A 119,954-nucleotide genomic window follows, 5' to 3' on the forward strand; every position below is an offset into this window, starting at 1 on the left:
TCCCACATGCAGGGAACAGCAGTCGATCTTTTAATTTCAATGTTGAGGAAGCGAAAGAAGAGAGTGAGAAAGACGGGAAGGGGAAATAAGACTTACCGCCGTCTCGCCGAGCATCGCCCCTTTCCATACTCTCCATATCCGGGACATGAACCGGGCTGGAAGATTTTACAGGAGGTCAAGGCACGTATACACTACACACCTCGCCCAGAAGGCTGTTATCCTTCCCGTATTGCTAGTATAATATTTTCCCTCTTCCATCCGTACGTAAAGAATGTACGAGTTTATATTGGGTATATTGTTCATAAACTCCTTTTGGATATTTAAGTTGAGCCCTCCTCTTCCACCATCACTCGCTTGCCTCTTGATGGCCCCCAAAATCCAGGCGTTCTCTCTGAATACTCATTCTCCTCATCCTGAGGTCCTCTCATATTTTGCCATTTTCTTTTCTTTTTTCCTTTCATTCCTCCCCATCTTGCCCTTCAGTTCGACTCCCAATGCATACCCGGAGCCTCTTCAAGGCCGTCCTCTCCGGCCTGGCCTTGGGAGGCAGCGTCTTCGCTGAGCCCCTCCCCGACAGTGCCAGGGTAGAACCGCTTGAACCTAGGCAGACGATCACCCCTGGCGGCAAGCCATGTGGCGAGCATGGCCCTACCAATAGGCGGTGCTGGAAGAACAACTGGACGATTGACAAAGAGAATGAGATTGACCCTCCTCCGGCGTTTGTAAGTTTGAATCCCCATCATCCCCGTCATCCCCTTCTTGGCGCTGATGGGCGTACTTGGGGATTGCTAACGTGTTCTTTACTTTCATTTTGGTAGAACAATAGGGTTTATGACTTCTATATCACTAATGAGACCGATTGGATCGGCCCCGACGGCGTGCGGAAGCATGCCATGCTTGTTAATGGTAAGTTTGGAGACACGCCGACACGCGCCTCGTGGCTCTGATCCTGTCTACTTCCATCCGTGTTTTGGAACCCTGAAAGGCCCATAATCGGTTGGACCGGTTTTGGACCTTGCTTGCTTCCTTCTCTTTGGGGTTGGGCTTGGGGATCACGGAACCTCATTAGGCTAACTCTAAATCCCCCCCTAGGACAATATCCCGGACCAACAATTGTAGCTGGTAAGGGCGCCTTTCTGTCATTTTCAGACCCTGCTCTTATCCCAACCCACTTTCTGCCCTCCGGCTTAATGTGGGCAATATATGAGACCCCGACAATGCAGGCAAACACTGGGATTGGGGAAACGGCGGCCTTGTAACCCGACCCGTGTTGCCTATCTTGGGAAACGGATTTCTGACGATTTTACGACAAATTTAGATTGGGGTGACTACATCGTCGTCAACGTGCATAATATGTTGCAAGACAACGGGTAAGTTGGTTTCTATTCTCGCTCTCGCTTTCTCACGACCAGCCATTCGCCTACCTCTGTTCTTGTTGTTGTTATCTTGTCTTCTGGTTTGCAGTCCTCCTAATTCCAACCCAGGCCGTGTGTTGGCTGCAGTTTCCCTTTTTTTTTTTTTTTTTTTTTTTTTTTCAGTGCCCTACTAGGCGCAGAGTCCTGCCTTGTTTTGTCGAGAATCGGGGGATCTTGTAGGTGGTCTCTTTGGCGGCTAAAAAGCTAACCTTTCTCGTTTTTTCTTTTCTCTTCCCGCAGTACCTCGATCCATTGGCACGGCATCAGGCAGATTGGGGAAAGTGACCAAGACGGAGCAAATGGAGTGACGGAATGTCCCATTCCACCGGGCGCAAGCAAGACGTACTCGTTCCATGTGGTTCAATACGGAAACTCTTGGTAAGTTGAGTTCCAATTTTTTTTTTTTTTTTTTTTTTTTTTTTTTTTTTTCTTTCAAAGACGGAAAGATGGTGCAGTGGCCCATTTCAGGCGAAGCTAATCCAGGCTCGCGGAAACAGGTGGCACAGCCATTACTCTGGACAATATGGTAATGGTGTTTTCGGAGCGATGATTGTAAATGGCCCTGCAGTGGAAAATTACGATATCGATCTTGGCCCATGTAAGTTTGGAAAACCCCAAAGTGTCCAGAATCAACTTATTACTCCAGAGGATGTTGCCCATCTAACGCGGCAGACAACTTGTAGACGTCATCAACGACTACTACCATGACACGGCCGACAACCTCGGACGAGCAGCCGAGATCTCCGGCCCGCCAGACAGCCAGAACATTCTCTTCCGCGGCAAGAATGTCCACCACGCGGACCCGTCCAAGGGCGCGTACGACCGCATCAAGCTGACGCCCGGCAAGACTCACCGGCTCCGTCTCATCAACACGAGTGTGGACAACTCCATAACCGTCAGCCTCGTAGGCCACACGATGAAGATCATCCAGGCGGATCTCGTCGTCACAGAGCCTACCGTGCGTGACCGGATCTTCTTAGCCGTTGGCCAGCGGTACGACGTCATCATCGAGGCGAACCAGCCCGTCGACAACTACTGGTTCAACGTGACGATGGAAGCGCGCAACAACTGCGGTCGAACGCAGAATCCCTTTCCCGCAGCCATTTTCTCATACGAAGGTGCCGACGACGACGCGTTGCCGACGGACCAGGGCGTGTCCTTCGCAGCCGCGTGCGAGAATGAGAAGGACCTCGTGCCTTACCTCGAGAGGCACCTCGACCCCAACGACTTCGACCCCGGCGAGCTCCGCGTCGATCTCGAGCAGCCCGTTGTCGACTTCCGCGGCAAAGTGTTCCGATGGGAAATCAACGACGTGGACATCGAGATCGAGTGGGACCATCCCATCCTCGAATACATCTACGAGAGCGACAACGCGTGGAAGCCCAAGCACAACATTATCGAGATCCCACACGCCGATGTCTGGACGTACTGGATCATCCAGAACAACTTCATCCTGCCGCATCCGATCCACCTGCACGGCCATGACTTCCTCGTCCTGGGCAAGGGCGAAGGTCGGTTCGATCGCGACCAGCACTTTTCGCAGCTCAAGTTCGATAACCCGCCGAGGAGGGACGTCGAGCAGATGCCCGGGAGCGGATGGATGGTCATTGCCTTTTACACGGATAATCCAGGGGCTTGGTTGTTGCATTGTCATATCGGGTGGCATGTGAGCCAGGGGTTCGGGATGCAGTTCTTGGAGAGGAAGAGCGATATCCCGCAGTTGATGCATTTGAATCAGATGGTGCCGAATTGTAATGCTTGGAGGGAGTATGCGCCGAAGAGTCCGTGGTTGCCCATGTTGGATTCGGGGTTGAGACAGAGGAGGCGGTGGGTGTGGTAATTGCGAGGAGAATGGCATTATGGGAGGTTCTTCTTTCTCCCCTTCTTTTCTGTTTCCTATATTTCTCTTTCTCTTTACTCTTATTTCATTGTTGAGCTGATGCCTGCTCTGATGTCTATTTCTTAAACATGTTGTTTACCACGCTTTCATCAAGGCGATGAAGGTGTTAGCAAGGCGGAAAAGCATAGTCTAATGACTCTCTATTATCAATATACTTTCCAACCATGAATAGTGAAATCTATCCATGCACCTATAGCGATGGGAATCCCTAGCTGTCTACAGCTTCTGGCAATAGTTGTTAAGGCAAGGCTGGGGGCATCTGATTGTGACACCCTCCGATACAGTCTACTGGATGTATCACACTCAGGCTTGATTGCCAAGAGCACAGGCAATCGTTTGGCCAACACTTCTTACCTCCCTCACTTCCATGTGGCCTGCAGAAGGCCAGGATGGGCAATCAGATCCTCATACTCATGCAAACAAAGACTTCTTTAATTACACATATCTACATGCATCTCCATATTACCATGGCCTGATACGGACTCGAATCAGCCTTCGTTCTGACACTGGCATCTGACCGCCCCCAACCCGGAACAGGGAGAAATGTATCTCAATTCTAGGCAAAAGTGAAAAGGAAACATGAAGTGGAAATACTCCCGTTGGCTCTCAATGAGATATTTTTGTGCGGCATACGCTGAGACGCAGAAGCTGAACGGCACGAGATATTACATGCCGCTGGGAGCAAACCGTTTCTCCCGAGAAATAAGTCATGGCCATATAAGGCGGTTTCTAATTATACATCTCGACGCGGCACATTTGAGCTACGGACGGGTATATTTGATTTTTGGTTTTCATCGCACGTCCTGTTCTCGGGTTCATGATCCGGTACGTCGTTTTACCACGAGCGCAATGCTGTTTTTAGAAAAATGGGTTCCAAAAATTGCGTCCTGGTTGCTTGGATGATGATCTAGACCAGAGATAAGGGTGACGCAGACGGGTGGCATTGGAGACTGCTTCGGTTCTTGTCCGTTGGGATGGGTAATTGGGCTGGGGTGTTCAGCCGGAAGCGAGCTCGGCGAGGGGGGGAAGAGGATGGAGAGGCTTTTTCCTGGTTTAGTTTGGTTTATTGATGAAGTTATTGAGTAGCTCGTCTTTGATATGTTTTGGTATGATCTTGAGCGTCCTGGTCGTGTCGTGTCTGTTATGATGTCGTTTCCCGCGAAGATATCGTGATTCATTCCTTGCCCGGGGTGTGTGTCATGGGACATCGTGGAAAGCGGGAACGTAATGACGACCTGTGTCTAAAGTATGCTTTTATTACAGCAGGGAAGTGACCTTGATGGGAAGGATATGCGATGCTCCTAGCTTTGTGGCCGTGGCTCAGTTAGATTGCAGATGGAAGTGGCGTTGGTCAACCCGGGAGCTGAACCGTCTTGGACAAGAGAGGAAGTGGGGATATTGAATCTCATAAGACGGGGTGAGGATGGCTCCTGGTCCCTTCTTGTCGAGGCTATGGTGACCAAGGAGACTGGAGATCTGACCGGGATGCACGAAGAGAAGAGAGGCTCTCTATCCTCTTCCGAAGGCGCGAGACTGAAGAGCACGTCCATGGAGCATCAGCATCAATTCTAGTAATGTAAACCGCAGAAAAACTTGATGATATTCATAGCTTTAAAAAGTAATTCGTAAAATAAACTCAAACACCTAAGCAAATGCCTGACTCGCCGTCTATGTCTATGGTCCCAACCCAAAGCCAAAACCTATTCAACGCCCAAGCAAAAATGAAGCCTCATCTCGTCTTTCTCAATCATAATACCATCATACCCATAAACTCCTCATCATGGCCTCGTCTTCTTCTTCTTCTTCCCCTTACCCTCCTCAACCAAATCCCTCACGGACACTCTCTCATCCGCCTTCTTCTTTTCCTCTCCCATCACCTCCAAAACAGCAGGATCGAAAACCTCCAGCACATCCCTCTTCACATCCGCCAGCCGATCCTCATCCATACCCCCCGCCCCACCGCTGCGCCTGCCCTCGCGTGACAGGTAAAGCGGCGCAAAGTACCCATGCGTATCGGGCTCGTGCTGCTGAAACACGAGTGTAGGGACGCGCTTGCCCCCACTCTTCTTCGTGATAGGTTTAATCTCGGTGGTGATTTCGGCGGTCCGCGGTGGACGGCCATGCGCAGCTTCTATGTCTCGGCGCTTGGAAGCCCAGCGTTTGGAGAGGACGCAGTAGAGGGTGAGGATGAGAACGAAGAAGAGAGTTATAGCGAGGATGACGGTGAATACTATGATGGCGACGGAGGGGTTGGTGCTGGTGGTTATGATTGTGGTTTCTTGGTTGTTGGAGTCGTTGGTGTTTGTGTCGTCTTGCCTTGGGAGGAGGATGTTGGAGTTTTCGGGAACTGTTGGTATCCTTGGGAGGCGCATTGTGTTTGCAGGTGAGGCAGCGGTTTGCTACCGAGTGGGCATTGATGCTGTGGGAAAGAGGCCTGAGGGTTTTCAGACTTGCTGCGGTGCTTGTCTCGCGTAAAGTTGAAAATATCGCCGACAGAACGAATGTTTCCGGTCTTAATCCCACCAGGAATCCTTCAAACGAGAGAAGGAACCGGGATCTCGGCAAAGAGGCAATAAAAGTAAAACAGTCGAGCAATGGGGGAAAACGATTAAAAGAACGAGCACCCAGCGGTTATACGAACGAAGGTGACCTAAAGGACGAGATCCAAGAGGGGAAACCCGAGGGAGCAAAGGATGCGCAAACGAGGGGCTTCACGAAATGGTCAGTCTATATACCAATTCTCTAATCACTCCCAACACCCAAATGCATCCGCATGAACGACGAAGGCGAATGTGATATAGAGCAAGGGCTATTGCAGCCGAATGATGCACACAGCCTCTCGCTATAAACAGCCGGGCTGGCAAAATGATGTTTTGAAGCTTGATCGACTTCGCCTGGGATGAACACCTGCCACGAGCAAAAGACGATAGGGAGGAAAAAAACGGAGCGGTGCGCGAAGGAGGACTTCCCACCTTTGAACCATCGAGCCGGAGATACTCCATGGTCGAATGAACCCTTCTCCCATAAACTGCCATGGAATGGTTCGTCGAAGAAAGCGTTTGCACCATTTCTTTCCACTCTACTTGCCCGGACTCACCTTTGGTTCGAGATCTGCGCCGGGATAATAGGAGGAAAGTTGGGATAAAATGACACGTTCCGTCTTATTTTTCTCTTCCCATTTTTTGTGTTCCTCGAGCGGAGATTTCCATTTCCTGGCGATCATTACCTTTCATTTTCCTTCCTTTCAAAGCTAACAAGACAGAAGAAAAGGGGGGAATGGGATGAACTATCAGTGGAGGGTGGAGTACGATGGTCGGCTTCATCTTCGTCATCTCGAAGCTGCTTCGTCTCTGAGCTCGGCGGATGAAAGTGCCAGCAGAAACAAAGGATCTCCAACGCTTGTGGAAATTTTGCCTATAACCGCTTGACAGAACCGCCTTGGAAGCCGACGAACCACCTGCGATCTCTTCTGCCACTATTGCGGCGGTTGCTTTCCGATGCAACACTGCGTGGCCGATCGACGCGTGAACTAGACGGCATCTTGCAGGAGTTCTTGCGGCGGTGTCGAAGGAGGTGTGCCCGGCGTGCGTGTTTGGGGAAAGAGAAAAGGTCGGAGCCACTAAACTGCATGATACATCGCCGAGATCTTGGTGAAAGTCTGGTCTCATGGAAGACGTCAGATGCCATCTAGCCCTCAGTATTCCGTATTCCGGTTTTGATACCCGCAGAGGCAGACCGTGGCCTAATTCCCGGCCCGCAAGATACCTCAGTTCCGATTCCGGCTTCAGGTCGGTCCAATTACAGGTCTCACGGCTTATTGGACAGGAGTAAGTCGGCACCCGTCCGAAGAGTACAACAAGTAATCATCAATCCGGAAATGTCATTGAATAAATGGATTGGTTCAGGTTAGTCTCCGGTCCCGAATTCTTTAAAGTGTGCTAGGCATGAACTGAACGAGATCGGATGGAACTGGATTGATGGATTGGAACAGATTGTATGGAGTTCATGTGATGGATCAATTCGAGACTCCGTCGATCTGCCTCGGTATTCACGATTAAGATCGATTGGTGGCTCTCGGCCCTAATGATGGGTCGTGCTCGTGCTTTAACTTGTGGTTTGTGGTTGATGATTGCCCGGACAAACGCGGCAGTGTTTTGGGCTGCGATGCGAAAAGGGGAAGGAGCCCCGACGCTAAGAGCCTGATTGGAATTGTTAGCCGCCATACGATATATTTACTACTTCCTTAACATTTATTAACATTATTGCTCTCATTCCCAGCCTCATCTCAGGAAATTGCGTGTCGAATCGAATCGATCTACCAAAACACGACGACAACCCTGAAAACCCCCAGAAACACAGTTCAGTCAACAACGCTCAACATCACATCGACACCGGAATACTTTCGCCGCCGGGGACGACTGGGATCTCCACTCATTCCACTCAAGGCTAAATCAATTCTTTCGCGAAAATACTGCCAAAATCCTCTGGATCGAAGGCCGTCAAATCCGAGACAAGACCAGCCACCAGCCGCATCAATTGATCTCACCGCAACGTTGATCACTCCCAAAGTCTCATTCTCACTCCCATCTCACACTCATCCCGCCCATACCACCCACCCCCACTCATTCACCCCGTTCATCCCATCTCATCCGCCGCCATGTCTCTCCAGGTGTCCATCGGGCACTTCTCCCTCACAGTCCCCGCCCAACCACTGACGGCCTCGTCCTTCGCCCCTTTCGGCGACGTCATCGAAAACCCCCGTCGGAACCTCCAGCTGCCCGTCCCCGTGCCCAACTCCCCCATTCTCTCTTCCCTCCCCTTCGATGCCGTGCCCGCCAACCAAGGCACCGCCATCAAGTACCAGAACGTGTCACGCCCGCGGGACCTCTACTCCCAGGCCCCCAGCAGAGTCCCGGCCGACCTGGCCATCGACCTGTTTGTTTGCAGATCGCGACCGTTGCATCCCGTTTCCGCGTCTGCGTCGTCCGTGCGGGATGCCATCCGGGATGCTGAGGAGGAAAAGAAGAGGAGGAGGAGTCGGGAAAGAGGGGAGGTGATGGATGCTCATACCCAGACCCAGACGGGGGAGCGTTCTACTCGCGTGCATGACCACCAGGACCAGCAGCCGCAGCATGCGAGGTCTAATGATCTTCCTACCTTTTCTACGCATGATCCTGACGATATTACCCTTGCCGAGGAGTTCGATGTTTCTACTTCTACTTCGTCTTCGTCTTCATCGTCTTCTTCTTCTGCTGTGGGCAAGGCCAACATTCCCAAGCATCTGGTCAGTAGTGAATATCGGGCACCGGCGGTCTACCTACCCCAGCCGAGGAAAACTCATCTATTCCCCGTCACCATCCTCGAAAGGCACCCCTACACGACGCAAACTTTCATCCCCCTCTCTTCCCCCCGCCGAAAGGCCGCCTACCTCATCATCGTGGCCCCGACGCTCCACCACTCCCCCATCTACGCCGCCATGCCCACCCCGACCGGCCGCGATCTCCCTGGCCCGGGGTTGCCCGATCTCGAGAAGTTGCAGGCCTTCGTCGCGTCGGGAGACCAGGCCGTCACGTACGGTGCCGGAACGTGGCATGCGCCTATGGTGGTTTTGGGGAGGCCGGAGGATAAGGTCGACTTTGTGGTTGTGCAGTTTGCGAATGGCGTTGGGAGGGAGGATTGCCAGGAGGTGGTGTTGCAGTCGGAGGCTCCTATTGGAGGGGGCTTGAATGTTGAGATCGAAGGTGATTTGGAAGGCGAGGACGACAGGAGGGTTTGGTCGAAGTTGTAATGGAGAGAGGAACGGATCAGAATGGGAATGCTGTCGAGAGGAAGGCCGGAAATTGAGGATAAGTGATCTACAGGTGTTTCGATTATTATAAGCTTGGGAACATATCAGTCTGTCCTTTCCTCGGTTCGGGTCTTGCCTCATCGCTAATGTAAAGATACCTGTGTTGGATACTCAGACTGGAACAGAAGATGGAGATCATGAATAGAATTTGGCTTTCCTTCCCTCTTTGCCCAACTCCAAGTTCTCATGTGGTACATGAAGAGATGCCAGTTCCCCGGTCCAGGTGAATCAGGTCCACACCTACAATGTATTGATTGACAATCTGCAAACAAAACACACATGTACACACCTCTTTCTAAGTAGAGCATACAAACAGACTCGCTCCCTTACTCCAGGTCTACTTGTAAATTACTGTCTCCTCATCATCAACTGCTTCCTTCCAAATAGGGTACACAGCCAGACTCACTCTCTTACTCCAGATCTACTTGTAAATTACTATCTCCCCTATCCCCAACCGTTGCTGCCTCCTTCCAAGTTGAGTACACCAACAAACTCACTCTCTGACTCTAGATATACTTGTGAATTGCTATCTCTACTATCCTCTGATCTCCAGCCACCCCTACATCCACCCCTACATACTGATATCACACGTTGCAAACAAAATATAAAGATATATATACTACCTCCTTCCGAGTCAAGTACATCAACAAACTCACTCTCTTACTCCGGGTCCACTCATGATTTACTTCTTTGACTATCCGTCGATCGCCAGCCACCCCCGTCAATCTCTATCACAAGCTGCAAACAACATATACAAAAGACACCCTACCTCCTTCCAACTACAGAATACAAACTAACTCACTCTCCTACTCCAGGTCCACATACAACTTACTACTTTCACCATCCCCTGATCAGAAGCCACCTTTACATCTCTCTATCACAAGCTACAAACAACACATGCATATAGACTCCATCATTCCTTCCAACTACAGTACACAATCCAATTCACTCTCTCACTCCAGGCCCACTTACAATTTGCTACTATTACTATACCCTAATCACAAGCCACCTCTACATCTCTCTATCACAAGCTACAAACAACACAGGTATATAGACTCCATCCTTCCTTCCAACTAGAGTATACAAGCCAACTCACCTTCCTACTCTAGGTCCACCTAGGATTCACCATCTCTGTCATCCCCGATCACCACCCGCCTCCCCACATCTATATAAAGGCCCATCCTCTCCCGCGAACCATCACCTTCAAACTCTCCCTCCTACACATCCACCCAAGTTTCCAAATCTCCCACATCCTCCCCCAACTTCCTCCTCCCACTCCCCCTCCCACTAAAACCTAGATCGTTAGAGCCGGACTCTGACTTCTATCTTCTCCCTTCTGGCTTTGTAGGTCTTTCTTATATATATGTAGTTTGGGCAATGTCGCTATCTAAGACTTTCTCCAGACTTTGTCTCTTCTCTTTTACTCCAGCACTCTATATATAATATGCTTTTCCTCTAAGAATCCTGGCAGAGTTGCCAGCCTTGCTTTCAAGTTACCCAACCCCATTTGATAGCAAGCTGGTATTCACTAGACATGTACCCTCCTTGGAGAGTCTAGGCCAAAGCCCCTCGGCACTATTGCTCACCAAGCCCTGCATGAAGATAGGTCTTTGACTATACTCAGGATCCCAAACCCACGAAGGCGACAAGCGGAAGGCGACGTGAGCTTCAAACTCTGTGGAGCTGTTGACTCTCTATGAACATTCGGCTTGTATCTTTTCTGAGAATACTAGGTCCTGGTTTATAGTCCTCGACGTTAGAATCGAAACCGCAGTCGACGTTCGAGAATGCCAGCATTCGACCAGTTCCTTGCGACAATCCACCTGGAGGCGACCTCGGCATTCGGCCTGCTCGTCATCCTTGGGGCTGTTTAAAGGTCCTTCCCACGCGCCTCTCGAGCCTCACTGGAAGCGCCATGCGGATCGGTAAGTCTGTCCCTCTGGAGAGATATCCAAGCTGGCCATCATCATCAAGCTAACTATCTGAAAACCAGACTCCTCATTTACGCGACGAAGCGAGAGACACAAGCTCCAACGGAAGTTCTCCCAGCGGCCGGTTCGAAAAGCACTTCGCCATACGGCAAATCTACCACGAGCTGAATCGAGATCTTATGCCGGAACAAGTCATCGGCTCTCGAAAATCGGAGTGTCCTACAGTTGCAGTGGGACTTAATCAGAATTGTGTGTTTCAATGGCTACGGCAGGAGATGCGAGTTCCATTATACACGAGGTACAACCTCGAGCTCGAAGAAACACTCGGATCCATCCACTGGGACATGGAAAACGGCCTCGCGTGCCAGTTCACTCTCAGACGGCGGCATTCGATGTCCCTTTCTTGCCAACGATACCACCGAGCCGAAATGGTTTCTCTTCGCTTCCCACGAAAGGCTACTTAGCTGGCTCTGCATACGAATGAGGATCACTGCTGGGGATGGGGGAAGGCAACACGAGTAGGAAGCCTACCCCCAGGGGTGGTTTCTCCCCTACCCTCGAGGCAGATCGCCCCAAGTCTGGTATACAGAGAATCTCATCTCTTCTCCTCTTTTGTTTGTCTCCGGTTCAGCCTACATCCACAACTGTTTCGCGGGTTTCATCTCCCACTTGATTCCACTGAGGGTCTCTTCCCCGATCTATCTTCGTCGGCTCCAGTTTCTGTTCGTGCTGGGAATTAACGAAAGGAACGCCCTGGCTCGGAAGACCAGTGGAAGGGGATCATACGCCCCAGGAGGTCAAAAATGCCCCGTCGAAGAATCACTTCGAAGAATGAGGGGAGATCCGAGGCTGGAGCAGACGCGCTTCAAGAGGGAGTGTCAAGTTTCTGGTATACTTGTGCTCCAGGACTGTTGCCTTTCTCTTTTGTCCAATTAGAGCAGAGGACATGGAACTTTGAGGGTATGCTCTTCGGCACTGGTCAACTTTCAGTCAACTTTTTCTTAACCTATCATCCTCCACTGGGCTGGGCGACACCTCCAGAGGTGATCCGACAAATCCATCGTTCTTTCGCCAATGATGCTACCATCTTGCTATCATACTGTATGTACAAGGAAGAAAGCATCTTTCAGCTCCAACCCTAGATCTTCTGTCAAAAGCCAGGTATGCTAACATTGTGGACATTGTTCTCTGCAGACCTAGGACCGCGAACACGAAGAACAATCACAACCGCACCGCCCTCTCACTGGCAGCAGGGAACGGCCATGACAAAATAACCAAGCAACGGCTTCTTATTGTCGGCATCACCATCCAAGAGCAATTTGATTCCTAGCCTTTAGGCTGGGTCTTACCACCAGAGCTCATGGGCCAATCGGTTCTTATATATACGCTACCGCACTTTTAAATGGGGCGCAGGTTGTTTCCCTGTTTTAGGAATGTATCGACGTCAGAGGACTCGTGCATCCTCGCAAACTTACTACACAAAGCACCTGGAAGTCTGCCTCCTCCCCCTCCAGGTGGCAGCGGACGACGACGATGGCCTCCCTGGGTGCTTACTGGTTCTTCGTACAGCAATCCCATCGTTCTCTATTAAGGGGTACGGAAGCGCTTGGTGGGCCTTTGTCCTCTTAAAGAGCTATCAGGTGGCGTCACGATTCTGGGTAATCGCCAGGATGACAAGAGCCATGCAACACATCCTAAAATCTACATCCGACGCCGTCGGTGGAAGGGAGAATTTCCTGAGAGCGAGTTCATCTGTTTTCCAACAGATGCTTGAACCCCTCGATCGTGGACTGGCAGGGAAAACTTGGTACCGATAGACTTACGACTTGACTGGGCGCAAATTGAAGGTATCGTGGGGATTCAGTACCAATGGACGTGTTTCCCCTCTGCTTCCTGGCTTGGTTGCGGTCTTCTCATCATCAGATCCTGGGAAAGTATACACAAGCCTCCTCGGATCCCCCTTGTTGGGGATAATTTCAGGGGGCGCGTCGTACCGAAAACCATCATGGTCAGCCTTCCAACTTGAAAAGTCTACGTCTGTGAAGGGTATGGGAGCAGTTCACCGGAGGTTTCATGCCCCGCAATTTTTCTTGGTTTAAGGTTGTGCGTGCCATATCCAACCCCGCCCATCATCATCATATCGAATCTCGGCATCCAACCATATCTCACTTCCACCATCACGATGCGGTCCGCGGCAGATCTCGGCCTTGGAGAGAGGCTGTCCCCATGATACACCTCGGGCCTCTCAAGCTTGTCCGGCCGGATACGCTATATTAGCGCCGTTCACACGAGAGACTTGGACGCTGGTTCTGTCATCTGCCCTCAGCTCTTCGGACTGCGCCTAGCGTAATGAGGCGGCTCCACAAGGATGTTTTCGACCAGGATTCGAGGGCTGTATCCGACAAGAGCTTTCAAGGAAACCTCTTCATCGGACCACTCGACAAATCTTGGAACATCCCAGATCATCAGACGGTCGAGAAACCGTTCAATTGGGTTCCCCAGTATCTTCCCTCTGGTTTTCGCATGGGGGCTGGTGTAGGGGTTATCTTCTATAGTTCCCTCTCATCTACCACTTGACTACTGGAGCACCGGCGATTAACAGCTGTGCTGTTCTTTAATCCATGTCATGTAAGTCGCATCTTTCTCTCAGATCCTTATCCTAACCTCTACTAACTGCAATGTGCTTCCCCAAACAAGGCCGATATGTTGTTTTACCAAATCCCCCAAAAAACCCATCGAAACCTCAACAGTCACCCGAATGGTTGATCAACCACCATAGGGAAGGCATTTTCAGCTATAACTGGACAGGGGGCACACCTCAAAAAGGTGGCGAGCGATTCCACGTCCTCATCTTCTACCACGACATGGGCCGGCACTGGACCCTTGGTATCTGGGACAATCAAAATAGCGAGCTATACCATTGGGATGCTTACGACGACAACAGACCAAGCCCGTGCAGCCTAAAATAATCTGACAAGTCTTTTAAAACCACTTTAACGATTCGTTTTCCCGTTGTTCCGGGGATGAAATATGTAACAGATCCCCTCAAACCAAGGGATAAGAGACGGGGTCAGCCGACAGAGCGGTCCGCCCCGACCCCTGGTGTATTCTGGAGACTAGTTCAGTGCTCACAGCTACTAGCACTGCGGATTTCTTTTATAGAGTGTTCTTTTTCTATATACCCGTCGACTGAGATGCGTATTCGAAGGGTAACTGCACGATTAAAACTAAGACGCTGCGCTTAGTGAGCTGCACTTTTCCACATATTCTCTACCATGGCCCACTCCAAAGCACCCGATCAAAGGCCCGCGGGATTACGTTCCCTAAGAACAACCAATGGGACCTAATTAAAATAGTGTTCGGGTTGTTCGAACTCGGCCCTCAACGTTCTGGTCGGGAACCGGCCGAGGAACCCAATGGGCGCTGCCCGGAAACGAGAATCGCAACCGAGAGGCGATTGGGACCACATCAATCGGTGTGGCTTGGCCCTGTCTCGTCGATTCCATCCTCGAAGCCGTCGGTCGATGGCAGCTTCTACCGAAGACACCACTAACACCAGCAAATGGATGTCACTTCAGAATATATACGTACGATCTCTTGGGACGTTCCCACCATTGTCGGAGAAGGGCCTTTCGTCACGATGGACTCTTATAACGAGACCGTGGATTCGAGACCATAGGAAGGAAGTACAAGCTCCTTGTCGACTGTGTTCGCGTTCTCGGAATGTAAAGCCGTGTCCCGATGCTCTGTGACTCGCGGCATGTCCGAGATGCTTTTCCACCGGTCGGTAGTGCCTCGGCGAAGTTTTCATTGCTACTCACACCGCAGCCGAAGCCGCGACCGGTCTCCCTCACTTCTGTCTGAAAGCGGAGCAGGGATCCGAGAACAGTCACAAAGCGCATGCGGGTGCGTTACGGGGGCTGTTATCTATATACCTTTCTAATCACAGCCTACTTGCTCAATTGGAGAGAGATACGCAGTCCCGTAAAACTGCTCCTGATTACATTCCGCCGCTGTATCTTCGAAAACCGTCCTCACAAGTCCTTCGCGTCTAAGTTCTTACGCAAGATTTGTTCTGCGGTCGGCCTGGCATACTCAACGAGAACCGTTTCCCTCGCTGGTCCGAGGACCACGGATTCTTCGCTGTTGCAGTGGCCTAAGAGTCGAGCAATTCCTTGAGAAAGTTCTTTCAGGAAAATGGACCTATGGCACCAGAACCAACTATGGGAAAGAAACTATCGACATCGAGCCCCGATGGGTAGCATGTGGTGACTTCCCACTGGGGAATTGGGATGTCGCGCAGGTCTGCTCGGCCATCGCTCAGCCGACAAGCTTTCGAACCTTTGTCGAATGGTACAAGTCGCTTGCAGCAACCAGCTGTGTCAAGCCTTTGACTTTGACACGGCGCTTCAACACTGGCAAGACCGCCTGAAACTGTTGTGTACGTCCAAAAGCCACAGGTATAACTGATCCTGAGGACGAAAAGCTTGTCTGGTCAAGGAGACCAAGGAAGGATGGAATGGCCGCGAGAGACGCCATATTGCCGCGGAAATATCGCTTCCATATGATGGGTAACACTCGTCGCCAATCTGAACAGATCCCGGGAGTAACTGGACCAGGCATGGGGTGCACAGGCTAGCGAAGACCTTTCCTTCCTGACAGGGGAATGGCGAGGATTGCGATTTGGATGGACGGGTGCCCCTGCGCCGTTTCCCGCCGTTCCCGCTGAATGACAGAACATTCAGTCTGCTTATGAGCTTTCGCGGTCGTCGGTACACCAAGGTGTCTGGACTGGTTTTCTTCCCTCGCGGGCGTGTTGTTTGGCGGAGTCATTCATTAGGAAGAAATCCTCCTCGACCTCTTCTCTAGGAGTTGCTCTCTGCAGCCAGAGAGTCGGTTATCGCGTTTACCGGACTCCTACGCCATGGGAGTAGTCAGTTTTGAATGCTGCTGAGCCACGCAGAACAGCGAATATCCATTTAAGCGGGAAAGGCTTGAAGGTACAGCAGATATAGCCTCCGTCCTAAATGAGACTAGAAAGCCTCCCACAGATCCGTCCTTCATTCCATAAAAAGGGCTTTCCAGCTTGTCTCGCCATACTCGGGACGGAAGTCAACTTCAATGTTTCTCCTCGCAGGAAGGTGGCACTGCTCGCATCCGTTCGGTTTGTTCATCGCGATGCCATGCGCCGAAAACAAGGACAGCCTTTGACTTAGTCGGCATAACAAGGGCCGTTAGGTCCACCTCCGGTCGTCGCCGCTCGGAAGGATAAGTTCCGGGCCGCGGGAATTCACCTTTGGTTCCATGGGCTGGCGACCTTGGTTACGAGTATCTGCTGTCAAACTGCAGTACAAGGCGAATCCGAATGCTTCAACGGTCTCCTGTGTCAAGCTCGGCGAGCGACACGACATAGGTTATTTTTCCCTTTTGGTTCTTCGATATATTTCCCTGGCCGGTTGAAAACAGCAACAAGGAGCCGTCCAATAACTCAGCTTTGTGATGGAATAGACACACGGCGGATCATTCCATATATCATCAAGAGAGGCAACCTTGCGCCTAGCCATGTCGCAATCCAGCTCCACAACATCCCTTCAACCTAGGCTTTAACCTCTGCGCTGAAGATGTGGGGATCTTAGTAGCTCTGGGCAGAATCCGTCACTTGCAGCCTCTTGCGAATCAAAAGGTTGAATCTTTTTTTGAACAAAAGACAAACAATAAAGACATCCTTACTTTCTTTATCCTCTTCAGTGCTTACGAGCCATGTTGGACTACTGCAGCCTCCTAAGCAAGATACGATAACAGTACAGCCAGTGCCCAAGGGGCAATCGAGAGGCTTACTTGGGCCCCTACACGTTGCTAGGGTTCTCGGGGATTGGTAAATCCATTGCAATTTAGCTGGTGGTAGTGAAACATGTCGAATGCCCGCCATGTACTTGAATCCTTGCTGGAGGGTGTGGTTTATGGGAGCGTTTTGACTTATTGCAAATACTCCCATCCCTCTTCTTGTATGTTGGGGATAGAGATCCCAGTTGGGCACAGGATTGTTCGGGCCACGGGCACACCACGGACAAGATCCTCATGCCGAGCCTTTGCGCAACCGAGAGATACGAGATTTTGAGTTCCTTCGCAGGAGTTCATTTCTCACTGACGCAAGTTCTGGCCGCCCAAGTTGAACCTCGATCTCTCTGTGGCCTCTGGATGAGATCTTAGAGCGTTCTGTCCGTGAGACTCGGACGGTTGTGTTGACAAGCATCGCCCACAAAAGCCACAGTAGTGTCTTTGCGATACCTTGAGAACGACAAGTTCCCCCTTTTGGCTGGGGATGAACAACTGTACCCTTGCAAAAGGGGGGCTCCCGATGGCACTATTTCCTAGAACGAGATGCATGCTGTATGTGGAGTTTTTGGGCATGAATCCAGTACGAGACCGCGCGAACCCCAATTTCAACGGGGTTGAGGACCTCCCAACGGAGAAAGGTACAGCAACCCGGACAATGCCCAAGCCATGCGGCTAATCGCCTACTTAAAATCTCGCCGGTTAAAACCCCCAGCCCTCATAATCCCTGGTGGAAAACCCATGACTTGGGCGCTGTACGGCCTCTTATCCGCAGCGATTATGTTAACGCTAGGGAACCAGGGTGTGGGCGCTGTAAGTTTAATCTCCAGGCCCTACAGCAAAGCTTTAACGCCACCTACTAGATCCGTGCTGCTTCTATATCTAACAGCGTCGAGTTCCCAGCGCAACTTCGCCGACTTTCTAAAGAGCTTCAGCATCCGCAGTAGGTCCACAGAGGCCTTCCTAGCCAGCATCTCTTCGAAACACCTAGCAGACGCTCGACGGGATTTCCTGCCCTACCGTACCAGACTTCTACCTTTGGTCGACAGTATGACGGAGGACTTCTATGACCCCTAAGACAGAGGCTCTGAACTCAAATGTCGGCGACAAAGCCCGGTGTTTTGCGAATCGCTTCGCATGTAGCACCGACATCGCAACTTTTGCACAAACCTATCCACTGAAAGTGGCAAGAAACATTTGTTCTTACGACTACCCACGCGGGGTTAGTTCTGACGGAGACTCCAGTGTCGCCAATCTCTTACAAAACCATGGATTCCGCCAATATTCAATCTCCCAGATGAGTGTACAAGGCTGTATATTTCGTTGTTATTTTCTTGTCTGTCACCGCCGCAACTGCACAGGCGGCGTACTAGGCGAGGTTCGCCGAAACCCTTCGGGTCTGGCTGTGTGTGACTCGAAGCACTCTTTTCCTATATGTATTCTACCCTACTACCCCTTCAATACTCTATTCATTCTAACTTACTGGGGTAGAAGGAGAGCCCGTTTGCGTCAAGCCTTCCACGGCTCTTCGCCGAGGACACGGCGTTGGCCCTGACTTTCGGGCTACCTCCCTCGGAGCTTATAGATGACACCGCTGATGGGGAGCGCTCGAGCGACGCTAACTATTGAGATGCCCGGCTGCTGGCTCCAGCAGCTTGGGATGATGCTGGCATGACTGTCTATTGATCTCATATTGAAGATCCGACGCCCTCGCGCAGATGGCATAAACTCAGCAGCACGGAACCGAGCCATTCCAGCCACGGATGCTGTCGGCGCGGATACGGTATTCAATAGCCCTTACTTTCTGAAGTTCGACAAGGGTTTGCGGGTAGCACGTCGACGGGTAGATGCTGCTTGGAGTGCCTTGATTGAGGATGTGGCGCCGCCAACCAGCGCCCTGCACACACGAAAGAAGGACTTCCAGCCAGGGGTGCGGAAAACGACTTAGAAATCAGATCGGGGAAAAGGTCCATGAAACGAGGATGGATCACATCACGACTCTCTTGGGTCCGTATGTAAGGACCCAAAGGCGAGGGCTTTCACGAAGCGGGGGTCCCTGAAAGCGTCTCCAACCGCCCATCGTATCCGAAGGGCCGGACGACGGCTAGAACTTGCGGTACGTTTCGCTGTCCCCTTGGTGGCCTCCCTGTAGGCTTTCGTCGTTCTGTCGGCGATACGAGACAATTCAGTCTACATACCCTCGAGTTCTACGGCAGAGTCAAAGGTGTTGGCGGCCCGGCTGGGTGGCTGCTAGCTGCTGCCGAACCTCGAACCAAGTCAGCATCATTCGTCCGTTTCCCTCCCAGGAAATTCCTTTCCTTCTCAACAACGTTCGCTCCCACAAAAGGGACAGATATGGAAGACACTATTTAGTCCACAATGAGATTTATCCCCCATGAAACGGAGCAAACTGTATTACTCCATATTATACATATCGATCTACAGGAACACTACTACCTGGGTTAACCAAAGGTTCTATGGGAGTAAGATGAACGTGGCCAGCATCATGATGTCAAAAGATACTCTGGCCTTCATTGTAATGATTATAGGCAATGATGCTATTGCAATTTGGCAAATAGAAGTTTGACACCCTTCCCAGTATCCAAGCAAGAACTAGGCGGGACTTCTTACATTAAGGAAGGCCACGCTCCGATTGTGAGGGCACTCTTTCTTACGATTTTCACTATCCGATCCCTCTTAAGCAAGAACAAAGACCAACTTAGATCTCTGCCGGCTATCCTGCCTGACAAAGCTTGGATCATCCATCTTTTGCACCCCTCCTATACTGGCATCTGTACAATAGAGGGCTTACTATCCTACGAGGCCGACATCTTTTTTGTCGATCTCGTCTGGTTGTCTAAGCTTGGCTTCACAGACGGCGACGACCGAGTAGCGGCAGCCATGGCTCGTGTCAAATCGTCAGAGCCGCAGACTTCACTAACAGCCGAAACAAGGGTACCAATTGGAATGCCTGTCGCGATTGGCATTGCAAGCCGGCGCCTCAGCAAAGGATGGCTCTCCTGTTCCCTGTGACTCCGACGATGAGTGGCCAATCCGGTTTGGCGTCAAACGAGGTTTCGCTGCGTAATGAGCTGCTATCTATTCCCACGGATGATACGTCTCCTAGCGGAGGGTAGTAACATAATCGTTGAGACTGCGGCGAAGGCTGGGGGCGTTGTCCGTGCCAAGCGCCTAGACATTGTAGCGGTTTACCCCAAGTGTATCCGAGGCTGTGAAAGGGGAGAATGAAGTATGAACTCCTCCTCTTCTTCTCCACGAATGGTTCTGCCTTCTACATCGTGGAGACTGTTTCTAATGAGGCTCGAGAACGGGGTCAACATCACATTTAAAATCCAGTTGCCCAACACTGGGAATATAATCGAAGAATCAGTCATGAAGCTTACAGAAGCCCATGCCCGCCGACAAGCTCGGCCCTCAATTTGCCCCGAAGCCCGGAGCCGGTACAGGCAATGGCACCGAATTGCCGGAACCGCTTTTGCCGGTCTCAGACCGGTGCGTGCGTGGTGTGTTCTTTTTCACTTCGCGACGGTATTCTTACAATCGATGCGATGCATATACTGGAAGAATTGGTCCCTGGGCTTGCAGAAGGGACGTCGATCAATGGTATATATTTGGGACGTTTTTAGACCCGGCCCTGATTGGGAGGCGATGTCTCTCCTCTTGCCATACCAGATCTTGCGTTATTTCCAAGCCAGGATCATTGATATATATCAAGATAGACTGACCTGCCTCAACTTAAGTCACATTCGTATGTATAGTAGTGGCCTTAGGACAACAGGCACATTCGGGCGGTCGTGGTGGTCGTTCAAAGGCTCAGAGCTCCACTGGCCCACGTATTCAAACGATTCCCCGACGATTTTCTCACATTCAAAGGAGTTCATCGAAAGGTGCAGTAAGGTTACCAATCCCCTGACTCCCAAGACGCCTATATCAGTCTCCCGCCCCACCCCCTTCAGCAGAGTGGACGTTCATGGACCGTGTTCCGATGCGGAGATGTCCCCTCCCCCTTTTCTTGACACTCCCGCTCCTGCCCCTCACCCCAGGATCACCTCTTCGACTCTCTCCAGGCGTCTCGATAACGGATGACATTGACCTCATGGTCGGCGCCGGGCTGCCTGTCTCCCCCTAAGTCCCCGTCACTGGCCCCTGCCATGTCCGTTGCCTCTCCGTTGGGGCAGTGTTTCTCAACAGCCGACTCACTCTGGTGCCGAACATCAGGGACTGCCAAGTTGGAGGGCTCGAGTCTAGTAGGTCAGTTGGAACTGCCTCCGCCCCTCCCCAATGGTCGCCCTGAATCCATCAGCCACTACTACAGGTCGAACCCGGCTCCATTGCGAGCAGTGAGAACAGAGAAAATACATTCAAACAGAAGCCTTCGATGATCAGTGACGTTGCAGAGAACGAGGACAAACTGAAAGTGCTTGAAATCCTGGCGGAGAGGTTACAGACAGTAAGTAAGAATAGGCAACGAAGTGGTCATAGATGGTGAGCTTCTCAATGCACGGGGACGGCGGCTGACGGTTTCATGTAGCAGAATCAGAAGCTCAGGGGCCAGATCAAACGGCGACGGCGGATAGTATTAACACGACACCGTCTGGTTGAACATGGAACGATACGAAGCTCTTTCGCCCGCGTCGTACTAGACGAAGTACATTTGGCAAAAAAAAGAGAGGGCACCGTTGTCAGCTACCTACGGAGAGAGTCGTTTGCGGCAGTCCACATGGTATCAGCGACACCGATGTCGAATGACCTGAACGATCTACTAAACCACTTGCATCTTTTGTGGGGCCGATTCGGAAGCAATGTCTCGATATAGACGGTCGAGTAACGATGGGTCTTTGGCCCAAACCAACGCTAGAGCAGCAACCGGGCTCCGGCTCTGGATTTTAAATACCAAGCTGTTCAAGGCCGCTATCAGGACTAGCACCATCATCGACTGAGGAGTTCAGTCACAAGGTCGTCAGGCCATCCTACGTCTTATACAAAGACGAAGGACTATGAAGACGCCACTTGTCCTACCCGACGGTACTACCGTCTTCCCTGGAACGTCCGTACCCCCCTGCGCCCTATTTGCCGGCGAAGGATGGTATTTCTCCCCCGATAACTCTGATGGGGGTTGGTCAATATTTTTTGCACCGGGACGCCTCGACCTCGACCTCGATGGAGATGCTAATTCTCCAATCACTCGGGCCTGCTCCGGAGTCCAACTAGACCGTATATATACATTGAGCAAAAGGGCTCCCCAACAAACTCTTGAAGGACGTTGCGGAGAAGTGCCAATTCCTGTGACAAGAGCCCTTTGATGCGACCGAACTGATCTTACGAAAGCTCAAGGAAGATGCGAAGAAGGTCAAAGCTCGGTCAACTTGGTTCCGGATGGTCAACCGGGACGATATCGCCCTTTGGGTATTCGTTTACGTCCTATAGGGATCGTATTCGGGTGGCGTCCCTTCGATATATGAAGCATGGGCGTTGGAATTTCTACTGAGCACAAAGCTCCCAACGAAGCAGTTATATATCTTACCGCCACATGCCTATAAAGTATGCCTCCCAGAAGCTGTGACGAAAGGAGGCTCTCTAGTGAGTACCACAAGTCAAGCTTCTCGGGATAGGGCTAGATGGTACCTCTTTTTCGTCTGGGCGATCCAAACAAGACCACCGACTCCAGCATCTAATTCTGAATCTGATTCTAAGGCGCGAGTCGAGGGTTTATCTCGCCAGTGATCGATACGTTCAGTATCCCTAAAGTCTCCAACTATTGCGGCTTTGGCTTCTCCTTTCTGGTATATAAAGCCGTGTATTCATCAGTGGCTTCCAAGATTGGGCATTTCCCCATCCGACAGTTGGTAACCGCCTTATTTCATGTTTTCCGACTGGACCAACTGTGGGAGGGCATATCGTCTGCTTCGATGTCAAAAGCCTAGAGCACTCCGCTCTGGTATTTTACCATCACACAGTTTGAGACGCCACTCTTACGTGGCTCCCGTGTAGTCGGCGATAGCCAGCATTTCCGGGAAGGCGATGCACTCTCGAGACTAGATGCGCGAGTAGTGCGATTCTGTCGCTCTCGGACGGTACGGATATACGCTCTCAAGCACAAGATTACACAAGATTTCCGTTTTCCAACCATTATTTCGTCACAATCTTATCGGCGTTGACGAAGAGACTAGCTTCGTTGACACTCGTCGATGCCGCCGTCAGCGAAGGCACAACCCATCTCGCTCCCGACAACCACAATACCGCGACTTCCCCAAACAATCAAAGCCGCGGAAACGAGTTCTCCTCGAAGAAGTTGACAATGCGGCGACTTCTGACACGACCCCGGAGTGGATCCGCCATGGCAAACACCCGCTTCTTGGCGAGCACTCCGGCCCCTGAGGGCAAGCATTGGGCCAGAACTTGGCGGTTCTACTCTTTTACCACGGCATGTGGTGTCTCCCAGACCCTCCTGGATGCGGACAAAGCAGAGTACATGATCACATCGGACACGAGGTCCGATGGCTGCTTGGACGACATGATGACCTGTGAAATGAATACGGCCATTCGAGAACATCAAAGCAACGGACCTAATCCTCGCCCTGTCCTACAGAAGGTTCAAAGCACTGCAAAATCGGCAAGACTCTAGGGCTCATCGGGTCAAGGAGACCTGGGATCTGAGGAAAGGGTCCGGCAGTCCGGCTTGCGTGTCACTCTCAAGAACTCCCCGCACTTGTTTCGATTGTCCCGGTTCTCCAGAGATATCATAGATGTCACAACCTCCCCGGGCTCCGTGGAAATCGAGTAACGGGTCAACTCGGATCCGAAGGCTCATTGTCGATCATAAAGTTGTTTGCTGAGATCTCGATGAACTTAGCCTTCCGAGTGCCAACAACACAAGGCGGCGCGAAGAAGACGATATACAAGCAACCTTGTCCAATGTATCAACTTACAATGGGACGAGGAAGATGCTACCATATCTAAGGTGAACCAAACCGAGCGAGCCATTCTCGAACCCACCTCTCGTTGGTGTTGATTGGGGAGAGTTCAGTACCGTCTGGAAATGGCAGAGTTATGGCTGACAAGTAAGGAGGCCATCGAACTGTGGAATTCTAGACAGAGGGTATCAACACAGTCGTCACAACCATTACATGCATTAACTTCACATATCCCGCGGGGATGGGGACCGAAATTGCGAGATGGCAGAGAGCGAGGCTGGCCGGAAGGGCGATATTTTTTTTTTTTTTTTTTTTTTTTTTTTTTTTTTACCGGTGGGCTGGCTGGAGGCCTGACTGGTGTATAATCGTCCTGGGAAATTGTACCATCGACGTGGCCACGAGATGATTCTCGCCCAGATGGTCGTGGAGCCAAAGAGATATCTTGATTTGCCTTCATTTTCAGCAAAGGAGAACTCCGCTGCATCGACCGACCTGGAAAGCAATGGGCCACTAACCTGGCCTTTCGGTGAGTGATCTCTTCACACCGCGGGCGTGGCCTCGAGCCGGGAGCGCGGCCGGATTGCGGCTCCTCCCTTGTTGCCCAACCACGCGTTCGACGAATGAAAACCTCAAACCTGCAGCCTTGTCGCATTCCCAACAGTCGTACCGGACAAGGCGCCCAATCAGGGCAAGACTCGACAGGACCTGCGGTTTGTTCTAGGCATCTACTATACTTCATTCATCGAGCCATCAGAGTTGCCTAGTGTATCATCGATCAATGAACGCATAAAATGCCGACTCCAACATCTTTTCTCTCGCAGTCCCTGCGATGCTTCACACCTCGTTTTTGACGTCTTTCTCTTTCATTTAGAACTCAAAGTGTGACACTCATCTGCGCAACCAAAATGTCGCTACACCCCGTCGATCAAGATAGCGATAATGAATCCTACCACTCTCTCCGCTTCCTTTACCCCAATTTCGAGGCGGAAGATCCCGAACATTACCACCCAGGGGGCTTCCATCCCGTTCATCTCGGCGACACTTACTATGGCGGTCGCTACAGGATCGTGCACAAGCTCGGTGCCGGCGGCTTTTCGACCGTCTGGCTAGCACGAGACGAGTGTGACAGGAAGTGGGTGGCTTTGAAGTTTGTTGCTGCAAAGCATTCTTCATCGATTAGCGACAAGTCTCTTCGTGTTCTAAGCAGCCAGGTTGCCGTCTCAAACCGTGCCCGAGGACCCGCAACGTTCATGTCCGAACTTGGGCGGTTTACTTTCGAGGGCCCAAATGGTCGCCATCTGTGTCTAGTTTTGCCCGTTTTTGGCCCATCTGCTTCGGAGTTGTCGACCCTCTTTTCATGTAGGCTAAAACCGTGGCTCGCTCGAAAGGTTGGATATCAAGCTGCAAAAGCCCTTGCCGATCTCCACGCGCAGGGTATTTGCCACGGAGGTATGCTCCGGACCCCCCTAAGGCAAAACTTGAACCATTCTTAATGTTTACTCGCTAACTTATCTTAGATGTCACCACCGGGAATATTCTATTCACCCTACAGGGTTTCGACCACCTTAACGAAGCCGGAGTTTACCGTCTCTTTGGACCGCCGGTAACTCAACAGCTTGAACTGGAGTCCGGTGAACCGACCGGTCCGGAGGCACCTCGATATCTCGTCAAAGCACTTGACTTTCTCTCCCTGGACTTCAACTTTATCAGCAGTAACACAATACTCGTTGACTTTGACCAGTCTTTTCCAATTTCCTCTCCTCCCAAAAAGATGCTGGGCACACCTGCCGAGTTTCTTGCCCCCGAAGTTGCTGTCGGCTTGCCGCCCAGTCCCGCTAGCGATGTCTGGGCTCTGGGGTGCTTTCTATTCCGGCTCCGAGGTGGTCTTAGCCCATTTTCCGCCTTCGAAGTCGATTGCCCGGTCGAGTTGGTGAGGATTGTCGAGCAAACCCTAGGAGATAGGCCCGCTGAGTGGGGAGATACCCTCTGGGACGACTTTGGATATCCGACGAAGAACCCAAGAAAGGGAAGGCATGTCGCGAAATTGGATGAGAAGCGGTCCTTGAGGGATCTCGTCTACAAGATATGGGACGATCAGCCAGAGGGCAATGTCGTCAACACAGGCGTGCCTGGATGTCAGAAACGGCTCTACATAAGCGAAGACAACGAACCGTTCCCGCCTTGTTTTGGGAACATGATATGGAAGCCCACGGCTGTTAAAGTGGATAATGTCTATATCTACGGCTTCGATGACGAGTCGGACGCAATGTTGGATGCGATGCCGAAGATCGCGGAGCACGAGGCCGCCTTGCTCTACGACCTGCTGTCTAAGATATTCGTTTATGATGCGAAGCAGCGGCCGACTGCCAAGGAGATTCTTGATCATTCTTGGTTTCACAGCACCACATCACCACGAACTACGCCGACGTGAGATAGCACTATTCTCATAAATTGGCATCGGCCTTCCTCCGACGATCTACTAGAACTCAGGGAGCCCATTGCCGCGTCACCTACTCAACCCACCGCACCTGCTGTGGGGTAGATTCGGTTCCGAAGTCGCAATCCCGTTCGACAGAGAAATCGCTGGCCTGTACGACCCTCGCTACGACCCCGGACAGGATACTAACCGACTCGACGGACGTGTCACCATGGGTGGTGGCCCAAGGAGACATTGGAGCAGCAACCGGGCTCCTTGACACTAACGCTTGAAGCCCTCAAGCAGGTGTTCGAAGAGTCTAGGGGCGACATCCGGCTGCGGATCGTTAACCCGCGCCTCTTCAAGACTGCCATACGTCGACTCGCTCCACCCTCCACAGAGGAGTTTAGAAGAAAGATCGTTCGGCCAACCTTTCGTCTCATCCAACGCAGAAGAACGATGAAAACCCCGTTGACATTGTCGGACGGAGCGACAGTGTTCCCGGGGACGGTCGTCCCTCCATGTACGATTACGATCGAAGACTTGCCGTCTAGAGAGCCCCTCAGGGGAGACATCTCTGCAATTTGTCAACCACAGAGGAAACGGCTGGGCCTAGGGTCGAATTCCGGATCCAGTGTTTACACAGAAGCCAGGCACTGATGTGCCCCACCGCACATTAACCTGGCGGCATACTCGAACGGACCTAGACCTTCACTGTGCGTTCGTTGGTTCGATGAAGAGCCAGGACTGGCCTCCTCTCACGCCGATGGCAGGGCAATGTGGAAGTCCTCGTCGGCTACGTACCTGGTTCCCGGCGCCGTCAGGCCGCTGCCACCAACGACCTCGCTCTGTTCATCGGAGACATCTTACTAGCTGGACGGGTAGCCCATGAGGCCATCTTTTCAATGGACTGCGCAAGAGCAGGCGCCCGTCACCACCATCAATGAAGATTTGAAGCTGCAAAGAAACCGAGGATTTTCAAGAGTCCCTACCGACTAGGGTAGAGCTTCTAATATGCTTGTTTTTGCATCATTTAACCAGTGACTTCTCGGTCCATCGACAAACCGTCGGCAATGGCAGACGAGTGCCCGTCCTCGATGGAGCCTCACACTAGTTCGGTTCGTGGTCGCACCGAGAGGATATGCAATTGATTCAACGGTCCTGCACACGAGCTCGATTCCTATCCTCGTACTTCACATTCCATGCGATGGACGATAGCGGAGGAAAAGGGCATGGTTCGAGTCTCGAGCTTTCATCGAATGCCACTAAGAAGGACGGCGACTCATCTTAAGTCATAGGTGCGTGTCCCTAGAAAGGATCTGGAAGCAGGACGTGATGGCTTTAAGCTTCTGAATTCTGAACTGCCGTGAGAGGTCGCGTGGTCTTCCGCACGCCGGGGGTGACTTTGGACCATCTCTTTCTGGGAAATACCGGGATTCTTGTGAAGAAGGTCGACACCTACACTGGCCCTTCTTGAGGAGGTGTCTTCGCGACATCCCCTGGAATCGGACGCCTTAGTGAGCATGTCCCCGGACTACTCCCCGTGGTGCGGAATGAGAGTTTTTGGGAGAGATTTGCAAAGCTGTTGAGGAACTGGCTCCGACAGGGGCAGACATTGGGTTTGCGCTGCCCATTCAGAGGAAAATTAAGCCGCCTTGGGATACAATCTTCCAGATAACTCTTCACGCTTGTGGGAGTGATCGTGATCGTAAGTTTATGCTCTCTTCAGACTCTGGTCGGACTCCGCTAACCATAAGGGGCCTTTTCAGGAGAAGTGAGCTTGGCCATAATTGGCCAAGGTCAGTTAGAACTAAGATCAAGGCATTCAGAAACGGCACGCTCCTTGTTAAAAGCACCATCAAAATGTAGGGACGCTCTACATCTTGTGTTAGAGAACCCTGGAGATGGACAATCCGTCTCACTTGTCCATGAAACCCCCAAGGCAAACTTTGTCTTTTCCGGCATTCCCAACATAGTATGGGAGGGTCGGAACATAATCATGGACCCAGACCTTTGCACCAAGCCAGAGGCAGAGGCGTACCTTCGACTGATAGTCGGAGGGATACCCGTGGGCTTGTTTTGAACAACAAAATCACCAATTTATTCTCGGGATGATTGATTCTTGGGCTAAGGACGCGTCTGAGGAGTGCCTCAGTAAGCAATGGACATCCGGCTTCCTCACAGGAGAGAATAGGCAAGAGGTTTACGCTTGGAAACACTGGCGTTTATTGATAAAGGGTTGGGGGAATGGATGAGCTATTTGAATATTTCTATACCATGGATCATCCAGAGCTGCCATATCCCTCCAAACTCAAGATTTCCGTAGTTACGAACGGCCTCGCAAACACCTCCATCGTCTGAGAACTCTTGTTCTCGAAGATCCGAGTCTCGTCGTGTTTTATTTGTCTTAAATTGGGATCCACAATCGACCGCTTCATCAGTAGGATATTTCGATCCTGTTTGTATCGTCGGTCTTGGCCGATTCTCTATTCGGAATCGGTGCCAATGCGTCTGCCATGAGTGTATGATCTCGGCGTTTCGAGACCATTATTCAGTATGGTGATCTTGGATTCCAAGAGGAACGGGCTTCCAAGGTGATGTCCATCGACTGGCAGGCATGCAGGTGGCTATTCATCCACACGTTCAGACGGCTGCCGAGTGGGCCAGAAGGAAGCAGTTCCTCAGCTTCTACGTTTCGGCATTGATCTGTGAACAGCAGACATTACCTCACATCATATGTGAAACCCAAATACGAAAGATCATACCCGGTTTGGGAACTGGGGTTTCATTTGAAAAGGCCTGGCCTCGTGGCGAATTTGCTGGTCGAAACAGGAACCGGCGCCCTCGGTTTCTTTTTTCCCTGCCGTGTAGGATGGCTGGGCTGGCTGTCATGATTTGCGGATGAGTCGAGGAACTTTGACTTTTGGGCGACATATCCGAGCGGAATACAAGATAACCAAGTCGAAAATTGTGCGACGGAGACCACCTTTAAGCCTGGGAGTGCCTCCACGTTTGGTTGCAGTTTGCCAACCAGTTAGTGCTCGCACCTGTCGAACTTGCGGGTCATCACCAGGCACTCGATGCCTATAACACTGCTTTTTGATATGTGCCAGCGGCATCGGCGCGAGTAGTGACTGAGCGACAAGCGTGCCACTGTCGCCAAATATTGCTCCCGTATCCAGAGACCCTTGACCCCATTTTTTAAGCGAGGATTGATGGTTCCCGGCCAACCAGAGTAGATGGTTGGTGAAGCCGTCAACGTGTGGGTGGTCTTTGAAGGTGTTCGACATCAGCGGGAAAACGCTCTCACCACGGACGATAGAGGCAAGCTTCGGAGTCTCGCCCGACGCGCATCTGATGCCCCCTGGAGTAGGACATCCGTCGGCTTGCTGGGGGCGAAATCTCATGAGCCAACGTTATCAATCCCGGCCCCAAAAACAGGACAGCAGCACCGGAAGAGCTTCATTACCAAGATGAGCAAGCAACATCCTCGAGAACCGAGCTCAAGGACATGGTTGCAGACATCGTCGATGCGGCAGACGTCGTATCCACGACACCACAAACTTCTTGCGACAGGCCGTATAGTAAATTCAAAAAGGCGCCAGGTGAAGACGGTAGTACTGGACGAGGCGCCTTGTTATATACCCAGCCGATGCCAAGCTGGTCTTGGGTGGCCAGAGCCGGCCATGCATTATGGTGGGCGACGAAAAGCAACTTCCGTACGGCCACTTACGCTGGCGAGGATGTAGCGGGTGGGCGCCAAGGAGCAGTACTTCACCAACAGATTTGCCAAGGACTCAAGCGTGTCGTCGATGGGACGCTCAAGAACGACCCTGCTTCGTGCTGAACCAACAGCTGAGTATCGCGCGGGAAATGTTTGACGTCGAGACAACGCCCGCCAGGTCGTTTCCGCCGACGTATGGGACTTTTCGTACGGGCTGAGAAGGTTACTAGACGGGCCGGCTACGCTACTTATATTTCCATATACATATCAGGTATATATCGAGTACCAAACGAAGTGCCTCATCGAAAACAGCCATGCCTCTGGTTGGGCACTGGCCCGGCCAGACTCGGATTCCATCGACAAGCTACCAGACTTCACTATCCACCCCTCACAGTTCCTCCTAAACATCGAGGACGCATCGCAGTCTCCCGGCCGGTTGATCAACCACAGAGAGGGCGACTTCAGCTCCCATTGGCCAGGAACCCAAACCCAGCTCTACAACTGCTAAACCCTCCAGCTCTGCTGCTGATCGCCCGGAGAACAGCCCGCCCGCTCTTAACCAACTTTAACCCTCACCGGAGGACCATCTTAGACCACCGAATCGTTCCGTTCTACCGTCAACCCGCCTTCAGTCCAAACTACTGAACCACCTCATTCAACAGTTGAGCCCCGGGTGGGTAGTAGTCGATTCCGCGGCCTCGTCTTCCACCACAATATAGACCAACACTAGACTCTCAAGATTTGGGATAGACAAAAAAGAGTGAATTCTACCATTAGGATGCCTATGAAGACAGCACGCCGAGAAGGATTCATGTTGGGGCGCATCAACGAAACCTCCTATCTAGGCCACTCCTCAAAGGTCCCCACGCCCAATCGAGCTCCAACGTAGTGAAATCGGACAGGTTTATATCGATTTCCAGAGATTTGATGTCGGCCACAAACCTGGAGGCCTCGAAGTTGGCCTTTATAACAACATACCGGCGTAATCTACCCCCAATCCTCCGATATGCCTCTATCTGTTCTACAGGTCGACGCTAGATATATATTCTCCCGAGCTCATTTCGTGTGAGAGACTGCTTCAGAGAGCACCATCTCCTATTCTGTACGAGGGAGGTGTGGCAGACCAACCCAAAGCTAAACTGATGGCTGCGTCCGATGCATCCTTATGCAATAACCACAATCGTGTGTCCATGACAAGATACGTTGTCTTCTTGGCTGGCGGACCAGTTTCGAGGAGATCGAAGAGGCAACCGTACGTTGCTCTGTCGACGGTAGAGGCGGAATTGGAATCAACGCGTTAGTTCTAATCCGGACGGAGATCAACAGCAGCAGAGCAATTCTCGGCACGTATCCACCAATACCTACGCCCTACCTAGTTCATAGACACTGCCAACTGTTCTCAGCATCTCCATAATGCCGAGGTAGTGATCATCATCCGGATTCCTTCCGAAGGCTGGAGGACTTGGCCATCATCCTTGTCGTCAGCATCACTGCCTCAGAACTCCGTTCAGATTCACCAACAAGTTCAGAACCCTGCCAGTCACATTCCCTGCTGGTGCTCGCCCTTACTCACCAACCCCACTCGGACGTGGGATACACGCCCAACTCCGCTACACCCATCCCAGCGTCGTTGCTGATATTTCAGGGCTAGTAGCGCCGGCAGATCAGGAGGTGCGCAGGATCCAGGAAGAAAAGTCTGGGGCGCACTTTTTCCAAGTTTGCCCAGCTGGAAGCCGAGGACTGAGGGCGGCCGCCGATGACAAGTTGGAGCTAGACGGTCTGTCATCTCGGGTAACCACCGCGGATTTCAGTTCCATCAGCAGGATGGAGATGACGCCGAGGGTGACGGGCGTGAGGACGGGGATAGCCACTCCCAAACTACCAACCTTGAGAACAAATACAGAGAAGGCCGCTGGGAAGGCGAAGGTAATGATGGTTTTGCATTTGGATTGGGCGCATAAACCAGTTGTTGGGTGATCACAGATGATCTGCCCTGTTGAAATAATAGATTTATGACCAATCACTATAGAGTGGCACGTCGCTCATTTTTGGTGCAGTGGTCTAAATCTAACATGCCCCAATTCATTGATAGCTAGCCAGCGCATGTGTGCCGGGATCACCAGACACATACGGCTCCCCTTTTCTCCATCGTTCACGTGGGTGCCCTCAGAGGTAATGCGGCAGACGATCCCAAGACTAGGCCGTTTCGGGAGTTTCTTGCCTACGTCCAGAGGGTAAACCGGGTTGTGGACTGGCCGGCTCAAGATCGCCCTACATGAGGATGGCCACCTTGACCCCAACGACGACCGTGCCGACAGTGGTGCCAACCTCCTATTACACTATGAAGAGCAGGTCCAAAAGATCTCCAAGAATTCGACGAGGAAATTTATTTACATTATCGATGGAGATGATCCCCGATTTCACACACTCGCCTCCTTTGACCATGAGGCCGAAAAAGCCAGAGTCCGCAGAGTTAGGAATCCAGAGACGGAGAGTCAACTAGATGGTGACGGGTGGTAAGAATAGACGGAGACGGAGATGGGAAAACGCACGACAGATGAATCTTGCAGTCTTGGAACAAAGTCGAGTCAAACCAGTGCCGAGCGCTTTGGGGCTCTATCTCGCGGCGTCTCTTTTACCTCTCTTCGCGTTCGCCACTTGAGTCACGAAGCAGCTTCCTGGCAACTATATACTCAGAACACCGAATACATAATTCTTTCTTCCCACACTCTTCATTCCACCCGGCGATGGCCTCGTCTTGTTAGCCGGGCGAGGGGGGAGAAACACGCACCGTCCAACCGCCTGAAAATGCGTCACGATCACCACACGGCGGGCGTCAAAGATTGAACCGTCGGTTTGAACTTGGCCCTGAAGGAAATCGCGGAAGGGAACCTTAAAGAATGCTTTGCGGGTCGAATACCTAGCTCGAGTGCTCGACCACGTTCAAGTCCGCTGAGTATATTGTCCTGAAATACCTCGGAATCCGGGACTAAAGCAATATATATAACTGCTCGCCGGCTTGATATGATGATCAAGTTTGCGGCTGTTGTCACAGGAACTCAACTAAGCAGGAGGGGCTTATTCGAGAGAGCTTGGGCAGTCCTACAGATCATTCGTCAAGTACATGAAGCCGGCAATCGCTTCATCGCCCTCACAACCACAGGGACAGAGTGAACAAGAGGACCCTGACGAGTCTGCTTTTGTTCGACGAATCTGCCATACCTGAAGAATCTTACTACGAACTGAGAGGAATTCCTAATGATTTCAAGGAATACATGGCACGACGAGATGCGAAAATTCTCAACGTCCAAAGCCAACTTTAAGCAACCCAAAGAATGATGACGAACTTGGGCGCACAGTTGCAGACTTCCTACATTCGAGGGAAGGACATGCTGAGCCCCATGGATCCACAAGTGTGCTGACGGCTCAGACTGAAATCCCTGCGACAATCAGAGCTCCTTCACAGGCGCCATCACGGGAAGTGGTTCCATCACGACAAGATGCCTATGGTGGATCTATCCCTTTCGAGACTCTCCTCTCACTGAGGAAAAGTGTGGAAGCGCCAAGCTCATTTGTGAGAACCCAGACATTAGCCTCAGCCTTCAATCTGCTGGAAGGGAGAGGCAGCCCAGTCAAGCCACTTGGGAGCCAACTTGACGTTCTTCCTTCATTCCTTTCTTGGACTGCTCAAGGCTCCCGTGTTTCATTTGGCAACAAACACGCGATACCCTTCGGTGGCCGGCACTTGGCTACTCGATTCTCCCGGTTCCTACATCGCCAGAGGACAAAGGATGGTGATCCAGGCAAAGCCACCTACCGTTCGCCACGCCGGCATTACTCAACTCACTGCAGTTTTTTTTCCAAATCTCGACCAGTATAACCCTCGTATTTGTCCGGATCGGGCCCAGGTATTTCTTGGAGCTAAACGTCGACAGGTGACAGCGGCTTAGGGGTAAAGGCGCCCTCAGCGTGATCCGTACCAAATGGCACTCCGGCGTACTTTATATCTCCAAAACCCTCTCGGCGAAGAGGTTCGTAGGCGAGAAAGAAATTCACCCGGTAGATTTGGAAATGTATGGCCTAGGACAGACAGTGAGGGCCTTTATAACTTGGTTAACGCTGGTATTAGAAGACGGACATTCGTAGTCTTTACGCTTCGTGGCGAGGTGGTGTTTGTCCGCATTGAATCACACTAACGATCTTGAAAAGAGATGTGATTCTCGCTGGGAAAGCCTCTCGACTAGGCCTCCAATGGCTTGGTCTGTGGTGTTAAATGACAGCGACGAACCAAGCGTCAGATAATTTCTCCAGAGCCGCATGGACGCTCTCGTACCGAACCCGTCGGCCGCTTAATGCGACTCATACATCTAGGAAACTTCCATTGTCCTTTCTCCCTCCGCGGTAAAATAAATCGGCAGCTCGTCTCTTCCAGCGCTGCGCCTTACCTACCAAGAGATCTCTTCTCCGTTTAAGAAAGGGTTCCACGGCGTGCATCTTATAAACACCCCAGAGGGCGAGAAAGGCAATGACATAGGTGCCAAGAGACAAGGTGATGGTTGCGTTCCTAAACTTGGCGATGGTGTCTCCGACAACCTCTTCATGAAACAGGTCGGTCCCGAACACCGTCTTTTAACAAACGTTACCAAACTGTTAGGGCCTGCTTTTCTCTCTCGAGAACCGACGTGAAGGGGGGGGACAAAAAAGGAACTTACGGCAATAAAGCTGGGAGGGAGGTAGATGATAGTGGCGACGGTAAAGGCGAATATGTATCGGCCCATTTTCGAGGATTCGGAGGCTTCACGGAGCGCTGTGGCATTGAAGAGCTGGAGACCGAAGTCAGTCCTGTCCTGTTCAAGATGCCCGGGAATGGAAACACAGGGTAAATTGTCTCGTTTCACTGACCGCATCGCGGAGTCCCTCGATCTCTTCGGCCTTGGCGGCAATTCTCTCCAGAAGCTTCCTCTCTAATTCGCCGTGATAGGCCACAATGACATTCATGTTCGCTTGCAAGGTACGGATTTCCTCGGCCAGGAACGGATGCTCGAGGCTCATCTCTGGAAGACCTAGCAACTTATCTCTAATCCAAATATCGTCTGAGAAATCCTTGGCCATAGCTTCGATTGATTTTCGCTGATTCGGGACCTCTCCCCGGAAGATGCGAAGGTTCTGGAGGCTAAGAAAATATTTCTTTGATAGCTGGAATGACTGGTCGAACATTAAACCCTCCATCTTGCCCTCGTCCAATGTATCCTTGACCTGAATTATGTCGTCAGGTTCGAAGGTAAAATCTATCAGGACCGGGGGGGGGGGGGGGGGGGGGGGGAGAGAGAGAAAATCCAGGTCACCGCAGCCAACGACATGAACAGGAGGGCTCAGACTCACCTTGATGCCGCATTCTTTGTCCAGCCACCATAAGCAGCCTTCCCATCCCTCAAACCAATGCTCTATCGACTTGTAGACGACAAGTTGGAACAGGTGAATACCCGCCGCGAACCCTTTGACGACTACCGGGCCGTCCTTGGGCTCTTGTAGGTGTTCGGTGTCTATAACAAGGTGGTTTTCCGTCAGGACGACGATCCTGAAGTCTGGAAGGATATTTGGTTGGCCGAATACCCTCGAAAATTTGCACTGGACGGACACGAAGGATTCTTTGAACCAAGGTCTACCAGGGAAACACCCATACCTGCGATTCAACAAGAATCCGCGGAGCTGGCGCAATTCGGCCAGGTTTAAGTCTTCCCAGGTCTCAGGTTCATAGAACGCAACCTGGAAGCAGCGAGAATGGTGGTCCAACACAAAGACGTTCCCTATACCGTCCGGGTGCCTGTATGATTGATACCAAAGCTTGGCCAATGACAAATCCAAGAATTGTTCCAGAAATGGGTGTGCCCGGGAAATCCCCCTGGATTCGACCGTGACTTCGGGGAGGGTGACAAGGGCCGAGAGACTTGGAAAGTCGTTGAATGGTATAATGCCAGCATAAATTCCGAAGACACTAGTCATCGTTAAAAGAAAACGTCTTTGGAGATGAGTCCGGGGAAAGGTTTAACCGTACTGGAAATCCCTAGACGGAGATGGTTGCAATGATCCTCTGGAAGAGACGCTGGAGGACAGTTCTTCACGCCCTCGCCGACGAATTACCCCCTGCGAATTCTGAGTAAACCAGTGAGATTGCTTCTTGAGGAGTGGATGGGAGCTGGGGCTCCTATCCACCAACAAGCGCGTTTTTCTTTGCGCCCTCGGCAGGAAATAGTCAGCCGCATGCTGCCAGGGCCATTGGGCAAGCTCCTCTTCAAGAAGAGATCTTAGCTGGTCTTTTGAAAATTCGGGGACAGCAGTGCCGCGCAGCGGTATCTGGCCACGCGGATATGGAAATTGGATCCTAGAACCGAAGTGGTCAAGGACCAAGACTGGCGCGTCGAGGATGGTGATCACTTTGCAGCGCAGGGACCCATGAAGTTCGAGACGTTTACGAACCACATCTACGTCGTGTTGCGTAGTCACAATTCTCCGCAGACGTACGTCTGACTCGATGAAGAAGCCTTTCGGGATCGCGTAAGGTTCCGTCGGTGCACTCCTCGATGAGCCGGAGCCTTCTGCGAGGCTCTGTAGCTGCTTGTTTGTTTCCCCAAGTTTGTCGGTCAGAGAGGCGACTCGTTGGACGAGTTGTTCCACAACGGCGACGAGATCTTCCGGATTCGCCATGTTGCCGCGGCTCTGGGCTTTCGGATCTCTCGTTTCCTGGATTTGGCTTCTCAGGTTTTTGTTAGGAGATTTCTGTCTTCATCATTCGTGTTTCTAGCTAGGCGTGGCAGCCCTGCCCAACATTTGTTCGACTCAGCCACACCTGAATCCAAATTCAGCTGCAGCCTGCTCTCCAAATCCCTGATCATAACAAAGAAACCCTGGTCCATGGATCGCTGATCAGAAACTCCAGGTCCTGATGTACCCCAGAAAAACAATCACACCTCCTATCTATTGCACCAACGATCGTTTTGGGAAGTCGTTATTCGCTAAGCTCACCAATGGTCAATTCCGTTATCGTTGGGATCTCCTTTCGCCGCTACAGAGAGGGAGCCTATCCTCCAAGGTTGAGTGCATCTCTTCCCCTTGCCCCGGTCGATACTCCAGGGCCGAGGGTCCCCGCAGCATCCCCCCAGCTGTCCGCGTGGAACAGCTCTGGTATCCTGTCAGACCATGGCCAACAGCGCCCCGTGGACAGGCGGCTCGATCACCCGCAGGAAGGTGTTTTCTGTGCATTCAACATCTGGCATTGTCCCTTGATTTTTTGCTTCGCCGAAAATAGAAGCAAGCCTCTGCTCATCTCATGACCGTGATTGCCTCCGGTGATTAAACGTAACTTCCGCTGTACGTCGAAAAAAACGAATCGATGCATGGACGAGGGTGGTATACACGACGAGACTGAACCAGCCAAGAGGGGAAGGTGGCCCGAACAATATAAACCTCACAGGGGCAAACCTCACAGCGGCGGCGCTAGCACTCCGTCCTCAAGTTGCGCCCTTTCCTCTTCGTACGAGACAAGCCATTGACCCGGCCCCGCTGTCTCAAAAGCGGACATGACCGAGCAACGCGCCAGGATATAAACTCACGAGACATCAGAGATTGCCTATAAAGAAGTTCCAGCACCAGACAAAGGTGACGGACGAACGACCTACCGAAGAAGACCTCGCTGCCTGTCCTTTGGAGGAATAGAAGTCCCTCTTCCCGCTGTGGTTGGAGAGGTGAGCTACAGCCAGAGTTTTCGGCGGCAAGACCTCGCGATGTACCAGGCATACTTGACAGAATCGAAAGGCAAGACCCGTACGGCGATCTGCGTTGATATATATCACGCGAGAGAGCGCGAATCGTGAGGCAACGACGGCAGCAGAGCCTTGAACCTTGAACACTCATCCGTCAGCGTCTGGACCATAAAGCCAGGTGCCGGGGATCAACTCACCACGGCCCATGGGCTGGCGGCCACTCTCTTGCTTCGTAGGAGGAGGAGCAGCGTCCATCTCCCAAGAACCCGAGGATGAGGAGGGAAGGAACTACCCACGCCCCCGCATCGCAGGCAAATACGCCAGGTAAAAAACGAAAAACCGAAAGCGGGAGAGGACAATAAAAATAGTCAGCCGTATTTTTTTGGTATCCCCTACGGCCAAGCCTGACGCGTTTTCCCGTTACAGGCAAGTACCATTTCCAGAGGTTCTACTTTGTTTCCACTTATTTCCATCAAAGACGAGAGCAAAACCTGAGGCGCTGCAACGATGGACGCCAGCGGCATGATAGACGCGACGACGGCGACGATGGCGACGAGAAGGTCAGCCCCCAACCTGAACAAACAGGACTATTCAATCCTACGGCCGAGAAACACAAGCATTCCGAGAGGGTCGAGCCCATCCCCTAACAAAAAAGTACTAAATAGATCCACGGTCAAATTGATCAACTGATACGAGACGAGATTCGAGTATTCATGCTGCGTGGGAATTTGCAAACCAACCTATCCGTCTCTGAAGAAGTCTACAACACACTAACATTACTTATATCAGTGGTAAACACAAGCAAAGGAATCCAGGTCTGCCGCGTAATAAGTCTGACACGTTGTCGGCTGCAGAGGTAGCTAACCCATGATTGCCTCGTAACACCCCATCACCTCAAAAAGAATAGCAATGAACAAACTCCAGTCTCCGAGTGGAAGTTCCTCTCAAGGGCAGATTCCAAGTTTAACCCCCGACGTTATATCCTGGTTCCTTCATCCGTCTAAGTGCTCCGACTCATCATCTCGCCAAAAAGGTCGCTGAGCTCGCTAATACTGGGAATCGGAAATTCGCCACTTGCTGAAGCCATGGCTGCATTTACCGACGGCGCTGAAAATTGGCCCGAGCGACGAAGTTGTCGGTTCATAGCCTCGCCGGCCATTTTGAAACTTGCGAGGGAAGGGGCGGACGAACCGAGTGAGCTCAACAAAGCAACCGTTTCCAAGGTTGAGCGGGCGATAGGTGCTAAGGAGGCCGTGGGGACAACGGGAATGCGAGACCTAGTGACGGACAACCCGGAGAGCTTAACTCCAAGCACAAACTCCATACGGAGAAAGTCTGCCTCTCTAGGCGTGGCCAACTCTCCTGGCCGTGTAACCAACATGGTTCTGTTCAAGTATTGTCTGAAAACGTGTCGTGCGATTAACTCATCCGATGTAGCCTGCAATATTCGCGCTACGTCTGCTTGAGTTGCGGATGATTTCTTGCGCAACTCCCTCATGGTCATGCAGATTAGGAAGAGAAGTTCAGTAGACGTGATGCCCATTCGCTTCTCAGCCTGCGTCATCCATACCTCCTCTCGCGTTCCTGACGTATTCCAAAGTTCCCAAAGGACTCCAAAGTCTGTAAAGCCTGGGACAGCCGCATCAGCTCTACCACTCAACCTTTCGAGTAGCGTGGCGTTAGCTTTGAGAGGTTTGACATTGGCTTTGAAGGGTTCATGGTAAATCCGGCTGAGCTGCTTCTCACACCAATCTATGCAGGAGCGGACGCACGGGTTGAGCATTTTACTGCTACGACCTCCGATTTCAAGCTCAAACGGACCAGGTACATGTGTTAGCACAAGATCCTCAAGTGTGTCAGTGTTCCCCGGGATAGTCAAGGGCAATTCGAGGGGAGCGGACACGTCATTCACAGCGGAAACCATGTCAGATGAAGAGGTGGGGTATGCCAAGATGACGTTGAAGAAGTAAATAAGGTCCAACGACCTATCCTCCTTCGGCAAGACCACTTCCAACAACTGGGGAAGGCTTTCTCGATCGTCGTGGGTCATGGAAGACTGCGTCGCCATTTGCTGCTCTAGGGTTTGCGCACGGCGACATCTCTCATTATTGACCCCCGATTGTTTCTTCGACAGTAAAGCGAGAAACTTACCGAGGATAAATCGGTAGATGGAAGATTGTTGATCGGTAACTGGCAATTCCTGGTACTTATGTAGCTCCCCAAGGAGAATAGGTCGGACAATGGCAAAGTGATCTGGGAGGTGTGCCATGTGTGCTAACTGGGTTAAAAGATGGTAGTGGCTGACATCCCGATCCGGATCCGGCGGATCAGATCGGGACTGATGCCACTCCAGCACCAGTCTATAGAGATCGAATGCTTCCGACTTATGATGAATCACGGCGAGATAATCAGCTGCACGTTTCAGAATCGCAATTTCGCCCGCGGACAAAGTATCGAGCGGCTGGTCACAGGCGATTGTTTGGCGAGGTCTGCCCAGAAGAACGATGTCTTCGTCAAGTGTTGAACAGCACTCTCCTAATTCTGAGCCGGTGAATCGTGTCGAAAGCCCAGCCAATATCTCGTCTCCTGGAAATCCCCGTGATACAGCCGCCTTTCCCAACCAATTCCCTGTGGGCCGAGCTGTTGGTGTATCTGCGGAGGTTACTTCTGTTTCCTTTGCCTGCCCTGTAATTCGGGGAAACCCATCCACGATTTTCTCACGAGACATAAGTAGGTCAGGGAGATGGACTGACTCCGGCGGCGGACTGGGGACCGAGGTAGATGAAAGGGTGATGGAACACAACTCAGGGGTAGCGACTGCGGTGTCGTTGCTAGCCGGCGGATAATCTTTGCCAGGCATTGCTCCTAGCTTTGTCCTCTTTGTGCATGGGCGGATGGCGCGCGATGCAGAACCGGAAGCACTCTCGCAACTAGATAATTCTCGCTTAACCGGGATGGATGCACCACCACGAACAGCATCCAAGCTGGTTCGGACCTGCTTCAGAACCTGATGTTCGACAATATCGAACGCTGACTCCGTAGTCTGCATAGCCTGAACCGAACCATTCTTTACTATTCCCCATTTTCCTAGGCGATAGACATACTGCTTTTTACTGCCCCGCCTCAAATTAGCTTGCTGGATCCCTGGGGGGTGTTTGACATGGGCAGGGAGGAATGTACTTTGCTTTAAACCCGTGTTTGTTGCTCATCGTGTTGATGACTTCGTCGAGTGTCAGTTTTGAGTATAGCTCGCATATTTCCAGACGATGGTCCTCCCACTCCTCATCTGGTATGCGTCTTGCTCGTGGTGTTGAAGAAGTCACAAAGTGGAACGAATTAGGCATGGTATCTGAACTTCCTCAGGCTTACGGATCGCTCGCTCGCTCGGCTGGGAAGATAAGAAGCCTTTGGAGTTGAAAAACTCCCTGCGTGACAAAGGTATCCTCAGGTATTTATCTCGGGGAACACATCTTTCTTGATATTAGAATCGGGTGGGCTGGGCTCTAAATAATAAGAAAATGGAAAAGAACACAATTCAAAGACCAAAAAAGGAAATAAAAACGAAGAAGAAGAACAAAAGAGAAGAAAACGAAATCCAAGAAACAAAAGAAGAAGACAAGAGAGAAGAGAACAAGATAGAAAAAGCAATATTAAAGTTAGGACAGCTTTAAAAGACACCGAGACACTAATCTTTAAATGGAAATTGGAATCCTGTTCCCCCCCCCTCATGCTGGGCTTGCTATGCAAGGCTTCAGGGATCAGGGGCGGCTGGACGTCCAGCCGCCCCTGCTTGTAAATTCTAATTCCCGAAGCGGGCTCACTCGAGCTATTTCCGTACTTTGCCAAGCGGCTCCGGAGAGTCGAATGGTCAGCTAGCTTCCTCTCCTGGCAATTAGAAGTTTCCTTCATCGTCGTATTTTACGTTGAACGGACCAACACCCACTTCCCCGGTCTGTGTTGGCACAGTTCTGCGCGAAGCCTTTGAGGAAACCCAGAAGGTAGTTGCTTCTCATTATGGTGTTTTACGACCCCCTACGAAGTTTGAGGGAGGGGATAGGCTGATGATATGTTGAAGGCCGGGAGGTGGCAGAGAAGTAGACACTGGGCTCCTTGAGTGACTCTAAACATTTTCCTGACATACAACTCCAGGAAATAATACAGCTTAGATTCGAAGGCCCAAAGACTACATCTATTTCGACCCGTCCTCCCTATAAGCGAAGTCGTCCCATCGCCTATGGACACAATGCCATGGTGGAGATAATCGTTGGAGACAATCATTTCGCTTTCGCCACGGAGGAAGTGATGAAGATTCAGGACTGATAGATGGTTGTCTATCATGGACAATTGTACTAGGCAATCCAGACTACAAGAATCACCGATAATAACAAACGACCCTTCTCCGCCACTACAAGGGGACCCAGTCTCTGTATTTAATCCAACGTGGTGAACTGGTGAACTTGACTCGTTACACACGTATTATGATATCGTAAACGACCCCATTTAATGTAGTGTAACCTCCCTCTCCGTCCAAAGTGAAGCGGTAGCTCCAGTCCTATCTTGTCCGTGGCCATATCCCGCCGAGACAGACTCTAACAAACTTCTGTGCCCAATTCTGCTAAAGGACATGTCAAGGCAAAGTTATCTATGACTGTTTCGGCCATGACTAGTATCCCACAGAAACTGTAAGTCCAAAACATGTTTCTCGCCCATTCCCAACTCGAAGCCTTACCACAAAGTGAAAAAGCACAAGCAAAGACAAGAAACAAATGAACAAAAAAGGATGTCAATTTAGTAATAATAAAGCAGAAGCAGAGGACATAAAGAGTCAACTCACCTGTAATAATAATGCTCTCAAAAGCTGCTACCAGAGTTCACAGCCGTCCAAGTCCTTCAGACAACGACAGACCCTGTTCCCTCTTGCTGGCTCCTTTCCACCTCTCTCCAAAGCAAAGCTAGCTTCTCAAGTGAAGGACAATCTGAATGATATCTGAGAAAGCACAACTGTAGCCTCATGTTAGCTGGACTTTGGTGAATCCCTGCTGCTGCCATTTCAGACAAGACAGCAAGTCTTCACCGGCCTGATAAGCTGTAAGTCCAAAGTGACCACAACCACGACCACAGTCCAGCTCTTGCATCTTCGTCTCCAACTGAACCCCCTCTTGCGCCTCACAGATGAGAAAGAGGCCATCCCCGTCCTTCACCCACCCCCCGCGCTCAGAGTTCCCCCTCCACGATTCCTCATGATGTCCCCTGACGGGAAGGAGCCCAACAAAGCCCATAGGATCCTCCAGTCCATTCCTCCCTCCTCGAATGACTCGGCGTTTCAGCACGAGTTCCCTTCAATAATCAGAATAGAAAACCCTTTAGATTTTCGTAAAGGGAAGTCTCAGCTCCGGTAACGTGTTTGTTTCTTGCGCGTGCCGTAGAATCAGTAACCCTGACGCGTCACTTCTGGACACACATAAAGTCCCCTCGAGGCCACCACCACTTCACGAAAACTTCTTCCTCTTTCCCCCCAAATCAAACCAACTTCATTCCGCCTTCATCACCCTTCATCGTACTTCATCGTACTTCATCGAACTTCATCATCCAACATCTTCTGGTTCGCACCAGCAAACTCAGTTTACCCTGTCTCAGGTATGGTATTATTGTTTCATTCTTTCTTTCGTCCTTGCATCGTTTCCCCCCTGTCGAGCAGCCGTTCCGCTTCATCGAGCATACGCTCCTGGACGCAAGTCGCTTGGATGTGGCATCGGGCCCTCATTTGAGACCCCTGCCTCAGACAGGTTCAACTTTCTTTTGTGGTTAGTAGTACTAACGAAAAAGAAGAATCGACAGGAAAAAGAACAGCATTCCTGCCATTTCCGCCCTCTGGGCTCATCCCAAGCCAACTCCCGACTCGTTAGGAATCTCTTCTCAAGATGTCGGGCGAAGGCTCGCCTTTCGAGGACACGGGCCAGAACTGTCCTGGTCGTAGTGCTCCTTCGGGAATTTCCAACCGCGAGACCTTCGATACGATTCCCGATGGAGAACTTTATGACGAACAGCCTCGGGTCATTTCTCAACGACGTCAGAACCACGCCCACCCCCAGCATCCCACTCAGAATGCAATGCCGAGCGCGAGCAACAGTGGCACCCCCAGATTCGCTGACTGGCAGCATTCTGCAGTGGGTCACGGTCTAGCCACAGGTATCCCTCCTGCCATTGACCAGCCGCCGAACGATCATCCTGTCGTTCCTGGTGTGGATTCTGGTGCAAGCCAGTCCCCAGATGAATATCCAATTGACTTTGACTATTTGGGATTGATGGGCGTTGCATCCTACGACAACCTTACCCCCCAACTGCTCAGCTCCGGTCGCCTTCAGGCCTATCCCGCAGCACACGAGCCTCCCCCTACTCCCCAGCCCATCACCACTCCAGCTATTCCCACCCCCCCCACCAATCCTCACACCATCCCATCCACCCCTTCCAACAACGTCCCTCCTCCTTCCTCTTCGTTCTTCCTCCCCCTCCCCTGTTCCCCTCCTCCCCACCCTGCCAACACGCCGCAACCATCCGCTCCCACTGCGGTCGACAACACAACTACCGCTTCTCAGGTTCTCGGTGACGGCGACGCGATGGATGTCGATCCGCCCAACCCCCAACCTGCGGCTACCGCTGATGCTGGTAACGGTGCTCAACCCTCCACGAAGAAGAGGCAGAGGAAGACGACGGTCGCGGCCAAGAAGCCTGCGAAGACAGCGGCGGCGAAGAGGCCTGCGAGGTCGACGGCTAAGAGGCCTGCAAAGGCAACAACAACCGGAAAGCCGGCGGCCAAGAGGGCGAAGACTTCCAAGGCAGCGACCAAGCGAGGAAAGGCCAAAAAGGCAAAGGACGCCGACGACGACGCCGACGGTGACGAAGAAGCGCAGGCGAACGAGCAAGAGCCCAAAGAATCCGAAGACAAACACTTGAAAATCGCCACTTCCATCCCCGAGCTATTCGTCTTTCTTTTCAATGGATTGTTGGATCTCGGATTCAAGGACATCCTCGCGACCGGCGGGCGTCACTTCACCATTGGCACCCTGTGCTCCGGCACCGACGCTCCCATCATCGCCCTCAAACTCTTCCAAGAGGCCGGATACGCCCTCGGCCACAACAAGTCCCTTTCACACAAGCACCTCTTCAGCGTTGAGATCGAACCCATCAAGCAGGCCTTCATCCGACGAAACATCAAGCCTAAGGGCCACATCTTCCGCGACGTCGTCGAGTTCGCCGGAAACGACAAGGCCACCACTGCCGCCGGTTTCCCGGCCGACGTGCCCACCAAGGTAGATGTCGTCGTCGTCGGATCGTCCTGTGTGGACTTTTCTTCTCTCAATTCCAAGAAGAACAAGGACTTAGGCGCTTTGACGGCCCGATACAACACCAGGCTCGACGACGATGGAATCGATTTCGAGGCGTTTATGAACGAGGCCAAGGATGCGACTGGCGAATCCGCCACGACTTTCCTTGCATCGCTAGCGTACGTGAACAAGGCCCGGCCCAAGCTGGCCGTCATGGAGAATGTTAATCAATCCCCTTGGCATGACATTGTTAATGTGTGGTTTCCCATGATTGGTTATTCGGCGATGCACGTCAAGCTCGATTCCGCGAACTATGGCGTGCCGCATACACGCCAAAGAGGCTATCTGGTCGCCGTGGACAAACGCCATTACGGCGAAGAACGTGCGTCGAAAATCTGCGAAACCTGGGAGACCCTCATCGGCCAAGCTGAATCGACTGCTCGCATCCCGCTGCGCAATCTTCTTCTTCGATATGGCGATCGGACCGTTCGCGAGAACCTCATCCCGATTGAACGAGGAGCCAGCAGAGAGCCGACCGTTAAGGCAACCATGTGCCAGATGAGACACAATCACGCCCGCAAGCAATACGGTCTTCCTCGTGACGTCCACCAGTATACACGCCTCGATGCGCGTGGAGCATGCAAACCGTACGATTTGTCGCACAAAACGCTGATTCAACGCCAGGGACCGAGGGTTTGTGACCTTTTGGACATTGTCCAACTGCGAATGATGATCGACATCGCTCATAATTTTGATTTCCGTTTCAAGAATCATATTATCGACTTGTCGCAGAACGTCGATCGCAGCCCTGGTCAAGTAGGACAATCTCCCTGTCTCACTCCCAACGGCCTGCCTTTCATCACCAGCCAGGGTCGGATGCTCGTCGGATTGGAGGCACTCCGCCTTCAGGGCATCGAGTCGGACAAACTCGTGCCGTCGACCGAGTGCGATAAGGACTGGCGTGACCTCGCAGGAAATGCCATGACGACATCTGTCGTTGGCTGTGTTATCCTGGCGTTACTTCTCGCGGAGCACAACGCTTGCATCGGTACGGATTATGGTCTCCAGGAGAAGGCGAACAGCTTCTCGGAAACCCTGCGCAAAGAGGGCACCCTGCGCAAAGAGGGCACCGTGGACGACGAGGGCACCGTGGACGAAGAGGGCACCGTGAAGGAAGAGGGCACCGCGCGACCCAGTGCAGTGATCAAGAACGTTACTAAAGAGATGTACGAAAACTGGGATTCGTCTGTCCTGAACAACATCAAATTGAGCCATTTGTTCCTGCTCCACAGGGTATGTCGTTCTTATTGTCCCTGCGACGGTTTGAGCATTCGGAACCGCGCGCGTGGCCTCAAATTCTGTCAAGACTGCAAACAGTTCCGATGCAGCAAGTGCTTGGGAAATCCCTTGCACAACTTTGTGGATTTTCCGATCAATTTTAAATTGTTCAGCGAGGCGGAGACGTTGTCGCGCGTCACGAAATACTTCCCGCCTACTTTCACCTTGACGTCGCGGGGCGGAGTCGGTATTCGAGTTCCTGCACTCGAAGATTTCGGCGACGTGTATCTCTCCGATCGCGCCAAAGAAGCCTTCGATGTCTGCTGTGCGAACACGACATATTACTTCAAGGAATTCCACGTCGGGCAAGTTTTGACCGCTCGATACCATTCTGCTCGCTCTCACGTCGACATCTCAATCGACGAGGACTCGCTTACGTGGAATGTGTATCTGGATGTTGAAGGTTGCATCATCTCCAAGAAACTCGGGTACCTTCAGGATCCCGAGTACAACGTAATGAGGGCTGTCCTCAAGAACCCCGATTCGATGGTCATTCCCCGTGAGGAGGATTGGCGTCTCTGGGTCGACGACAAACACACGGTCATCGTCAATGTTCACCCGGGTATTGAGCGCCTTGACGGCATTAAGTACGATCTCGTGTCAATGGCTGACCACGCCGGCAACGTGGTTTCACAAGGCCAGGCTTTCGACAATGTGGTTCAGCTTCTCGGTGACGCGTACACGCTCACCGAGCACTGCGGGACGTCCCATTCTCTTCTGTATGTTCAGAAGAGGAGCGGGCTCTACCACTTCCTTGATCCCGATAAGGAATGCCACGGCCTCAACGATCGATGGGTCATTGCGAAGACGAATCGGATGCTGCATGACTTTGAGAACCGCGACGTCCTTCTCTATTTCGATAAAGAGTATCGTCCTTGTCGATCAAAATGGGAACGTATGATTAATCCAGCCACCATTCCGCAGGTGATTGGAGAAAATCGTCCGCATAGTGGCCTGAGGTGCGAGTACCCAGGATACTGGGCTAGTGTTGCTGCATCTAAGGATCTGGCCAGAGCCTTGCCAACATCAATCAACTCGATCGCAAAACTCCCCGAGGTCCACGTCGGCGACGGCATGTGGCAACACGTTAAGGATCATCAGTGTAATAAAGCGGAGACATGGGTGCATCTCAAGATCCCTCTGGCAGACTTCCCGTTCCCGAATTCATTCTATGCCGCTTTGTGGCGGGATAGTTCCGGTAACGGCGAAGGCATGTTCGTCGACTCTTCGAGCCCTTGCCCCGTTCGACAGCGCGACAGAGATGCTTTACTTCGAACGATTAGATTTGCTCTAATCTGTCTTCCTCAGGGGGGCGGTCATCCGGGGTCTGTTCTCCTCGGCACGGATCTCTGTGGTGATTGTGTTCCAGTCACGCCGGCTGTCCACCGAATCAGGAACGTGCAAGACAAAGTCGTTGAGATTATTTCAGATGCAAAACATTGTGAGCAATTTGAGAACCGCATCAATGACCGACCAACTACCGTATCCATTTCGGTCAGTGCTTCCGAGGCCTCGACCCTCGAGGTTGACATCAAAGTAGATCTGGGGACTTTGATTCACCGCGCCGCCGGTTATCTTCCCCGAGAAGGTGTTCAGAAGGGCGTACGGAGGGATTTGAGCCAGACTCAAGGCACTGCTGAACTCGTGCACAACTTCCATGACACGCCCAAAGCTTTTACTCCGTTCGAGACGAAGCTTCGGCCTGTCGTCGACACCGATATCAACAAGTCTCCGCCTCCTCCCCCATCTTTCCCAGAAGACCTGAGTCTCCGACCAGATCAGAAACTGGCACTTGGGTGGATGATTAAACGCGAGGATTCCCCTGACGAGTACATGGAGACAGAAGTCGAGGAATACATCGAGCAGTCGGTGGGTCTCCGCCTGGTCGGACGCGCGAAGACACCGAATAAGTCCAAGGGTGGCGTTTTGGCTCATCAAGTCGGGTACGGAAAGACGGTTATTTCGCTAGCTTTGATCGATGTACAACGTCGTCTTGTCAACGAGTCCATCCAAGAGCGACGCGGCTGGATGGGAGACAGACTCGTGCATCTCAAAGCGACGCTAATCGTCGTCCCCAATCACATTATCGGCCAGTGGGAGTCTGAGATTAGGCGATTCCTTCAGCAAAGCGACCAGACGTAGAATGTGGTCGTCTTCAAAACGAGGGCGAAAAAGATCAGTCGAGAAAAGCTCGAAGAGGCCGACATCGTCTTGATATCGCATACCACCGCGCGGCTTACGGCTTCGGCGCGAGACACCTTCGCCGCGGCGTCTGGCCAGGTTAAAATGGCCGGACCCGACACCAAGAGAAACTTTGAAGAGTTTTATTTCCCAGGCTGCGATAAGCTCCGCGATCTCTACCGACGCCATGTCAACGGTGGTGAAGATTTCAACGTTGCCGAGGAAGCGTTGAAAGCAGTTGCGGCGAACCAGGAAATTCTTAATGATGCCTGCAAGAACCACGTGCCGCCGAGCAAGCGTCGAAAGGGCGGCGTAGTGTCGACGACGGATGCTTCCACAGACAGCAACGGACAGTCCCGCAAGTCCCGCAATGCGAGCAAGCTGCCCGACATTCGCGACCTGTCGCAGTCGAGTCGCGAGAAGGTGTTAGAACAGGCAGCGTATGCGCACAAGGGCGCGACCCTTTTCGAGTTTTACAGCTGGGACAGGATCATCTATGATGAGTTCTCGTACTCCGACGTGTTGGCTACGGCGTTCATCATCCAGAGTGTGGCGTGCTCCAAGTGGCTTCTGTCTGGTACGCCCCCGATGTCGTGCCTAGCGAAGATTTGCGACGTGGCGTCCATGATCAACGTCCACGTTGCACGAGAGGAGCCGGCTCTGCCCCTGTACCTGGGACCCATCACCGAGGGCCCGTCGCCCACGGACATGTCTGCGTCTGAGCAGTATCGAGCACTCCGGCAGTTGAAGTCGGAGGCGTTCGCGCATGAGCGGCATCTGCAAGGAGAGAAGTTTGTATCGATGTACATGCGGCAGAATTCGGCTGTTGTGAGCGACTGTTACAAAGTCATTCGCAAGGTCGTCTTTGTTCCGAGCGAAACCACGTCGAAGGCCAACTACTTCCGATTGCAACAGTGTCTGTATGATGCTCGTTGGGACGTGCTAAGCTTGTCGGGCGATAGCAGCAACGCTGTGCGGGCCATTCTGAACTTGAAAAAGAAGACGGATGCCTTCCAGTCTCTCACGCAGCAGGAACGGTACGACGCATCGGTCAAGACCCTCCTAGTATTTTCGGCGCTCCCAATGGGCGAGACATGCGATCTCCTGCAAGGCCGGAATACTGGCAACATGACGGTTTCAGATGTTCTCCATCTGATTGTGGATGAAGCGAAGACGTCATATGTGAAGATGGGACGGATTTTGAAGTCTCAATTCGACCGATTTATGTGGCTCGCACATCAGTTCGCCGAGCCGGCGGAAGAGATTGTGGACGGTGGTGCCGAGAGAGGTGATGCAAACGGAGGCGATGCCGAGCTCAACGGCGGAGGTTCCGGTTCCCATCCCGCCACGACGGCGGCCACCCGCTCAACGAAGTTTAACCAGGCGGACACCTACCGCGTGGGGATAATCCGCCATTGTTCTTCACGAGACGTCAAGGAGTTTGGGGGTCTAGAGATTGCCAGCATTGTTCGGAAGATCCTCTTGGGACCACGTGAGAATGATTCGATGTATGATAATCCGCAAAACTGGAGTACCGAGACATGGCAGGCTCGGGACGGCGGCGCTGGGACTAGCTACTTTGTTGACTGGTATCCGGACCCTTTCGCGAGGATAAAGTCGTTGTCGAAGCATGAGCTGTGCCTTATCATTCGCGACTGCTTCCATGCTCTTGGAGAAGACTCCCAGATGTTGGAAGATCTATCAATGGATGAGCTCCGAGCAAAGGCGGTGGGTCTGGTGGATCGGACAATTGCTGAGAGGGTGGTTGTATACAATCAAGATTCGATTGAAAGGGAGTGCGGATTCCTTAGCCGTCCCAAGAGCCTGGATGAGAGTGGGAACGAGAAAGAGCGTGCGATGACTGAGGGGCAAGAAACCGAGTTGCAAGTTTTGCGGATGAAACACCGGAACATCGGACTAAAGGCACTTCAAAGTGATATTGTCGAACACCTTCGGAAGAGCCTCTGTCGATTCGAGGGAGGAAATGCTAGTGACAAGGACTTTGAGTTCGGGTCTGCTGTGCCATGTCGCTTCCCCATTGTGGGACAGACAAAGGTGACGCGGGGCACGCAACTTGAAGAGGGTCTAGACGACTTGATCTTGACCTCTCTGAGCGTCGAAGAGGCCGCTCGAAACCTCATCCAAGAGGCGTTCCGTCGATATAGGTTCCTCAACTCTATTTCACTGCTTGCCAAGCAAGTCCTCGATGGTCGATGGTGCCATGAGTGTGGAAGGTGCGACGTCGCCCATGACAAGGCACAGGAGTATTGTGACTGTCAACATCTCCTTTGCCATTCGTGCTCAGGCCAAAACGATTCCTGCCCAAAATGCACCAAGCAGGGCAAAGCATCTCGCAGAAAGGCCAGCATGCTGCCGCCTGGTCTTTTCTGCAACGTTTGCAAGGTGACACAGATCGAGGCACCAGAGGATGCTCTTATCCTGACCAGTTGCGGGCACTTACTTTGCAAGCGATGCTCGGAGGAGATGAAGGACGTGGGACCGCCCAAGGATGACGGTAGCTGCGAGTTGCCCGTGTGCCGGGCAGACGAATGTAACTGCATCTTGACGGGAGAGGCTGTGCCGGGCAACGCATTCGTGACGAGTCGTGGTGACACACCGGTGAGCTCGCTAGGTATGGGCGGTAAACTGCAAAAGACGGTTGATATTGTCCAGGCAGCCAAGAACGCCAACGAGAAGGTTCTTGTATTTGTCCCCTACCCGGAACAGATGGGGCCCGTTGATGCCGCTCTACGCACAGCGGGTTTCGATGTAGGGAGGACGGACCGGGCGCAGCCAGATGAGGAGCTTCGCCGGTTCCAGAGGGGCAAGGGAGATGTCCTTCTTCAGCTCCTGTCCGCGCCGGAATCAGCTGGCAGCAACTTGGTAAATGCGAACCATATCGTGTTTGTCGGCCCGCTGTTCAGTCGTGACCAGCGGCAATGGGAGATGGTCATGAAACAGGCAATTGGTCGTTGCAACAGGCCAGGACAGACGAAGGACGTCTTCATCTACGACCTGGTTACAACCCACACCCTTGATGTAGACGTGTTGGAGCATCATTTGGGCAGGACACTGCAGCCGGCTGAGGGGGAGATGGAGATGGAGATCCAGGCAGGATCTCCCGGAACGACTGGAGAGGACGAGGGTGGTGATTCCGAGGTGGTGAGAAGCACGTTGAGTTCGGTTCTGGCCGCCAACGAGGTCTCAATGTTGCTTCGAAAGTCATTTGATCCGAAAGATGTTGACAATATCTTTTGAACGGCCACATTAGTATCTCGGTGGGTACATTCTAGGACTGGGGGGTATGGACAGCAGAGAGCAGTGAAAGGGCATGTGTAAGGATAAGAAGGTCATGTGCGGATAAGAATGTCATGTATGGGTAAGGGGGGGTATGTACGGATAGGAAGGGCATGTAAGAATATCAAGGTAATGAGGGATAGAAAAGTGATAAGAGATGGGACAGAAGGACGAGATGTTATACATACTTAGATGTTTATTGCCCCCCAATTGATACGTCGTTTTGAAGTCATTCTTATTTCAAAAACCAACGTCGATTTGAAGCTGCTACTCCGCCGATTCCGGGGCGGACAGGAGCTGCACGAAGGCATGTACTTCGCCCGCCCGCCTCCCTCCCTCCCACTGGAATCGGCGGAGCTCCTCGTCGGTCGATTTCTCGTCTTCGACTTTAAGCCTTCTCTAGAGACAAGGTGGACAACAGCTCTGGTCGCCTTCTAGGAAGGGAAAGGTTTCTGTACCTGTTGACAGATAACCCTCTCTGCCAGCAGCTCAAGGGCTATCACATTCTCTTCTCTATATCTTCATCATTGTTAGTGTAATTGATCTTGTCTCAGTGATATCTGATGGTTTCAGGACTAGCCATTGACTTACTGAACGTGGGTTGTGGTTGGGGTGGATGGAGATGGAGGAAAAAGATGGGAGGACGCGAACGCGAAGTCGAATGCGATGGGGGAGGATGAGCCCCACTGTTCGAACGCGAACTGCTGTGTTTTCCATCAACAAAGGAGCAGGCTTTTTGCCCACGATCTCTTTCCCATTGAAGTTGAAGGAGATGAAAAGGTGGAAATGATGATCTTGGATGATAAAGACCTCATTAAGGTGTCAAAGGATGATGAAAAGAGGCTGATGAAGTCCCCTAACTGACTGCCAGCTTGGACAGCCAGTTTTGGCCCTGGAGCCCACCCAGACCTGAGGAGATGTTGTTGACAAGGAATGGAATGAAGAAGTGAAGACGAGCCCAGAAGACGTTGGAGATATTCAGGCTGATTGGTCATCTCCATCACGTGGCCAACATCTCAAGACTGGGTAGGAACGACCTCGGGCTGATCCAAGGAGTTCACCTTGGACTCATCTCAAAAGAAGTTCATCCGACAGTCTCAAGTGGCTGCTCTGACAGAGAGCAGTGTATTATCCCATTGTACTTCTGTGGGTAGAGTCGAGGAAGCCATTTGCAAGACATGTCTCCAGTCGACGACGATATGCCTCAAACAACGTCTTCCCCAGAGCCGGACCCCTTCTCAGACCTCATCTCCAAATGCAACAACTCTCCTGTAAGACCACCGACTTTTCAAGGACCCACCTGAAATCTTCCCAAAGCTAAACCCTCACAGGCCGAGATACAACACGCCTACTCCACCCACCGGGTCAACCGCCATTCACAGCAATCCCTCCTCTTCCTCTCACCCTCCTTCCCCGGCGTAACCCCGGAGCACTTCCTCTCCCTCACCGAGTTCTCTCCAACCGGCAAAGACGCCTCGGGTCAGGCCATCGATCCGCGAAACAGCCTCGTTCTATGGGGTCGTCCCCCAGAACATGTCCTTAAGCTCGCCTCTGCCATCCAGGCGAAGCTCAGGCTCGCTGCCCCGCGTTAGTCTCCCTCAGCTTCATTTTTCCTTACCTCTGCTGACACTCAAGGACAAAAAAGACCTTTGGCTCATGCCACTTCAACGCATGCACATCACAGTCGTAGAAATAGCCTTTTCCAAAACTCCGGAAGAAATAGCACGTCTCTTAGCCCCATTGCACCCACACGTCTCCACCCTCGTAAACTACACCTACTCCCACCGCTCACGCCTCGTCAAGCCCCTCGTCTCGTATGATGCCACCGGCATAGCCCTCACTTTCCTTCCAGCGGCGGGCGAACCACGTACCTCTCCGGATCCGTCTTGCCCCTCTAACCTCGAAGATATCGAAGAAAGCGGTGATGCGTACACCTACCACCACCTCCGTCAGGACGCCTACAACCTCGTGAAGAAGTTCTCTCCTACACCCCCAGAACCGCGATACCAACTCCCCTCGGCACACATAACGCTCGGACGCTACCTGACGCGTGATGACCACGGCACGCAGGAACAGCGCGAAGCGTGGGTAGCTGTCGTTAACGAAGTTAACCGTTGGCTCGAGGAAGACGTCTGGAGTGGTCGGAGCGAGTTCATCGGCGAATGGGTCGTTGGTCAGGAGAAGGGACTCGAGATGAGGGCTGGGACGGTATGGTACGGCGGTGGTCGGACGGTCATGGCAGGCGAGGGTTTCTAAGTCGTTGGTATTAACCTAGCATGTGAGCAACATCGATCCGAGACAAAATATTTCCCCAAAAAATACACCAGAAACAATAGTTGAACGTTCAAAAGGTTGCAGCCAACAGGGCTCTCTTTTTTTCTTTGGTTATAAATTCATTTCCCTATGGCTCCGCAACCCCAACCCTACCGAAAAGAAAACCAGGAAGGGCAGCACCAAATTCTACCACTTTTTTGTGTGTCTTCTTTCGAAGTTTCGCCAGAAATCCCCGTTCCGTTTGATTCATATGCCATGAGTAGTAGAGAGAGAGATAACGACAATTGTAATAGGAGGAAACCGTTTGACAAAATGCAATTAGAACACAAGAGCGGCACCCTTCGTCTTCTTGTCACCCCTGCACAGAAGAAGTCGTTAATATCCTGAGCAGAATTTCCGTGGGAAATGAATAAGGGTGAGAAGGAAGAAACGTACCCGAGCTCGAAGTGCTTGCAACGCTTGAGGGCGAGCTGGGCCTTGGTCTTGCACTTCACGCACTCCAATCGCAACACAACCTTCTTCGTGGTCTTCGCCTTCTTGTGGAAAACGGGCTTGGTCTGACCACCATAACCGCTCTGCTTACGGTCGTATCGACGCTTACCCTGGCTGTTGTTCGTGGATTCTCGTTAGTCTCTGGCCCTTCTTTTCAAAAGTTCGAATGTTTCCGGTCTCGCGACAGCTAGCTTGGGTTGGGAAAGAGAATGCCCCCCTCGAATTCGCTGCAGATCGACATCGGGGATCGTTCGGAAGGAAAGTGGTCGACGGGGTTTCAAGGGAATACATACGCGAAAAGGGAGGCCTATATCAACCAAGTTAGCTCATGCTCACACGCCTCTTCGTTTTCGCGAAAGACATACCTTGCCAGTCTTGTACTGGGTGACCTTGTGGGCGGTATGCCTACGGCAGTCCTTGCCCTTGCAGAAAGTGTTCCTCGTCTTGGGAATGTTGACCTATTTCCCCCAAAAATTCTCGTCAGTAAAAACCTATCCTCTCTCTTCCCAACTTTCCGGCTCGCTATGAAAATGCCCAACGCCTCGAGTCGTTCATATCGCAATTCGGTAGAGCGTAATTCCATCGCAGGAGCGAAAGAAAAGGAAAAAACGTACCATTTTGTCGGTATTTTCTCTCGCTAACTAGATGACGAAAAAAAAAAAAAAGAGAAAAGAGAAAGGGAAGAAGATGAGGGTATCCGCAAAAGTTAAAATGGGTGGTGTGGATGATTTTCCCGCCGTGGGCTTTGCGAATTAGTTGCTTTGTGGGCACGGTGCAAGGAATGCAGAGACGCAGACGGTTTCCTCATTGGTCAGGTTCTTGGTGGGTGGTAGGTGGGGGAGAGTTGAGCCACAGGGCTTAAGCACGGACCACATAGACTGCGGCGGTGGTGGCACTGGGAATACTCACGTGACACATTCGGGGGCGGCTTACACAAGACGCCGCCTCGAGGTCGGGAAGTGATGAGAGCTGTGCTGGACGACGGAGAAGGCGAAGGCAGGGAGAACATCACCTCGGGCAATACTTCGATCTAAGAATATTTAGGGAAGTACACTCACAATAGCGACTCAAGTTCGGCATATTCAAAATTTCCCAGGAAACCCAACCGAGCACATATGCGTAAATACGTCGAGAGAGATCACAGCAAGGAACCAACATCGTAGAACAAGCAAATATATTCCATCGTCACTCATATAAACACGCGCGAAAAGCAAACCAAAGCAAGCCCCGAGTCCTCCCAAGCCCATCCATCCATCCCATCCGAACCCACCCAACCACCACACTCCCACCTGGATATTCTCCAAAGCAAACCCCACCGTATAAAAAGAGAAAAGAGCTTGGGAGAAACCAACCCGAGAAGGCTTGGGTTCTCCAAAGGATCCAAAAACAGAGGAGCCAAAGGGTCCAAGGGTAAAAAAAAGTAGATATCAAAATACTCAGGCAGAGAAACACAGGCACTAAGAAAAAAAACTAAACCCTCGCTTTCCTCATCCAAACGGTATCGAAACTTCCCGGTCGTCCTGGGAACACGGCAATCGTGCTTAGAAATACCATCCCTCTTCTCGCACCTCTTTTTTGTCTTTTTCAAAACAAAAAAAAAAGGGATCGACCGGACCAGCCATGACGCCTCAACGCCAGGAAAACGCCGGCTCACATCAAGAAAGTGAAGGAAAGAAAAAAAGTAGAGAGCAAAAAATCATCCTACCCAACGAAACCGTCTAGCGGGAACAATGATTAAAAAAAAGCCAAAGGCAAAACAATAATGAACCAGACCCATCCTTACTAAGAAACGGTCGGTTCACGGTAAACGAGTTTTGCTGCGCTCGCAGCCGGGTATGAATTTCTGCCACGAGGACAATGAGTGGAAATAACATGAGAAAGTGAGGGGAAGAGAAGAGGCTCAATAATTCTCAATCCTCTCTTCATTTCCTCAGGATGGCATCATACAGACTCGTAAGCCCCGTAATGGCGCTCCCTACGAGCACGCCCTTCCAGCCACCATACAATGCGCCATTGATCCTCGCAATGCTCGTCTCATCCACGAGGCCATAAAAGGTGACGCCCTGCGCGTACACGACGTACGACACCAGCGCCTTCACGATGCTAAAAGTGAGGGGATCAACAATGTAATCCGGCGTGGGAGCAGAGGGGCGCCTGCCGCGTCCGGGAGCGGGCTGGTTCGCGACGGACAAGTTGTAGAAGTAACCAAAAGTGGCAGGGATGACCAAGCTCGTGGCGAGCCAGAGCAGCGTGGGCGACCAGAAGGACGAGGTCAAGAGCAAGAACATGTCGGGTATGTGCACTGGGTAATCATTGGTTCCGAGGAACGACATGGCAGGGATCGTGAAGGCGTAGGTGTCGGCGAGAACCTCGCGGCGCAAAAAGTACAACTCAAAAGCGGCGACGGTGAAGAGAATGGAGGTGACGGTAGACAGCGACTCGCGCGTGGCGTGGGCGGCTTCGTTTACGCCCGAGTCCTGGTAGATGGAAGCGACGCGCTGGCGCACAGCAACGGTGCTACGGTCGACAGCCTGGGCAACGTCGGCGGGCGAGGCGGGGAGGGGGATGCGGCTCGCAAGTGAGGCAACGCGGGGGGTGCGGAGGACGGCGTTGGAGGTAGCGACAACGGCGCGCGAGTCGTCACTGAGCGCGAAGAGTTAGAAGACGCGTCTCTCCTTCATTTTCCTCCGTGATGGATGATATCGCAGAGGCGCAAGCCCAAAAAGGAAGGGATTCGGAAACTTACTCGGTAGAAAAGTCCTCGGGAGCCTTGGTAACCCGGCGCTTCGTCGCTCTGAGCGGCTTCTCCGGCTCCTCCGATACAATCTCCTTCTTGATGGGCGAGGAGCGAGTCTTAGCCTGGCTGTTGTAGAAGCCGGCGACCCTGGGGTCGGAAGAGAAGGTAGAAGAGTTCTGGGAGAGATATTGGTCGAGCGCGATCTCGAGCTCGGCCTTCTTCAGACCCTCGTAGCTGTGCGCGAGAGCTTGTTAGCAAACCATTCTGTTGTTGTCGGTCGACGGGCGACGCGACAAGAATCCGCTCGCGCAAGGAAAATCGGTCCGGAGCGCAGAGCCCGTCGCACGCGAACGCGCCCACACAGCATGGCAACCGCAACCTAGGAAGCGTCCAGCTGTCCCAGACCACTCGTCGCATATCGCGGGGCAGGCGCGCAATAGCGTCATCATCATCATTCCAAAAACTGCGAACACGGTGCGAAGATTTCCCGAAGCCGAAAAAGAAAACAATGGAAGGAACGAAGGAGATGAGAAAAAAGCGCGAGCAACTTACTTTGTGAGGCCGACATTATCGGCAACCTCGACGAGGTCACTCTTTCGTTGCGCCCGCAGCCAGCTATTTGAGCCCGACATTGTTTGTTTGTAGAATGAAAAAGATGTATTGCAGGTTGGGCGAATAAAGTGAGTCGCGTCGTGGCTGTTGATGCGACAGAAATAACACGCAAAAAGGTGAGGTGGGAAGCTTGGGGTGAGCTAGACTAGGGAAGTGGACAGGCAAGAGGCTTATGAAGCTTGAGAAACAGCGGTATATGGGGATTTCCCGTGTTCTGAACAGTGAAGCTTGGTGATGGATGTTTTTGCTTGGGCCAGAGGATGGTCAGTCCGATTGATCAAATGCAGTGTATTTGATGGGGGGAGGCTTGGTTACAGACAATGTTCAATTGTCTTGGGTTGAGGGGCGGCAAGCATAATAAAGTCGGTGGCTGGTGGTGGTGGTAGTAGTGGGAGGAGTGGTGTCAGAGCCTGGCCAAAGGGGAGCAACGAAGAGCAATGAGGAGCAACGAAGAGCAATGAGGAGCAACACAACGCATCACCGAGACCAGCGGGCGACGTTGGAAAAGGAACAAGGGAGATTTGGGCTTGAACCTTGGAAGAGGGACGAGACAAGTAGCTGAAACGTGTACAGGTACTTCATTATGTGGTACCTGCCCGCATCCATGAGCAATGACATCGATCGGGTGGAGGCAAGTGGCAGCCGAGCGGTGGGAGTCAAGAGAAGAGCTCGACTTGAAGAGGATGAAGTCCTTGTACTTCTACATCTATGTACATCCATTTACAATTCACGCACCGCAATTTCGATACATCGGGTGGGGGCATTGAGGGGGGATTCGAGTATATCTACTTCGTACGTTGATACCTCAGTGGGCATTAATAGCTGCACAAATTACGAAGTATTATGCTGGATGTTGTTATGTTTTGTTTTGATTTCCTCTTTCTGTCCGGACAACGACTGAGAGAGGCCAGCTTCATTCATGCTTCGCAGTTTTCCCTCCCATTTCTCGCTCCCGCCCCCGACGATTTCTTTCTGTATTGTTTTTGAGCATTCTCCTTCTTGGGTCAATTTTCTTCCTGGCTCATCGAAGCTCCTTCTCAATGGGTGATATCACGAGATAGTGACGCGACGCCGACTCTCCTCCATGAATGACATAATCCAAAATTTCTCCCCCACTTCGGTAACAACCAGTGGCAGGAGCTTCCCTTCGCCTTCGTGCTCTCTCCATTGAACCGCATCATCATCATGAACCTCATCTTTCAACGAGAATGAGTGTCATAGTCGAGCTGGTCCCCAACAAGGTCGCCTGCTCCAAATTCCATTGTTTACTTTCCCAACCCGCCAAACAACATCACGACACCCACATCCGCCCTTCCAAACTCCCCACTACCCACTGCGACAGGCAATCCTAATCTCCAGTCTCCGCCATCGCCAACCAATCATCTGCGCCCATTCTCTCCTTCTCTCGTCGCGTGTCCAAAAACGCGAAAAACTCTGGACTCCGGGAGTCCTTTGTCCTTTGCCGTTTGCCTTTCTTGGTAATCCGTCCTTCGGTCAGCAAGCCCGGCAGATGAAGCGCGGATATTGAATCCCGCTTAGAAACGCCCTGGTCCTCATCTCCTCACTTTTTTCTCGTAGCCTTGTAGTCCAGGATCCAGTATTAGCTGTATTTCGAAACCAGTCTCGATGCCCATATCCTCCCATCCCAGGTATCATACAAAAAAAAAAAAAAAAAAAAAAAAAAAAAAAAATCGCAGATCAAATCGTAATAATGCCGTAGCTCTTATACAAGACGAAGCCAAGTCTCATCACTCAATCCAACTAACAAACTTCTCCTCACCCCTCCTCACCAGCCTCACAGGCACATCCTCCCCCGGCTGCATCTTCAACGTCAAAACACTCGTCGCCTCGCTCATCCTCTTCCTACACCGCTCCTGCGCAAGCCTATACACCCTCTCCCTCTCCTCCCTTCCCATCTCCTCAACGTCGCTCATCTTTTCCACGAAATCGTCCACGGCCAGCTCGAGACTGTACTTCTGGAAAATGACCGCCAGAGCCGCCACGATCTCCACCTGCGCGATGCGTCTCCCGAGACAAGACCTCGCGCCGTCGGAAAATGGGATGTATGCGCCTCGTTCGGGCCTGAAGAGTTCTCCGCTCGTATCGGGACCTTTGTAGCCCCCAAAGTCCTCTTCGTTCTCTCCTTCTTCGTAGGATTCCGTAGTAGCACTGGATGGTGTCGTCGATGTTTCCAGTTTCCCTTCTTTTTCTTCCTCCTCACCGCCCGCACACTTCCGAAACCACCTCTCCGGAACATAATCATCCAAATCCGTCTCCTTTCCCGTAACTCTACTCCTCCTCGTAGGCCAATACCTCGGATTCCGATGCGCCGCCACAGCCACGAGACTAATCGCCGCCCCCTCCGGTAACACCACGCTCCTCCCATCCAAACTAACAACCTGGTCCCCGCCGCCCGCCACCTTCTTCGGCACCTCCACTACAGAGGGCCACTTCCTCAGCGTCTCATTCATGCACGCGCCCACCATGCTCGCCAGCAAGGGTCCCACGCTCGCTTCGTAACTCCACGTCCGCGGATCCGTGTCACGACCCAGCAGAGCGTCGACGTCGCGCTGTAGGGCGCGCTGTGCGGAGGGGTTCGTCGCTAGTTCGATAAAGGTGAAGTGCAGGGCGTTGGCGGTGGTTTCGTGGCCTGCTACGAGCATGATGAAGGCGTTGCCGAGGATGTCGGATTTGTTTAGTTTGCCGGTCTTTTCGACGTCGTTCGGTTTGTTGCCGTTAAGTAGCATCGTGCCGTTTGTCCCGTTTATGGGTGATATTTTCTTGACATCGTCGCCGTAGGTTGATCGCACGAGTTGGCCCATGATGTCCATGCCCGGTTCTTCGGTGTCGGAGGAGCCTTTGCGCATGTCTTGGAGCTTCTCCTCGAGGAGTTCCTCCATGTATTGAACGTAGTTCTGGTAGGCTTCGGCGGCTTCCTTGGCCTGTTTGAATGGGAGATATCCTGAACGACTCATGTCAGTTTCACACAAGTCCAAACAAAGAAAGGGCCCTTCCAAAGAAAAAGCAGAGAAACCTACTCAAAATCCCCTCGGGCACAACAAGCAGCAACAAAATCCTCTCCAAAACAACCGCAATCGTCTCCACAAAACTCATGCTATGCCTCCCAACGGGCTCCAACCCCGAATACTTCTCCAACCTCTCCCCATCCACCCCCTCCGGCAACCTCTGGCCCGGCCACAACAACCTCAACCCGAAGCCCACATAGCCAATGATATTCAACGCCAACCTCATCGTATCACTATCAATCGTCTCCACAGGCCTCGATTCCCTTTCACCCGCCTGATCCGCCATCCACTTCTCCACCAACCCCTGCGTCTGCTCAATAGCAACGGCAAACACCAACGCCGCGTTCCGCTCATTGAAGCTCGCCGCCGTCGCGCGCCGGTGCACTCGCCACAGCGCACCCTCTGTCGTAAGCGTGTTGTCGCCGAATTGGGTGAGGATCTCGTAGGTTTCGACGAATTTGGGGAAATGTTCGCGGCGGTGGGTGATTTGGCGGATGAGTTCGGCGGAGGAGGTGAGGAGCATGGTGGAGTAGGGGGATACAACGAAGAAGGCTGGGCCGTAGAGGGCGAAGATGGCGTGGTTGTGGATGTAGGACCAGTCTTGGGTTAGGAAGCTGCAAGGGATTTAGCTCTTGCTACTGTCGAGGGAGAGAGGGGGGAAGGGGAGAAGGAGAGAGACTCACATTATCCAGTTTTCCCACCATGATTTGGGGAAACAGGTTCGGACGATGGGCATCCAGAGTTTGTGAGTGATTTGCGCCGGCAGCCATATCGGCGAGAGGGCTGAGAGAAAGTCAGCTCCGAAACACTGTGGAGGAGTAGCAAGACTGAGGATCGCGAAGAAGAAGATAAGGAGGACACACGGGATATGATGTAAGGCAAGCCACTCCTCTTGGCGGCTTCGATGTTGGTCCGTAGACTCACGATGGCCGAATACGTCGCGTAGGCCACAAAGGCGCCTCCGACGGCCACCACCGTCGGAAGGGTCGCGATGCCCATTGTTTCTTGTCGCTTTCTAGCGCTTGTTTCCTATTGTCTTTTTCTTTCGGTTTCTTTTTTCGGCACTTCTATCGGCGCGTCTTAAAGCTTCGAAGTGAGGGATATCACGAAGATCGCCGAGCTCCTCTTACATCCGCAGCACCGCAGGCATAAATCGCGCCTTTAATACAAAAACCTTCGCCCCTCAGCTCAGATGAACAAAAAGGAAATAAAAAAAGAACGTAAAACACCACTGTCACTGCGAGACATCAAGACACCTTGCCTCATAAAAAAAAGAAGCCAAAAAAAAAAAAAAGAAAAGAAAAAAAAAAAAAGAAAAGAAAAAAAATCGAATCATAAAACAGAGGGCAGGACCCCCCATAAAAACCCAACTTTAAACTTTCCTTTTCCCATCCCTTTCACCATGTCTCTCCCACATGTTCCATGCCCACTCCAGGAGGGGCTTCACAGAACGGGGGTGGTGGTGGTGGTGGGTCAAGCTCAAGGACTAAACTCAAGATGGAGTAGGGCGCGCATGGACAACCGCGGGAAGGGGGTGCCATCTTGGTTTTTTTTGCAGGCAAAGGTGCAAAAATCGCGTTGAGTTCCTCCGATGCTCTCAGGGATTCCCCTTTTGCTTCTGGAACAAATCTGTGAGGTGCAGGGAGTGGAGAGACATGGGTGGACGAAGACGGCGAGGTGGAGATGATGTTGACCAGGGGCAAAGCCCACATGTCCAAGATCGATTCTCTCTCTTTTCTCTTCTCTCTTCCCAGTCTTTTTGCTACAAAGTGCTGTCAAATTCAATAAATAGCTCTAATGAGGTGTAAGCTCCGTACCTCTGAGAGCCAGTTCTATCTATCAACAATGAAAAATATACGAAGTAGAACAGTCTAATCTCCGGGCTGTGGGACTCCCATTTCCCAGCTCCCCAAAAGTGTCTTTTTTTACATGTGTGTCTCTCATGTCTTGGGTTTCATTACAAGACTGGAGACCACCATGAACTAGAGAAGTACTTCGTTCGAGATGGACGAGGCAAAAGAACCCTTTCTTCGAAGACATGGAGGGTGCACGGCGGCGGGGGAATGTTTTCCTCCGGCCGGGCTTCGCGCCAAGGCTACCAACCACGAGAAATTGAACATCCCTACATGGATCCCATTAACAGAAAAACAAAACAAAATAAAATAAAAATCAAAAGTTAAATCAAAAATAAAATCAAAGCTTCTAGTCTTCGAAGCATACGAGATAATAACACAAGTACAGTTCGACACCCTCCTCCGGAAGAAGTGGGGGAAGCAGACCGGCTGCGTCGCATCTCGATCAAGGGTGATGTGATCCGATGTGATGTGATGAGACGTTGTGCTCTCTGCTGTCTTTCCGATTCATTCTCTTGAGTTCGTGGATGTTCATGGCGGCGACAGTGAGCTGCAAGCTTTCGAGGAACGAGTCGAGATGTACGAAGTACAAACTTAGATATATCTAGCCTTTCTTCTTCTCCATGTCACGTCTCAACCAGGCAATACTTCAGTACCCCTTCTAGGGTTTGCCCCCAAACGTCAGTGCGAAGTAAAAGTCGAAGACCCAGAAACCAGGACTCATTTCCCGAGCCAACCCATCAATAACCAATATCATCCGAATTATTGTACCCATGCCCATGAGGAGAGAAGAGAAGCACAAAAATCTCTCAACTCTACCTAATTCGTACGACCAAGTACGAAAGCACCCGCCCATACACATACATGCAGCCCCCAACATGCAAGATCCCGATCCTCCTCAATCCCGGTCTTGACCAACATTCAATAACCCCTTCCGAAGAGCATCCGAGTCACACAAAGGCCGGTGAGGTCTTTTCTAAAAATAAAATAAAATAATAGAAAATGAAGATGGACGTAAAACGGAATGATCTTCAAACGAGAAGGAAAGGGAATATTTCCTGAAAATGAAAGGATACACAAAAGTACAGGATAAAAATTAATCCCACACTCATCATCTCATCAGTTCCCAAACAACGGAAATACCGTCAAGGGGAGAAAAAGAAAGAAAAGAACAAAAAAAAATTGGAAAAAAACAGAATCAGGCGCCCGCCGCCGAAATAAATCAGCACCGGTATTATTAGTATCGCGACTCCTACCAAATATTCGCTTCTCTTCATCCCCAATACAAGGGCAAGGCTCATCATCAGTCATACATCGTGTCGTAGTTTTGGTAGCTCAGCAGCCACACCACCAGCCAGGTGAAACCCAAGATCCAGAAAATCAAAATCGTACTCCCAAGACGCCCAAATGCTCAATGCTCAAATGTTGCCTCTCGCACATGCTCTCTCTTCCCAGTTAAAACCTTTTCCCCTACCATCCCAAGCCATCCCAGACAACAACAAACCCCATTCTCGTTTGCGTACCATTCGTATCTCTGTAAAAGTCTCCCAAACCGTCCCCCACCTCTAATAAACAACCGGCGCATTCCTCCCTCCCTCCTTCTCCTTCTCCTTCTCCTTCTCCTTAGGCGAAGACGACCCCGCCGTAGTCGTCGAATCCGCCGTCGTCGCCACCGACCCCTTCCGGAACCCCTCCGGTAGCCTCCTCAAATACTCCGCCACCATGTCCCCGGGCGCCCACATCACGCTCTGCCGGCTCTTGCTTCTCCTGCCCTCCTGGAGTTGTCTCGATACGGCCCTCTCTTCGTCTTCGCCGCGGCTGTTATTGGTGTTGTTCTTGTTGTTATTATTGTTGTCGTTCGCGTTGTTGTCTCCGTTGCTGTTCTCGCCCTCCTCTTCGTCGTTAGAATTGCGGTTACCACCCCCACTACCACGGCTTCCACCACTTCCCCGACTACCACCACTGCCACGCTCATCGTCCCCATCATCCATATCGTCCCCGCCCACCACCGGATCCACCATAGCCCGCGCATCCCGCACCAGCATTAGGAAAAGCGGGTACACCCCCGTCAAGAACTGCAGCAACGCAACCACCACGTACGCCAGTTGCACCGAGTTCGACCGCTTGATGATGGCGTACATGACGAACGGGAAAAACGCCGGCCCGGACCCGCCCATCGTGATGAACGCCGCCGCCCGCTTCGTCCTGCGGCCCTGACCCCGCAGGCCCAGCGAGAATATGAGCGGCCAGCAGGGGCCCTCGGTAAAGTACAGGAGGATCACGGGAATCGCCGCGTGGTTCGGGTTCTTCGGCCTTACGACGATCATCAGCAGCGCGAATATCGCTGATAGCGATACGCAAATCGCCAGGAGCGTGCGCGGGCGCGGCACGCGAGGGTTCGACAGGCCCTTGTACAGGATAAACGCCAGGATGAACCGCGCGAATGCGAACCCGGACTGTGCGATGAGTAGATAGTCCGGAATAGACATTACGAGCCCCGGTAGCTTATCGTCAGTTAAGCCTCGGTCGTCCGTCAGGTCCCCCAGGTCCGCGGTTGAGGAGCCCTTGCTGTCCGGCGGTAGCACCGACGCGAGCAGTTGTCGAAAGAAGCTGCTCGCCCCTTCCTGCGCCGCCATGTATGTCCACAAGCCCACCACCGCGAGGACAAGCGTCCACGTGCGCAGTTGCAGACCGCCGATGCTTCGTTTCTGAGGGTCCACCGGCAGCCGCTTCGACGCCCGGTCGAGTTCACTGTCGCTCACTTCCGGCAGCGGCATGTAATAAAAGAAGAGGGCGAGAATCACGCAAGCGAGTGTGATGGCCAAGTATGTCCACTGAACGTTGATCAGTGTCATCGATTTGGCTCCGGTGTCAGGCTCCAGCGACGCGAAAAACACCTTTTGTGCGAGCACCACCGCCAGCACGCTCCCGATGCCCTGAATCCCCTGCGCCAACATCAGCCGCAAGTCGGCGTACTCGTGCGGTCCGCAGAGGATGAGGAAGGCATTGGCCCCCGTCTCGAGGATCGATAGTCCGAACCCGACGACAAAGTGGCTGAGCATAAAGCCACCAAAGGACTTGGTCACCGCCGATGGCCAAAAGATGATGGTTCCCACACCGTAAAAGCAGAGTCCCACCATAAATGTCACTTTGAAGCCGCCGATCCCCTCTTTGCCTTTACGCCTTTTGCTCGGTGTCCGGTGGTGCTCGTCTCGTCGCAGAATCCATTCGCCGACCAGCAAAGGTCCGAAGAAATACCCTCCTCCAAAATACGCGCTGGTGAGCCCGAGCGATTGCGCCTGCGACATGCCGGCTATGATGAAGACTGCATTGTTTAACGTGCTGAGGAACCCATACGACATGCCCCAAAGCAAGAAGAGTATCGTCACTGCTGTGCAGTACTTCCAGGACTCCGAGACGGAGCACCGCAGCATGCTCTTTGGCTTCGCCATGTTGACAAAACCAAAGTAGATGGCACTCTCTCGTCTCGACGTCCCCGATGCTGAAGTAGCTGAAAGAGTCGCGAGCGTCGTGCGTCGATGATCATCTATAGATGTGGGAGACCCGAGTTCGGCAAGGGCCGGCGGCGCGTCTAACATTCCGGACCGCCGATTATAATCGACCATCCGCATTCTCGGAGAGTCCCACGTCCTCGCCTCTCCCGGCGGACTCAGTGGAGAAGGCTGCCGGTGGTGCGGGTCGTCGATCAGCGGCGAAGCGCCTGGACCCACGTACGATCTCCGCCCATTGGCCACCACCATCATCGAATTCCTCTCCTTGGACTCATTCCCTGCTCTCTTAGGGTCCATAATCATGGCGGGCAAAATCTTGATAATCAAAGGTTTTAGAGTGGGAATGCAAGCGCAAGTCATTCCCACATTGACCTCGACTGCACTCCACATCAGCGACAGCGATGCATTAAAGGCGAATTCCTCCTGGCCCAGCTTAGAGTCAGGGTCGTTGCTGATCGAGGTCGGCACGGTACCGATGGCCTGCTGGAGATAGTAGATGCGTACGACATCGACGATCGTAACGAAGATACCGAGTCCGAATGTAATGACGAGAATGGTCTTTTGCCGCGGCGGCAGGTTCATGCCCGTGAGCACCGGAATCGGCAGTGCGAGAATCGCGAGATCGGTAACAATATTAACTGGCGACGCGCAGATAAACTCGGTGAGAATCGGGATGCATATGCCCGATTTGTCCCATCCGGTCCAAGCCGCGTGGATGGGTCGACATTGGAAAATGTTCATCAACGTCAAGACGGTGCCGGCAAGGTTGACGATGCCAAGCGTGACCCATGACGCTAGGCGAAGTACTTTTTGGGTGTCTCTCGCAATGCGGAGGTAGAAGATGAGGATGCTAGTTTTGGTTGCCATCAAGGCGGGATTCTATAACGAAAGCAGTTGTTAGTCCAACATCCCATGTCGCGTGCCCGTGCTCCCCCGAGAGCGGGAAAACAAAGTAAATGCAGAGGGAAATTTTCCCAAAAAAGGGACAAAGGAACCAAAAAAAAAAAAAAGAAGGAAAAACTCCCAGCACAAAGGGGTTGCATACATAGAGCACGGAAAATACATATTCGCTGCGGCGTAACGCGCCCCAGTCCTTCTCGTGGATATCCGCATCATGGCGCCCAAGCCCCTTCCGGGAGGCGAAATTAATAGTAAATGAAAGCCCAAAGGCGATGAACCAGGCGAGGACGATGATGCGGTCGTCCCAGCTAATATTTTTCACAATAAATTTGCGGCAGATGAGCCTCGCGGTGACAAAAGTTGTGGCAAGCGCCAAGGTGGTTGTGGTGACGGCAAAGACGGCAGGGCCGCGATCCTCTATGCCTGCGTTCCCCGAAGCTAGGGACGTAGACATATCGAGGTCTCACGACTCGGTTAGGTTGGTGCGGCGGGCTCGCTCTGCTTAAGAGGCAGGGAGAAAGAGCAGCAGTTTAGAGGGGGATAATGGAAATGGCGGCGAGTCGAAGGGTACCCACAATGGTGAAGTGTCGGGTGTGGGAATGTGAGATGTGCGAAGGTCGAACGCTGCCACTGCCACTGCCATTGCATTGCCGCTTTACGCCTCTCCAAAAGGGAAAAAAAGTTGCCGGATTTCTGTCGGTGGAGAGAGCGGGATCTGTGGATGTGATGATGTGCGTCCTGCAGGAGGGCTAGCCTCTATGGCGTGTCAAGACGGAAGGCCGGACCATGGGGTTGTTCGTCGGGTTGAAATGGCGAATATCCAGCAAACCAATGTGAATATATAAAATGCCGCTCGAGGAATACAGCCACAACTCACGAGGGCTCGATGGAATTGCAAATAAAGTCCCAGTACAAGTCGTCGGTGACAATTTTGGACATTTATGAACCAAGTCGAAGCTCAAAGCAAGTTTGATGTTAGAGGAGGCTTATTTTCGTCTATTGATGTTGTTTCCGGAGCGAAGAGAAAATAAAAAAGAAAAGGAAATGTTCGAGTCGAGTTGTGTCGCCGGCATCCGAGACACTGCCGAAAACACACCTTTTCTCGACGTCCGGCTTTGACTGACAAAAATGGGATGCCAAGATGGGGAGAAGGGAACGCCCTGTGTGTCTTCAGGTTGAGGGACCTGGAAACGAATGTCTTGTGTTGCCGATTCCAGACGCCGTTCGTCGAGAGAAGTGAGGAAAGGACAAATCCTAGCAGAAGGAAGAGGACCAAAAGTGAAGGGGAAAAAAAAAAATTATAGAAAAAATCCGTGAGGCTAGGATGTGATATCAAAGGACGGGTGAAATATGGATCTTGTGGGTCAATGCGCGAATAATAACGAGGACTGTAAATTTGTATTGCAACATAAAAAACGTGTAAACCAGACCAACAAACGGCCAGCAGGGACTCGTCAGTGTCCCGTCAATATCAATGCTGGCGTTCAGGGCTCAGGGTCGGGCTGGGACCTAATCAATGTGCAAGGTAGAAAAGGAAATGAGAAAATCGAGCAATAAAAGGGCCAGGATGTGACGAATTACCGCTTCGGTGGACGTGGATGCGGTGTTGCGTTGTGCTGGGTTGAGTCTGGTTTCGTTGGGCAGGGCTGGCTGGCTGAATGGCAGACCCGCCACCGAATCCTTGGGATGGGTTACTGTTGCAGTTCTTGTTCTCGTTCTCGTTCCGCCTTTCGGTAGAGAAAGATCACTGACGGATGAACAGATCAATGTGTGATGGACGTCAGAAGAAGGCAATGAAAGCCAAACTAGGTTTTGGTTAAGGATTGAGGCCCGGGGTAAACGCATTTGTGAGGGAAGGTGAATGGAGGGCGGTAGTGCAGTGCGGTGCAGTCGCCGGGCAATCGGTAAACTACTTTGTGGGCTCGGCATATAAAGGTCATGAGCCTTTTTCTGGAGGACGAAGCGCCATTCTTCTCCACCCGAACCAAGCGGCAGAGAGAGAAACTAAAGATAGCTCGATGGGGTTGAGGGCGGCTAGGACTAGCCCCAAGGACGCACAGTGACAGGCGGAGCGGGGATATCTGTGCTCTGGGCGGTAGAGCGAGCCTCTGGAACTGAAAAGAGGAAATAGGAACAAGGAAAAAAAAAAGTTGGAAAAAAAGGCGGTCGAGGCTCGGATAAGCGAGCGACTCGCCTCTTCGGCTCCCACGTCATAAAAACCGACGTCACGGATCGAGAACCCGGTTCATTGGAATATAAGCCCCCGCCCGCCTGACCAACCTCCCCAGCCAAGGTCGAGGTCTTTCTTTTTCTTCCCCTCGTTTTCCCTCTCGTCCCCTCGCTCTTGGCTCTACGGCTTAGTTAGTGTGCAGTGTGCAGCTCAGTGCGGGGAGATAAAGCGAAAAGGTTTTCAAGAAAAGGATTAATGCAGGCGTCAAGAAAAAGGTAGACGATAATTGGCTTGGACGATAAGCTCGCCCACGCAGAACAGCTGGCAGGAGCAGGGCGGCAGGCATAGGACCAAACGTCAGGGTTACGGCGCGTGCATCTCAAATACGCGGGAACATGTATGAACAACTAATAGCAACGGCTGGTCCGTCAGGTCTCTTGGGCCGGCCAACAGGATACGAGAAACCGAAGACACATAGAAAAACAGATGATGCAGAGGGGTGAAAAGGTGAAATTCAGCAGCCCCGGGTTCGTCGATTCGGTCTAGGAGTCGGTATTGGCGCGGGTGCTTTGATTTAGCAGCCGATCGACTCGATGATCGCCCATCCGGCCGATGCGAATAATCTCGCAAGCGTCAAAAGCAGTTCGTTCGAGTTCCGATCGACTAGAGTGGCCCTAGTTGATTGTCTGTTAGTCAAGTAGTTCCGCGGGGAACAGGAACCGTCGGAACTGAATTGAATTTAATTTTCGACTGCCAAGCCAGGCTTGATGCCATGTCCGTCATGTCCAAAAGAGAACAAGAGGATGCCCGGTTAGTACCAAGGAGTAAGTTCCCAGGGCGCCCGGTTTTGACAAGTGGTGACGTCGTCCGGAGTTCTTTTCCGACTTTTCCATGCTTAATTTTGACATTCGTACTCACGTCGTTCAAGCCCACCTTGTCGTCCGTTACTTCGTCGTCCGTAACTTCGTCGGAGATATTGACACAGCCACGTCGGGAAGCAGACTCAATTCGGCGTCCTCCTTGAGAAAACAAAGTGTGGCGGGGTTTGATCATTGACGGCGATTGGTGATCGGGCAGCACGCACCGAGAAGGCGAGAGGGCGACTTTCGTACCTTGTACTTGACGAGATCTTGAGCCAACCTTTAAAAAAACCCCACGAAACCCGGATGGTGTGTTGACGGAACGGGTCGGGTCATAATTGGAGCGGCCTTGTAGCACACACAATTTTCTTGGACGGCTCACAATAATCTGGAAATGAATGACGATGTAGATGTTTTCTTGTCTTTTTATTTTTTCTATTGTTCAATGTCGTATTTTGTTTCGTCCAAGGACCAGGCTGGCAGTTCCTGCCTGTTACAGTAAATCCTCACATGTTACCTCACATGTTGCTTTTTGCGCCTTTTGCGGCGGCCGCTCCTGCTGGTTTTACGCTCTTGCAGTGTGACGAGGAGGAAGGTGCATCCGCAGCGGCAGCCTGTCAAAGTTTTGATGAATGGAATTGAATGAACAAGGAATTATGTGATGTATCTTTCCTGCCCACTGGCTCCCGCCAATCGCGATGCGCAAGGTTTCCAGGGCTTCAGGAGTTGAGAAGTTGCCTCGACCGGTCACTTCCCACTTCCCGCCCATTCTGGTCACAACTTGCAAGGGGCGGACAGATAATACGCGAGTACATCGTACTTTGTACTTGTTTGTTCCCAACACAATGCACAATAATATTCAATGACCTGCCAAGACGTCATCAATCACATGGGTCGTCCCCGCCCCGACAGAATTCCGCTCAATCCACTTGGAGCAGGCGCTGCCGACCGAGGGTTGGGATTTTGGGAAGAATTGACGGTGACGGGGGATGGAAGACAAAAACTTCATACAGCCTCTGTCCAGGAAACAAGACAAAGTTGAGAGCAGCGAGGGCATCTTCGCATCTTCTCCTTGACCTACAAGTACGGATAATCAAGGCTCCTCCAATAAACTGCTAATTGCAAGCTTCAAACCTTAAGCGTGGCTTCACTCGAGACAATTGCAACGGTCACATTTACTAACCACGTGGGGAAGAAAAGCCAAACGCCGTGGCGATAGAGTCTCGGGTCCTTTATTTCAATGTCGCTTTACAGATTCCGAGATGCGAACATCCCTTCCATTCCTGACTGTAGTCGCCCGAGGTGGGGTGGTAGGTGATCATCATCCAGAAAATAGTGCAGGACATTGGGTCAGCATGGCCTGGCATCCACTCATTTGCCCCTCGTTGCCATTAATCCATCATCGACACTAGGGTGGCCGAGCCTACGGAAGATCACAGAGTAGCGTACGTGAGAGTGGGTTTCCGATTGTCGGTACGGAGAGGGAACGGCTACGATTTGAAGCATCGTGATGTTAAGATAGAGAACGGGTCAAGAACGAGACGAGATATCAAGTATCAAGCCACTCTCTGCTATAGTGATTGGACGCAACTGCCAACGACGGAATCAGTGTTATCGCCTTGTCCACGCTACACTTCGTTTCGTTCACATTGTCAAATTAATGTTTAACATTCCACGTAAAGATCTATATTTTGATCGATCGATCTAACTATTTGATAAATCGCTTCAGCGGCTCAAATCCCTTATGGCCTTCCATCTCCCACCTTTGGGCATCACCCTCAGCCACAGGCAGATCTCTCGCCCAGCTCCAGATCACTAATCCTTCCCGACGCCAAACGCCACAACCCCGAATCTGTGAGAGCCATGACGATCACCAAGATTCACATCCTCGCACAGCATTTCAACGTAATCCTGTGCAGCGATTCTTCATTCCTCCCAGTCCCTTGCTTGTTTGTGCTTTGGATATGATGCATCGGGGAGTGGTTTGCCCGAAATGATGAGGAATCGAGAAAATAGATTCGGATTTGCCTTCAGAGGGCTTTCAAAAAGAAAAACCCCGTCTTCAGATCTTCACCTAGAATTAAAAAGTATAAGAAGATGACTATATTCCATTTGATCCTTCAACTTGAATTCCATCATCTTTCAACTTGAACACGGCCGACAAGTCCAAACTCACACCCTCACATATTAACAAACATCAACTCAAACCAACCATGCCTGAGCATAACGCATGTCTCCCTTCCACATCCCCCTCCCCCTCCCACCGCCCTTGAAATCCCTTCAAACTAACCACTATTCAATTCCCAGCCCGACTGCAAAATCACCCACAGCCGCATTTGCTGGCTCGAAATCCCCGCCACCTCCCTCCCTCGCGCCTCCGCCTTCTACGCCTCCGTCCTCGGCTGGTCCTCCGATCCCTCCCAAACCATCCCAGCCTCCCAGATCCCGGGCACCTCCTCCCTCCTCATCTTCTCCCACCCGGCCGTCAACGGCGCCTTCGTCGAGGTGTCTGCTCCCGACGTGTCGGTTCCGAAGTGGCGCGAGGAGTCAGAGTCTTCTGAGGTTGGTGGGGGGAAGGTGAGGCATCGGTCTGTTATGACTTCTTTTTCGGTGGAGAGTATTGAGGAGGTTTTGGATGCGGTTGTTAAGAATGGGGGGAGGGTGGATGTGTGAGTTTTTATTTTCTTCTCTATTTTTTCTCCCCCTCCCTTTTCCTGTCTTTACTTTCTCCTTGCTTTTTCGTCTCTTTTTTTCTTTCAGTGTGCCTCTTTTCCTCGGTAGATGGGGCCGAGTGCGGGGTCCTCATCCGGAAGCTCGGCGCTGGACACGGGCCCGGACACGGAAGGACGAAGTACACGACATGGCAATCATGGACTCACATTCCAATCGATCAATCCCGTCACCTCACCAAAAACAAAAGTAGAGAGAGGAAAAAAAAATTTAGTTCAATTCGCTAACCATGTCCTCGGAAAACCATCAGACCAAAGACCAAAATCGCCGCGGAAGGAATGGGCTATTTTGCCCACTTTGTCGACACAGAAGGAAACCTCCAGGGCCTCTGGTCCAACAAGTAAAGGCGGACTCCCCATCCCCGGAAGCTCACAAACCCCCCGGCGATTGAATTTTCGATTCCTTTCGAAGATTGTAAGTAGTTAAATACAATAGAAAAAGAATCCAAGAAATCACACCCCGTTATATTCGAGTTATAGCATACGGCTCGAGCGTAGAAGAGGGATTAATAAATTCGGGGAGTTTTATTGTTTATAATCATCTTAGAGCACGTTCGGAATGCTTTCTATGGGTAAACATTGAATTCTGCGCTTCCATAATCTGGCGTGCCGTTCTGAGCCTGAGCCCCATGTTCTGCGGCACTTGTAGGTATACCCTGGGTGGGGTGGCACCATCCAAGCCGAGACTCTGTAGACCCGAACCGTCAACGTAGTGTGCGTTATCTCCTTCTCCATGCCAAGCTCTTCCAAAACCTCTTCTTTTCTATCTTGGTTCCCGATGATGGAATGCTGTCGTCGCCGTGGGTGCTGGGGTCGATCAGGTATTTTTCGTCTAGCCCTGGGAGCGTATGCATGTATCCTTGCAGCCTCTCTCTCTCCTCCTGATTTAACTCCACCTGCTTGGGAATCAGAATCTCGCGCACTCTGTCTTCATTCTGTGGAGGCATGGTCTGCCGTCCAAGACAGTAATTTCGATTCTCCTCACAAGATTTGTAGAGCGTTTCGAATTTGGAAACGATCTCAGGACAACTGGCTCGTAGATTAGGGTCCGGATGAAGCAGCCTTAATCTCACAAATCCCAACAAGTCTCGCGTAAATTCAGAGCCCCCCGGGTGATTGTAGAGCCTTGCAAATTGCTGTCATCATAGTTAGCACGCCTAGCCTGACTATCCATGATGAGAGTATGTTGCTTCATTGCTTACATTAACAACAGACCCCTTGACCCTCGCAAAGGTCTTGGGGGTGCCGTGCTCATCACAGACCTCCACGTAAGAGAAAAATACTGATTTCACGAAATAATTATCAGCGTCTGCCAATATCGCGGATTTGAACTTTTCAATCCCCTGGCCGCCTTCAAGGAACCACGTCACAAAGTCTAGCAGGATGCATGCTAGGGCCCAAATGTCGCAAGCCGTGAAAATTGATCGGTACATGTCGATATTGCATTCTGGGGGTCTATACGGGTCGTTTGGAAAGACGGAATTGGATCCGGACGTCGTCATGCTCAAAGAGATTTTCAACGCCCCAAGGCTGTAACCCCGGGCTCGGCTATCGAAATCGCGGAACCAAAGAATGTTGTCTAGGCTCAAGTCGCCATGCCAGCCAGGCCCTTCTTTTCCCTTAATATCCCCGACACTATCATGCCCACGCTTGTGAATTACGTGGAGACCTTGAGCAATACCTAGGCACTGTTGGGCAAACCATACCGCAGCACGGCGGTGGTGATTTTCACCAGCTTGATCCGGTATAGGCATATTATGTATCTCCCAGAAATCTCTCAAATTTCCATCTGCCCAGGGGAATACGAGATGGTAGTTGGGGCCATTATTGTAGGTCCAGAGAAGTTGAACCAAGTGTGGGTGGCCAGTCGATGAGTGGAGGTGGGAGATTTGCTGGGTAAAGTTGCTCGGAGATGAAGGCATATCATCATAGTTTTTGATAGCAAAATATAGCTTTTTGCCCTGTATTTGAGTGCAGTGTTAGAATGATAAATTATACTAGTAAATGTAAATATATGGACCATGGACGGTAGGAACCTACCAGCTTAGTAGGATGGTTGTGGTGGCTACTCTCGATTTCCACCTTGGAGACAGTACCATAACCTCGTTTACCAATCACTTTCACATTTATGAAAGGTAAGATAGCATACGGGCCAATTTCGTAATGCGGTGGTGACTCCCCGTTCCCCCTGCATATGTTGAAAATGGGGACGTGGACCATCCACTGCTGGTGAAAGAACAGCTCAACCTTTCTCGCTTCCCACCTTGCGAAGAGGCCAATAGGCTGTAGCCCGCCCTTGTCGTCTCTCTTCCCAAACTCAATCCCAACCCAGTCAAATGGGAGATCGCCGTCGTAAATACCTTCGTCAATGAAATCAACGATTGTTTCAACTGCGTCGATCAGTACGAGGATGGCGAATATTTGTCTTCTCGTCGCTAGATGTTTCGGTGTTTTCAGTCTTGTAACCTCCGTAGGGAGCAAAACTTTCCGAGTAATCTCTGCCTGTCGGTCAGGCGAGATTTCTCTTTTGGACTGGGCAAACGCTTCGGCAAGGGTTTGGGAAACTCGTTTTTCTGTGAGGGTCTCTTGCAGACTACTCTGTGGCAGAAAGTGGCGATTCAAATCCTGCGATAAAAGTGTCATGTCCTTGAGCAATGCGCTTAGCGATTCTCTGGCGTCACTTGGCAAGTCGTCCACGTCGACTGTCAGTGCGCTCTGCCCGCTGTCGAGTTCACTATCATCGTCCCGATCTTGTGGCAGAACTGCAAGAGAGACTTGGCATAGGTGCCTCCCCAAATGCTTATAGTAGGCTTGGGAGTCCCTAAATGCTCTTTTGTCCCTCTGCTTCGAGCAGAAAATACACGAAAAGACCGCGTTGCGTGGCTCTGTGTGAGATATCTCGTGCCTGATCCACTCCTCTCTTGACCGAAAGAGGGTTTGCTCCAAGCGGCAAGATTCTACAGTGCAGATGTAAGGCTGGAGGTCCCAAAAAATATGCCTCCTGGAAACAAAGACTATTTTTAGTGGTCAGATGATATATGGAAGATACGTAGAGGATACATACCTCCAAGCTATTTCAGTATCCACTCCATGGAGGATATTGTGGCATGCTGGGCATTGAACTGGCTGGATTTCCGGTAATGGGGGCGCTCGACGCAAACAGCGCCTACTAGTGATTGACGAGGAGGTTGCGAAAGATGAGGAGCTAGCAAACGATTGTGCATCATCGCATGGGACTATAATCCCATCCGGGTTCGTTTTAGCGATAGGGACGGGATGATATGATGTTGGGTTCGTCTTATCAAATACCGACTCGGACATTTGGGATGCGTAAGTGCCGCTGGTCACTGTCATCTCCCTCTTGACATTTGAGAGCAAGTTCTCGCTGTGTTGGATTGAACGATCTTCCTTTCCAGCCCTTCCCCTCTCGTCAGTGGGTTGTATTTGAACTTGGAGCTGAAGAGATTTGAGCTGGGATGTACGTAAGTCGTTCGCCTTCCCAAGGCGCTCCACGAGGAACTTTGGTAACTCGGGGAACTGGTCGCGAATCCGACGGCAGTAGAGACGAGCTAGCTCAGTATCAACATTGAACGTCTCCAGCCTCGTTTCGAGATCTTCGTCTTCATCAACCTCTATTGCGTCCAGCAAAGAAGACATGTCCATTAGGCAGTTGATATAAAACTCAATAATATCGATGACCTCTGATACTGTATCGTTAGTATTTTCGTCATCCGATAGGTTTTCCCAACCTAGTGCTCGGTCGTCTTCTGATATAGATGAAATCGTTTCCAACTGCTTTTGAAGTGTCCGAATTGTTGGGGAAGTGTAAGGGGAGCGCAGCTGGGCGTCCTCGGCTCTATATGCCCGCAGTAGGTCATCGACGAAGACTCTGCCGAGACCGTAGATAGCCGGCAGAACTGTTTGACGTAGGTCTCGGGACCTAGAAAGCACATCGTCTAGCTGTCCGCTGGAGATGGAAGCCCCATGCCCCCAAAGGACGAATCGCTCAAGTTCTCCGTGGAGTCTCCGTGATTGCTCAGCCTCTGGGGCTAGCTTCGCAACCTCAATACCCGCATCGAGGATAGTTTCAAACAAACTACTGATAATACCAGTAGGTGGTGCACCGCCCGGCTCAGTAACCCAACTTTGAATGTCTATGCCAGCCCCTCGCGGGTAGCCCTCTGAGGCTGGAGGGGAAGACATCGTCGTCCACCGGATTATATCCCGGCCGTTGGTTGAGATGTGGAATTGACAAATGCCTACCTGTCCTTCCCTTTTAGTCCCGCTTCCAACGATATTTCGGCTCTAGAAATTGCAGCCTGACCCCGCTTCTGATGCCAGAGTCTGTAAGGCTGATTGGCGAGTTGATAGACAGGGGCATATTCGGACCAGGCTCTTACCCCGCAGACGTCTATATGAATTGATCCATCTTCCTCCAGCTCACGGACGAAGTTGTCTCAGCGGACACACTGTCGATATTATTTGATACCAGTGGTCAAATAAAGCAATATCAGGTGTTCTAAGGAGCGTCTAATACACGGGACTAATGGAGGCCGCTGGAGTAGCACTCGGAGCCATCCCCATTGCCCTCAAGCTATGCCAGAGTTACCAAACCCTCTCCGAAAAAGTCGAAACCTTCCGCAAGTACTCTCACGAAATCCGAAGACTGGACCAAACCATCAGGGTGAAAGAACAGCTCTTCAGAAATGCCGTCGTGCGCATTCTTGAATCAATTACGAGAGACCCGGCTAGAGCAGAAAGCCTGCTGTTAAACGATGACGAGCTTCGCAAGCTCGGTCGTCAGTTGAGCGAGGATGATGCTGGCCGACGAGCTGACAGACCTGCATTAAGCCGCAGCTTCGGTCTCTGGAAGGACATGCTGAGGCAATTCTGCGATTCCCTGACTATTATATACCGTGTTCTGGAATCTTTCTTGGAAATGGATATGAAACCCGGGAGTTCCAAAGAACTTGCCAAGAGGTTTCGCCTATGCTGGAAAGAGAATGGGATCCAAAAATCTATCAACACTTTGGATACCAACATAAACGACTTCAGGGCTCTGAGTGATGACATTGTCTGGCTGTTGAAGATCGAGCAAGGAGACCAGCATCCCATCCATAAAGCTAGCCAAAGCCCCGCAGTGCGACGCAAAGCAACAAGTCTAAACAGTGTCGAACGATGCCGTCAAATCAGACATGCAGCCTACTCGTTATATAAGACCTTTTCCCTTATGTGGTCTTGTACTGGTCACCTATGCCACACGGCGGATATTGCGGCAGTCAACATCTTGTCTACCCCCTCATCAAACACTCAGAACCGAGTCCAGTTTGAAGTTGCTATCGGCTGTCACGAGCACTCCAGTCCCTGCCGAGAAACGCGAGTTTGGGTTCAAGCTGTCGCCTTGGAAAACGTAGGCGGTACGAAAACAGACGAAACTTGTGATCGCGATACAACTAAGAGCTGGATCGCGAGTATTGAGGAGCAGACACACCCTCTGGTGATAAGGAAGGAGATTAAGAAACCCAAAAAGCTACAGAAAAAGGGTGTGCATTTCAACGACGTTGTCAACGGCAACACCACTTCGGGGAGCGCGACAGTCACCATGACAGAAACGAGCGACAGGCAGCCCGGAAATCACACAGGGATTCCAGGCAACATAGTGACATACGCAACAACTGTTTCTCAGGGCTCCCGGGTTGGAACACAATGTACAGTGGAGGTCTGTCCTCACTTCACTGTAGCAGAAGCTCCGGTTTCTCACATCGCCAGCGCGGAGGAGGCCCAGTTCCACTACTTGCCACTAGTCGGTCGATCAGGCAGTGAACGTAAATCACTGCACAACCTTCTTGATGGTATGGCTGATGACACTCGGGCACCGAAACTGCTCATTGTGGAAAAGATGAACATCATTAACGGGTTAGCAAACGCTATCTTGCAATACCACGCTACCCCATGGCTTCCCGATTCATGGGCAAGCAACAATGTTCATCTCTTTGGAGTTGTCGAAGAAATGATCAGCGGTGAAAAGGTCTTCCCTGCAAGTACTCCATTCTTCCGGGTACAGTTTCCTAAGCCCATCGACAAGGGGAAAGGTGTCGCTCCTCCAGCAGAAACCTACATTCGAAACAAACTTCTCTTTTCGTTTGCCATTGTCATTTTGGAACTGGTGTATGATCGGCCATGGCGGTCACTTGAGAGAAACGCTTTCAAAAAACTGCCTGCATGCCGCCACAACAAGTACCACGCCGCGGAAGAGCTATCCCGCGGCTCCCCCGAGTTAATTCGTCGTATGGGTCTAAAGTTTCCGATGATTATACGCAAGTGTTTGGGATGTGATTTCGGATTGGGTGAGACGAATCTGGCGAACGAGGAACTGCAAGAGAAGTTTTTCGAGCACGTCGTGAATGAATTAGGGGACATGTGCAAACCTTTGTTGGAGTTGGCAAGAAGAATGTAGAGGGACGCCTAGGGACACCTGCTCGATGGGCCGCGGCAGCGCCAGAATCAGTCGATCGTCACGGCCAGAGGCAGTAGCGCACTAAACGAAGGAGAACTTGAGAGGGAATTCAAGCTTATATGAGGAATAGGAAATAGACTCTTGAAACGGATGAATCCGTAGACTAATTCAATAACATCGACATTCACGGGATCCCGTATATGACCCTATTTTCTGGTTCCACTGGACAGCGACGTCTTCAAGATCAAACTTCAATGCTGAGGTCAATCGTAAGTCACGTGCTACAACACAAGGATACACGTGACACATCCAGTCCAACCTCACCCTCACCGAACCAACCCACTCCAGCACAGCATCAAGATGAACACTCATATTGATCCCAATCGCAGGACCCGCCAACCCAACTGGCTAGCCCTCTGAGAATGCCCCTTGGGGATTGGGAGACGACGAGACGTCCCTCTTCCCCATCTTCGGCATTTCCCCCATCGGCCCGCCGTCCCGCCAAACATCCCTTCCGTCCACGCCCCCCCGACAGGGATAGAACTCATCTCCTTCCCCCCTCCACTGAAACGATGTAACCTTTCCTGTCAGAGTCCATATTTTTCGAACGCCACCCATGAAATGGAGATGTGTATCAATCCCGTTGAGGGGCTGCTCTCTCTCTCTCTCTCGGCCCTTTCCACTTTCCACATTGGTGAACGGAGAACGAGTTACTTCAGTTACTTCGCACGAGCCTTTTTTTTTTTTTTTTTTTTTTTTTTTTTTTCTTTTTTCTTTTTTTTTTTTTCTTTTTTCTTTTTTTTTTTTGGGCGTCCCACTTGAATGACCCCTTAAATCATATCAATCACACCCGACCAGGCTTGCCTTCCCATCCACCGCACATCCCTGACCTCTCCACATCTTCTTCTCCATATGGGGTTCGCAAGCTATGCCGAGAGAGTGATAGTCTGATGTTTTGACACTACCTCGTTTGAAGTAAATCGTAGAATCGTGCCATCTCAACCTACTTGTCAGTTGCAGGCGACCCCTCGGATCCATCAGGCGGCTACGGCAAAGTTGATTCTCCAAGGTGCCTCCTCCATCGCAAAAAAGCAGTCATACTCATGCTCACATCAAACTTGGGAACAAATATCTAATGTGAGAGAAAATGAAAGAAGAGGGAGATAAGACGCTCAAGCTCATGTCATTTCGTATCACGTAAACTCGCTGTACATAGATAGTCCCTCCCCAGACCCAAAATCAAAATGCTAATTGTACATGTCACTTTCCTCCTAATGCGTGCGTCCATCACCGCTGCCAGTCATGAAAAAATCAATCTCCCCACCGCCGTGACTGTCACTTCCGCCCTGCCTCTGCTCGTTCTCAGCCAGCTGTTCCAGCAGCGAAAGGAACGGGTCTTTCTCGTCGCCCTGTCCAGTACTTCCTGCCGTGCTCCTTGCGTCGGAGTTTGCCATCACTACGTTGGCATTCTCGTTGACGCTGCCAGTTTCCTCTCCGTGCCAACTCGTCGGGTTCGCGAATCCACCAGGCGACATGGACTCAAACATATTTTCGTAGCCACTGCTGCCGCTGGTATTCATCCTGTCTCCATGGTTGTTTCCGGGCCCTTGACTCGGCGTGTAAGAAGAGTACGGGGGACTAAAGTGCGTGTTGTTGGTCATGGGAGACATTGGCGCGCCCTGATTGGCTGCTGGTATTCCGAAACCTGCCGCCTCGGCGGCTGCCATTGCTGCGTGGTTCGCTGCTACCTCATTCATCTGGTCGACCCTGCTTCTCATATGAGGCGAGTGGTCCGACATATCAGAATGCCCCGGAAGCGAGTTCGGCGTGGCAATCATAGGCGATGGCTGCGCGAGCATGTTGGGAAATGTGTGCTGGTGAGGGGTAGGCATGCTAGCTGCACTGAGGGGACCGTTGTGTCCGCCCATCTGTCCAGCCGTGAATGAAAGAGACGACAGTCTCGGCCGTTGCCTATCGGATGAGCCGGTGCTCTTTCTCTTTAGCATTACTCGCCCCCCCTGGTTAGTCTCATTGTCACCTCGGGGCGCGTAGAGATCATGTCCCGAATAAGCATCGGCAGTAAAGTCGACCATGACATCCGAGAGACTGAGGTTAGCTGCGTCGAAACTGAATGACTGCCCATCGGGTCCGCCAATGTTTGAATAACGGTCGAAAAAATCCTCTAGGTGGAAAGCGTGGGAGTAGCCCATGGCGTTGTTCGCCATGGACTTGGCCAGCTCGGAATGTGCATTGTAGATTCCCTGGAGGACCTCGCGCTGATGCTGTACGCTGGCCCACGCGTACCTCAGTTCACTGAGCTGCTGCATCTCCATTGAAAGAAACTCGGCGGATGAGCTAAACACCTCGCTCCCAGAGCTGATGCCGTGTTTGTTGTAGTGTGCGCCATGGATGTGAACTGTGCCAGCGGTGCAGATGCAGTAGCCCACAAACTCCGGCCACTCTACAGTACCCGCCTGTTTTCCAAGGTCAATGAGCTCGGCAATGGCATTGGCGTGCAGGAAGCAGAGATTGGTTGCCTCGATCTGCCACGACTGATGCTGGCCGGTTCCCGCGAGCTCGGAGAGGTCGATGGGTAGGAACGGGCGGTAGATGAGGCAGTGGATGACGTGGTAGATGAGTTTGCTAAGGACAAGAATTGTAGAGTCTGCTTGACCAAAGAGGGCCGTGGGGTTCGAGAATAGCTCAGCTGTTCCCGAAGCCCAAGTGTCTAGATCCTGTCGAATCTTGGAGAGGTTGGATAGAGAGTGCCAAGGAAAATGAGAATCGCCCTTAACTCCTCCCGCCGCTAGGTACCTGTTTGTGATGTCGAGAATACGGGCAATGTCGATGAGCATACCGGTGCTCCCCTGGAACTTCTTGCCGCTTCCCTGAAGGTACTGAAGATTTGACCCGGAGTTGAAGAAGTCCCCCTCAATCGGGAGCGAGGCTTGGTTGGGTGACCAGCATGGAAGCCGAAGGAGGATTGCCTTGTCAGAGATAAGTGACGGCCTTTTTGAGCCGCAAGCGAGGAAGCGATCTAAAAGATAACAAGTCCAGAAAAGCCGTCGTCGAACATCCCTCTCGACAGGGGTGACCCTTGCGTGGGGATCGATTTCTCTGTGAATTTCCAAGGCCATCGCCATACCCACCGCATTTGCTACTTGCCGTTAGCTTTCTATAGCTCAACACCGGTGTTAGGTGGAAAGAGTAAGGTCCATACTCATAAGCATATACGCCTTCTTTCCCTTTCCGGCAGCAGTGAATGCCAGGACAAGAAGGATAAGGGCTTGAAGTGCGTCGACCGAAGGCTCGTCGATATCGATCTCTCTCCTGGCGGCCGACGCATACTCTTCGCTGAGCTTGACTGCCGACCGGTATCCGCCGGGGTGGAGCGTGAACCTATGCACTGTCAGTACATAAAAAGGAATTCTCAGAAATGCGCAACATGGTCAGTAATAATTGACGCACCTGGCCGCAACTGCACAAATGGCATGGACGAGATAATTGGGTAGTTGGTTGAGTTGCAGGCGCTGCCGAACCGAGGATTCGTCGAGAATGTAATAAGGCTTGGCGTGGAATCGGGTAAAGTAGGTATCCAAAAGGGCATCCGTTTGGATGGGTGGTGAAGGTTCCCTGAAGGTTCATGTTAGAGGCCACCATCCGACCCCACCAAACGACGAGGAGGTCTGTAGCATACCTCGTAGGGATGGGTGAAAATAAGGCAGTGTCATTAGCCTCTGCCCCTCGATTTGTGTCGATAGCTAGTCTCTTGGGTTGCCGGTCGGAATCGGAGTCTCCACGGGCAGGTCCGGTAGGTGGTGAACCATCCCGGGCACTGGGACTGGTGGGCGTGGTCGGAGAAGCAGATGCATTCTTCTCTCTCAGTTTAGCTTCTAATCCATCAACTCGCTTCAAAAGCGCCTCTAGTACGTCGGTCTTAGGACCACGCTTCTTCGGCACGGCATCTAATTGATGGGTGAGCTGATGGCCTGGGGGGAAAACATGTTCTGGACCTGTCGATACTAACCATATATGCAGGGGCATTGAAAAACTTGGCACGCCTCACACGAAGGTCGTAACCGGTTGCACTTGATCTTGATTTGAAGCTTCATGTTAGCAGCTTGACTGGAAGCGCGACTCCGGTTGATCTCGCACCTTTCGCTTCCGGCACGACTTGCAGTTCATGGACTCTCGGGGCTCGTTGCTCAAGCGGCGGGAGGGCAGCCTCTCAATGCCGACCTGAGCCCGTGGAAGTGCCACGGGATAGACACCAGCAATCGGGGGTCCACTCATTGGTACGAAGACCGAGGTTGTCATCCCTAAGACTGATGTGCAGAGAAATGGAGATAGAAATACAGAAGGAGGCTTATGTCGTAGGATGGATGCAAAGCATAGGTGATGTCGCCACCGGTGTGTGAACGGCTGTTAGGAAATGAAGCTCTCTAACTCAATAGACGTTAAAAGGGAAGCGATGAAGAAAACAAGTCGAAGATCAGAGGTTTCCCCAATGTGTATATAAAGACAGGTATGGTGATGATATCTGAAGATATCGAGGTAGATTGATCGGGAGAGGAGACGTGATGGTTTTGTAATGGAAGATGCTCCGGCCACCCCGAGGGTGTATCTTAGTTAAATTGTGGGGGAAGAGCGTTAAGATGATGTCTGAGTGTAGGGAAGATGGCCAGGGTTCCGAAAAGGTACGGGTCTCTTGCCGGACCGGGAGGCCCGCAGCGAAGTACTGGAGAGTGAGAGCAGTAACCACTGTAGTACACGTGCCCTTTGACCTTGGGGTTGAATGCGGGTCCCCTGGGATGGCCTCGGCGCCCAGTTTAATGTGAGGAGGGCCCTGAATGGAAGCAGTGTTAGCCATTTTTTTTCTGGTACACTACCATGCCTGGGATGATCAAGTGGCAAGAATGGAGCACTCGTGCGGGATGTGGAGCTGTTGAAAGATGGGTTGATACTAGCAGCGGCTTTTGGGAAGGACTGAGGGTGGGGATGAGGGGGTCAGCCAATATGACAGGACCACCAGACCAAGAAGACGAAATAAGGTAGCTGGGCAGCTGCATGGGAGTGAGAAAATGAGACGCCATTTCGGCAGACTCGGGGTAGGGTATCCCGCTAGGTCAGTAGTGTCGACGATGCGGTGTGTGTGTTGTGTTCTCTGTCGATGAGAGAGGCAATTGAGGAACGATTCTTTGCTTTCGTTCGCCCTAGTTGATGGGGTCTGAGCAAGGGTATGAAAGAACCTAGCCCACTTAGTAGGCGGAGAAGGGAAGCGAGGGGGCGCGAAGTTACCCAACCAGCCAAAGCTTTAACTTTCTACGACTAGTATACATTTGGGGAGGAGGAGGGGTACAGGAACACCCAAGCCGGAGTGACGGCAGGACTTGCTCGACAGCAGACACGCAGCTCATGGCGCAGCGAAGCGCGTGCCCGGCGTCTTCCAGGACACAGCGGAGCTGGGTATTTTCGGAGACTGAGCCGAGCAGAGGGGTGGTTTCCGAGGATGGCAGGGGTGGATGGTTTATGATGAACAGGGGATGGAGAACAACCATGGACGGGTTCGGGTAGATGATAAGACGACAATACCTTTTTGTTACAGAATCCGCAGAAAAGAAATTAGACCAGGCGGTTCTTAGAATCTTGGGTACCCTTCATGATCAAGGCCGATGATAGAGGGAGGCAGTAACGACAGATGAGTTTTGTCGAACTTCTCCGTTCAGGGTCCGTGGTCGTCCGAGTGGACAAGAAATCGATAGCCAGCGCCCTGATGTCGCAGGAAAGCGCTACTCCCGGAGAAGAAGAGAGGGTGACGATCAGGAAGAGCGAGCGAAGCCGGGGTCGAGCATGCAGCTTGGGGGCCAAGCTCGCCGTTAGATCGGGTCGTCGTGACCGCCGAAATGTGACTTCGGTTACTTGAACTGGGGGGAGGGGAGGGACTCATAGGCCATGGATCAGAAACGATTGAATTCGAAAGAGGTACAGCGGATCTACTGAAAAAGTGGTTGACTTTGGTGAAAATGTGACTTGACCTCCGTCTCGATGTTGGAGACTCGCAATCCTAAACTGCAGAGGGCCCACACCAGTGCGGATGTTGTACCAAGGGATTGCGATATGAAGCAGGGGTTGATGAGATGATTGCCAAAGACCAAAGATGGATCATGAACCACAGATCGGGGAACCAAGGGAAAGACAGATTGAGGCTTGGAAATCCAACTCATTAACACCGCGTCATGAGTTGTCGCGATGTTGTGCTGGGCTGGCCCAAAACCATGAAAATCAGATAAACCGGGTTTGGATCTGGATCCCAAACTATGGTGTTGCGGCAATTTGGTACGATATCCCGAATGACGGCTGTAAGTCCAATGCCACGGTCAGGGAAGTGAGTGGTATCGAGTGCCAGAAGGCCAGAGTGCCTAGGAGATCGAGGAAGGACCTTGCCCTGAAGCTTCAAGGCCGCAGGGATGTGGCGGCAGTGGGGCGATTGAATTGAGGATCGACCAAAAACGCTGCACACCACAGGTATTGCTGGTGAAAATCGATAGGTGGTATTATTGGTGGTGTTTGTGCAGGTGGCTCCCTCTCCTAAACTCGCCGCTCAGTTCTCTATCTCATCTCGGTGGGCCTGGCAGACCTACCCACTGGAGGGCACGGCCAAAGTTGAGGGTTCAATGTTGTCTCTGCAATTGGTGTGCGTAGCAGTTGCCAGACAGTCGAGGTTTGAGATCAAGTCTCGGTGGGGACGCGCAAGACAGCAGGCGTCCAAATCGTGTCATAGAGAGAGGGAGAGAAGAGGGAAAATCAGTGGGCAAAGACCATAATGTTGTGGTGTTATTAACTCAGGATCGCAGCATAAACTTCGGATTGGAACTTGCCCAGTCCGGAGTATGAAAGAACAGATTTTACCCATTCCGTAAAAATTGACAGTTCAATTATCGTAATACTGGTACGGCTTGAAGGCTCGAATCAGGGCGTGCCGGACGATCGAACAGATCAAATTGATGCAAAGGCGGATTTGGTGTAGCATGGTTCTGCCCTCAAACACCGCCCCATCAATAATTGGAAAAGACGGGTTATCCTATGGACTGGGCGGTCCCTTCTATTTTCCTAGTCATGATGGGCACTTCTTTGTGCCTTCATCGACCTGTCGAGTCCCTCTTGCCAACTTCGAAGTAAAGAACCATGAGCAGGAGATCCCCCAACCACGAGTAGTTTACGAAGCTGGCACAATGTAAGAGGCATGTGCGGGTGGGGTGTGTCCCGGCTTGGCTGAGCATGTGGTTGGTCTCTCCAAAATTAGCCAGGAGCCAAATAGTCTTGCCTAAATTGGCTTCAACCTTGAGCTGTCCGCAACTCCGTCCTTTCCTTCTAGGGAATGAAACCCGGTTTGAAGCTTCACCCACATGCGGACAGAACATGTGGTTCTTTCCTCGTCACTACGTGGAGTAAAATTGACTTGTGAAAGCTGCGACCGGTACTTGTAAAGACGGTGAGTACATTCCATAGAAGCAACCGGCTTCTGAAGCATTCGGCGTATGTAATAATATCTTGACATCAAGCGATCCAGCTGGCTGTGATTTGGGCAGGATGTACGAAAGAGGGAACCACCTGGATTGCCTGTTTCGTAGCTTCGTCCCATGTTCTTGGGACAAATTCGAGCTTAGTTAATGAGATCACCCCGGGATGGCCCCTTCAAATCCCCCCGAATCCGGGTCTTAGCCCCAAGATTCGAGGATGCAGGTCCAGTGGGAAATTACTGGCTCTTGATGAGGCGGAGAGGCCAAGGGCCTCGTGGTGAATTACTATTGACTATATTAGTGGCGCTCCTCGACGGAGGATACAAATTGAGTCCGCTAAGGAGGTTGAAAAAGTGTTCAATGAATCAGGTTTGCTGCGCCTACCTTTGTATCCTCCCAAGACTTTGCCCGAGATCGACTCACAAAGCTTCAGTCAACTCCGCTTCAAATCCTGTCCGCTCGACTCGGGTTTTCTGGGAGAGGCTGGAGACTAGTTATCCCAAAATGTAGAGCATACGCTCGGTACGAAACTGGGGTCTCCCCACCAACTAAACTTAATCGCGCTTGCACTTGCAATATCAACGAAGCGAGCTGGTCGTTAGAAGATCACGTGAACATACATAAGGCACATCAGCACTGTATCATGGATGCAAATTTGCTTCATGGCGATTCCCATATATCGTATTCTTGGACCGCCGATACTGAAGATGTTTGGATGAGGGTAGGGAAGGAAACATCAATTGATGATGACGATTTCAACACTTCGTACCTTCCCTTCTGTCTGCCCGAGCTAGTTTCGGTAATTTGTACCAGTCCGGTCTAGGCTGGGCTTACCCCACATGTCTAACATATGGATTGATGACAGCCAGAGAGCGCAGCGTTCATCCATTCACCTTCAGAGAGATCTATTATATTGGAAAAGTGTTGACCAAGCCATACTTCGTGTAAATATTCCATAATATTGGCATAATGCTGTCAATGGTCAACCCGAGGAAGACCTCCCTCCAGCATTGACTAGTGCGCACAGGGCCAAGTTTTCGTCTGATATCTTGCGACGTGTAGATCTTTACGTTTCGGGCATCCCTGCACCCCTGCCTGCCCCGGATTTTGACGCGTTGACATCTTGCTTATTACTACCAAGTCTCAGGGCCATGATGGAAAACACAAGATTTCCTAGGAAGCCTCTATACGGACATCGCATGGATATCTCTGGGCGCGTCTCTGATACTAGGAGATGCGCCTCCCCGATGCTAGAACCCTTAATCTTGCGAGGTCAGTTGTAGTTATGTATCAAGGTAGCGGGGCTACATTCAGTCTCGTCAGAGTCTGACTTCTGCTTCCTAAGTTGGACACCTGCATTTAGACTGTAAGTGAACAATGGCTGTACCCCGCACTCCTTGAGGGGACGTGATCAGAACGTGGTTCGCCGCCCCTGCCATGGAGCTACAGTAGGCGGTACTTAGCCAGTCAACAAAATTTGATGGGAGGAACCTGGGCTCGTCCATCCGCTTTCCTCGAACATCAATATCATTGACATTCCCAGCGATTCCCTTAATGTACTCCGTACCTGTCCCTTTGTCCCCTTTTCACCTCTCCGCCACTAAACGGGCGCTACGATAGCTGGTCACAATTTAACTCTCTAGACAGGAGCAACCGCAAAGTTCCTAGTCTCCACACCATTACGATTGAGTCGGCTAAATACGTAGTGTAGACCTACGTTAGCCCAGAGGCTGTTGGTCGGGGGTTGCTGTGTGTGCGCTGAGCATCGAGGTCGGCGTTTGACCGAAAACGGATGGTCTCTGTAGAATCCTAGTAGCAGACGTGCATGTGGAATCAATTGGTGTGCAGATTCCAGTTCTTCCCGCCTTCCAGAACATTGAAGGACGTGCATTGGTCTGACGCCCCTGGCGACATGACAATGAGCAAAATAGCCCCGGCCGGGGAAGGTGATATCTGGGCCTGGATTGTCCATGATGAGGATTCCTGGTCCCCTTTTTTTTTACCAGGACCTGGGCACTACGATGAGTCTATAACGTAAACGGACAGAGGTTGTGACGAGTGGCTTCCGGCAACGAGTAAGAGAAGGCGGCTCCTTACTTCTGAGAGCCTTGGCATATGGGAAACCGAGCCCCGTGTAAATTGGGAATCGAATGCACTTACCCGAGTTGAACAGTTGAAAAGGGATGACGTCGATCTTGCCCTGATTCTGATACACCATCTGCAACTAAGCTCTAAATTGGCAGGAACGAAAGCCACACGGACGCGCCACCCATTGCTCGCTTCAGGGAGGGGAGTCCGGGGCGCTCGGTAAATCGCACCAGACATGCATCTCCATCTCTGATGTTCTTTCTAGCCACCCATCAGCTTCCTGGGAATTTCGGCGGTCATTGCCGTAACGATAACCGGTCCCTGAGAAGACAGGGCGCATCGACTATGACCAGGGATCTTGCTGTTAATGAGCAAGGTTTCAGGTTGCATTGCCGTCCAATAAGAGACTCTGATATACCCAAGCTCTGCCTGCCTCTGCCCGTCAAGGTGTTCTCAGCCATGAAAGTTCTCGTCACTCTCAGCGCGGCGAAGGGTAGGAACATGTTGCAGCGATGTGTGAGAGGCTAGGACTTTTTGTGGAAAGGTAACGAGCAACGGGAATTGCTTCTACTTCTGGCTCAATGACGCGTTTTGGACGACCGGAGTTTCGCCTCGCTTTACGAAGTATATTGGGATTACCAAAAAATTCAATCAGCTCACGTCAATTCCAAAGGTCGCCCAACTACTCTGGGTCTTGCTGGGCGAAGCGAGCGAGTCAATTTGATCCTGGATCAGAACCACAAAATACTCATACTACGGAACGCTAGGCCAGAGAAACGCCGAAAGCACCCTGCTCCCATGACTAGGGTGGGAATGGACTCTTCCTCGGTAAGGGTTGCAGAACCGAAGAAAGCAGACGTCTATGAGGTAAGGCTGGTGACACTGGATGTCAGGTATTGATTTGAGACTTTGCTCACTCATTCTCCATCCGAACACTGCACTTGCCAGGTTTGTGTGCTTCCCTGCATCGACGCATGGGATTCCCAGTTCCAGAACCTTCAGGGATGGGCCTGGCCTGCCTCTTCTCGATTTCTACCATCCTGCCCCTGCCTGGTCATTTTGGGCGCAAGCTGGTGTTAGTGCGAAGCAACAGCCTCCAAGAGAAGACACTGACACTTGATCAGTAAATGTGTGTGGGCGATACCCCTCATTGCTCGCACTAGCGTCCTGTGACCTAACTGTGAAGTCTGTCAGGCACCCCTATCTGCATCTGGAGTCAATCGCGAATGACAGGTCTCGGCCAGCTTCTGGAAATGCTACCCATGAACAACCACCGCACACGCCCCTCGCCACGTCCTCGTTAAGGGTCGACGTCGGATGAGCGGGAACGTCTCTCATTGGCCCAATCTACAACGTAAGTTCTCTCTCCCAGATCTTGCAACCTTCATTTGCCTTCCTCATGAAGATTTCTGATCATGGAGGTTACAGGCTCGAGAGACAAGAAAGGAGGAAAGATCGAGAGATTCGACGAAATGATCGACGTGCATGCGCCGACCCAAGAGCCATGGTGTTCCAAGTGCGCATTGGTCATTACGTCTTTAACACCCTCTCATCAACGGTCAAAACTCCCTATTCTCGGATTTCCACCAAATAGTCAAGCTTGGTTCCTTCAAATCAGGTTCATCCCATCTATTTCGATAGCATTGAGGATATCAATTGAACCAGTGTAGCGGTGCAGAGGCTAATCAAAATCAAAATGATCTTACGAAGAACCACATTCGTCATCCATTTGCTTAAGCATGGTTCGATGCCTCCCTTGACCGGCCAAGCTTCGACTCGACTCCAGTGAGCTTAGCTCTGAGGCGAAGGTACCGGCCAGGGATCCTGGCTGCACGCGAACAATGGTACTGCAAGGGGAAGCCTAAAAGTACATGGTAGGGTCGTTGGCTGTTTGTTATACTTTGTTGAGATGCATAGGCACTACTGATCAGAAATAGGGCAATAGACGACAGCAATCTTGACGTGTGATGGAAAATGTAGTGGACAACACTGAACCATGGGCTTCCTGATCTTGGCAAAGTACGAAGTACTTGTAGGGCCTGGAAAGGGAGGGGGTGTGTCGTTTGGCCTTTTTGTGAGCGCTACTCCACATGTCGACTTGGAGCTACGTCTGGTGATGGGAATGGGCGGGGAACGCCAACTCCCGCATGACGGACAGTTCCTTTGCCATCTTCTCTATCTCTCGCATCTCGGCTCCGCATGTGGCGCTCTCTTTTTATGGTTCTGCTCTCCCTCCATCGAGATGCGCTATGCTAACTATGCTAACTCTGATGACCCTGACTCAAACCCTTTCAAGTTAGAGTGGGACTTGTGAGGCGGGGCTATTTTTCTTCGCTCGATGAGGTCCTGACTGCCCTCTCCACCTCTCCTGGCCCGTGCCTCGACGCAAACGCAATCTCAACTCGGGGTGGACGAGGAAGAAATTGACAGGAGCGGAGCCCTACATGGACCGTCGACAACGCGATCCCGGCTTGAGCTCCGGGAAGCCGCTTATGCAATCTCTTTTTCTCGGCCCTCACCGACGCCACCGACCCCTATCAATAGCACCCGTTTGCCCGAGACGGCATTTGCGGGTGGTAAGATGAGTTCAGTGTAATTTGCAATTTACCTCCCGCTCATAGTAGGTGTGACCTTGGAGCCCTGTCCATATCACTACTTTAAGAACTATCCGCTGGAGTGGTTAGCAACAATTCCTAGTCTCCACGCGGACTGTCTCGATCTATTTATGGCCGTGGAGATGTAAATTGCCCCCAAGGGTAGGATACTTAAGCGAGTATCATTGAAGCATGCTCCGAGATGTTAATTTAGAAACCGGTGAGCCTCATTATTACATCTAAGAAGATATCGAAGTCACCATCAATGATAAGGAGGAGCACGCACAAGCTTGGGTATCTTCATTGGTCTCCTCACAAGCTCAATCTGTGGACTGCATTTTCTTGTCTTATCATCTGTCGACTTGTCTTCGGTGAGAAGCACAGCGTCAACAAGTGTTTCCGCAGCCTCGTTGCAAGTCCCGGGGGAAGTCGACCCAATCAAACGTCTTGCCTTCATCATAACTTGGTGAGGACAAACATGGAGGCCCGAAGGACACACGGGTTTACATCCCTCTCTCACCTGCTCCTCTTCCAGTTGCTTGGCCGCACGCGTGCGAGCAACTGATATGATCAAATCATCAGATCTCTCCGCAACCCACTACCAACACACGCCTTTTTTGTACGAAATTGTCTGCTACTGTAGGCGGGGACTGTGGGTGTTCATGTTGCATTCTTCATATAGCCTACGATGCACTACTGCACATCTTGTTCCTCGATAGGTCGATTCACGCGCTGGTCTGAGGGGATATCTCGTCGTATCTTCGACTGCTAGCTGCCTCGTCCTCCTTTACTCCACGTGGGTCATGCTTTTTTCTTCATTATCCAACCGGATTCCTTCTCCTCCCTCCTCATGCCATGCGACAACACCTTCAACCCACGTCAAAACAGGCTATCGATCAACCATTCACCTACTCTAAGCCCCAGCTCCTCCTCCCCACATGATGAATGGGACCTCGACCAGCGTGGCGTGGTCCTCCCGCTCTTGTTGGCCCAATGATACCCATAAACGTCACCTTGAACAACCAATTTTAACAGTGCAACTCTCTCTACCCCGTCTTCCAAAATCTTCAAGAGGAAACAGAAAGCAGGAAACACAGTTGCATCCGCCGGCAGACAGCGCCGGCAGAAACCAACCCCCCCAGCGAGAAGGTACCGGCCCGATGACGCGTGCTCGCCTCCCCTTCAACAACACGCCGGCACCTGCGGCTATCAGTCCCGGGATAACGCAGATCAGATTGGTTAGATTCCTTCCTCGACCTGCCCCGTTATTTCCGAGTGAAGTTATCTGTGAGCACAGGCTTGGGTTTCTCTATTCTTGGATCAGCCTTAATCTTGAAAACCCGCCACGGATTGCGAGAGGCCACAGTTACTGCTACACCAGCAAGCTCGTTTGGGCACCTGCATGGAGGAATGATGTTCCCGAGATGCTTGCCTTGTTGTTTAATTTTTTATTACTTTTATCTGGGTTTCTGCCAGTCAACTTGACGTGAGGGGCTTGTTTCCATCCTCTGCATCTTGCCGTATGATCGTGGTGAACATGTTTCCCTAGCATGATGTTACGCTGGAAACTCCCCTGGCATGCTGGTGGCGGCTCTCTCTATCTCTCTGCTTTTCTCACGATGCCGAGAATACCACCTCGGAGGGATCAAATCTCCGAAAGTCGACTCCTGAGAAAACAAGCTCATGGCCGTGGTCATTGCCACGCTGTACGGCGACCTAACGAGCAGTACGGAGAAGCCGGCTGACCAATTAGACGGGCCTCGTCCGACTCCCCGCATAGTTCCTCGATCTTAGCCGCTGCGCTGGCCATGCAGGGAAGAGAAGAGCCATCGGGTCATGCAGGTGATGAGGACGTCAAGGTACAAAACCGTCTTAGTTCCATTCCTCGGCTTCCTGCAACCTCACGGGAATGCTCGCCACCCTCCGGAAGCTTTCAATTCTCTCTCCGCAGTTCATGATGGCATCTAGGAACTTGTACCTGAACAGCACACAACAGGCGGAGAGGTCTTCTTTTCAATCACGAAACCATGTGCGCCGTCGTGTGGAGATCATGGAGCCACAAACTGAAGTTTCCACTTCTCCCTAAAGACTACCCCCCACAACTTCAAAGCAAACCTGCTTTCTCCGCATTGCTCCTGCAAGTGCAGTGTAAGTTCTCACAAATACTCCACAAGAAACCGCCTACCACGGTTGGAATGTACCAGGCCCGGCGGAGGAGGGAAATTGAGATGATGAGGAACCTACAGTAAAGTGCTCCCCGGAAACAGAGGAATTGAAAGCGCTCTTGGAAAATCATATATTGCCTCCTAGAGATGATTGCGCTAACTCCTCTTTCAGCTCCATCCCTCCACACACCCCTGGGCGGTCATCAGTCGCGCTCTCTACAATTGACAAGATACTATTCTTAGTATCTATACCATTCCCTGATTCCATCCATTCCTCCTCCTCCACCCCTTGGTGGTAGCCCTTTACGCTGGCATCCCGAATGGCCGCCTTACCGCCCATGATGCCTCTATCTAATCTCAACTCTTCTTTGGACCTTGCGGATCTCAACCAGCCCGTTGAAGCATTGTCCTTCGAAACACCTTCTACCACCCCTCTCTCCTAAGGAAAGAAACAAGACGAAAAGAAAATGAAGAAAATGGGCCCATTTGCATATGCGTACACCCGTCATTTCCCCGCCTCCCTCTCCACGACTTCACACTACGCCCCCGCTTCGTTTCCCTCCACTCCCGTCATTCCCAGAGACGTTGGGAACTCGGAGTTCCATGTGGAGTAGTACTACACGGAATACCCTCCCGAAAATGAGGAGATGGCGCGGAGAAGATGTGGTTTTGTTTTTCTAGCCCAGCCCCTTTTTCATCTTACTCACCCCACAGAACAGGAAATGGCAACGTACGGACACCTGCAGAACTTGCATCCTGGAGAAAGCTTATCATATTGTCACGTCAGCCCGAATCTTCAAAGGAGGGAGGGGTGTGTGAAAACTTGGGGCCAGAACTTCATTTCAACACTAAGAGAAAAAAAAGAAAACATCCACTCTTCTGGAAAACTCAGTTTGATGTTCGGAGTAGATAGTTGTGTTAGCTTGTAAGGAGGCGGGCCGGGTTACAGGATTAACCGTGTTTCTTGCTTCCTAGAACTCGAGTTTCTTCTCTCTTCGCTATGATGCCTCTTGTCATCAGATTAGGATGCAACGAAACCTCACTCCCCATCTCTCTTCCCTAAGTCCTAGCCAAAGGGCGCGTTCCAGTACCCCTTGACTCCCTTCTCTCTCTTGTTCCCGGTCTTTGCCTCTCTTCAAACTTGGTCAGCATTGAGTAGGACGCTGTGAGAACTGTTATCTCAGTGGATCACGCCGACGCTACGGAGAAGGGAAACGGCTTCCGTGGCTTCAGAGATCCATCACCGTTTATGGTCCCACGATGTTTCCTGATAAGACTAGGCATAGTTCTCGACGGTGTCGCTAGGCATGTAATCCAGGGTCGGCAGATATTCCCAAAGCCATACCCGAAGAGAATTACGCGGAAATCTCTGACAAACCTACGGAGCCCCCAAGGTCAGAGATGACCCAAGTCCTGCTTCCAGGTTGTGCTGAAATTTCTGCCAAGGCCCTGGGAAACCACAGTACCTGAAGGTTGCTAAGAGACGACGTTCGACTACGATGATTTACCGTCACTTGCCGTTGATCCAACGTACACGACCTGTACAGCGGCAATCCTAGAAGGGGATATCAGCGCATCACTACGCCAAAGATCAAGAGGAGAATACGCACGCCGTGGTAATGGCCAGAGTGGCGTGTGGCTTAATCTGCAATCCCACCACCAGGATCGCAGAGAAAACCACCGTAAACACAAGGATGAGGCCAATCCTCACCAGCATATCTTTCACGAAATATAAGACGACGATTGGCAACACGGGAAGAACACTCGCGACCACGGTTGTGATGGCTTGATCAAGCGCGCCATACACGGACGTGTCAACGTGGTGAGGTTGTCTCGACGCGCTGCCGTTGGAGCGAAAGAAGAGTCGATGAAGCCAAGCCACGGCACTGCCAATAGGGAACGCGAGACCACCTTGGTCTTCGAAGCCATAAAAGTCGGAGACATCTGCTGCCTTGCTTTTGCCATCGCCCAGTTCGACGGTCCAAACGTCCTCGACGTCGCCGGCGAGAAAGGCTGTCCCAAGGCTCATGTCGTTGAGCCATTCGTGTATGGCTGCCATGTCGCGTCGTTTGGGATTCGGGAGAGCGCTAAGCCGCTTGTACTGCTCCACTGCGTCATCTAGCAAAGTGTCAGGATTCAATAACTCCCAAATCCCTTTCCTTGATAACCTACTGTAGCTAGATAGAGTGCGGCGGATTTGAAGTACCTTCTCAAGGTATGAAGAGTTCATTGTCTCTCTTGATGTCGGCGGCGATGGGTCCTCTGGCTTTTGGCAGCCTCCGGCGCAATCTGGCGCCCGCGTCTTTGCCGGTTTTTCTCTGACCATACATGGCGTCCATCGGAAGTTGGCACGATCAGATGGGTCGTATTTCCTTTGCGCATCCTGGTTCTCAATTTCCTGGAGTTCAGCTTCGAGGTGTGCGAGCTCAGCTTGATAGAACAGCAGGTTTCTAATCTGCAGCTCTCTAAATCTTCTTATGGCCAATACCTCCGGGTAGGAGCCCAAGAAGCTGGCTAGAGCTGTATAATTGGACTTCTTAGAGTCCATCATTGGGATATCGATGAGCGGCTCGTCGATGCCGCGACCCTGGAAGCTCATGAGGATAGTGAGGCATTCAGCCTCACTGACATGCGGAATTTGGCCTTCGATACTGGTCCCTAGAGCCTCTTCTCGTTCACATCATGCAGGCTGCGCCTCCATGTGTTATTCATGGCCAAATCACGTCCAGCCACGTGAGGGGCTGCCCTGGGTCTGAGAATTTATTGAAATATGAGGGGGTCGGGCACCCGATGCCCACTGCCAGCCCTTGGGCTCATTGCTCAATCTCCCCTGTGCTCTAGTATTCTATGTCTTCTTCTGTCCAAAAGACGTCAAGCATTTGGTATAACTACTACTCTCTCCAATTTGGCACTCTGAGAATAGCGTCTAAGGGATTTCAATAATGCCATGGAGCTTGTGTCTATCACGGCAGGGATAATACGTCCCGTGATCGTTGGACGACAGATCGTACGGTCCTGGGCCAGCCTCGGAGGCCCGGCTTGGCGTGAGGCCGATCAGATAGCCAGGGAATTTGAGGCGCAAAGTGCCATCTTGCAGGACACACTCGAAGTGCTCCTCTACAAGGCCATCGCACATGCAGAGATCGATGAGTTGCTCTCAGATCCAGCAAACCCGAAATGGCAAAGCTCAGAAATTAACGAAGCCTTGAAGCAAAGACTGGGCGAGTTTGGAAACGAAGTGATTGTCCACCATATCCAGAGCCTGCCCGAGACCCTCAAATCTTTGGAGGAGTCAATCCGCGTCATCACTGAAAAACTAAAAGGCAGCCCTTGGCTCTCTTGGCGGGTAAAATGGGCGCTCATGCAGAAAGGGATTCGGCAGGCATTGCAGGATCTGAGCTACTTCAATCGAGACTTTCGGTTTATAGCACAAACGCACTTGCTTCACGAGTCGATTCAGGCGAGCCAGGGGATGTATGCGAGACAGGCGATACAGAACGTCAACGATGTTTTCGAGAAGTTTCACTGCCTCCAAGTGATCGCTCAAAATGCGGAGGCCATTGCAACTGGTGAAATCACCGATCCGGTGGGCGTCGACGACGCATTTAGTTTATACAGTGTTGAAACAGAGGTAAGCAAATCAGATCAGTACAGTTGTATTGAGTGCATCGCTCGCCCAGCGCTGACACGTCGACCACGGGCTAGGCCGGGAGGGAGGACGAAGCAGCAACTCTAAGCTTCCTGGCCTTGTCCCTTGAAGCAGCAAATGGGACCGCTCCGCGCTTGGAGAAAGACGCCCTTCTTGACACGGGCGCGACTGCCTGTGCGATCTCGGTTTCGCTCGCCCGAGAACTTCAGCTCGACATCGAAGAGGATGAAGAAGAACGAGAAGTACACACAGCCGCCCTGAACCTGACCCTACGCATAGCAGGAAAAGCTCAGGTTAAGATGCGATGGAAGGACAGCAAGGGTGTGAGATGTGGCACCAAGATATGGGTCTACGTTGTGTACGGGCTGTGTCAAGCCGTGCTCCTGTCACACGACTTCATATACAACCATCCAGAAGTATGGCATGTCGCAAGGAAAGTGATCAGGTCGGCAGAGGAGCTACAAGTGTTGTGGTTTAAAAAGCGCAGCGCCGAAGATCAGAAGACGCAGCAAGGACTTCGGGCGAAGCGACTCGAAGAGAATCGGGCCAGAGCCGATGCCTCCAGTCCCCGAGCCGCCGGTTCCGCACAAAGCCAAGGATCGAGCTCGCCAGGAGCATCTGTAGCAGGTTCCTCATCGACATCCGATCCCGCTTTGGCACTCCCTTCTGTGGCGCAGTCAACAGGCGGTGGAGAATAACCTCCTCCCGATTTTCGGTCAACCATACTGGCGCCCAAACTTGGAAGGCCCATAGATTCTGGGCTCTGTCATCGCCTTCTCTCCTTTCTCCGTTGCTTCGCGTTCCCATATGTAGGCCATGAGTCTTCCAAGACCTTACTCGCTAGCCATCGTGGGCTTTGACGCCCTTTGCTACGTGACGCTGCTGGACTTCGGCGTATCTTTCAATCGTGTTCAAGACTCCATCTGCTGGATTCTTTGAAGGCACGAAACGGTCTTCGCCTAGTGTATAGTTTTGGAAAACAAAATAGGTGTGATAACGTGTAAAGGACATCTCTTTTCGCCAAATACCCTCGGGGAAGTGGAGGTTCCAGGGGAGCACAAGCATGCTCGACATTGCCCATGTTCTCAACAGGCTCCAAGCGGCGGGAGGAGGCATATCGGCGTTCCTGGAAACTTGGTCAGGGGCTAAAGTATCTGTCGAATGTATGCAAAATCCATATAAAGCCTTGTACATCTTCATGAGAAATTCCACCACGCAGGTAGAAACCCGTCTTGGTAACAGAATAATCCACACATTCCCCCTTTCCTCTCCCAGTCCCGTTCCCCTCCCTTGCCCCACCGCCATCACCATGACTAGTTCTTTTTTGATGCAAAACTGGAAAAGAAAGGTAAAAAAGAAAGTGTATGAGAATACATCAATCAAAGTTTACATGACACTCAAGGAGTACATAATTGTCCAAAAAGGTTATGGAAAAGATGCCGGGGTATCAGGTGAGTAGCCCTCTCATCTATGTGGAAGTTGCCTCCCCTTCCGAAGACAAGCACCAGCCATGTCGAGATGTAACTGTTTCTAGGTCTCGAGGCATATGAGGCGTGGGTGGCGTATAGAGTCGGTGTGTAAAAAGCAGATCCAAATCCCTCCTCCTGATATAGAGCAACCCAAGATTTCACTTCTTCTGTGGTCGTCTTCGCTCTAGGTTCGCTGGTCAAGCCGCCGAAATGCCATTGACTGTTCCGGCGTGTTCCTTCCCCCATCCACCCTCATGTTCGTTTTGCTAACCGAGCTCCCTAAAAGAATAGGCTTCGCGGAAGTCTCAATAAAGGCCCCTTCCTCCGGCCAATCTCACAAAGCTATACGGCACATTCTGGCCCACCAGGCCTCGTATCGTCTGGACGGTGGTGAAAGCCACGACATCCTCCGCCCCGTACGGCGCGAATCCTAGGTCAGAGGCTATTCCGGCCGTTTTTGTCGCGCCGTCCGCGAGGTCAAGAAACACCTTCCGGCCCTTTTGACTGGCGAACACGCGGAGGAGCATGCTCACGAGCGCTGCTTTATCTGCTGGGAGAGCTGACACGACAACAAACGGAGCAGTGGTATCTGAACGGGCGCGTTGAAGAGACTCGAGGCTGTTGAACGGTTCGATGGGGCTCCCATCGTGTGTCAGGGTGGGAGGCGTTTTGAAACCTACAGTGTAAACCTTGGACACGTTGAGGGCCTTGAGAGCAAAGAGGGCCGATGCTGCGTCGTCTGGTGATGAGGCCAGAACGACGGCAGGTCGGCCAAAGTAGGCGGATGGGGAAAAATCGCGAGTGAGACTGTTGAGGATACCACGCCAAGTGGAGTTGTCGAGGACTACGGACGCGTCTCGTGGGAGGCCTTGACTAAGGTGGTTGTTGAGGGATGTCATAGTTGAATCGCGAGTTGGGCGTGAGCTAGATCCGGTCGAAGCGGTGTTAGGTGGCGATGTGGATGAAGAGGAGGATGAGGATGTTGACGCCGATGAAGAGTGGACGACAATCGTATCTACCATACCAATGGCTCGGGCAGCTTCGGTAAGTATAGGTCCTGCTCCGTTGTTCAAAGACGAAAAGAAAGGACTCTGCTTGGTAAGAGTATGATGTGAAACAGGTGGTGTCAGGTATGCACCTCCGAAATTTCGCTGATTACACCAACCATCCAAACCACCTGGATTGCTTTGGTGGCGTTCCACGACGGCAAAGTGATGAGGGAGACCGAGCTCGTTGAAGCACTTTTCATAAAAGGGTGCCTGGGGAGTGGCTATGCGGGCGGAGACACTGCTATGAATGCCGTACATGCTCTTTTTGGGCAGTTGGCCAAGCAGCGAAAGGGCGGCGTTTATTTCAGCCGCGCTCATCTGACCCGGGGCGGCGATGATGGGAAGCAAGGGGTGGGTGATGGGCGTGAAGACTTTGTTGAGCGTACGCGAGAACTGACCAGTCTCGCCCATGTTCACCGCGGATAGGGGCGGGGCTTCCGGGAAGTCGGCTCGGATCTTGGATCTAAAGTACTCTAGCTCAAAGTTCTCATTATGGTCGTTGATTATGGCAATCATCTTGATAATGTGGGCGTATTTGCAGGACTCGAGGAAAATCTCTTGGGCGTGGAGCGATGGCCATTTGAAGGTACCGGAGAAGTCGTGAAAGGCCGACATGATGCGGCTGTTGCCCTTAAGATCCCACAACCTTTTCCTGATCCCTTCAGGGAGCCACAGCTCGACATCAATGTACTCCACACCCCATTGGATCGCCCGGTACAAGTATTCGAAGTACAGATCGGGGTTGTCCATGGGGAACCGACCATTCTCGTTGGTACATCTTGTCGTGAAAATGATGGGGAGTTCGGTCGTTTGGCGGAGAAGCATCACCTGCCTACCAACATAATCCAGACTTGGGATAGCGGCAAATTTGCCATCGCCAAGGGGTTCTTTGAGCAAATCCACTCGGATCTCAACAGCATCGGCGCCGACGGTGAGGATGTCGAGGTTCGGTAAGGCGGCACGGACATCGGGGAATGTGGTGGAGATAAAGTAAGTTCGCGGCTTTGCCATCAATGATTCGTGAGGACTAATCTGGCCCAAGGTAAAAGAGATAAATCTCGCCAGGTCTCGGCGATAAAAGGGGGATTCGGTGTAAAGGAACTCGTAGTCGCAGGTCGATGAGAGGTGAGTATCTGGCGGCTTCCCGCTGTCCGCACAGTGAGCGTTTATTGCCACAATGAGATTCTGATTTCGCGCGGCGACGTCTCGTTTGGCCTCCTCGTCTAGAATGCCAATGACATGACCCTGGTCCATGGGATCAACTTCTTCAAAGGCGCGCTTTAACCGGAAAGGTCTGCCTAGCACGTTGGCAAAAACGGATACAACCTTGTCCTGGCCGGGGTTGTGAACGATGACCACGATGCGCGTGTCTCCCCGTTGCGTGTGGCTAACGGACTGCCGGCGATGCTGCGTAACTTCCGAGGCTACGGCGTGAACGTCAACGGCAGTCCCACTTCCATTTCCATTAGAAGCGATGCCGTTCGATGGAATCGGGGGAATCGGTGGCGCCGGCGCCGGCGCAGGGCTGGTGCCTAACGGTTCAACCGCCGCCATTGTCCAGCTTGGCGGCTTCTTGGCCGGTCTGAGTCGATGCGCTTAAAGCTGCCACTCGAGACCGAGAATATTTCAACAAGCGCACTTTGAGGGGGTCGTCTGCTTCCTGGTACTACTCTGCCCGTATAAAGCAGTGCAACCCTTCTTCCAAAAAACGACCAAAGGAAAAGAGGAAGCTAGTGGCGAGGTTACTTCCGTTTATCGTATGCGGGGTTGGCGGATGAAGGTAAAACAAGTTATCGGATACGGGGATTTTAGTGGGCTCCTGTCTTAACGGGACGCCGAGAGGGATACCTATCTGGTAGCTTGTCACTCGTTCGAGGCAATGAGAGAGGATGAGAAAAAGAATATGAGGAAAGGATAAGTGAGAAGTAGGTTTGCCGGTCGCGGAAGTGTTGCTGAAAGCAAAACAGCCACCACCAGTGTTGAGCATGAGATCGTAATATTTCGGTGGAATAAACCGACGAGATCGGGACGACGGTTGGTGAGGGTTAATGTGTTACGTGGGGGAAAGGATTTGTCTTCAGGATGAAATGCGAGATTCGGCTACAGAGTTCTATAAGTAATCGGCCGGCTGGAAAGTGTTTAAAGGTACTTTGATGCACACTTAGAAATCCCGGTGGTGATCAGGCTTGGAGATGGTGTCAACACGACGGCAAGAATGACAGCTGGTCGTTCGTTTAATACCACCAGCTTCCTAAACCAGGGCTGGTACGACAAGCGAGACAGATCTATCTTGGAACCGGGCGAACTCACACGAGAGTTGCGAGAGCTCGAAGAATGGTAGGCAGGGTCGAGCAAAGGCAGGAGTCGCTGATCAGTATGCGACTTGATTTGATGCGCCGTCGGGCACCGCACCAATAGATGTAAGCACCTCAGGCAGTGGTATAACCGTTACTTCGTAGTTGAGTGTACACCCCCAGCCCGGCGATCCGAAAAATAGTGTGCGGTTATTTGCTGACGCGCCAAAGACGGGGTAGTGCAAAAGTTTATTTCGCCTGGCGCTGTCAAACGGGTTAAAAGGGACCGCAAGTGGGGTGGGAGGAGCCGACAGGACTTGGAGCACGATCTCGAGAGAGGGGCGGTGGTAGACCCGGGCGAATAGTATGGCCAGGTTGTTGGGGGTGTTGGTAGTAGATTAGCACTAAGTGGTGCATTAAGACTTCGACTCGTCTATTCCTTCACTATTCGGGAATGACGTCCGAACCCGCACAATGCCTGATCTTCGTCTGGTTGGGATGATCCTTTTTTTGTTTCGCGGCTGTTCCGATGGTGCAGCCTTGCAGCCAAGGACCCCCTGCCTCTTGTGTTGTATTAGCGATGTACGATGCCGTGGAAAACTGAAATGATGAGCCTTGAAGGCTGTCAGGCAAAACAATCTCGGTGATGAACACCTTGGCCCTGCAGGCGAATGCCGACGATTTCTCCGGATGCGGCTTGGCCGAATATCCCGGCTTACTTCAGCACCACGTCTTTCAAACCCATGAATGGTCCCAAACGACTCTGACGGGTAGAAAAAATATATATGAGACTATGCGAACTTTGGGCAGTCGGAACAAGCAAAATACCAGGTAAGTCGTGGGAATGAGGATAAGACCTGAGAAGTAGCGAGAGTGAGAGCGAGAGTAGTGACAGTAAAACGTGAGCGTAATCCTAGAGAAGGGGAAAAGAGACGCGGCTTGCTCGCTATGAAATACATTAACAAGGCTCCATCACTTGCCGAAGTTCCTTCGGCAGGGCGGGAGAAAAGAGGATGAATATTTCTAGCGGAAACTGTCAACCACTGCCGTCCCCATTTAACTGAATACAGTCATTTCTTCGTCATCGTCTTGGTATTATTGCTTTCTCTCTTTGTTGATGACAGGAAGCTGGATGTTGCGGTTGTTGCAGTTGAAGTGCGACGAACATGTTCTTAGGAGGCGGGTCAAGAGAAGACTTGCAGTAACAACGACGCTGGTACCGACCATCTGATTCAAACGGCGTTGATGAATCTGCTGTATGATGGATGGCAGCTGGAAGTGGGCGAAAGAGGCCTATCAAGCGAGGGCACTGGAGAGTATTTGGTCGTGATCCTAGTCCCCCTCATCTAAAGAGGTTAATCGGAGAAGATTCAAGGGACCGAGAAGCCAAGCGCACCAGTCGCGATTGCCTTATATACATCTTTTGATACTTGCAAGCCTCAGCACTCACATCACATGGTTCACAGGGGACGTTGGAAGGATCGAGGTCCAAGGCTGTTTCCTGGATCGCTTATCTTGAATGCACATCTTATGCAGCAGCAGAATCCCAAGCAGAACAAGCAGAAGGACTCGAGATATTACTTCGTATGAGGCGAGTGCAGAGCGCGACAGTTGCAGTTGCCTTCGGAGGATTTTTGGCCAAACTTTCTGGGTTTTCGTGTTCAGTGGGTCCAAAAGCAGTTTAGTGCAGCTCCGCACAAGCCAAGCAGGTGCGAGCCGCCAAGGGACTAGCACCAGGGAAGGCCTGGACTAACACAACCAAACATGACCGTGTCGGTATTCCGACACTCTCGAATTGGCCGAGTTCTGGCCACTTTTGTGAATAAAGCAGGCTTCTGACCCTCGTATTACGGAAGTTATGCAACGTTTTCCTCTTATCTCTCTAGATGTTTCGTTTCAAGCGACTTGTCGTTGGTGGAAGAGTTCGGCTGGGGATGTGGACTAATAAATTCCACCACAAATCTCTCTGCCCCCCCAACTGAGGGATCGACCAGGACCAGGGGTGCCTACTTTTCTGCCTTGCTCACAGTGATAGTCCTGAATTGTGTCAGTGTTCCAGGTCTTGGGGTGATCGACATCACAGGAGGTCCCGGAAACCAAACAACCAACAACCACCATCTGATCTCAATATGTTTAGTCTTCCTTCCCTTGGTGGGTTTCTCAGTGTGTTTGCTCGAAAGGTGGCCCCGTAATAGCGCCCTGTAGTTTGGATCCCTGCAGGGTTCAATGTTGGAAATCGAGCATGTGCTTGTAGCTCGCGAATGTACCTCGACAGTGCCCATTTAGTGGCGCCTCACCAGAAACTTGCTCACATGTTCAACTATACCCTACACTGCCTGGCCAGCGTACCCTTGTAATTGATGTACTCTTTCTCGGTGCCTCTTCCCACTAACAACCTCCCACTACTGCGTACACTCGGCCACACCTTCCCCCACTAAAGGGCCAAATCCTTCCGGTGTCACTTCAAGTTCCCAACTTCCCAATGATTTGCGGCCTTTCCCGAGCCCACCAATGCTAAATTCCTCCGTCCAGAACCATGACTAAGAATTTCAGTTTCTCCTCCAATCGCAGTCCAGATATTTCAACAACACCAGACAACTTTCCAGATTTCCTTTTCCTCAGCTCAACTCTCAAGAAAATGTTTGACGATGATGGTCATCTAGTCGGAATTCCATCACTCGCATCTCGCAAATTCGGTCATGGCCCATTGATACGACGTACCAGATGTTTAACTAATACAATTGGCCTCGATCGAGTCAAATCTAGCTCCACCCCCGAGAGCTTTCAACAAGCCAGCATCAACCCGCTCAGTACCTCGTCTCAGACAAAGCATCATCAATATAATAAAATGACGATCGATACCACGCGATAATGGTCATGTCGCTGTGCTCATTCATCTTTTCAACCCCCAAACCCGTGCCCCAACTCCAAAGTCTCCTTGCCGCCTCGCCTTCACTTTTTTTTTTTTTTTTTTTTTTTTTTTTTTTTCCCTCTTTCCTTCTCGACTTCAGCCTGAAATGCGCCCGATTCCCGCACCCGCCATGACGCGTACGCCTTATCCCGCGGGATGTCCTGGGAAAAAGAGAGAAGAACGAAAAAAACCAAGATGAGATGGGATCGCTGGCTAAAGCAGGATCGACGGCCTGGACTGAGATTGTGAGATGGGATGAATCTGTAACCTGCTCAACCTTGAAACTTTGATCAGCGGAGACTTTTGGCTGTTTTCGATTTATCCCAGTCCCTTGGGCGTTTCCCAGCTGTGAAAGGAGATCTTGTCGCAATGCGGGATGATGCATATCACAAGGAGATATGTCGGGCTTCTAACGCGATTTTGACAGCAATGGCCGTTTCAGCTTTCCTTTCCCAGTCGAGGGGTGGGAAATCTGTCTTGACAGCGGGGTCTACCGAGCCCAGTAAACGACTAGGATCTCAGGGACAAACGCAGGGCTGGGCCTCCTTCATTATCTAACGCCCAAGATGGCCTGGGTAAAGGGGAAAAAAGCTGAGTTCTCCGAATTCTACTCACTGTGAAAGGGGTATATCCGTCACGTTTACATGTCACACCCTATAACAACCTCTGCCTGATCCACCATTTTGTACCCGATTTGCGTTCATGCCTCCCCCACGCCCTCATTCTCCAACAGCGCTGCGCGAACCTCATCATCCACAACCGCCTCCTTCCCCTCCTCAGGACTCGTCCACCCCGTTCCCAGTTGAACAAGCACAACCAACACCCCCAACCCGGCCGCCGCCGCCCACGTCGCCCTCGACGCACCTGCATACCCTTCGATCGCTACCTTCTGCTCCTCGGGTCCAAGGCCCCCCGAGAAGACGTGGTTGGGACTACCCAACAACTTCCGGACGAGCTCGGTCCTCTCCTCCGTCAGCCCGCCGTCGAGATTCGCATATCCTTTTTCCAAGGCCGCGCGGAGCAGTCGGTAGAAGATGCCCCCGCCGATAGCCGTGCCGAAACTTCCGCCGAAACCGCGCACCGTGCCCATGAGGCTCGTCGTGATGAACTGCGTCCCGTCGTGGCTAAGGTGTAGAATGTGCGCGAGCGTGTAGTTGAGGGTCGCTCCCGTGGCCAATCCGTTCAACAGCACGGTCAGCGCCATCACCGCCGCCGGCGTGTTAGGATATCCCACAAGGGAGAGAAGGTAAAGCGTAGCCGCAAAGACGGCCAGACTAATCGCCGAAGGGAGCCAGAAACTTCCCCCGCGGCGAATGTGTAGCCAGCCCACTAAGACACCTCCCGAGCCGAAGCCAAAGTTGGTGGCGACGAGGATCGAGCCGGCGGCGGGGGGTGAGTAGCCCTGCACCGCAAGCATGAATACGGGCGCGTAGTACAAGAGGGTCCAGCGGGCGGACATGAAGCCGAGCTGTGCTAGGCAGGAAAGCAGGACGCCTCGCGAGGAGAGGACCTTGACGGGGATGATTGGGTCTGCTGCGACGTAGTACTCAACGAAGAGGAAGGCGGCCAGGGCCACGACGGAGAGGAGGATGGGCTTTGGCTGGATTTCTCCGGCGAGGCCGTAGAGGAAGAGCACGATAGCGATGGTCTATAATATCCCTGCTGTTAAGAGAGTGTCCCAGAATAAATTTCTGAAGAGCATGGAATGAATAGAAGAAAACTTACCAAAATTGTAGCTCCCAGGTAATCTATCTTGCGTGCCTTTGCCCAGAAAGATCCGGCCTTAGACCGTTCCCGTTCATCGACGCCAACGTGCGGCGGAAGGGCGAGGAAGATCCCAAGCCCCGCCAGCGCAGCAAGCGGCGCCTGAGTCCAAAACAACGCCCTCTGCACAGAATATATGATTAGCATGTCGACGTGACAGAGAGTGAGAGAGAGGAAAAAAGCAATACCCATCCAATAACCGGCTCCACAGCCCCGAAAACCACCGCCCCAAACGACAGCCCAACCGTAAACCCCACATTCACCAACCCAATAAACAACCCCCTCCTCCTCCTCCCCACCAACCCCAACACAAACACAACTGCCAGCGTCATGGCCCCCGCAGCCCCGGCCCCCATGATAACCCTCCCCGCCACAAACTGCGCGAAAGTCTCAGCCCTCGAAGAAACGAGACAACCCGCGGCGGTGAGAAAAGAACAAGGCAGCACGAGATCGCGCGGTGGGAAGATGGTGCACAGACGGCCCAGGAGCGGGGAGGTCGCCGACGCGGCGATGAGGTACGACGTGGTGAACCACATGGCGGAGGAGTAGGCGTTTAGGGAAGCGGCGATGGTGGATTGGGTCATTGTCATGCCGGACATGTTGGAGGCTTGGAGGAAGAGGAGGAGCCATGTGTTGAGGGTGATGGTGAGGGCGCGCCAGCGGGATATGGATACTACGCGGATGCCTCCGGATGATTCTTCTTCTTCTTCTTCTGGCGGCGAGGGTGGAGGGGAGTTGGGTCGGCCCGTGAGGCGGAAGCCGGGGGGTTGGGAGGCGCCGCCGTTTGGGGGGTGGGCGGCGTACATGCTGTCACGGAGCGTCGTGGAGCTCGCGCTGCTCAGGAGGGGGGTTTCTTCTGAGGTGGGCGAGGGTGCGGAGGACTCGGATTCGGCGTCGCGGAGTGTTATGGAGGGATGGCTTTCCGCAGCCATTTCCTCCGATCCTTCCCCGGGAGTGGGTGAGATGTCAAACTCGCGAGAATTCCCTGGTTTGAATATATATACATCCCACCATAGGAGGGTGAGAGGAAGTAGACTAAGAAAATGAATAAGACCGAGATCGATTCCTTCAAACTATGTAAGAAGCTCGCATGCGAGGCCCTATTTTTCCCCCCACGCACGTTCTCCCCCGAGCAAACCGAATCGGCGCTGAGTCCAAAACAACTCGAGATCGCCGCCGATATGCCCCAAAAGTGGTAAGACTCGAGCCTCGCAATCGGCAGGGACGAAGAGCTTAATCAAATCACGTCATTTACAAGGGTAGACGCGCATGTTGCGTGGATAGTTAGAAGTGGAAAAGACTGGGGGATTTAGGGAGAAGGAAATGAAAAATGTGAAGAAACGGAGGGTAGGCTGATAAAGAGAGAGACAGAGGAATTCGACAAGGCGGCAGTTGAGAGCAACTTAGAAATGCAGCTTTATTTGGCTGCCCAGTGGTGTCCCAACTTCGCCAAGGACGGCAGCTCGGAACAATGTTGCGGCGGTAGCTTTGAGTTATTCGCTATTCTTGATTGGTAATCCAGTTCCTGATTTTGATGCAGAGGAAGCGGTGGGAAGAAAGCTTGCTTCCGTGACGTCCGAATCGGAAAAAGGTTCCTGTCACAAACGTCAAATCAGATCGATCCATTGCGTCGGTATGTGCGTTCCCCGCAAACCACTCGCCCGTTGCCGTTATCCTCGACTCCGCCGGATCCTTCGGTGAAAGCCACAGTTTGCTTCAACGAACTCGGAGACAGAGATACTCGACAAGTAGAGACAATGCTTGTAACGATAAGATCCAAACATTTCCATGTAAAACAGAGAAGACGCCGAGACAGACGCACGTTGTCCTCTTACACTAAACGGTTATCTTTACAATTCCCCCGTCACCCATCCACTCACTCCTCAACTCCAGCGACCCAAATATCAACCATTATCCCCGCCTGTCCGACTGAACCACAAAAAGACAGGAGGTTTCACTCCAACTCGACGTAAATCAACACCAATAAGCCAAGTGCTCAGGAACAAAAGTCCCACAAGACTCAAATGTTCTTTTGATAACTCGGTACACAGACATTAGAGAAACGAAAGAGAAAAGAAGGGGAAGAAAAAAAAACATGTAAAGAAAAGTAAACGCACACGGGAACAGGTCATCAAGGCCATATCCATACATCCATCAGAAATGTAAAAATAAAATAAAAATAAAATAAAAATAAAAAAGGGCAAAAAAAGAGACCCTCCCAAGCAAAGTCCGTGCCGCACAGGGTAAAATGGGGAAAGGGTCTAGCAAAATAAGCATGCGTACAAAGCACAAAAGATAAGAAGAAAAAAACAAGAGAAAGAAACGAAGGAACAGGGAGGAAGAACAAAAAGAGCAAAACAGAACAAAAGAATGAAAAGCGCTGCCGCCCAACCGAAATTGCCGCTACCCACCCTGACACCCCCTGCATCCCCCTGGTTTTCGATCCCCTTCTATAGATGCCATGGCCCTGTCCCCGGATTCCCCAGCTTTGTATATCTTTATGACACCAAAAGCATTGCCTCTCCATGACCGTTCCCAAAAGAAATGTGTTGTACAAGGTTCGTCGCTCACCCTCATCATCATAAAAGCCCGCCGAAACGGCTCGATTGAGCCAAGTGCACTTGGAAGCATGGCGCAACAGTCCTTATGGTCTTTCCCGTGCCGCGTTCTGTTCGTATCTTCCCACTAGGATCCGACAGTCATCCTGACTTCATGGATACTGCCCCAACATCACCAGTGCTGGCCGGTTGAGCTTTCTTGGCTCACTGTTTGAACAGTGTTCTCCGCCTGAAAGTGCACGAGACACGAAAGTCGCACACCCACAGTCATCCACTCCAAGAAAATAGACGCACTGGCTCTTTCACGGCGGCTGGCAAAGAAACACCTGCTCCCACCAACCTTCACACGAGTCAGCTTGGGTAGCTCTGATGAATGTACATCTTCAATCGGTTTCGAATAATTTAACTTACCGCAATGGCAACAGCAATCAAACAATCCCCGGCGCCTCCACAGAAAGAATGGGCATGAACACAGCACTCGCACAGGTCGGTCAGGCAACTTCAATCCATTCGTAGCACCGCATAGCCAGACCTTGTTGAGAAAGCTGGCCATCCCTGACGATCAAGATGGGACAGCCACGCTTGTTGGCGACTCGATGCTTGGATAAATATGTTCCTCCTCTGGGATAGTGTGACAGTCCATCGTCACGTTCAGGCAGAATGTGCAGGGAGGGGATCTTATCCGTCCATTCTGGGAAAGGGCCGCCTCCTCGAAGACTGAAATGTCAGTTGGAGAACAGCGAGAATGAGCGAGGGTGGCTTCTGGGCGGGGGTTGACAAACCAGGGAATCCATGTGCTCCCGCTGCTGCTGCTGCTGCTGCTGCTGCTCTCCATGCTGCTGGCGCCGGTTGGCAAGGGCCGGATTTTCCGTATACGCACTGCTCAAAGGCATGTTTTCGAGCGAGTTGTACACGGTGCTTCCAGAAGCCCTCGGGATTCCTCGGGGGGATGTATAAGAGAGCGGGGACTGGTATTCCAGAGTGTCAATAGAAACCGCCGCCGATGTGGACGAAATAGAAGTGGTAGGTACCGGCGTGTCCAAACTGATAGGGCTGAGCAACTCAACTGGACCGTTACCGCCGTGGTTCGCCGGCATCGGGGAGGGAGACAAAAACCCTGACTCGTCGACCCAGTCAACGCTTGATGACCGAGCAGTTGAGCGGTTGCTGCGAGTAAGGTCTGATCCTGTCGAGTAGCTGCTAGAGGCCGATGATGGGATTCCGGACCCATCGTGAGCCGCGACGAAGTTGGTATGGTTATTATGATTGTCCGAGGGCGTTAGGAAACTAAGCTGCAGGCTGGGTCGCCGAGGTGCTTGGTTGCTGTAATAGCCGCCAAGATTCATCAGGTTCTCTTGTGGGCTAAGGATTTGTTGGTGTTGGACGACAGGCGACTGGTGAGACAAAGGGGCCGAAAAAACATAGTTATTAGTACCAAAGCATTGCCCGTGTCCCTGGGACAGCGGTCGGCCGTAAAAATCAGCACGGCTACTGCTGCCGGTGGGAGAAATAGGAGTAGATGGTTCGATGCTGCCAGGAGGGGTGGTCGTGCTGGTTCTGAAGGCGGTGCAGTTGCGACGGGAGGTTCCAATCGGAGCCGACGAGCTATCATACAGGCCAGGACTTGGGTTTTCGAATCTCCGAGAAACACAGTCAGGCATAGGAGGGAACGGCGAGTGCCTCGGTGCAGATATTATCCCGGCGCCAGAATCAGAAGTGGAATGCGGGGGACGGCGGCCAGCAGAGAACAGGCTTCCACGCCTCATGCTCATCTGCCTGTCCTGCTCACTTTAGACTTGTCAATCGGTAAGCTCTCACAGAACCACACACACGGATAGGGATCTCGCTGGGAGAAGCGAGATATGGGTGTTATTTTTGCCTTTCTACTTACTGCTTCTGCTCATGGCGATCCAAGAGATCCTTGCGATGGAATTTCTTGCCACAGCCGGGTATCTTGCACTCGTGGCTCGGGGTCTTGTGACTCAGCTGGTGACGCCTATCGAGTGATATTAGCACTGGGGCCGTTCTCTCTGTCTCTCTCGCGCTCTGTCAAACGGCGACACTTCTTGGCATACGTACTTGAGGTGTTCGTTCCTGGAAAACGTCTATGGAAAATAGTGCAAGTTAGCGAATCGGTACTTTCTTTTCAAAGGTAGTAGAAGCTTCTAGCCCAGCCAGCAGTTCATAGGAGAAAGCCAAACTGCCAAGGCGCCCTCTTTTGACTAACCCTTGGTGGAACGCAATCATTGCATATGTGAACAGGAAGACCCTTTAACGCCTTGCTGACGCGATGAGTAACCGGCGTATACTTTACCGGTATCTGAGGATTTCCACCAGCATTGTTCGTGAAGGGTTTCGGGCTAGACCCCGCAGCATTGGCGGTGGAGGACGAGGACGAGGAATGGACCGAAAGCTGTGGCGGTGGAGGCGGTAGGGAGGAAGACGACGACGACGCGCCGTGGTAACCATAGGAGTAGCCGTGCTGGTCCATTGGGTCTGGCGTGTTGCTCCCTCGATAGCCGGGGTTACTCGTGGCCTGCTGGTGGCTCGACGACACTAACGAAGACGACGACGCGGGCGAGAAGTTCTCCGGGGAGGAGGGGCTGGGGTGTTGCGCCAGCGGAGTCGTCCTCCGGTCGTGACCGTGACCGTGAGAAGGATGAGGGTAGCGGTTGTCGAGATAGAGTGGGTGATGCGGTTGCGGGTGGTGATAGTGTTGGTGAGAAGAAGGATGAAGAGAATGTCGAGGATGGCTGGCTGCGGAGTTGCTTGAGGAGGATTGGCTTGACATGTTGGATGTGTGGGGAGGCATGGGGATCCTCGGGTTTGAGGAGGTAGGATCATGGTCCCTTTTATTCACTTGGGGCTCCGACTGGTCATCGTCAACGTTCATGATCGATTTGATACTTGCCATGGCTTGCGGCTCAAAATGACATGATTCGACAGGGGAAAGAGGCTGAGCTGTCGAAGCAGCGTAGAGTATGGAACACTAGGCTCGGCTTGTAAGTTCGTACAAGACGGGGCCAGGTCCGGAGAGGGAAGATGCCGAACGCAGGCGTGCTAAGAAGTGGCAACACCTCAGGGGTTCGTTAGGGGTGAGAGGTCACCAAAGTTAGCAACGCACACAGCCCCGATGCGAAGAAGGCTTCGTCTAGGAAAACAGAGAGAGCTCAAGATGTAAGTTGGGAAAGCCGACGTTTAAGGTGGTCGCGAATTGGGTCGGGGATGGGGAGATGCATGTCAGATATGGGGTGGGAAGAAGTAGGAAACTTAGGATTGATAAAGAAAGAAGGGCGTGAGAAGAAAAAAAAAATCAAGAAGGGGGGAGGGTGTGTGTGTGTTTTGTGTGTGTGCGTGTGGGTGGTAGGAGTGGCATTTAACAAACATGCTTCTCTCTAGACAGGTACCAGACTGATGCTATCGTAGGCTGATGTGCAGGTTATGCCCAAGTACAGATGGACCCCATTCCAAAATTATGCGTGTATACATCTATACAATACAACATGGAATGGTACAGGGAGAAGGGGGGGGAGAAGAAAAGAAATAAAAAAAACCACTAAAGTTCTTCTATGGCACTCGGGCACTAACGCGGTAGGAAGAACGACGGGGCGGGAAGGGGTGCAAGCCCGGGATCGAAAAGCTGAGGAGAGATGATATGTATTGATGTCGCATGGCAACAGCCAGCTACGGCAAATGCGACTTAGAAGGGGGGGTGGCAGAGGAGGAGGGGGAAGTACTATGGTCATCTCGGGGTGCCTTTTTATTAGCCTTCCAGGCAGGTGGGAAAATGGGGGTGTAGGTGTACTAAGAGCGAAGGAGAAAACGAGGACATGGAGGTCAGTACTCGACTCTCTACAAGTAGCAAAGAGGAGGCGAGCAGAGAACTGTATGCAGGTTAGCCCGGCTGGGGCATGGGATGAAACGGCCCTCATATTCCGTGCTTTGTTGTGTACACTGGGGGCCGTTGGCAGAAGGGCAATGATGGGAAAGAAACACCGAGGATGGGGTCCTGTTGGCAGGGTGGATCCAAGACATCCTACAGGTTCATACAAGCGCCGCTAACAAATAGCTTGTGCGAGGTGAGACGGGGCCTGAATACCCATAAAAGGCTCCCATAAGAACCGCGCGGACGGAACGCAACGCATCCGCGCTGCGCACGGGAACTAACAAGGGAAGACCGTCCATAGATAGAAAAAGATAGGCAATGGGTGGTGGGTCCATTCAGGTGCTCCAGAGTCGCTGAATGGCCGAGAGAGAGCGAGGCTTTTTACGCTTGTGTCCGAAGTGCAAAGTGTATCGAGTCCACATTTTGCAAGAATGGTTCGTACACTCTAACCACGACAGCCGAGCGTGTACTTCGTACCATGCTAGACTTGGAGCATGTACGGAATAGAGTAGTGGAGCGGAGCAGAGGAGAGGGGCGACAAGGGCTGTGAGCAGGGGTGTCGTGAGGGGCAAGGGACCGGGGACAGGGGAGCAGGAGGAGGGTGGGGTGAAGCGAGGGAAGCGAGCCCCGGTCTCGTCAAGGACTGTATCCCGGAGTAAATCTTGACCCTGAGGAAACAAACAGCACTGCTCGTAAACCCGGCCTCTGAAAGCCAATTCTCTCACACCCACACAGCCTATTCGAGTACAAACTAGCGCACTGGATAGATTGGACGGCAAAGGGTATAAGGGTAGGTGTCACACAACCGGACAAGCCACTCGAGGCAAACTGGCAGACGCGTGCAAGATGAACTAGAAAGTTGTTGGGCCAGTGCCTATGAAATGTGGTAGATCCCGGGGCCGACATTCGTCAGACTTTACGAACTAAAGACCAATATGAAAGAGAGAAGAGAGAAAAGGGGAATAGAATCGAGAGTTAATAAAAAGAGTCTCGTTTAGAGCACCACCAAAGGCAAAGGCGGGCGCTGCTCAGTCACAGCAAGGGGGCAGAAACGAATCAATGGACTCGAGATGGCGCTGCCAAGCTTGCTGCCTTTCTGAGTATTCACGCGAGAGGAAAGGACGAAAATGGTGCGAGGGTAATATAAGGTATATTGGATCCCGGTAGTGGGCAAAAGGCGGAGGGTGTGTTGGGAGAGAACAGCGGAAAGATTGGGACAATGGGTGGGTGGGCGGTAGGGAGGGATCTAAAGTCTCACCCAGGGCACTAATGCGACTCTGCAGCACAACAGCAATATCCTCAGGGCTGGATCACTCGTCTGTCTTGACAATACTCCAACGGCCCGGGTAGAAGTCGTTGTATTATCCCTCTACATCAGCTTCGACGGGATCAAGAGCAAAGAAGTAGGAACTCAATCCTACCAAACAGAGGAGTAGATCCAGGTCATTGCACTAATCAAAGGACTACTAAATCGCCATGCCAACACAAAGCATCAATCAATTACTTGGTTTCCACGTGGAGGGGCAGCTGGAAAGGACAGGGCGAATTCCCCGCTGCGCTCTAGGAGGAGAAAAAGAAGAGGGACGAAAAGAAAAAAAAAAAAAAAAAAAAAAAAAAAAAAAGGACCAGGCGGAAACAGCAAGAACCAATGCGAGCGGGGAAACAAGCGGCACGGTAGAGGTCTGGCAGGGGGGAAAGGATACAAGGTAAACAAGGGTGGGCGAAGCGGCAGGGGGAGTGATCAGATTTGATTCCATAATTAGAAGCCACGTCTCCGGCTGTTGGGTCCAAGGTTGCATTGGACGGAAGATATTCCACATCTGCGCTGCAGAGGAACACACATATTTGGGCCAGGTACTGCCGAGCAAAAGGGAGATGGTACAGACACATTGGCCCCTTCTGCTGCAGACACGCTTGTACCGCTCGTAACGCTTGGCAGTCCTGGGTCTGCATGCCCAACATACTGGAGTGAATGGCCGTGTTGGCGACAAACATTGATGTAAAGTAGACGAATTTGACGCGCCAACCGGTTGTCGCAAATGGTGCCGAAAGGCCCCCACTGAGGGGCGACGAGAGGATCTCGGAGCGAGAGAGGAGGAGAGGGAGAACGATGGCGACAATCTACCAATCTCGATGAGGGATTGATTTGAAAGGTGGTGGGCTGGCAAGCAAACTATAATCCACCAACAGCATTGGCCGACTCAGCAAATGGATGCCCTTGAACAGTCTGTCAGCCAGATCAATCAAGGGTCTCGTTAATTCCTAGGCAGGGATAACGTTGAAGCCAAAAAACTTTAATAGGTCTCAAACTTACTGAACCCATGATGAAGATCATCAACGATGGAACATTGATCCCCTGAATATTGGACATATGGACAGGGAACACAGTCTCCTGACTCAGGTCGCTGGGACATGGAGTCGCGCAACCATTTCGAGTGCTTCGCCGAAGAAGCAGGTGAACCTGGACGTCCGTGGCACCCTGGCCATCCAGATCATCCGGCGGAAAAGGAAGAAGGCAATAACTCGAGGTATTAATGCTTGGCACAGGGGGTTGGATGGAGATACCCAGATCTGGCGAGAATCCTGGGGAAGAAGGGAACCTTGGTTGTGGTGTGCAGTAGGGCCAAGGCTGTCAGAGGGCACAGCACGCCTGCAGGGCTGGGACTGGTTGTACTCTGGTTGTACTTGGAGTTGAGGTTATGCGTGATGTATTTCCGGGCCGATAGAGCTGCGGGAGGTACCTGAAGGAATCGGTCAGGGTTTAGTAATACCATTGTTCACATGGAAGGTACAATGCGTCAATTGGGAATACCCTATTTCACTGGAAGCGGCGCGCTCCGTCGGTCATCACTTGCCTCCCCTGATTTAAACAGTATAAGAAAAATTCACCGCACTTTCTGCTTTGAAAAAGACTCATCGCTTAGGGATTGTATCGCTGAGGAAAGATACCTCGACGGTGGTGGGGACCACGACTGTGAGGAAAGGCCCAGGCCAAGGTCGGGACCAGGCCCGCCTGCCAAGCTGAGGTTGGGATTCTACTCTAGGAAGGAGGTGTGGGCAACGCATGAGTATCCCACGTGAAGAAACATGTGGTCAGACTGAAGAAGAAAGCACAGTTCAAGGTACTCGCTTGTATACCTTGTTCTGTTCTTCTTTTTTTTTTTTTTTTTTTTTTTTTTTTTTTCTTCTCCCTTCTCGGCAAGCGCACCTTCGGCTTTCGCCAATTTCCCAGCCTCGCGGGTGTTCTCGACTCCGCGGGCGAAAGTGGGTCGCACTGCCCACAACCGCTACTAAAAGGTTGGTAAAAAGAGGTCCGCCTTACGAAGGTCCGATCTGAAATAGAGTAGGTGAGCCAGCTGTGCCTGGTTTATAATTTCTCGGTAATCCAGTCCAGACACCTCCCGGCCAGAAAGAGGAAATAATCAATTTTCCAGAAGACAATTTCAGAATCAAAGTGAGGTACGCGTCACTGTCTGTCAAGTCGGTGTAGGACTCATGTCTCAGAGGTGCGTCCTTGTTCTGTGGGTTTTTCTTTCCCCTCTTATGTTCCTACCCTCTCTAGTATACATTCGCTTCCTTTTTTTCGCTTTTTCAACCGGTGTCAATCAGAAGTGCGGCATCATCTTCCAAGTGGTGTCGCCCTGATTTGACATGGTTAAGGGCCCCTCCCTGCTAGCGAAAGGGCTAGTCCATGCAGTCATGTACCTAGTGTACTTCCATAGTAGTACGACGCTACCCCAACGATAAATCTAAAAATAGCTGCGCCACCCCTGGTAGAAATTAAGCGCCGGCGCCTGCAGGGTTTGTGCATCTGACAGTCGATAAGCCATCCAAATTGGGAAAACATCCCAAGGATGCGAGGGACGACAAACGTTTCCCCCCCTCCCCCCAAGCTTTTGTTTATCGGTTCCAGGGCTTTGGAAATCCCAATCTATTAACCATTGACCCAAAAACGGTTCTTGGTGCATCCAGCTTTCGCAAGGATTGCAGGATGAGGAGCACCTAGGCTTACATAACCCTGAACATTCTCCCTGATTGGTCCCGAGAGTACGAATGAACCAAATGCGAATCAATTGAAGAAAGCATTGTTCTGCAGGGCATTCCCACCAACCTTCCCACCAACTTTTCGATGGTGCGAATGCGACGTTGGCGTCCCCAAAGGTCCTTTGTATCATGGTCTTCAAGAGACTGCCGAGAGTCTTTTGAAATGCTCATGCTCGCAACTTATACACAGTGGCGCTCCAATAGCGCAGTCAACAGCGCCAATGTCGGACGCTCTCTCACGCCCTACGCCACTAATAATAATCCCTTAATATCAAGAACCAAGAAAAATGGAAGGGAAAAAAACAACCACTTAAATCGTGCACAACCAAGTTAAGCGCCGGGCCCAAAAGTTAGCGTAGAAAATCACCCGAAATGTGAATTAGATGAGATTTATTTTTAACCACTTCTGATCCTGAATAGCGGGAGGTGGCCCCACATACGACGACGAGGAGGACTGAGCAGGAGATCGTAATGGGTCAATCGAGCGGACGCCGACACACACCACACTCTGGCACGGACACAGACACAGACATAGACACAGACACACACAGCTTCTCGCTCGCTTGGAAACTGTACGTCGGTAAGTATGCGCAGCGGGCGGGCAGATCTCCCATCCCATCCCATTTCCCCATTTCCTTTTTTGGCTCTTTTGTAAATTGTCCATATTGTCCAAATAGTCCCTTTTCTTCACGCACGCCCCTCCTTTTTTTTCTGTCTCTCTCTCATCTTTTTCTCTCGCCTTCTCTCGTTTGCCCCCCCCCCCCTTGATGCCACCGCCCTGGGTCGAAAGGGCTTTGTGCCACCTCACTGCATCGAGGGAGACATTTTATTTCTGCGAGGATCCAATGGCCCCATGATATCATTTTTTTTTTTGGCGCGCTGGGTTTTCCTTGCATCGTACAAGGTATTCCTTTCCGGATTTTTGGCAAGGCTGGGGTGATGGAAACAAACAGACACACACAGACACACACACACACACAAGTTAGCACACACGAGTTTGGGATGGGACGGAACGTGAAGCTTGTCCTGGGCAATTTTAGGAACACAGGTAGAACGGCGGGAGCGAGTCGGCAATTGCCACACCGGTTTCACAGGGCTGGGTTTGGGTCTCTGTGCTAAACTCGAGGCCAGGCTACACAATCCGGACGTAAAATACCGAGGTACGTGCTGGGCAGTTGGTTGCCCTGGCGCGGCCCGGATTTGGATTCTTTTACCTCCGGGTTGGTCGAGTCTTGTGACACAAAGTGGCCTGGGAATGAACCGGAGGTAATAACAAATCCATTGTCTTTAAGTCTTTACCTCAGTAAAAACTGGACTGGTTTATTATCCCCATCTCCGAGAGTACTTCGTACATTGATTGCACACCAAAATTGAACCGAGTTATAGCCTGAACTTCAAGTTATTGAAGTGCTCAACTACTGTCCCCAAACCCAAAGTCCGCCAGGGCTAGTCCATGGCGCCACCGGGGGCGTGCCCTACTGTTCTGTTAAGGATTAATGTTTCTGTCCGTGCTGTCCCTTTGTTTCAATTCATCCAAACTCTTGGATGCAGCTAAATCTTCTCAAGTACACTATTTTTGTATTTAAAAATAGACCACGCCGGACAACGCTACGAGTAAAAGGGAAAGGTGGGTGAGAAAAGGGCGAACGCGCGTCTAGAGGAACCCGGAGGTTACATCGAATTCCGTGTTGCTTTCGCCAATCCCTGCCGCGGTCCCAGTCTCGGTCCCGGTCTCCCAGATATCCCAGATATCCCAGAACAGGGGTCCCACCTTCTTCCCCTGCTCCTCTCCTTTTCCCCCCTTCTTATCTCTTCTTCACACCCACACACCCGCACACCCCGAACCTGACAGGGCAATCTATAGGAAGCATACTTTTAGAGACTCCCTCGTCTACGAAGTAGAGTGTTCACGGCACATCGCCGTCGACCATGCTAGACGGCAGCATCGCTGATCGTCGCATATTAATTTCCCCGACGCTCGCTTCCGTGTTAACGAGTCTTTGATATTAGGCGTCTGTTGCCAGATCCCACGCCCGTTGATGAATTGGAAAGTCCCATCGAAGCCACCAATCCATTGATCAACACCACGTTTGCTGGTTCGCACTCGCAAAAAAGACCAACCCTGCCCCCGGCTGCTTGCGGGAGTGGACACTGCCAGTCTGTGATTCGCTGCTTGGAAGATGGAGGCGTTTCTTGCCGCCGGGCGTTTAGCTCTATTTCCCAAATAGTTCAAGTCCATTACGCCATCACGTTCTTGTGTCCAAAGTACCATCATGTGTGTAGGATCGTGGCATCCAGCACTCAAATGGGGCCCTCATTCTTGCAGAAATCCCCCAAGTGTTGCAGTGAGGTTGAATGTAGTTTTGATATTTGCCAAGTAATTTTTTTTTCCACCCCCTCGCCGGCCCCTTTCCTCCGATCAAGGCAGCCCAATCC

At 51.8% G+C, this 119,954-nt stretch overlaps 17 protein-coding genes and 5 pseudogenes across 17 annotated transcripts; 8 read left to right on the top strand and 14 right to left on the bottom strand.

Moving 5' to 3' along the window:
* Positions 1 to 494: 494 nt before the first annotated feature.
* SAPIO_CDS2597 (uncharacterized protein) lies at positions 495 to 3,255 on the top strand (the record flags this gene model as incomplete). The annotated part of the gene is made up of 7 exons (XM_016785575.1): positions 495 to 722; positions 819 to 906; positions 1,093 to 1,122; positions 1,319 to 1,370; positions 1,656 to 1,793; positions 1,913 to 2,013; positions 2,099 to 3,255. 7 exons carry the CDS (start codon positions 495 to 497, stop codon positions 3,253 to 3,255), a joined length of 1,794 nt encoding a protein of 597 aa, XP_016644951.1.
* Positions 3,256 to 5,093: 1,838 nt separating this feature from the next.
* Positions 5,094 to 5,687, bottom strand: SAPIO_CDS2598 (annotated as a pseudogene; the record flags this gene model as incomplete).
* Positions 5,688 to 7,972: 2,285 nt separating this feature from the next.
* Positions 7,973 to 9,103, top strand: SAPIO_CDS2599 (annotated as a pseudogene; the record flags this gene model as incomplete).
* A 15,666-nt stretch (positions 9,104 to 24,769) lies between these two features.
* Positions 24,770 to 26,295, top strand: SAPIO_CDS2600 (putative Protein kinase; the record flags this gene model as incomplete). Its single annotated transcript, XM_016785576.1, has 2 exons — positions 24,770 to 25,313; positions 25,382 to 26,295. The coding sequence occupies 2 exons, from the start codon at positions 24,770 to 24,772 to the stop codon at positions 26,293 to 26,295; spliced, it is 1,458 nt and encodes a 485-aa protein (XP_016644952.1).
* Positions 26,296 to 34,244: 7,949 nt separating this feature from the next.
* Positions 34,245 to 36,709, bottom strand: SAPIO_CDS2601 (uncharacterized protein; the record flags this gene model as incomplete). Its single annotated transcript, XM_016785577.1, has 7 exons — positions 34,245 to 34,265; positions 34,454 to 34,630; positions 34,717 to 34,827; positions 34,907 to 35,260; positions 35,387 to 35,582; positions 35,688 to 35,828; positions 36,060 to 36,709. 7 exons carry the CDS (start codon positions 36,707 to 36,709, stop codon positions 34,245 to 34,247), a joined length of 1,650 nt encoding a protein of 549 aa, XP_016644953.1.
* Positions 36,710 to 38,764: 2,055 nt separating this feature from the next.
* On the bottom strand, positions 38,765 to 40,033 carry SAPIO_CDS2602 (annotated as a pseudogene; the record flags this gene model as incomplete).
* A 3,652-nt stretch (positions 40,034 to 43,685) lies between these two features.
* Positions 43,686 to 51,866, top strand: SAPIO_CDS2603 (uncharacterized protein; the record flags this gene model as incomplete). Its single annotated transcript, XM_016785578.1, has 3 exons — positions 43,686 to 46,382; positions 46,467 to 48,520; positions 48,608 to 51,866. 3 exons carry the CDS (start codon positions 43,686 to 43,688, stop codon positions 51,864 to 51,866), a joined length of 8,010 nt encoding a protein of 2,669 aa, XP_016644954.1.
* A 1,217-nt stretch (positions 51,867 to 53,083) lies between these two features.
* SAPIO_CDS2604 (uncharacterized protein) lies at positions 53,084 to 54,161 on the top strand (the record flags this gene model as incomplete). Its single annotated transcript, XM_016785579.1, has 3 exons — positions 53,084 to 53,176; positions 53,237 to 53,492; positions 53,590 to 54,161. The coding sequence occupies 3 exons, from the start codon at positions 53,084 to 53,086 to the stop codon at positions 54,159 to 54,161; spliced, it is 921 nt and encodes a 306-aa protein (XP_016644955.1).
* Positions 54,162 to 54,497: 336 nt separating this feature from the next.
* Positions 54,498 to 55,288, bottom strand: SAPIO_CDS2605 (uncharacterized protein; the record flags this gene model as incomplete). Its single annotated transcript, XM_016785580.1, has 5 exons — positions 54,498 to 54,537; positions 54,615 to 54,785; positions 54,965 to 54,978; positions 55,037 to 55,129; positions 55,286 to 55,288. 5 exons carry the CDS (start codon positions 55,286 to 55,288, stop codon positions 54,498 to 54,500), a joined length of 321 nt encoding a protein of 106 aa, XP_016644956.1.
* A 1,305-nt stretch (positions 55,289 to 56,593) lies between these two features.
* On the bottom strand, positions 56,594 to 58,040 carry SAPIO_CDS2606 (uncharacterized protein; the record flags this gene model as incomplete). Its single annotated transcript, XM_016785581.1, has 3 exons — positions 56,594 to 57,314; positions 57,418 to 57,642; positions 57,961 to 58,040. The coding sequence occupies 3 exons, from the start codon at positions 58,038 to 58,040 to the stop codon at positions 56,594 to 56,596; spliced, it is 1,026 nt and encodes a 341-aa protein (XP_016644957.1).
* Positions 58,041 to 59,768: 1,728 nt separating this feature from the next.
* On the bottom strand, positions 59,769 to 62,045 carry SAPIO_CDS2607 (Cytochrome P450; the record flags this gene model as incomplete). Its single annotated transcript, XM_016785582.1, has 4 exons — positions 59,769 to 60,982; positions 61,059 to 61,660; positions 61,730 to 61,829; positions 61,910 to 62,045. The coding sequence occupies 4 exons, from the start codon at positions 62,043 to 62,045 to the stop codon at positions 59,769 to 59,771; spliced, it is 2,052 nt and encodes a 683-aa protein (XP_016644958.1).
* Positions 62,046 to 64,464: 2,419 nt separating this feature from the next.
* Positions 64,465 to 67,765, bottom strand: SAPIO_CDS2608 (Fucose permease; the record flags this gene model as incomplete). The annotated part of the gene is made up of 2 exons (XM_016785583.1): positions 64,465 to 67,290; positions 67,457 to 67,765. The coding sequence occupies 2 exons, from the start codon at positions 67,763 to 67,765 to the stop codon at positions 64,465 to 64,467; spliced, it is 3,135 nt and encodes a 1,044-aa protein (XP_016644959.1).
* Positions 67,766 to 70,023: 2,258 nt separating this feature from the next.
* Positions 70,024 to 70,534, bottom strand: SAPIO_CDS2609 (uncharacterized protein; the record flags this gene model as incomplete). The annotated part of the gene is made up of 2 exons (XM_016785584.1): positions 70,024 to 70,155; positions 70,400 to 70,534. 2 exons carry the CDS (start codon positions 70,532 to 70,534, stop codon positions 70,024 to 70,026), a joined length of 267 nt encoding a protein of 88 aa, XP_016644960.1.
* A 1,670-nt stretch (positions 70,535 to 72,204) lies between these two features.
* On the top strand, positions 72,205 to 73,415 carry SAPIO_CDS2610 (uncharacterized protein; the record flags this gene model as incomplete). The annotated part of the gene is made up of 3 exons (XM_016785585.1): positions 72,205 to 72,246; positions 72,649 to 73,010; positions 73,322 to 73,415. The coding sequence occupies 3 exons, from the start codon at positions 72,205 to 72,207 to the stop codon at positions 73,413 to 73,415; spliced, it is 498 nt and encodes a 165-aa protein (XP_016644961.1).
* Positions 73,416 to 73,789: 374 nt separating this feature from the next.
* SAPIO_CDS2611 (uncharacterized protein) lies at positions 73,790 to 77,273 on the bottom strand (the record flags this gene model as incomplete). Its single annotated transcript, XM_016785586.1, has 4 exons — positions 73,790 to 74,206; positions 74,273 to 75,031; positions 75,111 to 75,695; positions 76,380 to 77,273. The coding sequence occupies 4 exons, from the start codon at positions 77,271 to 77,273 to the stop codon at positions 73,790 to 73,792; spliced, it is 2,655 nt and encodes an 884-aa protein (XP_016644962.1).
* A 343-nt stretch (positions 77,274 to 77,616) lies between these two features.
* On the top strand, positions 77,617 to 79,527 carry SAPIO_CDS2612 (annotated as a pseudogene; the record flags this gene model as incomplete).
* A 1,271-nt stretch (positions 79,528 to 80,798) lies between these two features.
* On the bottom strand, positions 80,799 to 83,639 carry SAPIO_CDS2613 (Fungal specific transcription factor domain-containing protein; the record flags this gene model as incomplete). The annotated part of the gene is made up of 5 exons (XM_016785587.1): positions 80,799 to 82,684; positions 82,748 to 82,926; positions 82,996 to 83,160; positions 83,225 to 83,492; positions 83,555 to 83,639. The coding sequence occupies 5 exons, from the start codon at positions 83,637 to 83,639 to the stop codon at positions 80,799 to 80,801; spliced, it is 2,583 nt and encodes an 860-aa protein (XP_016644963.1).
* Positions 83,640 to 95,388: 11,749 nt separating this feature from the next.
* Positions 95,389 to 96,493, bottom strand: SAPIO_CDS2614 (uncharacterized protein; the record flags this gene model as incomplete). The annotated part of the gene is made up of 3 exons (XM_016785588.1): positions 95,389 to 95,449; positions 95,505 to 96,003; positions 96,067 to 96,493. 3 exons carry the CDS (start codon positions 96,491 to 96,493, stop codon positions 95,389 to 95,391), a joined length of 987 nt encoding a protein of 328 aa, XP_016644964.1.
* A 348-nt stretch (positions 96,494 to 96,841) lies between these two features.
* On the top strand, positions 96,842 to 98,241 carry SAPIO_CDS2615 (uncharacterized protein; the record flags this gene model as incomplete). Its single annotated transcript, XM_016785589.1, has 2 exons — positions 96,842 to 97,525; positions 97,600 to 98,241. 2 exons carry the CDS (start codon positions 96,842 to 96,844, stop codon positions 98,239 to 98,241), a joined length of 1,326 nt encoding a protein of 441 aa, XP_016644965.1.
* Positions 98,242 to 99,317: 1,076 nt separating this feature from the next.
* Positions 99,318 to 101,615, bottom strand: SAPIO_CDS2616 (annotated as a pseudogene; the record flags this gene model as incomplete).
* A 4,351-nt stretch (positions 101,616 to 105,966) lies between these two features.
* Positions 105,967 to 107,962, bottom strand: SAPIO_CDS2617 (Major facilitator superfamily transporter; the record flags this gene model as incomplete). The annotated part of the gene is made up of 3 exons (XM_016785590.1): positions 105,967 to 106,914; positions 106,992 to 107,153; positions 107,219 to 107,962. The coding sequence occupies 3 exons, from the start codon at positions 107,960 to 107,962 to the stop codon at positions 105,967 to 105,969; spliced, it is 1,854 nt and encodes a 617-aa protein (XP_016644966.1).
* A 2,351-nt stretch (positions 107,963 to 110,313) lies between these two features.
* On the bottom strand, positions 110,314 to 112,379 carry SAPIO_CDS2618 (uncharacterized protein; the record flags this gene model as incomplete). The annotated part of the gene is made up of 4 exons (XM_016785591.1): positions 110,314 to 111,376; positions 111,480 to 111,584; positions 111,668 to 111,693; positions 111,816 to 112,379. The coding sequence occupies 4 exons, from the start codon at positions 112,377 to 112,379 to the stop codon at positions 110,314 to 110,316; spliced, it is 1,758 nt and encodes a 585-aa protein (XP_016644967.1).
* Positions 112,380 to 119,954: the final 7,575 nt, after the last annotated feature.

This window comes from Scedosporium apiospermum (assembly GCF_000732125.1).
Source record: "Scedosporium apiospermum strain IHEM 14462 chromosome Unknown SEQ_SAPIO_0086, whole genome shotgun sequence".
Classification (NCBI taxonomy): Eukaryota; Fungi; Ascomycota; class Sordariomycetes; order Microascales; family Microascaceae; genus Scedosporium; species Scedosporium apiospermum.